General features: G+C 33.9%; 3 protein-coding genes across 7 annotated transcripts; all 3 read left to right on the forward strand.

Annotated features, from left to right (window-relative positions):
- The first annotated feature begins 2,347 nt into the window (after positions 1-2,347).
- On the forward strand, positions 2,348-55,880 carry LOC129807563 (D(4) dopamine receptor). 2 transcript variants are annotated; one of them, XM_055856929.1, is made up of 5 exons: positions 2,348-3,593; positions 34,448-34,947; positions 40,785-41,344; positions 49,215-49,465; positions 49,556-55,880. In XM_055856929.1, exons 2-5 carry the CDS (start codon positions 34,597-34,599, stop codon positions 49,813-49,815), a joined length of 1,422 nt encoding a protein of 473 aa, XP_055712904.1. In that variant the 5' UTR covers positions 2,348-3,593; positions 34,448-34,596; the 3' UTR covers positions 49,816-55,880. The 2 variants fall into 2 exon arrangements, with proteins under 2 accessions (XP_055712904.1, XP_055712903.1); XM_055856928.1 differs by lacking the exon at positions 2,348-3,593 and adding an exon at positions 28,491-28,637.
- A 4,529-nt stretch (positions 55,881-60,409) lies between these two features.
- On the forward strand, positions 60,410-74,177 carry LOC129807532 (chondroitin sulfate synthase 1). Of its 3 annotated transcripts, none has more exons than XM_055856868.1 (10): positions 60,410-60,753; positions 63,318-63,573; positions 65,503-65,892; positions 65,949-66,062; positions 66,171-66,283; positions 66,432-66,572; positions 68,906-69,235; positions 70,026-70,275; positions 70,341-70,537; positions 73,039-74,177. In XM_055856868.1, the coding sequence occupies exons 2-10, from the start codon at positions 63,435-63,437 to the stop codon at positions 73,786-73,788; spliced, it is 2,424 nt and encodes an 807-aa protein (XP_055712843.1). In that variant the 5' UTR covers positions 60,410-60,753; positions 63,318-63,434; the 3' UTR covers positions 73,789-74,177. The 3 variants fall into 3 exon arrangements, with proteins under 3 accessions (XP_055712843.1, XP_055712844.1, XP_055712845.1); XM_055856869.1 differs by having other exon boundaries at positions 60,450-60,753; positions 70,128-70,275; XM_055856870.1 differs by lacking the exon at positions 63,318-63,573 and having other exon boundaries at positions 60,451-60,753.
- Positions 74,178-79,080: 4,903 nt separating this feature from the next.
- Positions 79,081-118,489, forward strand: LOC129807527 (nucleolar protein 4). 2 transcript variants are annotated; one of them, XM_055856859.1, is made up of 13 exons: positions 79,081-79,607; positions 84,134-84,287; positions 84,360-84,469; positions 87,902-88,027; positions 88,100-88,999; positions 114,214-114,322; positions 114,550-114,618; positions 114,862-115,109; positions 115,186-115,386; positions 115,479-115,622; positions 115,690-115,826; positions 115,889-116,019; positions 117,864-118,489. In XM_055856859.1, exons 1-13 carry the CDS (start codon positions 79,260-79,262, stop codon positions 118,034-118,036), a joined length of 2,850 nt encoding a protein of 949 aa, XP_055712834.1. In that variant the 5' UTR covers positions 79,081-79,259; the 3' UTR covers positions 118,037-118,489. The 2 variants fall into 2 exon arrangements, with proteins under 2 accessions (XP_055712834.1, XP_055712835.1); XM_055856860.1 differs by lacking the exon at positions 114,550-114,618 and having other exon boundaries at positions 79,082-79,607.
- The last annotated feature ends 1,589 nt before the right edge of the window (positions 118,490-120,078 follow it).

Genomic DNA, 120,078 nt, shown 5'->3' on the forward strand with positions numbered 1-120,078 from the left:
AATAGATAAACTAATGATATATATTATATAAGCCCAGATTAATTTAAGGTAACCGAAAATATTTCTTAGACGTCTTGCAGGTTACTTGCAAATTAAAACGTATGCGAATACGATTTTGAGTTGAATTTTTCACATTTCAAGAGTTTAAATTTATTATTGGCTTTTTGGAAACTTTTGTTTAAAACATACATTCCTTTTGAGCCCTATAAAGGAATTTATCTAGAAAATTAACTAAACACATGGTCTGAACCACAGTGTCACAGTTGGAAAAACAACATTAAGCTTAATCATGATAATATATCTTACATAGCGTCTCATTCTAATATTTCTGCATCGGTAATGAAAATTTCCAGACACGCCTTGTAAAAATGAAAGAGCTTTTATTCTCATCTTAGCAATTTCAAAGTAGAATGTGTAGCGTATTAAAGTTTGAATTTAATTTTCATTTTGATATTTTGACTCATGCGAAAAACCGAAATATTTTTTTAATTTTTTAAATCTCTACGTTCAGCATGTCAAAATACTTTAAAAGTCCATTACAAATTAGTTCTTGCAACCTCTAAAATGGATTATTGCTTATTAGTCGTATCGGGATATACTTACAATCATTACAATGTAATCATGCTATATTTATATTGTTGTTGATCCCGTGGTGGAAGAATCTGCTAAATGTTAAGCCATGCCTAAACGGGGATCCAAATCCGTCCTGTGGGCAACCCATTCCTTTTAGTACAAGTGTTTGTCTTTCCCTCCCAGGCACAGTGGGCAACGGTCAGAGCTTGGCGCTCAATTCAAACTCACAGTCAGATAGAGTCCTCTGCCGATCTATCGATCGGCAGAGAGAGACATTCAGTGTGGCTCAGCAGAGGTGTACAAGAAACCGTTGAAACCGAATTAACGTCAAAATAAGTTTGTTATAGTAGCGTTTTGACCATTGACATACATGTTTCATTTATTGACGTTAATTCGGTTTCAACGGTTTCTTGCACACCTCTGGCTCAGGCTGTCGAGTGGAGTGCCACGGCTCGCGCGGTGGGCCGATGTTTCACGCCACTTAAGCCCTGAGTCCTCAAGTTTCCCCACTGTAAAGCCCCGTGGCTTTACAAATCAGATAGTGGGATAGTGTCCGTGCCCCAAAAGTGGCCACAAGTGGTGAAAAAGCTGAGAAAAATGTGTTGCGCAAGTGCCGATTGCGCAACGCATGTGTTCGTGAGTGCGTAAAAGTGCAAGAAATCAGCTCAAATAGGCGAAAAATCCTGTGGGAAAGGACAGCACAGGATAGCTGCTGGTCCACAAAGATGTCCAGGAGAGAATTTGGGACACATTTGGTGAAGAAAAAGGCCACTATCGCCGAGGAAATTCAGATAAGTGCTGTCATAATTCTCGGAAATCCAACAGGATTTCTGGGAATTGCATCAAATAATTGAATGAAAATGATAGAGATTAATCGCATCAGAGTGTCTGTGATTAATTTTTACAATTTTCTAAGCAATTTTGGGAAATTTTTAAAGAAAATAGTTATTGTATTTCCCTGAAATTATAGAAAATTTTCTCAATTTACATCATATTGTCGATGAATGCCCTAAAACTCCCTGAATAGTTGAGATTTCTCGGAAGGAAATTGATGTGAATGAATTTTTGGGAAATATTTCAGACAATTTAAAATTAATTTTTTTTCGCCAAGAGAACGAGATTTTTCCTGATTTAACAGAAATATCCTGCGATACTTGTAAATAATGCGTCGAATATCTTGAAAAGTTGAGATTTCTTGACAATTTAAAGTAATTTTTCCTCAAAGCTTCAACAAAAATTGCCCTGAATTAAATGAAAACCCTTGATGCACGCACATTAAGCCAAGAAAAGTTCCTAAAAGCTCAATTAGTTGATATTTTCTTAGACGTGCGTAAGAAATATAGAATTTTACACAAGTAAGGTAAATGTACCAGCGATCGTCGCAGTGTTCCTCGGATCGGAAGGTTGTCCCGCGTATCGGCACCCCAAAATAAAATGTATACTTTTGAAAATTATTCACTGTATTTTAGTCATTTTCTTTAGTAAGATGCATCACGTTAGTTCATATTTAATATACAGAACCAATTTTCTCGTCGAGTTTCAAACAAAATTCCTATTATTTACCTAATTTATTGAATCACTGTATCAGAGTCTTAGCAAAAAAATCCGCCATTCATCACTTTCTTAATATTTCACGCAGGAATTTGTCTGCAAGAATATGAGGAATTAGGTTTGATTAAAATGATTTACAAATCTGTTTTAATTAAAAATGAATATTCAGGGACTCTAATTTCACTATCAATACACTTTTTTAATTATTTCGGCAAGTAATATTGAAAATAAATTATTTTTTGCGAACAAGTACGTTTTCTTTCATCTGTTTCTCGAATCGGCACATTTTTTCGGGGAAAATTACGCTCAGCGCGCTCAGCTGTCATCTTCATAGCCATTATTAGATGTTTTTGTCGTGATAGAACAATTACCAGTGAAAGTTTCATTAAATTTAACAATTTTAGAAGTTGTATCATGTGAATACACAGTACACAGTGTAAGGCTGACAAAGAAGCTTCAATGAAGCCTTGTAGAGTGATTTAGATGCCAAGAAAGCAGGACAATCCTCATCAAAAACATCTGTCGATCCGTGGCTCACCCCCTTCCGATCCGTGGAACACCTGATTAAGTGCCTTCCGATCCGCGAAACACATTGCATATTTACAATTACACCTATATATTATTAATTTCCGTAATTAGCAAAAGTGTCAATGTCAATACACAAAAATGATTAAATGGATCACTAGTATATCAATTGGCATGTAAAAAAATACCAAATAGTATTTTGGAACTCATATATTCAACTAACTATGGAGAACGTCTCTTAACATTCCGATCTGTGGTACAATACCTTTATTTCATTAAAATTGCAGAATTCAAAAGTCCCTTCAACATTTTAGCTCAGATTCTTTTACACAAAGTGTTTCAAGATTCCGTGCAACTTTTCCAGATGAGCAAGTAGATGTTGATAGTAATGCTTGAGGAAGTCTAAGTCGTCAAGAAGCTATTCAGTTAGTCCTCGAGTCACCAAAAGTTGATAGTGGCTTCGATTAGGCACAGTGGAAGTGAAAGAAGCTTCTGAAAGATTGAAGGTAGACCCTCGAAGGCTTCCAGGAGCGATTAAAGGTCCGGCATGATAGAAATAAACCACGTTCTGACGACATTCAACTCAGGAAGTATCTGGCTTGCTTTTTAAAGTAAATCAGAGCGATCAGAGCAGATGATTTTTCAAAATATATTTTAATAAGCCCAAATACTAATGGATTTGATTTACTCAAGTTATATTTGCAGAATGTCGTGCAAATTTTTGAGGGTATAGGACCAGGTGTGATTGGAAGATTGAGCATCTTCAGGAAATTCCCCATTAGTAGCCTAGAAAGTACCACACAGGATAATAGCCACCATCAAAGATAGAGGAGCAGGAAGAATTAGAAGAAAATCTATGGTCGTCAGTAGAAGAGTTTCCAACGTTCACTGGGTTCGCTAATAACCAGCGTTTACCGATCTGCGTGAGGTGTTTATTCCTGGGGGTGAGTCAAAATAGTCATTTTACGTGAAATGTTTTTGGATCAAGGATACACGTTTAGAAAATTGTGGCATAGTCAGAATGCCAAATTGTTAATTTTCAAGAGGTATTGGTGTCGTCCTTGAGCTTGAACAATTCACTCCAAGTGGAAAACGATTGGTAGTCCAAGAATTCGGTAATAGGAATTGATTTTTAAATTAAAAACGAATAAAAAAAGAAATTATGTTATTAGGAAATTAACGGTCCTTGAGTTGACTTATGAGGGTCCCCCGAAGGTTCCAAGTCACTATCTCTGACCGTTAGGTCTCTATAGCTTGCGATAAACGAACGAACAGACTGATAAACGGAAAAATATTTCTAAAATGTTACCAGAATACGACCCTTCGGGGGCAACAAGTTGAGAAAAATATATGAATATAACTTAAAATCGAGTATATATATATATATATATATATACTGCTAGCTCTGTAAAGTGAAGTTAGAACAGTATTAACCATTGAAATTATTATCTGGAATGTACCAATTTTGAGTACTTGTGATCTTCAAATTCAAATGCAATACATATTCCATTAAATAACTTTGTGTAACATTTGGTGATATTATCAATACGGCATTATTATTACACAAAACACATATTATGCGGAAATAAAATGAAATCAATATGAAGCATATTTCGCCTAAAAGCAGTTTATTAGATTTTTCTCCAGCAATAACTCTTTAATGGTGTTGTCATTAATTAAAATGCTTTTATATTAATAGTAAAATTTAGTCATGCACATTTAATTGTGACATGTTTAAGAAATAATAATCTGAAAGCATGATTTCGCAAGTGGTTTTTTTTCTACCCCAAATGTATATCGAAAATTATGATTCTTCTGCAAGGATGTCGCAAAGTAAATAAATTTTATGATCAGTAAAATGAACAATATAAATTTGTAGAATGCAATTCCTCTTTGTAAATTTGATATGTGTAATGAATCTCAGCTACCATAAGCTTATCTGGACTTCGAATTTGCCTCCAATCAGAATTTGCAATGAAAGAACCACACCTACCATAAGCCCATCAAGCCCATTTAGGCTTATCGCTGGCTTTTATTTCTATACTACTTGAATTAATGTCGAGTCGACCATTTTCAGCTTGACAAGGATGTCTATCTATTGTTGCGGATCCAATAAAGTCGAAAAAACCATCCATTCGTCATTATCTCTTTTAGTTTAGGCGCTAGGTGAGAAAATATAAAAATATTTTGAAACTATTTTTGCTTCTAAAATTCACATTTTTACTTTTTTTTAAATTTTTTAAATAAAATATACAAAGTAGAATGACATATCTTTCAGTAAAAAATAAATTTATTTTAGTCAGATAACTTTAAATCGGTATTTTTATGGAAATTGGAAATGAGCTTTTTTGCACAAATATTTTTTGTTGCTTTTTCTCTGACCTGTCACACAAAACTGGGAATAGCAACAAAATGAAGAGTCAAAATGAGTTCAAACTTTCACGAGATGTTTATAAGACTATTACCGAGGACACTATAGCACTTTTAAATAAATAAAACCTTTATTTTCGCTGTAAATGCGATTTTTGTGAAGACCGCCTGGAGGCGGTCTTACCCGTTAGAAGGTTAATATCAAATTCAAAAAAAAAAATGCAATATTTATAACTACCCCGTGTTTGCTACTACTCTAGTTCCCCCTACATCCTTTTTTTGTATGGCTTGTTGTGTCGCAGGATAATTATGCACTAGTGAAAAGTGTTCGGATGATTTTACTCTCATAATCACTTGGGATATGAGAAAGATTAGGGGCTTTTTAAACATATCCTTTAAAAAGTGCTATTCATTCAAATGAGGACATACAGAAATTCACAGCTTCTCAACCCAAGAATACCAATAATGGTATATAAGTATACTTATTATATATTACATGGTATGTGAAGTATATGATACAATGGATAGACCATATTGACGGTTCCATTGGAACGGAGCAAGATTATTTATCGCTCCTTGGGAATTACAAGTACTTAAATCACTTTTTTAGCGATTTTGAGATTTTAATGCACTTACGAAAATTGAATGATAAAATGATATAAGTCGTTAAATTTCGTTATTAGAAAAACTTTTCAAAATTTTATTCTTTGTTTTTTTTATGAAACAAGGGACTACCTCAAGCAAATATGTCCAGGAAAATTTGTGCATCATTTAGGATAACAAGGTGTTAACTCATATAAAAACATATTTTAAAAGGTAAAAATATATATGTTTCGATGATTATATTAATGCTCATACAAAGAGAAAAGAATTAAATAGTTTTTATTCAGACTTAGAATTGAGATAATCATTTAGACAAAGTTAAATCTTTCATGCTTTTTGTTAAAAAAATGTTGAAAATGAGTTGACCGCTTGTAATTACCAAGGAGCAATATGTTCTATTCAGTGTACCAGTGTACCATATGGTATGAATCATTTCTATAGAATAAAAAAGGATGAAAAAACAACACTATAATTTAAAAATATTACTTTGGCTTTCACTACTAATATAACTTATTAGCCCTTTCCTTACCATGGTATTATACATCATACACAAATTGAGTGATTTTAGATGATTTATTTATTTATTTTTAGTGACTTTATTTCTTCAATTACTTGGGAAAAATAGTCCGACAGAGATGAAAATACATTTTGTTATTGTTTTCTTGCTTCGCGGAAGGTCAAGCAAAATTTTTGCTCAAAATGGAGGACAAAAATTACGACATCCCGTCGAATTTGTTAAAATAGGCCTCTTTCCTGATTTGAATTCTAGTTCCCAATTGGTTTTCTTGGATAGTTACTCTATCTAAATTAACAGAATTTAAATTCAGTTACCGTTAACTCTTTCCGGACCGCAGCATATGCTGCAAGCCAATTTCACAATTTTTAATCAAAAATATCTATGCTCAGGAATTAATTGAGATCCTACAAAAAATATCTTACATTTGGACATCCTTATAGTTTGTAATCATCCACAAGAATTAAATTTTTATCAGTTCTGAATAATTAAAAAAAAACATTGTTTTTCACAGAACATGCATATGCTGCTTTGGGTACGAGAGTCCCAAAAGAGACGAAAGAGTTAAGACATGTGTTTGACAGGGGCTCCCCGCGCCCCCATAATAGGCAATTTTTTTTCTTTTCAAAAAATTCATCTACATATTTAATCTGTCAGAAACTAATCCCAAAATACGAACATTCTATCTCAAGTATTTCTGGTACATTAACTGAATGGGTTAATCTTTTCCTTTAACTGTTCTACGTTTATACTAACTGTTGCAATATTTTTGGTCAAATATAACTTAACTAACAGTAACAAAAATTAATTTGATAGAATCCCAGAGAGCGCAAAAATGCTAACCAATGTCAATTCAGCTGAAAACATTGGTATTTTCAAGTAAAATTCTGCTAATTTTGAATCAACACTCACCGAGGCAGAGCTATTTCCATATTATTTAATTAGCACTAATTCAGCTGGTTTTTTGAGCTAACTGTTCATGTTGGAACATCAAATATAGTCAAGTCAGTTTATCATTTTTATTTTTTTTATTATTCAGTTAATTTATTAGTTATTATCATTTATTTAAAACGCAAATTTAAACGTAATTTACATTACATTCGTAATTTAAAACTATTTATCCTATTGATTGCTATTGATTCTATTGATTATTTTACTTTTTTCTTAAAGGAGAATGGTCAAAACTATATGGGCGCTGGTCCCGGAATCGCCACAAACGAGAGTAGGCGCATTTTGTAGGTACTGATATAAGATTGAAAAATTGCCGGGACCCAGGGCCATAAACGCTGGGAGTCCTTGTAAAAATGCCTTTATCCTTTCGATAAATCGCTGTTTTGACAACGAATTACGCAAGAACGGCTAAAGTGATCTTGATGAAATTCGGTATAGGGTCACTGTATGACTTAAAGTTTTTATCCATGCATACCACCCCCTCCCCCCACCCTCCATTCTGATAGCCCCCATACAAAATGGGGGCACTTTACCTTATAACTCCTTTCTAAGAGGAGGTAGAAAGCTGAAATTCAACAAGGGAACAAAGCTTAGGGAAGACTTTTAAACCATGTATAATATCTCCCTCCTCTGTCCCCCTTTCTGGTAGCCCTCATACAAAATGAGAGCATTTCACCTTATAACTCCTTTCTGAGAAAAGATAGAAAGTTGAAATACAGCATGGTAACAAGGCTTAAAGAAGACTTTTTAACCATAGTGCCCAAACTCTTTGTCCATCACTCCTTCTGGTAGCCCCCATACAAAATAAGACTATATTACCTTATAACTCCTTTCTAAGAGGAGGCAGAAAGCTATAATTCGACTAGATGTCTATAAATGCATATAAAATCTAGAAAATTATTGTTAACGTTATTAGTTATTCATTTTTTTTCATTCTTTTACAAACAAACTACTTCTTCTCAGAAAAGAGGTCAAAATGTTCTCATTTTGTATAGGATTACTAGAAGGGGTGGTGGAGGAGGGGATTAACATGCATGGTTGAAGTGTCTTAAATAAGCTTTGTTCCCTTGTTGAATTTCAGCTTTCTACATCCTCTTACAAAGGAGTTATAAGGTAAAGTGCCCCCATTTTGTATGGGGGCTACAAGAACGGAGGGTGGAGGGAGGGGGTGGTATGCATAAATAAAAAGTTTAAAACATACACTGACCCTATACCGAATTTCATCAAGATCATTTTAGCGGTTCTTGTGTAATTCGTAGTCAAAACAACAATTTTTCGGAAGGATAAAGGCCTTTTTTACAAGGACTCCCAGCATTTATCGTCCTGGGTCCCGGCATTTTTCTCAACCTTATATCAATATCTTCAAAATGCGTCTACTCTAATCTTTGTATTGAAATGAGAATTGAAAATGATATTAAGAGGGACGCAAAAACCAGAATATTGCAACGGGACATTGAGCTACAGATTGTTATATTACTCTGAATTCTATTAAAATATACACAGTCGTCATTAAACCAGCAAAGAGTGTTTTTCATTCCACTACTCTCCATCATGGTTATGGGCCATCCCGCGTGAAAATCATTCTAGTTTGTTGGAAAATTGATCACTAAAGTTAGTGTCGATAGTATTTTCGGCATATATGTGATTTTTGTGAACTTTTTTGAAAGTTTTTTGTTTGGTTGAAGCCAGCAAAGTGCGAAAACGTGGTTGCAGCCACGTGTGTGCCTCGTGTGAGACTTTTCGCGTGAAAAAGTTCAAGTAAAATTGGAAAATGACGACGTCTACAGTCGGAAGTCTTCCTTTTGAGAGACTAAAGGGAAGGGAAAATTTTGATAATTGGGAAATTGGTGCACGATCATGGCTTGTGATAAAAAGCATGTGGAAATGGACTCAATCAGAACCAGCTGAAAATAATGCAACAGATAAAGCCAGTGATTTAAAGGCTTTGAGTGAATTAACGTTGCTTCTTGATCCATCAATTTACTCCTACATTTCAAAAAAGGACACCACTAAGCAAGCATGGGATTCCTTGCAATCATCTTTCAAGGACAGTGGAACATGTCGCAAAGTTGCGACCCTTCAACAATTTGTTTCATTGAAATATGAAGATTGTGCCTCTATGGAGGAGTATGTGACAAAAATGAACCAATTGTACGGGAAAGTGCAAGTGGCGGGTTTTAACATTGACGAAGAAGTAGCGGGATCGCTGATGCTCGCTGGTTTGCCAAGTGAATACAAGCCGATGATTTTGGGTATTGAAAACTCAGCAAAAACGATCACAGTGGACTTTGTGAAAACTCTCCTATTGCAAGATGTGATAGTGGATAAAAGTGAGAATTCAGATGGGGCACTTGTTGCCAAAACGGGAAAGAAAAAATCAGTGAATAATCACAAGGTCGAGTGTTTCAATTGCAAAGGCAATCACTTTGCTAAAAACTGTCCACAGAAGAAGAGCAACAAAGGCTCGAAATCCAACGGTAAACGTGAAAATCTCCTGATTAGAGCCCGGCGCGCGCCGACTGTTAGCCGTTTTTAGCGCGCCGCCAAACTTTTTTCTTAGCCGCCGCCGCCCAAAAATTTATGAGGCGCGCCGCCGAGCGCGCCGCCAAGAATAATTCGGCGCAGCGCCAGTAGGCGCCACACTGCAACTTTATTTTTTTACATAAATTTTTGTTCTTTTTTGTTTTTCAGACTGTTCTTTTTTTGTTTCACATAAATTTTTGTTTTTCAGATTGTTTTTTTTTTGTTTATGCGTTTTATGCAAACCCGAGTGATATGTAATTAGAAAATTCTTATAGAAAATTTAACGCTATAGAACTTTGCTGAAGATCATTTTCCTCTATCTAAAAAATGTTATTTTCGAGCAATTTTCTATGAGATGATTTTGTGGAGTTTCTAAAAATTGCTGCGGTAGTATCAAAGCATGGCATAAGTTGTTACATTTTGCTCACGAAAATGGAAAAATTATCTAGTTTATATATTTCGATAGGAAATTTACTTCTTTACCTACTACTTTGTCGAAGATCTTTTTTTCTATTTCTTAACAACAAATATATTTTAATTTAGTCAATATTGATGTTCATTGTAAGGAAAATATTCCAAAAAAGGGTCCATAATTTCAATATTTTTTTGGCAAAAACCAAATGGTCAGTAAAAAGTCAAAAGTGGTCAGCAGAAAATCAAATTTGATCAGCAAATAATTCGAAATAATCAGCAAAAATTTTCAATTTTGTCAGTTAAAAGTAAAATTTTGTCAGTAAAAAGTTAAATTTGATCAGTAAAAAGTTAAATTTGGTAAGTAAAAACTTCGAATTGCTCAGTAGATATATTCGAGTTGATCAGCAAAAAATTAAAAATGGGCAGCAAAAAAATTAAAAAAGCAGTAAAAACTAAAAAGTGGTCAGCAAAAAATTAAAAGAGGTCAGTAAAAAATTAAGTGGTCGGTAAAAAATAAAAATCGGTCAGTAAAAAATTAAAAACGAGCAGTAAAAATAAAAATTGGTCAGTAAAAAATTAAAAATGGTCAGTAAAAAATAAAAGTTGGTCAGTAAAAAATTAAAAGTGAACAGTAAAAAATCAAATGTGGTCAGTAAAAAATTAAAAGTGGTCAGTAAAGAATTAAGTGGTCAGTAAAAAAATTAAAAGTGGTCTGTAAAAAATACAATTTGGTCAGTAAAAAATTAAAAACAAGCAGTAGAAAATAAAAATTGGTCACTAAAAAATAAAATTTGATCATTAGAAAATCAAAAGTGGTCAGCAAAAAATAAAAAGTGATCAGTAAAAAATAAAAAGTGATCATCAAAAAATTAAAAGTGATCAGTGAAAAATAAAATATGGTCAGTAAAAAATCAAAAGTGGTCAATAGAAAATAAAAATTGGTCAGTAAAAAATTAAAAGTGAACAGTAAAAAATCAAATGTGGTCAGTAAAAAATTAAAAGTGGTCAGTAAAAAACGAAATGTGGTCAGCACAAAATTAAAAGAGGTCAGTAAAAAATTAAGAGTGGTCAGTAAAAAATTAAATTTGGTCAGTAAAAAATTATAATTGGTCAGTAAAAAATATAAATTGGTCAGCGGCCAGTGATAATCCTAAATCAGCTTATAAAGGTGCATTTCCTTCGGGATCGGGAATCTTCGTTTTTTCCATTTTGTTATTTACACTTTTGTTTTTCCCAGTTTTTCTTTGGAATCTTTGTCTTCGGTAACTTTTGTTTTTTGAAAACTTTGTCTTTGGAAATGTTGTCTTTCATACATTTATCACAATTTTCATAAATTTTGTCTGCAACAAATTTTGCACAAGTATATTTTATAAATTTCCAAAAATTTCCTTTTTCTCAAAAAATTTCCATTTGCCCCAAAGCACGAAACTAAAAACCTCCCAAAACCAGAAAATTTCCTTTTGTCCTGATAGGTGATACTGTTAACTTCCCAAAACACTCTTGTTCCAAAGGACGAAACTAAAAATTTCCCAAAAAAAAGAATTTCCATTTGCCCCGACAGATGATACAGGTAAATTCCCAAAACACAGAAAATTTCCCTTTGCCCTAAATAACGAAACTAAAAATTTCCCAAAACAAAATTTTCCTTTGCCCCAAAAGACGAAACTAACAATTTCCCAAAACACAGAAAATTTCCCTTTGCCCTGAAGGACGAAACTAAAAACTTCAAAAAACACCATTGTGATATCATTATTTTATTTAATAAAATATATTTGTTTAAAATATATAAAAGACAAAGTTTCCAAAAAAACAAAGGTTACCGAAGACAAAGATTCCAAAGATAAATTGGAAAAAAAACAAAATGGAAAAACAAAGATTCCGCAAACCCTTGGAAACTATGAGAGATAGAGGCCTCATACTTTACACCCTATTAAAGTCTCCTTTAGGCTCAAGATGTGCGAAATTTCACTTGAAAATAAAGAAAATTACTGCTCATTTTTATTTTTTTATTGACCAATTTTTATTTTTTATTGTCCATTTTTTATTTTTTCTGACCACATTTCATTTTTTACTGCACATTTTTAATTTTTGCTGACCAATTTCTTACTGAATTGAATATTTTCAATTTCTTGTTGACCACTTCTTGTTTTTTATTGAACATTTTACTGACCACTTTATTTTCTACTATAATCAAATGTTATTTTCTATTGCTCATTTTAAATTTTTAACTGACCACTTTTTATTTTTTACTGATCACTTTATTTTTTACTGATCAAATTTTATTTTTTACTGATAATTTTTAATTTTTTACTGACCATTTTTAATTTTTTACTGCCCACTTTTTATTTTCTATTTATAACATTTTATTTTCTACTGATCAAATTTTATTTTTTACTAACCATTTTTAGTTTTTTACTCGCCACTTTTTATCTTTTACTCACCACATTTTATTATTAATTGCTAATTTTTAATTTTTTACTGACCACTTTTTATTTTCTACTGACTACTTTTGATTTTCTACTGATCAAATTTTATTTTTTACTGCTTATTTTTAATTTTTTACTGACCATATTTTATTTTTCACTGATCACTTTTTACTTTTTACTGATCATGTTAAATTTCTTGCTGACCACTTTTCGTTTTTTACTGACCGCTTTTAATAAAGTACTGCTCTTTTTTTATTTTTTACTGATCATTTCGAATTTTTTGCTGACCAAATTTGACTTTTTACTGCTCGTTTATTCAATGCCTATTTTTTTTTTTAATTTTCCATATAAGGTAAAGTATCCTATGTCGACGACTTAAAGATAGACTTTGTGAAAAACTTATGAAAAAACCGTTATAATTTGTGTTTTTTGATAGGGTTTTCACCTAAAAGAAAAGAATAGATCCTTATCTACGCGAAGTATTCTAAGAATTAAGTATGAAAATTGTGAATTAGTTAAGAATTTCACGTATATTTTGTTAACACTAAACCTACCGAGATTTTTCTATACCTATTCCTACCATACTCGGTCAAATTGACCGATACTGATGAATGTTATCAGAGATAATACTATCACCTTCTTTCAGTCTGGGATGTTTTAGGGAGGCCCCTAGAGTTCATTTCATCCATTTACAGCAAAGATAACCAACACCTCCCTCCCTCAGTTAGTAAAAAATCAGTCAGAGGGAAGAATTTCTTCTGAATTATTTTTTGGGCAAAATAATAGAGGTAGCCACTCAGAATGTTCTGACAACCCCCCCAAAAGTTAATGCAAGGAATCCAAATACAATATGGATTTTCATCTCATCCCACTCCTTCAACTCCAGAAACCACTCTTTTGGAAATATCTCAAAAACTAATAGATCGATTCCTTTCATTTTTGGATATGTTTTAAGGTAGTCAAGGCGGACATTTCGTCCTTAGGCACCAATACTCCCCAAAACTTCTTTCTTTCAGTTTTCAAGGTCAGTATTTTTAAACTATTTTAGTTGTTCTATAATATTCTAAAACTGAATAAAAGTGCTTTAGGCTTATACAAAATTTCTAGATCTCTCAAAATAAATGAAATTTTGTCCAAATCCGTCGAAAATCCAATTTCCTAAGCATTGATTTGATTCCTAAGTACCAATTGACCACTGACCTTGCAAAACCCCTGAAGTAATTTTCGGAGAGAATTGGTGTCTGAGAACGAAATGTCCGCCTTGACTACCTCTAAAACATATCCAAAAATGAAAGGAATCGATGAATTAATTTTTGAGATATTTCCAAAAGAGTGGTTTCTAGGGGCGAAGGAGTGGGATGAAAAGAAAATCCATATTGTATTTGGATTCCTTGCATTAACTTTGGGGGGGGGGGGTTTGTCAGAACATTCTGAGTGGCTAGTTCTATTACTTTGGTCAAAAAATAAATCAGAACGAATTCTACCCTTCTGACTGATTTTTTACTAACTGGGGGAGGGAGGGGTTGGTTGACTTTGCTGTAAATAGATAAAATGGACTCTAGGGGCCTCTCTAAAATATCCAAGAGTGAAAGTAGGTGATAGTATATAGTAGGTGATTACCTATGTCAAATCGGTCAAATTGACCGGTCGTGGTAGGTATAGCACATGAAAAAAGTTTCTCGAAAAAGACAAAACAAAATAAAAACAAATACTCAAAAATGTATCATATGGACATATTAAGAAAAGTCATGCACTTAGGTAGTGGCAATTGAACGTCTAAGTCTACGTAAATATTAGAAATATGTCCACAAGGTCAATTTGACCGGGCTTGGTAGGTTTAGTGTTAATAACATGAAGAAAAAAATCGGCGCGCTTGGCGCGCCGCCGCCAACTGCTTCGGCTGGCGCGCCGGCGCGCCAGCCGCCGCTGAACAATTTTAAAACTTCTGGCGCCGCCGCCGAAACCCTCTGTGCGCCGGGCTCTACTCCTGATTGCTTCTCTTGTTGCAAAAGAACAATCATCTCTGGATTGGATTATCGACAGTGGTGCTACAGCTCATATGACAAAATTTGAATCTGTGCTTCTGAACAAGTGTGCGATAGAGAAGAAGAATGTGATTGTAGCAAACAATAACTCGATCGACATCAAGAGCATGGGAGATGTTAAGCATGAAGTGATTGTAAATGGACAATCGAGTGATATTGTGATCAAAAATGTGCATTATGTGCCGAATATTTGCGCGAATTTGTTATCGGTTCGCCAAATAGTCGCGAATGAAAACAAAGTGGTTTTCGACAAAAACGGCTGTAGGATTTATAACAAGGAAAGAGAACTGATTGCCACGGGAAGTATCGTGGATGATATGTTCAAATTGGACATTGCCGATAACAAGTGTGAGAGATCATTCATCTCTAAAAGCAGTGAAAAATCAGTTCTTTGGCATCGTCGCCTGGGTCATGTGAATTATCACAATATGGACTTTCTGACGGAGCACGTGGGCAATGTGAAAGAGATTCCTGAATCTCAGTGCGTTACATGCGTAAAAGGCAAACAAACAAGATTGCCGTTCAGTGATGAAGGAAGGCGTGCTACTACACCGTTAGAACTGGTTCACAGTGATGTTTGTGGACCAATTCAAGTGCAGTCATTTGGGGGTCACCGATATTTTGTGACATTCATTGATGATTATTCACGAAGAGTTTTTGTTTACGTTATGAGAAATAAAAACGAAGTGTTTGAGTGTTTTAAGACATTTAAAAAGTATGCAGAAAATCAAACTGGATTCACATTGAAGAAGTTGAGAAGTGATAATGGCAAAGAATATTGCAACAAAAGCTTTGTCGATTTTTGTCGTAAAAATGGGATTGAACATCAGAAAAGTGCTCCATATTCCCCACAGCAAAATGGATTAGCCGAAAGAATGAACAGGACATTGCTTGACAAAGTTCGATGCATGCTCATTGATTCTGGATTGTCCAAAGCATTCTGGGCTGAAGCGTTAATGACTGCTGAGCACATCATTAACTGCATTCCTTGCAAAGGGACCAACCCCTTGACCCCTCATGAGATGTTTTCGGGACACCAACCAAACTATGGAAGGCTAAAAGTGTTTGGGTGTCGTGCTATGGTGCATGTTACTGATTCTAAACGACAAAAACTTGATCCTAAATCAGTGGAGTGTATTTTCTTGGGCTATGAAGCGAACACAAAAGCATATAGGCTTTACAGTAAGAAAACCAAGAAAATTGTGGTCAGTCGTGATGTAATTTTCATCGAAAATGAAGGGTTAAACGAAAATCACGTTTCTGAATCAAAAAGTCTCGACAATGTATGCATTCCAGTTGAGGATGAAAATCTCGACATCACCGAATCAGGGGAAAATGGCTGTAATCCGTCGATTGTCGAGATTTCTGATGATTCTCGTGAAATTCAACCTGGAGATTTGGAGGTCTCAGGTGAAGGGTTTGAATCTGCAGGTGAAGAACAAGCCAGTGAATTTGTTCCGGACGTTGATGTGTCAACCGTCGAACCCCGTTTGCGATCAACGCGTAATTTCGAGAAGCCAAAACCGAAATATACTTACTATGCGCTCCATGTGCATGATCCAGAAACTGTTGCAGAAGCCATGAATGACATGGATGCAAAGTCTTGGAAAATTGCAATGAAAGAAGAAATGGCATCGCTAGTACAAAACGAGACATGGGAATTGGCTAAATTACCTGCTGGAAAGAGAGCAATCAAGAGCAAGTGGATCTTCAAAAGGAAGCGTGATTCGCAAGGAAAAGTTTTGAAGTTCAAAGCTAGACTGGTGGCAAAAGGATTTTCTCAGGTTGAAGGAATTGACTACAACGAAACTTATTCACCTGTAGTGAGATACGCGTCCATCCGGTATCTATTTGCCTTGGCAGCGAAGTTGGACTTGGATATTCGCCAAATGGATGCAGTGACAGCTTTTCTCAATGGAAAACTAAACGAGATCATCTACATGGAACAACCAGAGGGTTTTCATGATGGCACAAATCGATACTGTAAGTTGCACAAATCTATTTATGGTCTAAAGCAATCAAGCAAAGTTTGGAATGATACCCTCAATGATGTTTTGATTAAATTCGGCTTGATAAGGTCAACAACGGACCAATGCATTTACTTTTCGATTTGTAAGGGGAATGTTCTCATTGTAGCCATATATGTAGATGATTTACTCCTTTTCTCCAACTCAAAAGCCCATGAAGAGAGACTCGTGAAAGAGCTTTCAAAGCATTTTAAAATGAAAGATCTTGGGGAAGTATCTTCCGTGTTGGGAATGCGAGTGATTCGCGACAGAAAAGCGAGAAAAATTTCCATTGATCAGAGCCAATATATAAGGGAAATTTTAATCCGATTTGGGATGGAGGATTGTAACGGAGTTTCTAACCCCATGGATCCTAATCAGAAATTGTCGAGCAGCATGGGTCCAAGAAATGACAAGGAGAAGGATGAAATGAAGACAACTCCGTATAGACAATTGGTGGGGTCGTTGCTCTTCGCGGCTCAAATTTCACGTCCCGATATTAGTTATGCTGTGAATGTATTGAGTCGATTCAGCAATGATCCTGGACAACCTCATTGGGCAGCAGCAAAGCGAGTGTTGAGGTATCTGAAGGCCACAATCAATCACAAAATCACATATGGCAGCTCTTTAGGAGATCTTCGGGGTTTCTGTGATGCAGATTGGGGATCGGATCCAGATGATAGACGGTCGACAAGTGGCTACCTGTTTACAATGCAAGGTGGCGCAGTCTCTTGGAGTACTCGTCGGCAGCCTACAGTTGCACTGTCATCAACGGAGGCGGAATTTATGTCTCTGGTATCCGCCATCCAAGAGAGCATTTGGCTGAAGAAATTGGAACTTGAGATTTTCCCAAATGTCTCAAGAAGGATGACGATCTACTGTGACAACCGGGGAGCGATTCAGTTGGCACTGAATAACAACTACTCCCCAAGAACAAAACACATTGAAATCAAGGAGAAATTTGTTCGCGAAAAATTGTTGGATGGAAGCGTCGAAATACAATATCTACGAACTGATGAAATGCCTGCTGACATTCTGACACAGGCAACAAATTCTCATAAATTGTCATTATTCTCAAAATTCTTTGGATTAGAGTAATTTTCTTTTGTTTTGAATTTTCAAAAGGTCATAAGGCATTGGATTGTATAAGTTGATTAGCCTTATGATCCTTACTTTAATTTTCTTTTGAATTATTATAAATTTTCAATTCAGGGGAAATATTGAAATGAGAATTGAAAATGATATTAAGAGGGACGCAAAAACCAGAATATTGCAACGGGACATTGAGCTACAGATTGTTATATTACTCTGAATTCTATTAAAATATACACAGTCGTCATTAAACCAGCAAAGAGTGTTTTTCATTCCACTACTCTCCATCACTTTGTATGAAGATGAACCAGCGCCCATATACTTTTGATCATTCTTCATCATTCTAAAAAACAGTTTTTATGCTCTAGAACTGTTCCTCCATGGTTTAGAACATTGATCCCAGAACAAAAGTTGTTACCTATACTAATGTCTATCCAATGACATAGGTCCCGTTCGTGGCGATTCCGAGACCAGATTTGACCATTCTCCTTTGCTTGATTTATTTACTTTATTTTATTAAACTTGATGCAAATGAAAGTAATAAATCGCACCCCAGGATTTACAGTGCTACATTTAGGTTTTTGAATGTTTTGATATAGAAGTACTAAAAACATAAAATTACGGTTTTAAATAGTATATCTCAAGTAGAACTTTTACTAGTGACGTATTATGTTGGAGTAAACTAGAAATATTAAAAATTACTATAATTTTCGTCTTTAAAAATATTTATATATCCAATTTTATTTCAAACGTGGCGCTATTACACTAAATTTCAGCCGATTATTGAGGTTTAATATGTCACTCTTTGAACATGTTTTCTGCCTTGCCTCTCTTTGTTTTCACACTTGAATGTAAATAATTTTATTCTATTCCCTTTTTATAAAATATAATGAAGAAGAACTTATAGAGTATGAAAAAACTTGAAGATTTTGAGGGAAAATATGTCCTCTTAGAAAAGCACGTGACAATTATTCTTAGTTAGAAAACGTCATTATTACACTTAGAATTTTTCGGATTCTGATTGAATTTTTCAGAAGAGCAACACAATGCATAGATAATTTCAAGAACACTTTTAAACCAATTTTTATTAAAAGAAAATTACTTTTGTGCTAAATAATCATTAAATTATCATTATTTGAGCTGTGTGCATCATATACTATGCAAAAATGTCACTATTTTTCTAAAATTTCTAGGAAAATTTTGAAAACGCCATATAGTTTTCCGAAATCTTAAATCATGGAAAAGTGTAAACTTTTTGAGATAAAACCGAGTTCACAAAGTACATAAAATTCTCTGCCTAATTGTGTAATAATCGAAAAATCTAAAAATTCTCAATCAGACATTATTGTTACTACCGCTGTGCGATATATAATTATTGTTCATAAAAGCTTCTAATTTTGTAATTGTAAAGAAATCTGCTTTAAGAGCTTTTGGAGTGTGATTTCTTATATGTACGTCTTGACTTCACAATATATAAAACCACTAGTAGTTGTTTATTCTTTTCAGAAGTGTACATGTACAATGTGCAGAAGAAGTGCTCATTGTTCAAAATGGTAGTGTTGTAAATATTAGAGATACATATATAGATATATGTGTTATAGACTATACTATACCTGAAAGTACAAACTTTTCATGAAAACCATTCAGGTAAAGGAATCATTACGTTTTGCGCATATTTTTTTCGAAAATTTGAAAACCCTAATTTAAAGAATGATGAAGCGTTCTAGCTTTGCGGAATGCTCGAACTCTCAAAATAGAGCTTCTCGTGTATAATCCGTTTGCATGGTTTTTGTTGGGTACATATCAGATTACTATCTATTAAATTGATTCATATATTAACAGAAAATCATTTCGAAATTAAAAGTTGATTGAGAAGTACTGGTTTTATAAAGTAAATGGCATTAGTTGACAACAAGCTTATTCTTAAATTAAAAAAAATCGTGGAAAAAGTAAATTATATATAAGTATTTAGAGATTGCCGAGGCGAATATTTTGTCCATATACGAAAAACTAATGATAAGCCTAGATCAACTTATTGTAAGTGAGATTCTTAACGTGAGCAAACTCGGATTGCATGCAAATTCGATATCGGCTGATATGAACACTTTTACTCGACTACGTTATTAGGTGAGATTCTTAACAATCTCACCTACTATAATCCTAACAAAATTTCATGTCGTCCGATCGACCTCAAATTTGGCCAAAATGTGTTTCGCCACTTCCTGATTCCGAATATATATGTGGCTAAGTTACGTTCCCGGCCGGCCGGCCGGCCGGCCGCTCTTTGGAGCTTAATAGCTCCTAAACTAAAAAAGATATCGACTTGCGGTTTTCGGCAAAGGTTATATATCGGGTGAAAATTGCAACTTGGTGCATAGACCCCCCACCCCCCACCCCTCCTTCCGCCATTTTGAAGACCCCCCTTTTTTTGTTTTCTCAATAGCTCCGCCCCTATGGCATTCAGCGGACTCAAATTTTAGTATGTTATAGCTGGGCCTTAGAGCTTTCCATAAATACCAAACTTAAGGTCCCCCGACCCCCCTGACCCGAGCTATAAGGGTCCAAAAAATATTTCTTAAAATGGCCATAACTCCGGTTCTAATTGTCAGAATTTAAAAAGTGAGGGCTTTTTGGAAAGCTCTCATGAAATGCCACTTCCCCTTCTAACATCGCAAGTTCATAAAACCACCGCTAGGGGCGCTTTTTTTAAAAAGAAAATTTTTAAATCTTAAAAGTTAAATAACTCAAAAATTCCATTGTGCATCGGGCTGAAAATTTAGTATGTTGTAGCCGTTGATTATACCTATCAAACAAAAAAAACCTTAAGTCGATCTAAAACCCCTGACCCGAGCTATAAGGGGTCAAAGTTCGAACATTGACCGGCCTCTATCTCCGGTTCTAATTAACATAGCGACCTAAATTTTACCTTTTTGATTTCGTCTCGATGAGCACTTTCAGATGGAAGTTTAAAAAGTCACCACAGGTGGCGCTGTGATAGCGTCAAAATTCATCAAAATTCAAAGTCACTTTTCTCAAAAACGGCATTGTGCAAGTTAATGAAATTTTAGTATGTTGTAGTCCAGTCTAGGACGTTTCCAAAATGGTGCGTATGCGCGCTGTGGTTAAAACAGAACCGGAGATATGAGGGGTCAAAGTTCACAAAATTCAAAAAATCATATCTCCGGTTCTATGTGACCGATTTTGATGAATGAGGGCTTAAACGAAAGATCTCACAAAATGCTACAACTCTCTAGAATATTTGAACTTCGTGGGACCAACACCAGGGGCGCCACACTCGAAAAACCAATTTCAATATTACATAACCTCAATTATCTCGACTGTCGCTGAACCGATTTTGATGATTACTGCGACATAATTGTAGAGCACATTTGTCTCTACATTTCGTCCATACATCATTTTCCGCTCAGACTACGCTATCACTCCGATTTTGCCGTTTAATTGTGAAAAAATTGATTTTTCCCATAATAACGCTTTGAAATCACTCAGATGCCAATTTGACTGCCTCTACTCCACCAAGACACTTAAAATAGGGGTTTAAATGGAAAGTCCCGCAAAATACAACAATTCTTTGATATAGTTGAAGTTCAACAAATGACTACTTGGGGCACTCTGGATGAAAAAACGAGTTAAGAAACAAAAAACCTCGCTTATCTTGGCTTCTGAGTAATCGATGAAATCATGTTCTATGGGAAAATTATAGAGAACATTCTGGTCTACATTTCATCCATATATCACTTTTCTGTCAGTTCATCCAAATCCTTGATATTTTGGTTTAAATACAAAATTTGTATAATTTCACGAATTTGATTCAAGATAACTGAATGGCGACTCACAATTTCAGCTCTAAATCGAATTTGCATGCACTCCGAGTTAGCTCACGTTAAGAATCTCACCTACATAAGCCGGTTAGGATTATCTGTCCCTTTAAAACAAGATTTAAAAGATAATTCTTAGAAAATTCAATCATTATTAGGTGAGATTCTTAACAATCTCACCTACTATAATCCTAACAAAATTTCATGTCGTCCGATCGACCTCAAACTTGGCCAAAATATGTTTCGTCACTTCCTGATCACGAATATATATGTGGCTATTTTACGTTCCCGGCCGGCCGCTCTTTGGAGCTTAATAGCTCCTAAACTAAAAAAGATATCGACTTGCGGTTTTCGGCAAAGGTTATATATCGGGTGAAAATTGCAACTTGGTGCATTGACCCCCCACTCCCCACCCCTCCTTCCGCCATTTTGAAGACCCCCCTTTTTTGTTTTCTCAATAGCTTCGCCCCTATGGCATCGAGCGAACTCAAATTTTAGTATGTTATAGCTGGGCCTTAGAGCTTTCCATCAATACCAAACTTAAGGTCCCCCGACCCCCCTGACCCGAGCTATAAGGGTCCAAAAAAAATTTCTTAAAATGGCCATAACTCCTGTTCTAATTGTCAGAATTTAAAAAATGAGGGCTTTTTGGAAAGCTCTCGTGAAATGCCACCTCCTCTTCTAACATCACAAGTTCATAAAACCACCGCTAGGGGCGCTATTATTAAAAAGAAAATTTTTAAATCTTATAAGTTAAATAACTCAAAAATTCCATTGTGCATCGGGCTGAAATTTTAGTATGTTGTAGCCGTTGATTATACCTATCAAACAAAAAAAACCTTAAGTCGATCCATAACCCCTGACCCGAGCTATAAGGAGTCAAAGTTCGAACATTGACCGGACTCTATCTCCGGTTCTAACTAACATAGCGACCTAAATTTTACCTTTTTGGTTTCGTCTCGATGAGCACTTTCAGATGTAAGTTCAAAAATTCACCACAGGTGGCGCTGTGATAGCGTCAAAATTCATCGAAATTCAAAGTCACTTTTCTCAAAAACGGCATTGTGCAAGTTAATGAAATTTTAGTATGTTGTAGTCCAGTCTAGGACGTTTCCAAAATGGTGCAAATGCGCGCTGTGGTTCAAACAGAACCGGAGATATGAAGGGTCAAAGTTCACAAAATTCAAAAAATCATATCTCCGGTTCTATGTGACCGATTTTGATGAATGAGGGCTTAAACGAAAGATCTCACCAAATACTACAACTTTTTAGAATATTTGAATTTCGTGGGACCAACACCAGGGGCGCCACAGTCGAAAAACCAATTTCAATATCACATAACCTCAATTATCTCGATTGTCGCTGAATCGATTTTGATGATTACTTCAACATAATTGTAGAGCACATTTGTCTCTACATTTCGTCCATACATCATTTTCCGCTCAGACTACGCTATCACTCCGATTTTGCCGTTTAATTGTGAAAAAATTGATTTTTCCCATAATAACGCTTTGAAATCACTCAGATGCCAATTTGACTGCCTCTACTCCACCAAGACACTTAAAATATGGTTTTAAATGGAAAGTCCCACAAAAGACAACAATTCTTTGATTTAGTTGAAGTTCAACAAATGACTACTTGGGGCACTCTGGATGAAAAAACGAGTTAAGAAACAAAAAACCTCGCTTATCTTGGCTTCTGAGTAATCGATGAGTTCAAGTTCTACGGCAAAATTATAGAGAACATTCTGGTCTACATTTCACCCATATAACACTTTTCTGTCAGTTCATCCAAATCTTTGATATTTTGGTTTAAATACAAAATTTGTATAATTTCACGAATTTGATTCAAGATAACTGAATGGCGTCTCCCAACTTCAGCTCCAAATCGAATTTGCATGCACTCCGAGTTAGCTCACGTTAAGAATCTCACCTACATAAGCCGGTTAGGATTATCTGTCCCTTTGATATTGTCATGGTTCATCACATCGACAAAATGCCCGCTGTGGTCAATAAAACGAGTTTCAAGACAAATAAATTGACTCATCTTGGCTACCGAGCAATCGATAGGATCAAGTCTTGGGGCAAAATTATAGAAGAGATTCTAGTCTATATTCCACTATCATCTTTCTGTTAGTTCATTTATATCCTAGATATTATGATCTTATATAATGAGTTATTGATATCACATTTGGGCTAAATCAAAGAACAAATCCGGTGATCGTCGGATAGGCGGAGGTTCAGTCCAGAATAAAAATTCTTCCCACATTTTTTAAATTTTTTATTTTCTTCGCAGAAGAAAAGAATTTTTGTTCTGAGCTGAACCTTCTCCCATTCGACGATAACCGTATTTGTTCTATGAATAAATATCAAATTACATTCATATATGGGCTCGTTGGAAAGCTCTTGAAGTTTGTGACAAACCCGAATCCATCCCAATTAGTTATGAAGCAGTAGGGGAAAGTACTCTCCCTTCGAACGTTCATGCCTTCGAATAATATGAATTTTCTTTAGGTTTTCCTAAGAGACTTAAACATTTCTATTAAATATTAGTTGGCTTATCATCAATTGTTGATAATTCCGTAATAGTTTAGTGTAAATTTCTTACGAAAAACAAAATAATTTCACATTATTCGAAGGCATGAACGTTCGAAGGGAGAGCACTTTCCCCTAGTAAACCGATAACTATTTTTTTGCCCGAAGATCAATTTTAGTACTCCTCAGCTACTTTGGGCGATCATTTGACTGATTTATGAATCGGTAAACAATAAATGATGCGAAAGTACTTTTACTTTTATGCTTTGCCACCCCTTTTAAATAACAAACTATCTTTTGCTTACCATTACATTTGTTTTTTTACTCTTATTACTTTGACATTGAATTTCGTCTAATCACACGCTTTTCTAGTCAAATTACCAACTTTTGAAAGACTCATGTATTAGGTGAGATTCTTAACAATCTCACCTACTATAATCCTAACAAAATTTCATGTCGTCCGATCGACCTCAAACTTGGCCAAAATATGTTTCGTCACTTCCTGATCACGAATATATATGTGGCTAAGTTACGTTCCCGGCCGGCCGCTCTTTGGAGCTTAATAGCTCCTAAACTAAAAAAGATATCGATTTGCGGTTTTCGGCAAAGGTTATATATCGGGTGAAAATTGCAACTTGGTGCATTGACCCCCCATCCCTCACCCCCCCCCCGCCCTTCCGCCATATTGAAGACCCCCTTTTTTTGCTTTCTCAATAGCTCCGCCCCTATGGTATCGAGCGAACTCAAATTTTAGTATGTTATAGCTGGGCCTTAGAGCTTTCCATCAATACCAAACTTAAGGTCCCACGACCCCCCTGACCCGAGCTATAAGGGTCCAAAAAAAATTTCTTAAAATGGCCATAACTCCGGTTCTAATTGTCAGAATTTAAAAAGTGAGGGCTTTTTGGAAAGCTCTCGTGAAATGCCACTTCCCCTTCTAACATCGCAAGTTCATTAAACCACCACTAGGGGCGCCATTTTTAAAAAGAAAATTTTTAAATCTTATAAGTTAAATAACTCAAAAATTCCCTTGTGCATCGGACTGAAAATTTAGTATGTTGTAGCCTTTGATTATACCTATCAAACAAAAAAAAACCTTAAGTCGATCTAAAACCCCTGACCCGAGCTATAAGGGGTCAAAATTCGAACATTGACCGGCCTCTATCTCCGTTTCTAATTAACATAGCGACCTAAATTTTACCTTTTTGGTTTCGTATCGATGAGCACTTTCAGATGTAAGTTCAAAAATTCACCACAGGTGGCGCTGTGATAGCGTCAAAATTCATCGAAATTCAAAGTAATTTTTCTCAAAAACGGCATTGTGCAAGTTAATCAAATTTTAGTATGTTGTAGTCCAGTCTAGGACGTTTCCAAAATGGTGCAATTGTGCGCTGTGGTTTCAATAGAACCGGAGATATGAGGGGTCAAAGTTCACGAAATTCAAAAAATCATATCTTCAGTTCTATTTGACCGATTTTGATGGGTGAGGGCTTAAACGAAAGATCTCACCAAATACTACAACTTTCTAGAACATTTGAACTTTGTGAGACCAACACCAGGGGCGCCACAGTCGAAAACCCATTTTCAATATCACATAACCTCAATTATCTCGACTGTCGCTGAACCGATTTTGATGATTACTTCAACATAATTGTAGAGGACATTTGTCTCTACATTCAGTTCATACATCATTTTCCGCTCAGACTACGCTATCACTCCGATTTTGCCGTTTAAGTGTGAAAAAAAATGATTTTTCCCATAATAACACATTGAAATTACTCAGATGCCAATTTGACTGCCTCTACTCCACCAAGACACTTAACTCTTTCGCGTCCATAGGGTCATATATGACCTGGGGAAAAAAGTTTCTTTTTGGCTATTTACATTAATTGAAATCTAACTGGAGTCTTGAGAAAATGAGCCAAGAATCTTACATCCTTCTATTATGACGTCGTGCACGAACAGATAGATTTCAATTAATGTAAATACCCAAAAAAACTTTTTCCCCGAGTCATGACATTACCCTATGGACGCGAAAGAGTTAAAATAGGGTTTTAAATGGAAAGTCCCACAAAATACAACAATTCTTTGATATAGTTGAAGTTCAACAAATGACTACTTGGGGAACTCTGGATGAAAAAACGAGTTAAGAAACAAAAAACCTCGCTTATCTTGGCTTCTGAGTAATCGATGAGTTCAAGTTCTACGGCAAAATTATAGAGAACATTCTGGTCTACATTTCACCCATATATCACTTTTCTGTCAGTTCATCCAAATCCTTGATATTTTGGTTTAAATACAACTTCAGCTCCAAATCGAATTTGCATGCACTCCGAGTTAGCTCACGTTAAGAATCTCACCTACATAAGCCGGTTAGGATTATCTGTCCCTTTTACATCGGCATTGCTCAAAGTCAACGTGGAGCTTTTATATAAATACTGGAGTAAATAGGAGTAATTTTTTGCGTGTGAACTTATGTCATGGGTTGATGGGGGTGCGTGCCATTTCAGGGAGAATCTATCAACATCATGTAAATTTTCCACGCTTCAACTCAGGCAAATTATGATGCTGAACGAAAAGTGTGCTTGGAAAATAAAAAAAAAGAATACTGAAAAAAAAACCGAACATAAAAGACATGATAGTAAAAACAGAAAAGTTTCTATAGAGATTCCGTTTTTTTTCATCAATCACGTCTATGTATCAGCTTAACCGGTAATAAACCGATTCATATCCTAAATTTTATCTGAAATTTAATTATATTACCCCTACACTCTTATTTTGTCATTATTTTGTGCATTTTGAGTGATTTATTAATCGGGTATCGGTTCAAATCGGGTGTGAACCAGTTATGAACGGATAAGTATTTGTTCTCTGGAAATAATTTTTATTACGCCTAAAACTCTTTTGGAGGATCTTTTGAGTGATTTATTAACCAGTTCAAATTTATTAACCACTAAGCGGTAAATGATGTGAAACGTGAAAGTACTTTTGTGGTAGGGGAAACGGGGGCAGAATTAGCCACGTACAGTATTAGATAATGGTATCTTACAGATTGCCTGCGAATGAATATTGAGGAAATCACTCTTTATTCTAAGTACACGCTTCCCTTCCTATTCATTGAAATATTTATCAGCCTCATACAAACATGTTTTATACAAGTTATACGCAATGAAATATTTCATTTGGTCGCTAATTCTACCCCGATCTCCCCGCCTATTGTATATCTAAGTCACGAGTTCGAAAACATTGCGAAGCCGGGGACGCTTTCCTCCTTTTTTTAAATTTTTAAAGTGAAAATTTCATAAAATATATAGCATAACCCTTTAAAGACGAGACACCTTTCACTGACCGAAAATCAACAATAAAAATGAAACTGATTAACAAAATCAATGAAATGTCTTATATCTAACCTTGGTGAATCAGTAGACTCTGATTCGCTGTATTTTTTGCGTCTATGGACGTTAGGGACAAAAATAGCCTAAAAATTCAACTAGCTTTTCTCATGATACCAATGAATGATTACTCTGGAAATATCAAAAAATTATAAAAATCATTTATATTTGAAAATTCGTCACTTTTGGGCCCAAATATCTACTGTATTGCAAATTGCTGAAGATTTACAAAAAATGTTCTAGATTCATACCACCTTCTTACGATTACGTAGAAACATAAGAAAGAATGAACTTTAGGTAATCGGAAAAATTATTTTCTCTATGCGACACGGGTGATCCAAATTTTTTAGATGCTTTGGTCTTCACTTTTCCAACCCCTTACGGCGCCCCTTATTTTTACTGCGCCCGGGGCAATCGCCCCGCCACGGTACGCCTATGCTGTTTATGCTTAAGAGCTTGAATTAAACAAACCAGTCTTTCTATTTTTCTTAGTCTGCCTGGTCCAGGTATAACGCCTTCATGATCATTAACTCAATATTAAAATAACTCATCTTTACCACCTTCTAGCAATAGAGGATGGAGGTATACCTACATACACTAATCACTGAGAAAAAATGGGGATGCGATTGACTTTTTTTCCTCGTAACTTTAATATTTTTTAGGTGTAAAAATATATCAACATTTTTTAATGTTAATTTTACTCCTTTTTAAGGGTAAAATTAACATGAAAAGGGTAACTTTAACTCCTAATACACCTAAAAAGCATAATATTTTCACCGATTTCGGATCAAAAACTGCAGGGTAATATAAACATTTCCGGAATGTTATTTTAACTTTTTTGGATTTCTCTCAGTGATAGGGCAGAAATTAAAGAAAATATACGAAACAAATACTATTGGAGGAGGTTGGAACGTTCAAGATAAATATTTGTTGAATTCGCCACTCTAAGAATTTTTCTTTACCCTGTGCGCGGATGACTTGGCGGTGATACTTCCAGCAGATTTCTTTTTGTAAGATGAAAATGTTACAATGTTGCCGCCACCAGCCGCCTCATCGACTGAGAGCAAAAGAGAGTGTTTCCCGGAGAGTGGAAAATTTTCCAAGAGAGAGGAGAAAGTCAAACAGTGTTTCCTTCAGTCGCGGTGAATCTTCCATGGCGGATAGTTGCTACTGACGTCTGTTGTGCGGAAAAGTGCTGTATAGTGCAGAGTGGCGTCGAAAAGAACATTCATGACCTTTTTTGCTGAATTTAACGAGTTTACCTTGTTCACCTCCTTTTGTGGTTAGTAAGTCAAAGTTTCCCTACAAAAACATATAAATTTGAAGAAATTTAATAGAAATATATCTCAAAAAATTAAAGTTCTTCGACTAATTCTGTAAATTCTTTATAAAGCGATATATTAGTTAGTATTGTAGATTTTTATACAGAAGTTCTGAAAATTGTTCCAAGAGCTTTTAGAAAGGAATTCCATTTGAAAATTCCACAATAAGAAGGAATATTTTCTCAAAGAAAAGAAAAAGAACGCGCAGAAAGTGACTGTGATAAACAGTGGCCAAAGGAATCGATTCTATATTCTGGGTGTCTTTTTATCACATCGTCCTCTGCTCTGTTCTGGGGATATGGTGGTGCCTTCGAGAAGCTCCTTGTGTGGGTGTTTGTTTTTCCATTGCGTACAACACGATGAAACCCCGGCGTATACGGACAGGGTACGGGTAATTCACCACCCCGTACAACCCGCACAGAGCTCACGTTTTTCGTCAAGTGCAAGAGTGAGTGAAAAGCGATTTTGTGACCTGATTCTATCCCCAAATACTCGCACAAGTAATCCCAATGAGACTCAAAAATCATGCTCTCATACCTTCATTGGTGTTCACGAAAGGCACATTTGATACAGTCGAACCACCAATTTTACTCCATCTTCTTCTAAAATTAATCATACAGCTGTAAAATATTTTTTACGCTATTGGTTCAGATAATGATCAAATTGTTATGGTGGCTTCGTATTTCGTTACTGCAAAATATCTACAGTTAATTAACACTTCTCACAAGCTCAGCTTCTATGGTCCAAAGTGAAACTCAATCTTGATCGATCTGATAAAATAAGATTTTTAACAATCCCACCTACATAATTCTAACAAAATCTCAAGTCCTCTTTGCCAAAAATTTGTTTTCACTTCCTGGTCACGAACATATGAGGAGCTAAATAATTTTCAGGCCGTAAGGTCGTACGTTCGGTCTTTGGAGCTTAATAACCCCTAAACCAAGAGAGATATGCAGCTTTCGGCAAAGTTTATTATATTGGGTGAAAATTGCAACTTGTTACATTGACCCCCGTCCACATTTTTCCTACCGCCATTCTGAAAAATCTTTTTTTTTGTTTTGTCAAATGGTATTTCTCAAATTAAGCTCAAATTTTAGTATATCAGCTAAGCCTTAAAGCTTTCATTACAAAAAAAAAACAACTCAAGCTTCTGATCTTCCTGACACGAGCTAAAAGGGATCATTTTTACCTGAGATTCTTTACGATTTTAGCTTTTGTGGTCCTAGATGAAATCCGACATCGTCAGATCGGGCCCAAATTTTGGATTTACACGTTTTGACACTCATAGATCACGAATATTATATGCGCTAAAAATCGATTTTCGTGGACGTCCGTCCCGTCCGTCCGTCGTATAACCGCTTCTGGATAGAGAACGGAGAGAGATATCGACAAGCGGTTTTCGGTAAAAGTTAAATGTCGATTTGCGGCTAGAAGTACGTGATGTCAGATCCACACCCCAACGCCCTTTCCGCCACTTTGAAACACCCCTAAATGTTGTTTTCTCAATCATTGAGCCCATATGGTATGGATCGATCTCAAATTTTAGTATGTTATAGCTGGGCCTTAGAGCTTTCGATCAGTACCAAACTTAAGCCGAGAAATAGAAAAGGGGGTTCTAATTAGAATATTAAAAGGCATAAACCAAAACGTGGTGATCATGCAGAGGGTGTAGGCAGGAGACGAAGGGGTCCATTTCTGCCACTGACTGTTCCATCTCTCTTCGAATTACGTAAAGTTGAGTTGAACAATATTTTCCTAAAATTCACAGTTTTTTTTTTTTGGAAATCCTATCAAATCCACATCTTTCATAAGTGTGCGGAGGTGTACTAGTTTCCCCTATTTTGTGAGACATTTATTTTCGCCTTTATATTAAACAAATTCGGTTAAGTACCAGCTTAAATACAACCTGAGAAACAGCATGTTGAATATCATTAGATTTGAAACTAATTTACCAACAGAAAATATTTGGATTTATCAATCTAAATATTGATGACTTCAGATGAATTTTCTTTGGGGTAATTTGTTCACAAAAATATAAGTTTTTTCAAAAAAGACCTCAGATCCTAATGAGTGAAATTTTAAAATTTGAAAATGAAAGTTCAGAAAATATGGTCTAATCTAAATCCTAAATCCTAAAACCTTTACATGCTTAGAGGATTATGTAATTTTAAGTAATTTATGTAATTATGTAAGTGAATGAAATGTAATGAATTTTGTAATTTTTTTATTATGTTGTAGAAAATAATTAGAAAAGGTGTGATGTTTTTAGTTTTCGTGATATATGTAATCCCTTAACCCTTTAAGGACGAAGAACTTTTTACGGATCGAAAATTGACAATTAAAATGAAACCGATAAACAAAACTTGTGAAATGTCTTACATCTAACCTTGAAAAGTCCAACAGGGTCTGATTCGGTGTATTTTATGCCCCTATGGACGATATGGAAAAAATAGTCTAAAAATTTAAATCAATTTTCTGACAATACTAATGAATTTCAATTAACGTTCTTATGAAAAATATTATGTATGAGTATTGCAGTTTCTATTTCCAAAAGGGCTAACTTAAAAAATTGAAATATAACAAAATAATAAAAATTATTTATCTATAGGGTTATTTGAGAATTCGTCACTTTTGATCCTAAATATTTACCATATAGCAAATACTTAGAGATTTACAAAAAAATATTCTAGATTCCTATCACCTTCTACTTTACGATTACGTAGGAACATGGAATAGAAATAACTTTAGGTAGTCAGGAAAAATTATTTTCTCTATGGCTCATTGATTCTTCAAAAAATTTTACCTACTGCCATCTAAAGTTATATTTTTTTTTTCTAAAGAATTAGAAAAATGTTTCTTTTCCGACCCCCAATATTTGATTCTCTCGCCCTTAAGGGATACCCGACCCGTGCTATCTCATTCTTCTAAGACATGAAAAAACCGTAAACTAACGAGCAAACGAATAATCTCTTAACACAGTTAATTATATTAATAGCGTGTAGCATAGAATCCAGTCTCCTATTACTGTATTAAAAGTAAATTAAAGGTCATCGACCACCTTTTTTAGATACAAATAAATAAAGCCATAAAATGTATATTATCAAGCTATCGAAAATGTAACAAGATAAATTATTTTGTAAATTGAAATTGTAATTTGTGAGTGAACACCCTGCCAAGTATTTGAATATTTGTTTCTGATGGAGCCTTTAGTGTTGCCTTCTTCAGCCTCATAAACATTAATCCCCACGGGCGGCGGCGGCTCCAACCACCATGTGCACCCTGCGTGAAAAAGCAATCAAATCGGATTTCATTTTAATAGAAAGGATATTTGATTAAAAGGCTTCCATGCCTCGAGGGCCTTTACTACAGGCACCGAAAATTGTGAATGGGAATGAAGCCTCATCACATTTTAAAGGTATACTTCCTGGTGCGAAATCGTTGATTCCACATTACATAGTGGAGCATTAAAAGGATTATCAAAACCACCCACTACCATTTTAAATGGAAGGGTGACGCCAAATAAGTATTTTTTTTTATTTCATAAGTGTATTAGTAACGACTTTCTAAATTTTGACTACGGTTGCGTCAAAATTTCAGTCTTTTTCAATTCATTGTCGTGTTTTTTTTTCCTTCAACAAAAAGAGAAATCATAAATTCTAGGAGCACATATTCGATTTAGTGATACATATATTGATTCTACCATTTCAAAAATTATATTTTTTTTTATTAAATTAGCTATTTTAGAAAAAAAAATCATGATAACAGATCCCTTTCTCACAGTTACTGTGATAGTTTTTCTACGCTGATTAAAGTTCTTCATCTCTTTTAGCTGATATTCTTTACAATGTCAGCTTTGTGGTCACAGGTGAAATGCGGCCTCGTCAGATCGGGCCCACATTTTGGATTTACACGCTTTGACACTTATAGATCACGAAAATTATATGCGTTAAAAATAGATTTTCGTGGACGTCGCGTCCCGTCCGTCCGTCCGTCGTATAACCACTTCTGGAGAGAGAACGGAAAGAGATATCGACAAGCGGTTTTCGGCAAGGGTTACGTGTCGATGGGCGGCTAGAAGTACGTGATGTCAGGTCAGATCCATACCCCACCGCCCCTTCCGCCATTTTGAAACACCCCCAAATTTTTTTTCCTCAATAACTCCGCCCCTATGGCATCGATCAATCTCAAAGGGATCGGACTCAATCTCTAAGGTTTATTAACCGATTTCAACGAACTTTTTTTCCCTCGTTGGTCCTCTGCATTCAGACCATTTAAAATAGAAAATTACCAGTGATAAGCCCAGATAAGCTTATGGTAGCTGAGATTCTTTACATATGACCTTGAAATGCGTGCGACTCGGGGTGTTTGCAACTCGGAATGTGTGAAAATTCGATTGTGAATTGAATTTTGGGGGTAAAGAATCGCGTCGAGCCAATTTTATCCGTTTGTGCCACCGAAAACAGTTCACTCGACGCGATTCTTTACCCCCAAAATTCAACTCAAAATAATTTTTTTACGGATTCTGAGTAACAAGCATCCTGAGTCGCACGCATTTCGAGGTCACCTGTAAAGAATCTCAGCTACCATAAGCTTACCTGGGCTTTTATTTTTCTCTATCTTATATTTATTGCATATAGAAAATAGAAAATATTAATAGTGTTAATATGTGTCATATAGTATATGAAAAACCGCAAACACTGAGATGTGATACTTCGTAACATTTTATGATATAATTCCCTTGATGGATCAGGCGTTGAAATATGTTGGGAAGAGTTTTCAAGGTTTCGTAAACACTCTGGCTTCGAACACTTTATATTTTTCCATATTCTTTTAATAAATTTTAATAAATAAATAAATAAATTTTTCAGGAAATGTGTGACTGTGGAAATGTGTATAGGTCAGATTGGTTAACCCTTTAACGACGAGACACTTTTTACGGACTGAAAATCAACAATAAAAATTAAACTGAGAAACATAAGCAATGATAAGTCTTACATCTAACCTTGGAAAGTCCAATAGAGTCTGATTCGGTGTATTTTGTGCTTCTACGAACGATAGGGACAAAAATAGCCCAAAAATTTAAGTCATTTTTCTGACAATTCCAATGAATAATATTTTTTTGCTTTAATGAAAAATATTACGTATGAGTATTGTTGTTTATATTACCAAAAGGGTTTTGCTTAAAAAAAATTGGGAGTATAAAAAATAAATAAAATCAAATATGAATTTGAGAATTTAACAATTCGCCATTTTTGAGCTTAAATATTTACTACATAGCAAATAGCTAGAGACTTGCAAAAAATATTGTAGATTCCTTCGACATTCTACTTTACAATATTATGTACAGACATAAGAAAAAAATAACTTTAGGTAGTCAGGATATATTTTCTTTATGAGACACCGGCGTTCCAATCGTCCTTAAAGGGTTAAAGGAATATAGGAAAAAATGAGAATTGTTTGGAATGAGAGTTTGTACGAAACCTGAAAAACTTCCCTCTCAATTCGAAAGCAATTTTGCTCTGTTGCTCTGTTAAAGTTCGAGCAATAGATTCGGTATGGCATATGCAAGCGTGTATATTGATTTTGTGGAATTAAGGAATTAACTCTAGTTGAGATATTATTCCTACGAACATACATATAATAGCAAATACATATTTTATGCTCTTTCACTAAGTCATCAATTATGCAGGAATTACTAGACTTCGATTGACTTGGTGCTTATTCGAATACCGTCTATAGAAATATGATTGAAGCGTTTTTTCTTTTGTAGATTTCTAGGACTCACTGCACTCACGCCATGTGGAGTCGCAATGGGAGGAAGTTTAATGGCCATGTGAGATGTCCCTAAAATCCATGTTTATTGCTCTGTGGCAGCGTTGGAGTACGAGAGAATGAGGTGCACGAGCTCATGAAGAGCAAATGGACATCATCCGTGACCCTGATCCACCGGGAGATTTTATCCCTATCTGGACCAACGATTCAGTTCATGGCAATGGAACAAGCAGCGGAGACTGGCTTTCTTCATCAGGTACAATCGCCCTTCTTGGCACGTACTGCACCGTGATCTTTGTGGGCGTGTTCGGGAATGCGTCCCTTGTTGTGACACTCTGTGCTCAGGGACGCCTCCGAAATCCTCTACTTCTTGCTCTCTGTGTCGCCGACCTGATAGTTTCGGGCATCGCGGCGCCACTCACTGTCGTCAGCATGGCATTTAATTACAGCACATGGAGTCTACCACCCGCAGCATGCAAAGCCATATCCTTTGTAAAGGTGAGTCGATACATTCTCTACTTTTGACATAGAAATATAAAGGCAAAATCATCATATCCCACAGTGAAGGTTTTAATGCTATAAATGAGTATTTTCAATCATTACTTTAATTAGATATAGAAGTTTTTGTACTTTTTGATTTTGGTTTTACCTCAAGAAATTTGTATTGAAGATTTTCTACAATTGCAGAGCTTTCAAAATTATTGTTTTTTGTAAAAGTAATGTAAAATTTTACATTGTAAAATAGTGTCAATGCGAATTTGGAGGAGTTAGAGGGGGGTTGGGTGGGGGTTATATAAAAATGTTAATAAAAACTTATTGGTTTTTTATTGGGGGTCATCGCAGACCGGAAGTCGATATCTCTTACCGTTTATGCTTCAAGACGGTGACAAGTTGGAAAAAAGACGATTATATAACTGCTCTCTCTTTGAGTTCGAAACACAGCTTTAGATGACCGTAGTAAAAATTTCATTTTTGAGTCACCGGTGACCCAAAGGGTTAAGCATATAAAGGCACAGCATTTAACCCTTTAACGACGAGGCATTTTTTACGGACCGAAAATCAACAATAAAAATCAAACCGATAAACAAAATTTGTGAAACGTATTACATCTAACTTTGGAAAATTCAACAGAGTCTGATTCGGTGCATTTTTTACCACTACGTGCGATAGGGACAAAAATAACCCAAAACTTTAAGTAATTTTTCGGACAATAACAATGAAAAATAAGTTTCTCAGATTCTTTACTCCTAAAATTTATCATTTTTTTCCGCAAAATCGATTTTTTACGCATTATAAATTGCAAGCACTCCGTGGTCGCCTGTAAAGAATCTCAGCTATCATAAGCACATCAGAGCTTATCACTGGTTTTTATTTTAATTTTGTTTTAGTACAGACGGTCAACAAAAGAAAAACAAAGTTCATTGAAATCGCGGTTAATAAACATTAAGGATAGAGTCCGGGCAATTTCAGTATAGTAAGAGTTGGTATACATTAAGGTATAGTGGAGTCGGGTGCGACCTACCTTTAGGTAGGCCTCAAGCTTAGAGATACAATATATTAAAATTTCATCGAAATCGCTTCACATACATCAATGATAAATATGGTCCGGTCAAGTATTTTTGATTATATATAGCTCAATTCAGGGAACACGGGAAATATTATTTATTATTATTTTTTTTATTAAATCATCAAGAACGGAAAGATTATATAAGTAGAGAATTGTGGCTTAAACAATCTCTTCTCATATATAAAAATTGTTTCCCTGCGAAACGGAAAATAAAAGCACAAGTAAAAGTTGCTAATTACCTTTTGGTGTTTGAAGAGAAAAGGAAGGATTTTCCCAACCGACAGATTTGCATTGAATTTATTAACAAATGGCAAAAGTTAGAATTTTTATGACTACTTTTTCCACTTTTTCAGCATGATAAAATATATTACAGCTTTTGTTATGTCAAACACTGTACCAATTTTGTGGTAGAACAAAAGGTTATTGTGAAACAATAATAAAAACGGATAGGGGGAGGTGGGGCTGTGAGCTGTGGGACTACATTTATAATTATATACATTTTTTTTGTATATTTCTAAAGAAAGCATAGCCTTTCAAGTATCCACAATTGCTTTGTCTATCTAAATTACATTTCGTTAAATCCCAGTTTCTTTTAGAAGTATATGTGAAAAAAAGTTTATCAGTTAGCACTAGAGGTTCTCCCTAACTGTTAAACGCATAACGTAGTCCCACTATTCAAAGTAGCCTCTCCCTTACCATGCAAAGCGTCCAGGCGTTGCGCAATGGCAATACTCGAAATGGTGATTTCGATGCTATGTTATAAAAATTGTTATAACCATTCAGCATAACAAAGAGATGGCAAAGCGTCCCAGCTTTGCGGAATGCTCGAACTCATGAGAGAGAGCTCTCCGTGAATTAGTTTTTCGCATGATCTTTTGGTGCTTACCGTGTTTACTGGTCTACTAGAGATCAAATTGATTCATAAATCACAAAAGCATTTGGAAATAAAAAAAAAATCGGTACTTAACCGATTCATTACCAATGAAGACCGATGCATCCCTGTTTGAAATTTCAATATTGGTTCAAAAAATCCAAATACAACCAAATCGTGTGAAAAATGAGCCCTCCAAAGTGACCTCCCATTTGAACCTTAGACCTTCAATAAATTCAAAATTGCGAATTTTCCGGTTATAGATATGTTTGGAGGAAATGTTCGCCCGGACTACCTCTGTCTAAAATATATCCGAAAATCATTGAAAAAACTTTGGCCAATTTTGAGAAAAACCGAAAAAACATGGTTTTGGTGGGGTTAGAGGAGAGGTGGGGGGAAAAGAAAAAGTCTGGAAGTATTGCTTTTTTATTGGGGGTCATTGAAGACTGGAAGTCTTCAATCTTTTACCATTTATCTTTTACCATTTAAGCTCCAGGGCGATAACAAGTTGAAAAATAAGACAGTTATAGAACTTTTCTCTCTTTGAGTTAGAGTAGTAAAATATTGATTTTGATCATATTATGAGATGTTTAGATAATTTTTGCAAAATGTAACAATTTAACTTAAGTGCAATTATAATCATACCAGAGGGAGAAGAAACTTACTATTGAGTAATATTATCTAAATTTCTTTTTAGTGACATTTTATTGCCTATCCATGCTCTAATTTGGTTTCCGAATTCAATAATATGAACACCCCTTGGATTGTATTAAGGATGATACAGCCTCAATATGGTTGATGAAAAATCCCAAAGATGACGAATATTTTTCCAGGTCTTTGATGCTTCCATTCTCATGAAAACCGTTCCTTCTTTCTACAATAAATTAAAGTTAATTTTAATACTTACATTTTGGAATTATCTATAAATTATAAAGAAAAATGCCGACTGAACCTGATTTTTGAAAACATTTTAAAAAAGCTTAACTTTGTCATACTGAAGTCGAGAATCAACTATTTTCTAAGGAAGGATTTAAGAAAATTGAATTTAGATTTTTGAGAAAATTTTGTTACATATAAAAATACAATTTTTAAAGTATTTTACACTACACTTTGTCTTGCATTGCTCAATCAATACAAGTTTAACTCTTTCGTTAACAGAAATTGGTATTGGATGTAGTTCGATTACTTTTGGTTGATGAGAATAAAACACGGGTTTAGACTTGGTTAGGATTTATTTCTCTTTTCTCATTATGACGTTTCGGGGACTTTTTGTCCCCTTTTTCAGGTATTGAGATCAATTGGACAAATCGGGTCAGGGTTTTTCACAGTCACTATCTTTTTACACAAAATTGGACAAATTTCCACCATGACGGTCAAATGCAGACTCAGAAATTGGTATTTTGACTTTAGATGAACCTACTTTGAGTAATTTTGTTACCTTCAAAGTAAGTTTTTTTTTCTAAGATCTCTGAAAATCAGGTCGTAAAGACTGAATATTCAAAATTTTTAAATAAAAATTTCCGAAAATATATAGTTTAAATTAAATGTTACACTTTTCATACCGTCAGTAACTTGAAGTAAATATATATTTCTTACTATGATGGAAAAAATAGAGAAAATATGCTGCTGTTTTGTCTTCGTGTCTTGTAATTTCTTCAGTTTTTTTTTTGTAAAGATTTTAATATACTTTTATGATCAAATCTGGAATATAAATTTAAAGAAATAAATTTAAATTACTCAGAGTAGGGTAGGTAATGCAAATTTATTAGTTTTCAATGCATTATTGATTTATTTATAGCAATAATGCTGACAAATTCATGATCTGGTGGAATGTGTATACATAACAATTTTATACACATTCCATAGAGAATACTCTTAACCAAGGCACTTAAGGAGTTTTATATAAAACTAAAATTCTAAATCACAAGAGATTATGAGAATTTAAAGACATTAAAAAGGAAAATTATATGACACTATATCTTGCAATGTTTCACCTTGGGGTCTTCAATAGTTTTATGAACAGAGTTGTAAACTATATCAATTTGTTTAAAATTTGTATCAAAGATATTGAAAAGGCGTAACATGGGCTAATATGTATAGAACCATATGATTTGGTATGACGGCTGCCCTCGTAAGTTGAATTAGATTTACTAAACTAATTTAAATATATTGAGGACTCTGGTATCTAAAAGAATGTATTATATGAACATCTTGTGGTAATATTTTCACTAGGACATTAGTAAGAACTAAATACACCCTCTGTCCCAAAAACAAGTTGTAAAGCTTGAGAATTATTCTTGTTCCAAAAAAAATCGTAGGAAAAGCCGGGGCACCACCAAGCACTGTGATTTTTTAATCTGATATTCGACTTAGTGGAGTCTACGCTTATGTATGTTATATCGTTATGGACAGCCTGCAAAAATCTTAAGTTAATATATAAAACAGATTTCGAAAAATTACAAAATTTGTTAATCACATCATAAACTAATAATTTATGTCTTTTAAAAATCTGTTTTAGGTGAACTTGTGTAGACTTCACCCTATACGGATGATTGTCTACTGAAGAAATGGTTGAGATAGTCCAAGTAGTTTAGAAATAAAAACTAGTGTTTGGTGCTACCTCATGTTTAGTGGTGCCCCAGTTTCCCCTACATTTGGAAAAGAATGACTATAAAAAGACAGTCTAAAGTACAAAATATTGTATTGAAAATATCGTACGTACATATTATTCTAAATCTTCAGTGGTATTATTGAGGTCTATCCACGATGATAAGATTAACCCTTTAACGAAGAGACAGTTTTTGCGGACCGAAAATCAGCAATAAAAATGAAATCGATAAACAAAATGAGTAAAAGGTTTTACATCTAGCCTTAACAGAGTCTGATTCGGTGTATTTTTTGCTTCTATGAACGATAGGAACAAAAATAGCCCAAAAATGTAAGTAATTTTTCTGACAATACCAATGAATGATAATTTTTACTTTAATGAAAAATATTATGTTTGAGTATTGTAGTTTCTTTTTCTAAAACGGTTTTGCATAAAAAAATTATAAGCATAAAAAATAATTAAAATTAATTTTCATAATGAGAATTTAAAAATTCGTCATTTTTTAGCTTAAAAATTTACTATATCAAATAGCTAGAGACATGTAAAAAATACCCTAGATTTCTTTAACCTTCTACTTTAAAATTACGCACAAACATAAGAAAAAAATAACTTTATGTTAGTTAGGAAAAATTACTTTCTTTATGGGACACCGGTATTCCAATCGTCCTTAAAGGGTTAAAAAACAGTGTCTGAAAAATTCTTTCTTTTGTACAATCTAAAAATGAAACACACAATTTACCAGAGCTTTAGATATCTATCGTATTTTCTTTAGTTTCTCTTAAAGGAATTTTTATTTTTGAAGTGCACTAAGAGAAATCCGAAAAAGTTAAAATAACATTCCGGAAATGTTAATTTTACTCTGCAGTATTGATCCAAAATCGGTGTAAATATTACCCTTTTTAGATGTATTGTTAAAGGTACCCTTTTTCATGTTAATTTTACTCTTTAAAAGGTGTAAAATTAACATTAAAAATGTTGATATATTTTTACACCTAAAAAGTGTTAAAGTTATAAGGGAAAAAAGTTAATCGGACCCTCTTTTTTTCTCAGTGTGTAACGTGGTTTTCATTTGAATTTTTACGTTGTTATCACTAAGAAAAATAATTCATACATAAGATATTTACTATATGCAGCATTTCGTAAAGCTATTCCTTAATTCCCAACTTTTCCCCAAGTTTTTTTCCCCAATTAATTTTGGGACAGAGATAGTAATATAGGTTTATAGGTATTTAATACATATATGTATTTAGCTATATTATATTTATTCGAATCTATATCATACCTTGCAGACAATGCCTGTGGCTGCGAGTACATTTTGTTTGTTCATGCTGTCGCTGGATCGTTTCGCCACTGTGAAACATCCACGCCTTGCCCAACTCCGCCAAAGGCGATTCCTGCCTACCGTCCTTGCACTTGGAGCTTGGCTCACTGCCATTTTAGTGAGTGTACCTGTATTGCTCGCCCATCGTGTTCACTGGACACCTCCCATTCGAACTGCCTGCCGCCCCGATTATGGTGACTATCATGTACCCTTCCTCGTCACCCATACCATCCTGGTATTTGTCATTCCTGGATTTGGTGTACTCCTCAATCATCTGGCTGTTCGTCGAAAGCTCTGTGCGCTTTCTCTAACAGCGCGCGCAGCACATGGGGAATTACCCTTGCCAATGCCAATCCTCAGACGGCCTACACACATGATAATTGTTACAGGAATGGCACCAGCACGAGGAGGAGTTGTTGGTCAGCAGGACGATAGTTCAGATGGAGGTGGCGCTGCGGAAAGCAATTTAACAACGCCAGCATCAACATCGCGGAAGACAAAAACTAAAACAATACCAAAAACTCCCAGGTGAGATTTTCCATATCTTACCCTATTCCTATCTCCAAAATTTGAGCAGTACATAATCCTTCGATTTTGAGTTATATATATATATATATATATATATATATATATATATATATATATATATATATATTATTTAATTATTTATTTATTTATTTATTTATTTATTTATTTATTTATTTCGTACGTCTGTCCGACCATTACCACACGTAGAGGCAAAACATTTAGATATAGACACATGATCAACCAACTTTTGGAAGGGCGATTATTTTTACAATAATATTATTTTATATAATATAAATGTGTATTTCACTACAGTCTTGGGATTTTTGACATATCTGAATCGGTTCCAATTGGTTACGACCCGATTAGGAATATACAACTATTTTTTATCCGAAATTCTTTTATATAACTCTTAAGCCATTTTGCAAATTGCCCACAAGTCAAGTTGAATGGGCGCCCAATTCATTGAATATAAGGTAGGTTGACATGGCGATCTCATATTTGGAGGAAGAGGAAACAGTTAGGACTCTGTACTGGATTATAGGTCCACATTACGCACTATCGCTTAAGAACAACTTATCTATAAAATTATTCATCACCATCATCAGGGGCGTAGGAACGAAATTTGCTCACGGGGGGTCAAAAATTTTTTTTTTACTTTTCAAATTTTTGAAAATATACTCATCCTTAATGACCTTTACACACTAGAGATATTTATGTCCATATTAAAGAATTTTTTCTACACAAGCGTAGGGAATTTGCTCCAATATGAACATAAATTTCTCTAGTGTGTAGAACCCATAAGGGGAAGTGTGAATTAGAAGATCAAAAGGGGTCTATATTTTTTATTGTTTAAATCGATAGATAAAATATCTTAGAATATATATACCATAAATATTTCAGAAGCTTATTCGAAGTACATTCGAAGTAAAAGAGCCGAAAGCAAATGAGCCCCGATCAGAATAGCGCGCAGCGCGCTCGAGCGCACATCCAAAAATTTGAGGCGTGTTTTCTCCACTTCTCATTTTTAAATTTTTGTCGAATTTGCGGGAAAGATTAAGAAAAAACTTATAGACCAAATGAAATGAATAAAGGCTTATTCTCTTCAGCATTAAATTCTCTTCTAGTTGAACTAAAAGAATTGATGAAAACTTATTCTACATTTTTTTAGAGCATGTGAAAGTCAAAATTTTGTCCCAAAAACGTATCTTTTTTCTAAAAACATTGAAAAAAAAAGTTCCGACTTAACCATTTTCTTCGGGTTATAATACACTAATGGAAATTGATTTTTTTCTCAGATAAAAATTAAGAACTACATATTTTCCTGAAATAAGGGAGTAGTGCGACGAGGAACTCAAGAAAAATTCGAGAATCTCAACCGTTTCCTTCTCCTCCAAAGAAAAAATCCGAAAAACAGCTAGGTTTTGACCTAGACATAAGACTTAGCTATCTGGCTTAACCGCTCTAATTCCTAATCAGGCACGATTTTTTAGAAAATGGTTGTTTAGGATTGGATTATAAGGGCAAATGATTCATTAGATTTTCAAAAATCAATAAAATTGTTTGTTATTTAGATTTTTGAGACCTTCGGGAACTGGGCTAAACCTTCAGGTTGAAGCCGGCATAATTGACACTCCCCCCTTAATTCACAATGCATTAGGGGGGAGTCTAAAGTAGGAGACCAAAAATAACTGTTTTCTTTTTCTGATTTTACGCGATTTTTCATACGAGAAGGACACGATCAAGTCTTTATTTTTTTCGAAAAAAAATATTACAAAATTACTGTCTAAAGTACTTCACTAAAGCGTTTTGTCGCAGCACTCCCTAATTAACGTGAAATGTGTATCTGATAATTCTTATATGAAGAAAAATTAAAATAATTTTCGATTTTCATAAGTTCGTTTCATATTTAAACCAAGAAAAACTAGAAAAAGTCTTGAAATCACATGCTTCAAAATTTTTTATGTTTGCTCAAGTGCATGTAAATTTACTCGACAGTCTTTGGCTTTCGTCTCTGTATTTTCGAAAATACAATCATTTTAATTAGACATAAGTTCTCAAAAATCGTTTTTAATAAAAACAAAGAAACCAAGAGGCTTTATAAATGTTTAAGCTTAAGGGTTGATCCTGGTTTCAAATTGCATAAATGTGTTTTTCTTTATTTTTTATTGTACTACTTAAAGCTAAAATCTATTGATGAATGTTGTAGGGGAAAGTGCCCATGCTTGATACCATTTGAAGCTTCGTAATGACTAAATTTTCGATGTTTCAGTAATATATATGTGACTCATCGCAACCATTTTTTAAAAGTATAGGAAAGTGGCCACTTTTTAGAATATATTGAGGAGTCACGTTTATTGAGAAACATATGAAAAATTTAGTCATTACGAAGCTTCCAATGGTATCAAGCATGGGCACTTTCCCCTATAGAGTTTTGATTTACATTTAAAAAATATGTATCAAATTTTCTTAAGAGTAAACAGATGCAGAAATTATGATATTTGATTGTTGCGGATGAAGAAAAATACTTGACAGATCAAGTTGCTCCGAAAAAATTAAATTTTATCAAAATTTTTACTAGATATGAACTAAAATATTAAATAAAAATTACCATTTGTATAACTTTTTAATTAATTAAAAATATCAATTTTCATTCAAAAATTTTGTCGTGAAATAGTAAAACAATACGCTTTTTTACTTTACCGTTTAATAAATATTTCTTTGAATGGTTTTGAAAGAAAATCGATTGGTCAAGAAACCGTTTCTTAAAGTATCTACACTAGCAGCAAATTATGTCAAAAATTGTTTTATTTTAAGAAATTGACGGTATTTCCTCCAGGAAGAAATGTACAAAAATCTGTTAAGAGAACAGCTTTCGACGAAAATTGCTCCTTATGAACTCAAAACCTAAACATTTCTTTCCTTAAAAAATGCATTTTTGAAGGAAAGTGCCTGCAGTGCTGTAGATAGAAACGTAAAAAATCTGTCAAAATGTGTACAGGTTTTTACATCTAAAAGAAGTCTTTAACCACAGAGGCAAATTTCATAATTCATAATTTTTATTCATATTGCTTTGATACTTGAAAAACAGTATATTTTTAAAGATCAATACATGAATACCAAATAACTAGTACGTTTTTTCTTAATTTGTCACAAAAATGTGGCAATATTTTACCGAGTTTTGATTTTTGGAGAAGAACAATGGACAATTTTAGCAAATTTTGAAACAGAGATTGGCCTTCTCAGGGTGGAGGAGGGGCAGAGGCAGGCTAGGGGGAGGCAATGTGCTCCTGCCCTTCTGCGTTGTTACGCCCCTGATCTTCATCATCATTTTCAATCGCTTATCCCTATTGGGGTCGCGGGTATAAAATTATTTTAAAACCTATATCCATTATCTATATCCTATCATATGGGATCCAACTTTGGGGGACAGCGTCGAACTCAAATTTGGAAATCCTACAGAGATTCTAGAATAAGGTTCTGCGAGAATCATTACAAGAAATGATGAAGTGAAATTACAAGATTCAGTCAGAACTCAGAAGTATGTGTGAAGGTTGCTTGCGCAATAAATGTGAATTTTTTAAACCATCGCGGCGCCGCCAATATTGTTAAATTTTTGGAACTCTAAAAGGGCTTATCGAACCGTATAAGTAAAAAACTTAGGTCAAAATTATAATTAGAACTGATTCTTACAGTTTGGATCAGGTTTGTCAGAGGCATCTAATTTTTGTGTGAGTCCTAATACCTGTCCAAGGAAGTTTAAGGGAGGGGGGGGGCAAAAAATGAACTGTTCTTCTTTTTAAGTAATTTTTAGCCTTTCAGACTCCCCTCAATGAAACACTTTGTGCGCTAGGAATGGTTGAACACCCTGTGCGGAAGTCAACCGGTGGAAATAGGCTCATAAAAAATGCCAACTTGGGTTAAAAATTGACCATGTTCCTCATTCATTCGCATTCTCACCTCGATTCTCATAAAGACACACACTTTTCATTTCCTTCTCTATTCGGCAGTGAAGTGTATCGTTTTCACTCACTTGAAAGTGGTCTGAAGTATGGGAACTAAATCGAAAGGTCGACCCATTTCCTTTTTACACATCTATCCATCCTTTTGGCCTATTTGCCACTTCGCCACTCCACTTAAATGGGGTATTTCGTGAAGAAAACCATGTTGTATAATACAAAAGGAATAGATGTACCATTATTATAGCTCAGACTTAAATAGAATTCTTAAAGTTATGTTCACTCTTTTCTTGCGCTACAATTTATAAACTTAGTAATAAGACAAAATTTTGACTTATTAGATGAACTATACCAGATGTGGGATAACTTGCAATTTATTAGACTTGTTACATTTCTCACAATTTCACAAATTTTTAGTTTTTTTTAATTTTTGAAAAGTCCAATGCTTAAGAAACAAAGAAGTGAAAAACCTACGAACGAAATATTGTAGGAGGGCGTTGATAATGTTCGTGAAGGACAAGAAAATTCGAAAACATTTGTATTCTATATTTCACATATAGAGCAATGTGTATTAGCAATGTTTTTATTAACTTTTGTATTAAGGATTATTTCAGTAAATTGCAACAACAAACTCGATAAACTACTCTTACAGGTTCATTCAAACAAGACGCTTGATAAGAAAATACCAAAAAAAAATTAAAGTCGTTTTAAAAACATGACTTTTGAAATGCAGCGTATTATTGCTTACATGCAATCCTTTCCTGAATTTGGTAGAGCTTTCCTATCGGTATAATCTTCAATTTAAATGTAAAGGTGTCTACACATTGAGCACAATTTTCGTCAAAAATTGCTTTTTTGAAGGAAGTTAACTGCAGTGCTGTAGGCAGAAACGTCAAAATTCTGTCAAAAATGCAATTTTTGACAAAAATTGCTTCCAATGTGTAGAGGCCTTGACTCTATCTAAAATGTAAAAAAAAAGTGTCTAGGATGGGATGTTGCTCGCTTTCCCCTTTATTCCTGCCACAAAAATTAAAAAAAACACCATAAATATTTTATGGATCAAAACCTTTCCTTAATTAATAATTATTGGTGTTTAAAGTTTATTTTCATAGAAAAAGGAATGTAAGTTCTTTTCGTCCTCTAATTCTAATAATATTAAGTGAGATTATTACTAAATTTAATTTTATAATTATCACAAAATCTCATGTCTTCCGACCGCGCTCAGACTTTGTCAGTGCTTGGCCACTTCCTGATTACGAATGTATCGATTGAAAATTAATCCTTGTTGCATTAACCTCTTAGCCCACACCCTTCCTAAGAAAATTTGAAAACGAGTCATTATTTGTTTTCTAAATTGTTTAGCTCCTATGGCATCGACTGGGCTCAAATTTTAGTATGTTTATAGCTGGATCTTGGAACTGTCCGGTTCTAATCGTGAGAAATAGATCAATGAGTTATGGAAACTAATGGAAAGCTCTCGGAGTGTTATGGAAAACACTTTTAACATCGGAATTTGGTAAAACCACCACTAGAACGCTATTATTAACCCTTTAAGGACGATTGGGTCACCGATGAACCAAAAACAAAATTTTTCCTACGGTTATCTTAATTTATGTTTCGCTGTAAAAAGTAAGAAAAAAAAGTTTTTTCGGACCTCGGATTTTTGACCCTTTCATCATTAAATGGTTAAAAAAATTAAAATATTCTAAGTTAATTAGTTCTGGCCATATAACGGGCTGAAATTTTAGCTGCACTTTTTATCTATAAATCGAAAAGTAAAACTCAAACATTCCTGACCCGAGCTATAAGGGGCCAAAGTTCAAAAACTGACCGGCCTCTATTTCCGATTATTATAATTAACATTTTGACCTAAATTTTTATTTGTGGATTGAGATGACCGTTCAAAAATTTACAACTTGGTATGGCGCTCCGATAACGTAAAAATTTCAAACTTATTTTCCTCAAGACGTCATTGCATTCTGCAAATTGATTAAATTTTAGAGTGTTATTGAACAAAAATGAAAGCTGCCTTCCATAAGGTACTTTCATTACCAGTCCAATAGTATCAGAATTTGCAAGACCTTCCCAACGAGCCCAAATATGATATCATTCGATTGAGAAATACGCTCTTTAAAAAAAACATTTATAAGAAATATACGAATATGTACAAATGGTCCACCTGATTAATCTCTAAAACACATGAAAAATGAGAAAAAAAACAATTACAATAGGGTAGGTGTACCAAATTTCAGCATAGTTGCATGCAAGCGTCAAAGTCTCAAGTTTGAAATGTAATATTTTAAATACAAATTGATTTTTTTATTCTCTCTTCTGAAAGAGTGTTGCTTGGAACCTTGTAAAGAGTTTACAGTCTTTATTTACTCTAAAATAATTCTTAATATATTTTAAAATGAATAAAAAGGGACAGATAATCCTAACCGGCTTATGTAGGTGAGATTCTTAACATGAGCTAACTCGGAATGTATGCAAATTCGATTTAGAGCTCAAGTTGGGGGACGCCATTCAGTTATCTTGAATCAAATTCGTGAAATTATACAAATTTTGTATTAAAACCAAAATATCATAGATTTGGATGAACTGACAGAAAAGTAATATATGGGTGAAATGTAGACCAGAATGTTCTCTATAATTTTCCCATAGAACATGATCTCATCGATTACTCAGAAGCCGAGATAAGCGCGGTTTTTTGTTTCTGAACTCGTTTTTTCGACCAGATCGCCCCAAGTGTTCATTTGATGAACTTCAACTATATCAAAGAATTGTAGTATTTTGTGAGACTTTCCATTTAAAACCATATTTTAAGTGTCTTGGTGGAGTAGAGGCAGTCAAATTGGCATCTGAGTGATTTCAAAGCGTTATTATGGGAAAAATCAATTTTTTCACACTTAAACGGCAAAATCGGAGTGATAGCGTAGTCTGAGCGGAAAATGATGTATGGACGAAATGTAGAGACAAATGTCCTCTACAATTATGTCAAAATAATCATCAAAATCGATGCCACAGGGGCGGAGCTATTGAGAAAACAAAAAAAGGGGGGTCTTCAAAATGGCGGAAGGAGGGGTGGGGGGGTCAATGCACCATGTTGCAATTTTCAGCCCATATTTAACCTTTTCCGAAAACCGCAAGTCGATATCTTTTTTAGTTTAGGAGCTATTAAGCTCCAAAGAGCGGCCGGCCGACCGGCCGAGAACGTAACTTAGCCCGCATATATTCGTGATCAGGAAGTGGCGAAACACATTTTGGCCAAGTTTGAGCGCGATCGGAGGACATAAAATTTTGTTAGGATTATAGTAGGTGAGATTGTTAAGAATCTCACCTAATATAGACATGGCTTTGGTACCCTATTTCGGCCACCTTCATTCTCGTAGTTCCTTGCCCTTCGAAAATTTTTCCAATATCTTTTGCAGGTCATCTCGTTTGTCGAAGCTATATTTTTTGTTATTCTTTGAATTGTATAATCTCTAGAGTACGTAAAATCTAAATATTCATGGAAATTCGAGGAACAAAAAAAAGGTGGCCGAAATTGCAAGCTGGCCGGAATTTGGCACACTTACCCTATGATTTTTTGAGCAATTCCAAAAAAACATACAAAACATAGTTTTGGAAGTGTAGAGGAAGGCTAGAGTGGGGAAGTGAGGGGCATATTATAATGCTTCTAGGGTCGACCTATGGGAGGTCCCCCTCAAGGGTCCCAATCTCTATCTCTAACCGTGGTGAAAATTTTGAAGGGTGAAAAAATCAAGGGATTGTAATATACAGCTCTCTCTGTGGAGTGTAAACGTACACTTTTCTTGTTACTACTACAAATCCTCTATTCAAATCAGACTTATAAAGTCTATTCTTTATCAATTGGTATAGTACAATAATAATTTTATAATATAATTTTTTTTTAGAACGATTCGTCGTGAGCAAATGCGTCGTCGTCAGCGAAGCAAAAAGGCAAATGATGCAAGGCATGGTCCTGAGCTTCCACTGCCTCAGACATCAACTTTACGATCCCGGCGTCGTCTTGCAAATCTTCTAGTAGGTGCTGCTTTGATTTTCGTTGCCTGCTGGACGCCTCATGTGGCGTGCATTTTAGGCACACAACTGGGTAGTGGGACACTGTGCACAAAGACACTGGCTGACTTTAGTCTGTTGCTAGGTAAAAAGTTTGCAAGTGTATATAAATCAAATAGAAGATTTTACCATAAAATATATTTTTAAGCAAATACTACTTTTTATTCATTCATAGGATACACCCACTCTGCCATGTCACCAATTGTATATTGGTTTCTCAATCATAACACCCTTCGGCAATCACTGTCGTGCACACCGTGCTGGCAAATATCATCCGCGCAGAAATTTCTACGGACGCACTTCCGTCTCGCAGCCCCATCTCCTCAGCCTTCGTCCACGAATGAAGCTGCTCTAGGCGCCTTCAATCCTAGGTACATCAAGAGTCGGCCACAGCCCATGCCACGACCGCAAGCCTCGTCACATTATCTTTACTGAGGTACGCCCACCATCGCTAGAAATTTTCCCACCGCGCACCCAAATGCAGATTCAAGTTATACAGGTAAGGGGGCATATCAACTAGACATAAACTTTCTCTTGCTGCTACTTTCATGAAACACCGGAATAAATCAGTCTTAGTTAGGAAAAGCCAAAGTTATTACCTAAGAATCACACGTTTCTACTGAGGTATCGCTAGAATGATGACTCGATGATTTTTAAAACACTATGTATCTAATTCCAGCATAAACGTGAAAAAAAGTATTCTTAACACACTGGAAAAAAAATTGTATTACAAGATTAAACTGAAGTTTTATTTATTTAAGTTCAAGCAACACTTGTGGTCAAAGAACGATTTTCAAAATAGATATTTTAAATTTTTCTTGATAATTCATACACGTTGCCAAATCCTTATTCTGTTGAACAAATGCAGTATATAAATAAATGCAGTGTCGGCCAAAAATTTCTTCACAAAGCTGCATTCGAGATATTAGGGGGAAAAATCGTAGAAAAATTACTCTACTATTTCTATTTCTTTTACTATTTATACTATTTCTTTTTGTAAATAAGTTGCTTATAATACAAAGACGTTATTTATGTTTTTCGAAAAAATGGTTATTTTATTTCATATCAAAAATAATTATTTTTTAAAAGTTGAATATTTTTCATCGGTCAAAAGTTTCTTGGCATTTTTGAAAAAGTTACTCAAAATGGTCAAATACGAGCAATCAATATCATGTCAATCAGTTATATTTAGAAGTTATGTCATTTGACAGGAAAATATTGGGTTTGGATATGTTTAAGGTCTTTAATGGTCAATATGTGCATATAAAAGTGATGATAGATATAATGTTTTCCTTTACTGATATTGTATAATTTATATTGATTAGGAATGCATAGATCTGAAAAACGTTATTTCCAGACCCAGGTTTTCGATAGGAGAGACTGGGGCAAAAAGTCACAAATCGAAAAATTGAAAATTCAATATCTTCCAAGATAAAAAAAGATAGCGGCTCAAATTTTCTTTCTATATATAGCCTCCATAGACCTTCTTCAATGTCGTAAGTTTCTTAGAATTCGAACAAGGAATTTAGAAAATAAAAAATATCGAAATTTTTAGCCCTATTTTTGAAATATTTTCCTTGCAGAAGATAACAATTATTACCTACTTATTTTCCAAAACTGATACACTGGTGAATATTTTCTAAATAATTTGGATTTTTTGAATACGAATTTGCTATCTATTTTAGAATTTCACAAAAGTTCTTTTTCCAGAAATCCTTTTATTAAAAATGTCCACATGGGGTAAAAAGTAACAAAAGGTATAGAGCAAAAAGTAACAAAAAAGCGAAGCAATTTCTGATGTCTCACGGCGAAAAGAAACGTCATTATCATGTCTCGCCGCTTGTTGTTTGAATTGGTCAAACGATTTGCAGTCTTTTGTGTGTTTTTTTCTAAAATAGCTTGAAAAGCGCTTTTCTCGTTTTCTCGTGTAGATGAATAAATTTTCTATGAAAATATGTCCTCTATGTATTTTTTCAAATTTACAGAAGCCCGTAATGAAGCGAGTAAAAATATGATAATACCCCATGTCTGGTACTATTTGCCCCAGCATTTTTGAGAATAGTCACAAAATTACCTTTTAGAAATTGACTCGATAAACGTATTTCCTTACAAAATAGAGGAAAATTACTTCCACAAAGTTGTAGAGCGATAAATTTCCTATAAAACTGCGCTAATTAGAAATTTTGAAGCGCTCGAGTAGCTTGTAAAAAAATAAAATATCCGTTTTGTGACTTTTTGCCCCAGTCTCCCCTATAGAAGGTTGATAAGGTAAAGTGCTCTGTTCCTTAATTCAGCTAGTAGGGTTATTCATTCACTTTACGAAGATTTGCTATGGTCTAAAACCGGTCCAACAGGCCTAACCTTATAAGGTCTATTAATATTATACATAACGCAAATCAGTGCAAATTTGATAGAAATTGACTATAAAACGTTAAAAAATTGGTTAAAAAATTCCACCGGCCGAGTTGAGAAACCAGCCTATGTGAGGGCAATCTACTTTATCTGGGATCTCTCTTGGGATACTTCTTGGAGAGAATTTGGATAGTCAAAAATGATTAACTTGTTCCTCACTTTTTATTTTTTGCACTATAACGCCATTTTTCTAAAAGAACTTTTGGTAGCCAGATTGGGGTGAAATGATAAAATCCCATACTATCGAATTGACAGTACCGATAGGGGAAAGCGCACTATACCTTCGGAAGACTCAAGTAGCGAACAACTATTTTTTTTCAATATGTTTTTAATAAATTTAACTTATTATAATATAGTCCAGTGCCTGAAATTTTCTGAAATGGGCCATGGGTCATATTCAATAAAGAAAAAATATTGAGTTGTCCGAAGCTAGAGCCGTCCGGAGGTAGCGCGCTTTCCCTTAAAACTGTATCTGTTTAAAAAATATAGTTTTTTTTAACACATTATTGGGCCATTAATACCATCCTTAAGAAAAGGCCTGACAATAAATATCTATACTGGCTACGAAAAGTACAGCTAGTATTTAAATTTTTCAGAATAGACGTCGCGGTACTATCGAAAAGAAGTTACCATGTCACCCTGTCAAATGAAATTAAACATATAAATGTTATTTTATTTTAACAAAGAACAGCAATTTCTAATGTGACGATTCCATTTCATACTATGATATCTTAAAATAAAATTTAGGAGCACCATTTAAACATATCTCTTGGCTTAAAAATCTATACTAAAGCGACTAAATATAGCATGAAATGAAATCAGCCACAGTACTACTGTTTGTATGGCCTTTGACAATAAAATGGCTTATCCAGTATAAAATATAAAATATGGATAAACTTAAAAATGAAGAATGTTTAGAAATCGATATTCTTGTGATCGTTAACTTATGATTTGGAAACATTTTTAAAATATCAAAAATATATATTATGTTAAGATTGAGTCGATGAACTGAAAAAGAATGATGGAAAATAGATGAGTTAACTTTTAAAACTCTCTTACAGATTTTTCAACGTAAAATAAAAATTTCTTAATGAAAGTTTATTATACTGGGTCGAAGGAACACCTATCTATTAACAGGGGAACATTTATTTTTGATATACCTACACAAAACCTTTTGTGTATAGGTATATAGGTCCAACCTTTTTATTTTGGAAATATTTTTGATATACCTACACAGAAAAATATATATCGTAAAATTTATCGTAAATGTTTGTGAATTCCTATTGGGGCCTTACGAAATGCTTGTAAATCATGTAATCCACTAAAAAGTTCGTTAAAGTTAGTACTTTTTCCACAAATATTGTTCGCGTAACATGATCACTTGACGAGCATTTTTGCTCTTTTACAAACATTTGTTAGTACATTTATGTTTGTCCGGTAAAATTTACAAAAAAAATTATTGAATTTTAGAAGCATTTTTTCTATGTACATAGAAAGAAAGAAACAAAAATATACGAACAAAACAAAAATGCTCGTCAAGTGATCATTATCATGTTACGAACAATGTTTGTGAGTAAATTACAAACTTTTACAAAATTATTAGTGGTTTATATGATCCACGAGCATTTCGTAGATCCCTAGTAGGATTCATAAAAATTTACAAATAATTTTGCAAAATATTTTTGTCCGTGTTAAAAAATACAAGTCAAATTGACATATTTTCTTCAATCTACCTAAATATTCTATAAATAAAAAGATGAAGAGAGGTGTTCAAATTTCATAACCCAAATGGTGTCAACAAAATCATGATAGAAGTTCTTAATGTTCCTATAGGTATTCCTCTCACCCTACTATCTTTTTAACAAGGCGAGATATTACAAAAATACTTTATAAATTAAGTTTTCAAACATTGTTTCACATTTTTCACACTGGAACCGTTGTTTTTAGCAACCGCTCCACAAAAATTATTAATGACCTTTAAAATTAATTGAAAATTTATTCAAAAAACATTTTACTTATTCAATATTTGTTTTACAAACTCAAGTAAACTAAACTGCAATTAGCATTACCGTATCGTTCAAACAAAATAAATTCAATTTTATGCTAAAATACAAAGATGTCTATAGAATGTTGATTTCTGATTTAATTTTACAAGACTCAACTAAGCTCCGACATCTTTAGCAGTCTGAAATCGATTTTATGATTTTTTTAAAGGAGAAATGTATGAGTATAAATTGTCTATAAATGGTTTTTAATCGAGTTATTTTAGTGGGTAAACCCAATAATTTTTTTTTTGAACTCAGATTAATTTCCCATTCATTCAATCACAATATCTTCAATTGCGCTGATTCTTGTGCAATAAATAATTTATAAATCAAATGTGTTCCCTTTGAGTAAAATTTCTTACATATGAATTCCCGAAAAGTTTAATCGACCGACGTTTCAGGCTAAAAGTTTTGATCGTTCTGTTAATTTGCTAAATTTTCTTTAAATAAATCATTGACAGTTTATGGTGCATATGGCTCCCTTCTCTAGAAAGTTCTTATAAGGAATAATTGTCTAAGCATTTGATGGAAATTTAAGAGAATAGAAGATGCTTCATTTGGGTGCTTCATTTGCCACTTGTGTGTCCTATGAACATTGTGGAGACACACAAATGGATCGTTTTGCGGAAGAGGAAAATTCATTTGTGGTGAAAATCCGAGGCGAAGGGACTTTATAATTAAATCTAAAATAAGACAGTCAATGTCTAATCTCAAATTGGAAAATGGAACTAAATAAACTGATTAAATGTATGATGACTATAGTAAAATTTATAAGTAATACTATCGAATAAGTGTTATGTTTTCTGTTGTTCAACATGACAAGAAAAAAAAAGACATGGATGAAAATCTATCATAATTTTTCCCGTGATGTTAAAAGATTGTGGTCAAATTGAAGATGGTAGGAGTGAAAGAAAATATGTTGTAATTTCAATAATTCGATTTTAGAAAATACTTGAACTAAGCGTTTCTTCGGATTCGTGTCTCTTATCTGTGATTCTGGTCAAAATATTAAAAAAAAAATGTTAAAAAATGTTAAGAAAGTATAATGTGAAAAGAAACTATTTGCTATAGTGCCTGAGATATTTTAAATGAGAAGAGAACATTCTAACTTTTCATGTTAAATGCAAAAATGAAATAGAATAACAACAACATCAAAACACCGTGAAACTAAGAAAAAAAACAAGAAAATATCATACAGTTTCTCATCAGAACATCATAAACAATTTTTATTTAGGTTGTCTTATTTCAAAAATTGTACGGAGAGTAAATGCTTTTTAAAGATCAATCAAATTAATCGGATTATCAAAATTGCTTTTAGGATTTTTTTTTAAAAACAATTTGAAGACAAAAGTTAAAACATTTATTTCCGTTAAAAACATATATTAAAATATTTTGTATAAGATAATCTATAACTAACCAATTCCGGCCTCTGCAGAGCAAAAAATAACAAAGATAAAATTGAACACAAAAAGAAAAAAAATGCAATATGGGTTTCACTAAAAATTTTGTATTTCAAATTGACATTGTAAAGGCAGAATGTGCTTTTACTTTTCTCACATTTTGCGCCTCTCATGATCGACTTAAACTTAAAAAATTATTCTATATATCTATAGTGACTTTTTCATTAAATCATTGAAAGAAAGATAAAAATCCTATACTCTTTAAAATCAAAATCATATTTTCGATGTTGTCGCGTGAAGCAAGAAAAAGAGAATATACTAAAAAAAAACACAAAAGATAAAATGTTCTGTATAAAAACTAATTGTTCAATGGGCAATAAAATGTACAAAATTTTTGTCAATATACGTCTATTAATTACTTGCTTGTTTTGTGGTTGATGTATTCGCAAATTTGTTCGAGACTCAAATTTGGTCTCGTGGTGGAACGACTAGTCAGTCCCCACCGACTATCAAGGAGCACAGATTCTGATAACAAGCCCTAAATATGCGTAGAGGTACCATCCTCTATGAAGTGAAGTGACAAATCATACATAGTAGAAAGATGTGTAATGGGTTCTTGTTGGACCAAGGTCTTCTCCATGGCCATAAAAAATCAAGAAGAAAGCTGAAGTCTTATAAAAACTTTTAACATTCAGTGAAACCATTTGACCAATCTCCAGAAGAGGCCAAACATAATGTGTAGAAGGAAGCCTTTCCATCACTGAGAAAAAAAGGGGGTGCGATTAACTCTTTTTCCTCATAAATTTAACATTTTTTAGGTGTAAAAATATATCAACATTTTTTAATGTTAATTTTACACCTTTCAAGGGTAAAATCAACATGAAAGAAGGGTAACTTTAACCCCCAATACACCTAAAAAGGGTAATATTTACACCGATTTTGGATCAATACTGCAGGGTAAAATTAACATTTCCGGAATGTTATTTTAACTTTTTTGGATTTCTCTCAGTGATCAGATTTTATAAAACTAAGGTAAGGCTTAGAAACAAAGACAACAGACGGTGATGAGGATTCTCCAAATGTGACGTCCTGTAGGGGAAAGTACTCTCCCTTCGAACATTTATGCCTTCGAATATTGTGAATTTCTTTTAGTTTTCCGAAGAGACTTACACATTTCTATTAAATATTAGTTGAATTACCATCAATTATTGATAATTCCATGATAATTTAGTGTACATCTCTTACGAAAATCAAAAGAAATTCACATTATTCGAAAGCATGAACGTTCGAAGAGAGAGCAATTTCCCCTATGATTGAAAGGACTGAAGATTAATCTAAATTACTTGTGTGTTTTTCCGTTGTCCCCTGCTTTATGTGAAGTAGGGGATTTGATGATGGAAAGTTCCCTTGCCATTGTCGTGATCCATTTCTGGGCAAGACTAAATTATAAGCTTTTAAGGAAGTTTAACGCTAAATAAAATTCCGTGTAAATTTTTTTTTTTTAATATTTGGACCTTGGGATGTGTTGTAATTTCTAACGCACTAATCAACCGATTGCTGAACATACCGTTGTTCTTGCTTAACACTTGGAAGGACCCTAGTGGCAGCCGCTGCCAATTTAATTTTCAGTTTTATTTTTTGTAATGAAGAATTTATCATTTCGCCTGGAGACCCGATTGAATGCGTGCAGAATTTATCTGGCTATTTTTTCGTTATAAATTTTTTAATAAAAATTAAATATTAATGTAAATATATTGAAAAAACAAAAAACTGCACTCGGAAGAACCAAGTGGCAGTAGCTGCCATATGCATTTTATATGGCAGTTTGACGTTCTGCAGATGTAATTTTCTTGATTGTTAGTGTATAAAAGCCTTAAAAGAACAAATTGAAAGTGTTTTTGCAAATTATTGAGAAGAATTATGGGAAATATTGAATTAGGAAATATGTATGAAATATGAATAATTATGGGAATTATTCAATTTTTCTCTTATTTACCAAAGCTCAAAATCCATTTTATTAAGCGAAGTTAATAGAAAATAGTTAATAGTATTAACTATTGTTCATATGTAGAATTTTTGCTTTGAAAAATAAGAGAAAAATTGAAATATTCAAAGGCTGCCGCATTCAAAGGCAGACCACTTTGCCTTACTCCATGATTCTGATAAAAATGAAAACATCGAACGGTTAAAAATCTTTAGATACAGTACCCAAGGAGGTGAAATTTCTGATTCAGACACCAGAAAAGAACTGACTGAGGCTCCGAATGTTAAAATATATGTAAAAATATTAAAATATTATGTAAAATCCGATAAGTGGCAGCGGCTGCCACTTGGTCCTTCCGTGACACTTTTAGTTAGGGTTCTTCGAAGTGTTAAATTGCTTAAATTTTGACTTTCGAAAATTCTATATCGAAATGTTTGTGAAATTGTGCCAAATTCGGCATAGTTGCGTAGAAGCGCCAGAGTCTCAAGTTTGAAATAAAATACAGTGCCGCTTTGTAATCCGGATGATTGGGAGACAAAATGATAGATGTCCGCTTCGTAATCCGGAGGGATTTTTTGAATTTCTTCAACGTCTCGCAAATATAATACAAATTTTTTTTGTTGAATTAGAATAAAAGTTTTAAAAAAGATTAAAAAATACATAATTAGAGAATTCTATGCTATTATACTTCATTTATTAAACAAAAAACATCACAGGATAATTCATTTTCATTGCTGAACATACATACATACATGACCTCAAAATTATTTTAAATGTAACTGTCGATACTCGTCCGGATTACGGCGATCCGAATTAGAGAGCGGGCACTGTATTTTAATTTTTTTTTATTCCTTCTTCTTGAGAAGTGTTGCTTGGAATCTTGTAGACAGTTTATCGTCTTTATTTACTCTAAAATCATTCTTAATACATTTTAAATTGAATAAAAATATAGATATATCTTTGGTGCCTTATTTCGGCCACCTTCATTCTCATAGTTCCTTGCCCGTCATCTCGTTTGTCGAAGATACATTTTTGTTATTCTTTTCCATTGCATAATCTCTAGAGTGTGCAAAAACTTAAAATTCATGGAAATTCGGGGAACAAAAAAGGTGGCCGGAATTGCAAGCTGGCGGGAATCACAAGCTGGCCGGAATTTAGCACACTTACCCTGTGTGTCAAAGGACAAAATATTCACCTTGACTAACCTCCAAAACATATTCTAAAATGAGAAAAAAAATGTAAGTTTTCGAAATTAACCAAAAGTATGGTTTTGTTGAGGAAGGAAAAGGGTTGGGGGATTAAGAAGGCGGATATAGGGGGAGGCTTTGATGTTTCGCACATACGCTACCATCGGACACTTCGAATTTCTCCGGTATTACTTTATAACTTTCACTGATGGCTATATATTTTAGTAGCTAGTCTTAAATCACACCTTTCCTGAAAAAATTGGGAGTCTAATCCTTTTCCCCTAGTTTTAGGAAACAAAAATTAAAAACAGGTCCAAAACTGTAATTTTGCTGTGCAATATTTCATACGATTGTGCAGAATTAATATCACTTTTCTGAAAAACTATTATCACAGAGGGTAGAAGGGTTATTAGGAATCAGATTTAAGTAAAAATCTTTTAGGCTGAACAGGCACTTTTTGTGGGTGGAACAAAATTCACAAACTTGACTCAGATTCATCGATCGCACATAGAAGACATGGCTTCTCTCACATTTTCCAAGAAACTTCATTTTAGATGCGATCCCTCATATTCACATCTATTGTAATCTACCGATTTGATCCACCACTAAAAAGGAAAACTTAAAAATCGTAAAGTTGATAAACAAGAAGTAATTTGACTCAAATAGGCTGCAGTTGAGTAATTATTAAGCAATTTTGCATTTCTTTGATATAAAAATATTTTTCAAGCTTGCACAAACTGAATGTGCAATGAAAGAATCACATCTGCAATAAGCTCATACAGTTTACAACTGCTTTTTGACAATCTTTGACATAACCTCACTATTGTGTTGTTTTGCATGACAAAGAAAAGAAATTGTCCGTAAGAAGATGTTTTGTGAAAATTTTAGCTTGTTCACCTGCTGAAGCTCAATATCTGTGCTAAATCCCGATTCCTGCAACTGCAGGAACAGAGAAATCTTCAATGATGCGCATTCAAACGTTTTTGTGCATATCCGGCTCCGTGGAGGAATGGTGGAATCTTGTGTGGTCTTCTCGCTTGCAGAGTTTTAGTCAATTTTTAGCTTTAAAAACTTATTGATTCGTGTAAATTTAGTGATATTTGGACTTTTCAAGAAAGTATTCATCAGATTTAACCGTTCCCGGAGTGAAATTCTCGTAGAATCAAGCAAAAAAATGGTTTTTAATGTCAATAAAACATCTCTCAGAAAAGTTCCAAAAAAGTGATATTAAAATGTTTTATTCCTTATAAAAATGGTTTAATCAAGTAGATTAGAGTTCCCTTTAAACAATGATGTGCAACTTTTAGTGTCCGGTGCAAAATTTACGGTGAAAATGGGGTGTTCAATGATGGCGTGAATCGTGTGCGATAATAGAAACTTGATTCATCTATCGGACAAATCACCATTAAATTTTCATTTTCCTCTGGAGGAAAATCTGAGGATTTCCTGGGATTTTGTTTGGTGGGATTATGAACCTTATAAGTAAGACATTTTTTGGCATAGTTGGAGAATCCATACGGTTTGCATGGTAGTCAGAAAAAATCACTGAACTTGAACATCATTTTTGTGTGCGAAAGTTCAAAGCCTCCCCCTACATCAATTTTTCTAAGCAATTTTCGATAATAATTGTTTCCAATGTATTGGTCATGGGCGGTGGTAATCTCAAAAACCGAAAAAATGCGGAAGTTGTAATTTATTATATTACATATTGGATCATGTAGCTTTTTTAAAGAACATGTATTAAAAAAAACATCTAGCGGAAGCGATACTGTTTCTTGCTTTTTTTTAATTGAAATGTATTTTTTACGCATATGCGTAAAGAATCAATGATCATGTAATAATACTAAACTTGTTTCTCTGTTACCCAATGTATGTACACAATTTCATCCATTGCCTTCCACATGCTTCCACTTTATAACAGTTCACGTGGTACATGAATATTTCTAGCGAAGGCACGACTTTGGATATGTGTGTAGCCATACCAAATTGTCTCGACTACATGTAATACAGCCAACAAACGATAGTCCAGACATATATAGCATATACTTTCTCGTGATCCCACAAGCGCTAGCATTCTTCACCGATTTCTAAGCGATTCCTCATCGAAGTGCCATCAAACAAGTGCCGGCTCTGAAAGAGACCACTCTAATCACAAGCACTTTCCTGTGCAAATCTATCATTAACCACTGAAATTTCATATGAAAATAGATGCAGTGAGTGTTTGTTGAGTGACGAAGAAAACAGTAAAATGCGCGGGATTAGTGCAAAAAAATAAAGGATTAACTGCGACAGTACCTATTAATAGATACAGTCGAGCAATGGGGGCTTCAAGAATGGTCAAAAAGGTAAACACAATATTTATATCAATAATTAAAATACTAATTAAGTAGAATTGCCTGAAATAGTTTTACTGAGTGTTTATACAGAGGCACATCTCGTTGATATAAACAACGGAATTCCTCAAGGTTTTGACACACATTAGGTTTTTTTTTTTGCAATTTGCTTGTGATGAGGCATCTCCGGGAATGTCTTTCCGGACACAATCACACAAAATCGCGTTAATTTCGCCCCTTTTACACAACTTACTTATATAATTGTGTGCCCATGCGGGATTATGAAATCCCTGAAATGTGACACATTTCATCAATAGTGATTTTCTTTCGAGCCATAATTCGTTATCAAAAATTTCACAGCTGTTGTAAATCAACAAATAAATGGTCATGATATGATCGATTTCTTTTTCAATAATATTTTGCATGATATGTCCTCTAATTTAATTTCAGGGTATTACAAAAAACCCTTATGTTCAATTAGTATTTAATATAATTAATAAAAATAATAATTATTAAATTTATAACAGCTTTATTCAGAGCATATGTTACCCAATCCTCAATTATTACACATTAGAGACAAAAAAAAAATATTTAAAAAAAAACTATAATCATCTTAGGATTACATACCAAGTTGAAACACTCAATTATTAAATAAAATTTGATATATAACAATACTAATTAATGAAAAAAGTAACTATGTTACTTTTATATTTTTTACAAAAAAAATCTCATAAAGATTTTTTTAAAGTTCTAACTGCGTTATTTCAGAAATATTAATTTTTATTTATGAACTTTATACTTTTCTATAATGATAGCGGAACGTATAGCAACTCGTATTACAACCCTCACAATTATTTACATTGTTCGTCTTACTAAAAAACACATTTGAAAATATAGGCCACACATTTTCGTATTAAGTAAAACTTATAATAATAATTTGTATGTAATATATTTTAATTTTGTGCATATGTGCAAGAAATTAACAAAATGCTCAAATTTGTTAACAATGTCTCACATAGAGAATGTTAGAGTTAAAAGGTTAACTATATATTAAAAAAAATAGTGGAAAGCAGCACGCTACCCCTTCGGACGATTCAAGCTTCGAAGAACTCCTTTTTAATATATTTTTAATTATTATTAGGGGAAAGTGCCCATGATTGATACCATTGGAAGCTTCGTATTTATTAAATTTTCAATGTTTCACAATATATGTGTCTCATCGCAACCATATTTTAAAAACTACACTGAGAAAAAAATGGGGGTGCGATTAACTTTTTTTCTTCATAACTTTAACACTTTTTAGGTGTAAAAATATATCAACATTTTTAATGTTAATTTTACACCTTTTTAAGGGTAAAGTTAGCACGAAAAAGAGTAACTTTAACCCCTAATACACCTAAAAAGCATAATATTTACACCGATTTCGGATCAATATTGTAGGGTAAAATAAACATTTCCGGAATGTTATTTTAACTTTTTCAGATTTCTCTCAGAGTATGGGAAAGTAGGCAGTTTTTAAAATATATTGCGGAGTCACGTTTATTGAGAAACATAGGAAAAATTTGGTCATAACGAAGCTGCTAATGATATCAAGCATGGGCACTTTCCCCTATTAATCGTATAGAGACATTTTATACAAGGTAATCATTTTACGATGTCATATCCCGTAGTGGACGAATCTGCTGAGTGCATTGTGGTGTGGATGCTTCTGCCATGCTCCTGGAGTTGTTGGGCGAAGACGGTGCATTATATTACGTTATTATTGCATATGAAAATTGCCTAAATCAAATATTCAGATCTTTGCACCGGGCGGGACGCGAACTCACAACACTGTGAGTCAAGCCGGGGATCTATCCGCCCAAGAACCAACGCTTTTGCCTATTGCGCCACTGAGATCCCCTATATTTTTAATAATTTTAATCCATTATAAATAATATTACGATTCAATTCAATAGCTAGTCCATTACCTCAAATTTCTTGAAAAGGGCCATGAGTCAAATCTATTAGGCACATAAAAAATTGAATTATTCGAAGCTTCAGTCGTCCGAAGGTAGCGCGTTCTCCCCTATATATAATTTGAATTGTGATTGGTTGGAAAATCTTTCACTTTTGGTTAGGTCTTCCGAAAACTTTGGAAGTCATTGGACAAAAAATGCTTGGTAGCAAATACACTATTAGGACCTCCAGAATTCGTGGCTTTATGCAATTTTGTATTGTAACATTGTACAGCATCATAAATAAAGAATCCCAGCTAAAACATTCCTCTACTACAATTGCATGATGTTAAGAAGGCTTAGCTATTGGGCTGGGCACTCAGGCTACTCCTACAAATTGTAGAAAAGGTGCATAAAAATCGTAATAGAGCTATTGATGTATTTCTCAGGCGTTTTCAAGATTATAAGTTATCTAAAAGCAATCAAATGCTAAAGATGTGATTTCAGTAATAAATGTTGGATTTGTTATTACTGCAATACTCAATAGAATCATAATTACTGTAAGTTTGTTTAGTTTCATCAAATACTTTAGTGTGGATTTATTCTGTTCGTCTTGTGATAAGATCACCTTGTACTTTTCAGATGTCGCGATAAGGGAAGCTTAAGCAATTGGCAGCTATTATTAGCGAAAGCGTATGTATATGAAGGAGGAGGAGGCGTGATAATTTGCGGATAGAGGCAAATTGTGAGTGAGAGAAAATGGCACAGCGAAAGAAGCTCATCTGCTATGGTCTATTCGGTGCTCTAATTGGCTTTTGCATTGGGATGTATTTGAGGAACTATCGCGTGATTGAAACAGCAAATAACTGCCAATTGAAGTCCGGATTGCGATTTCAAGGTATTATATGCACGCTAGACTATACAAATCCCATATTGTCATATGATCAAGGAAATAACCACTAATAACAAGATGTTTACTGTAAGAAGTTTTTTATCAAAAGTCGCATTTTTTGGTAATATAGGAAGACTACAATTGATGTATTCATACCAATGTAATATGATCCTAATAAGATTTTTCATCATATTATGGTTTTAAATCGTATAATCGTACTCAATTTATTATACATATTCTAAAGTAATTATAACATATACAAGCTATATAAGAAATTGATCTACATTAGAAAGAAATTTAAAAAAAGAGGTGTCAAAGCGTTCCAGGCTTTGTGAAATTCTAGGACTCGTGATTTAAATGCTATACCTCAAAAATACTTCCACATCATTTACCTATTAAACACTGAGAAAAAAAAGAGGGTGCGATTAACTTTTTTTCCTCATAACTTTCACACTTTTTAGGTGTAAAAATATATCAACATTTTTTAATGTTAATTTTACACCTTTTTTAAGGGTAAAATTAACATGAAAAAGGTTAACTTTAACCCCCAATACACCTAAAAAGGGTAATATTTACACCAATTTCGGATCAATACTGCAGGGTAAAATTAACATTTCCGGAATGTTATTTTAACTTTTTTGGATTTCTCTAAGTGAAGAACTTTATTGGTTCAATTCATGAGGAATAGAGTAAATATTCATGAGTTCACGAATTTCGCAAAGTTATTCCCACTGGGTAATTTCTTCTTGAGTTTACCGGTTCACAACCGATTTGAAACGATTTATAATGAGACAAAACATCACCCAAAATAGCTCAAAAGCATTACTTATTTTGAGTATAATTTAATTATGTACCGTTTCATTCGTAGTTCAGAATCGATTGGAATCGGTTAAGTATTATCAAAATTTGCAAGACCTTCCTAAAGAGCCCAAATATGATACAATTCGGTTGAGAAATACGCTCCCTAGCGCCTTTCTAACATTTGACCTTGAAAAACCGTTATTAGGAATTATTCAATGGAATTTTTATATATGGACGATATCCCAAAAATATGGTTGCGTAGGGGAAGGGGATGATTGGGGGAAAAATAAAGATCATGTTAACGGTCCTTGGATTGACTTACGGAGGGTCTCCCGAAGGTTAAATTAATGTCGTTATCTCTAACCGTTTGGTCAGTAGAACTATGGCTACTGTCAGATGGACGGACAAACAGCTGACGTCAAAAAACTCGAAACATCAGAATTCCAAAATTCTACCACAATATGACCCCTTTGGGGGTAAGAAATCCGTATATGTATGTATACACTGAGAAAAAAAGAGGGTGCGATTTAACCTTTTTTCCTCGTAACTTTAACACTTTTAGGTGTAAAAATATATCAACATTTTTTAATGTTAATTTTACACCTTTTTAAGGGTAAAATTAACATGAAAAAAGGTTAACTTTAACCCCCAATACACCTAAAAAGAGTAATATTTACACCGATTTCGGATCAATACTGCAGGGTAAAATTAACATTTCCGGAATGTTATTTTACCTTTTTCGGATTTCTCTCAGTGTATGTATAACACAAAATCGAGGGATTATAAATATACTGGTCTCTCTATAGAGTTTGAACAGTAAAAGATATTACTTTAGGCTCATGCAGTTTAAGTTGTCAATTGAGATATCAAATAATTTTGATCAATGTGAATTCTTATCGAAACAGTAATTCGCGATAAGGATAGCAATTAAATCAGTTTATGTTTCCCAATATTTTCTTCAAAATCTTTTAGACTGTTACAACAATCCATATGAAAGGTTATGAAAGATTCTAAAATAAATATTTCTAAGAAGTAAGAAGAATGTTCCATCTCCATTCTTGGTATTTTCCTATGAAAATTAAAGAATATAAAACATCTGGTGACTCTTACTGTTATGTTATTTTGTTTTTGTAGGTCCATTGAAATTCATCAACTTGGAAGCTAATGAACTCCCGAGCAATTCACAGAACAATCTGGTGTTAATTGGTGTAATGACAGCAAAAGATTTTCTGAAAGAACGTACAAAGGCTGTCTTTGACACATGGGGCCAGAACTTTCCCGGGAGAATTGCTTTCTTCAGCTCAGAAGGATCATATTTGCAAGGACTCCCTATAATTGGATTAAAAGGGGTCGATGACCGATATCCACCTCAGAAAAAATCTTTTATGATGCTCCACTATATGTACGAGCATTACATTGATAAATTTGAGTGGTTTATTCGAGCTGACGATGATGTTTTTATACGGACTGATAAATTGGAACATTTTCTGCGATCCATTGACAGTTCAAAACCACAATTTATAGGTAAAGCTTAATGGCATTCCACTATAAAGTGTATTAATTATGTTTATCGGTTTTAGGTCAGGCGGGTAAGGGAAATAGTGAAGAATTCGGTCTTTTATCTCTCGAATATGATGAGAACTTCTGTATGGGTGGACCAGGCGTTATTTTGAGTCGAGAAACTCTCAGAAGAGGTAAACTTTCACCTAAATTTTTTGGTGCTGGATTTTTTTTAGTTTTCCTTTTTTCGTGCTTAAATTTTATTCTCTATTTATTTACTTTTTTCTTAATTGAATATTTAGTTGCACCTCACATACCCACATGCCTAAAAAATTTATATAGTCTCCACGAAGATGTTGAAGTAGGACGTTGCGTACAAAAGTTTGCAGGTGTTCCTTGCACCTGGAATTATGAGGTTTGTCCACATTTTTTTTTTTTGTTTTAACATTTGTGTTTGTTTTATGTGTAACAAGAAGGTTTAAGCTTCACCAAATTTATCATTGAAAACATAAGCGCATATAGCACTATTCAACTGACGAAAAATTGATTAATTTATTTTCCAGATGCAGGCCATATTACACCATAATTCCAGTGGCAATGAAGCCTTTACAGGGAATTTGAAAAACAAGGAAGTCCATAGTGCAATTACACTTCATCCAGTTAAGAAGTCTCCAATTATGTATCGTCTCTACGCATACATGCATGTAAGTTCAAATATCTCCCACAATATTATATTATTTTGCACGAAATAGATAATTTTAATCTGTTCAAAATTATACAATTTTTCGACTGATCTTGTCATATTGGATTTTTTGGGAAGATTTTGTTTTTGCATTAAAAATTGCCAATTGGAACCAGTGTTACATAGGTAATCCGATCAGCAATAGTCATAATTTCGTTATCGTCTATATCAGTAATTCTTGTATATTTTGGAAAATTTTTTTATTATTATTAAAATTGCTAATATAAATGATGAAGAAATCACGATAATTACTAACTAGCACAACCACTTACAGTGCTATTTACTTTGATCTTCAAAAACTGAAATATGCAAAGATATATCCAAAAATTAATTGTTTAAGTGGTAGTTGTGATGGGGAAAAATAGTTTTAGGGATATTAATTAATTTTTAATTAATTGATTGATTAATGATCACTAAAGATCAAATGCTGAAATTTTTTTCAAAAATCATATTCTTATGATTTCCCCCAAAAAAAGCTTTCCCAGACCTCTTCTAACAAATTACCTATGCGCCAACTTCTTATCCTGGAAATCAAAGAGAAAAACGAAGTTGTAAAAAGTTACAGCTTTGATATAGGGGAGACTGGGGCAAAAAGTGACAAAACGGATATTTTATTTTTTACAAGCTACTCGAGAGCTTCAAAAATTTCTAATTAGCGCAGTTTTATAGGAAATTTACCGCTCTACAACTTTGTGAAAGTAATTTTCCTCTATTTTGTAAGGAAATACGTTTATCGAGCCAATTTCTAAAAGGTAATTTTGTGACTATTCTCAAAAATCCTGGGGCAAATAGCACCAGACATTATGGTGGGTATTATCATATTTTGATTCGCTTCATTGCAGGCTTCTGTAAATTTAAAAAAAAATACCTAGAGGACATATTTTCATAGAAAATTTATTCATCTACACGAGAAAACGAGAAAAGCGCTTTTCAAGCTATTTTAGAAAAAAAAAACACACACAAAAGACTGCAAATCGTTTGACCAATTCAAACAACAAGAGGCGAGACATGATAATGACGTTTCTTTTCGCCGTGAGACATCAGAAATATCTTCGCTTTTTTGTTACTTTTTGCTCTATACCTTTTGTTACTTTTTACCCCAAATGGCCATTATTAATAAAAGGATTTCTGGAGAAAAGAACTTTTCTGAAATACTAAAATAGATAGCGGATTCGTATTCAAAAAATCCAAATTATTTAGAAAATATTCACCAGTGCATCAATTTTGGAAAATAAGTAGGTAATAATTATTATCTTCTGCAAGGAAAATATTTCAAAAATAGGGCTAAAAATTTCGATATTTTTTATTTTCTAAATTCCTTGTTCGAATTCTAAGAAACTTACGACATTGAAGAAGGTCTATGAAGGCTATCTATAGAAAAAAAAATTGAGCCGCTATCTTTTTTACCTTGGAAGATATTGAATTTTGAATTTTTCGATTTGTGACTTTTTGCCCCAGTCTCCAGTCTCTTGTGAGATAATTATTTTTTAAATTGAGTGGAACAAATCTTACTGGATTATGAAAGCCAATCTTTCCAGCGATAACTCACTTATTCAAATATCTTCAACAGAAGCTGAGACTAACTATCATAAACTATATCGCTCTTTGGAAATTACAAGGGGCCAACGGGGCCAACTAATTTTCGGCCATTTTTCAGAAGACAGCATGAAAGATACAACTTTGTGTAAATAAGTATATCAATTTAATGACTGAACAACAACAATTTATTTCTTTTCTATTCGTATGAGCACTAATATCAACATCGAAACTTTTACATTTTTACCTTTCAAAATATGCTTTTTAATGAGTTAGCTCCTTGTCGTTCTAAATTATGTACAAATTTTGCTGAAATTAGAATGACAAGGGATCAATTTGCTTGAGTTAGTCCCTTGTTTCACAAAAATTTGAACGATGAATATATTTTGTGCCCCTTTACCTCAAGCAAAATTATGCAAGTAATCAAAAAGCTTAAAATTTTGAAAAACTTTTCTAATAACGAAATTTAATGACTTATATCATCTGAAAATTTATTAAATTGTCTTTCTAAGTGCATTAGAATCTCAAAATCGCAAAAAAGTGAGTTGAACCCTTGTAATTTCCAAGTAGCTATATGCTTCTTCAAAGCACAATATGTATAAATATTTGCTCTGACACTATATTTCAGTGAAATTCTCACAACTCATAGCAATTGTGAACCCTCTTTGCAAATTCATGAATGAAATTCCAATTGAATTGCTTGATAAGCATGTATATATAATGTGGTGTAATGTACACATGTTCTCTGTTTATTTGCAGGGTGTAAAGGCTCAAGAAATGCGTCAAGAAGTTCTCATGTTGCACCGAGATATTTCAGCAATGAGTGATTTACTGCACATTGCAAAGTCAAGCAAAAATATTGCACCGGGAGTTCCTATTTTCCCCAACACACTCAGACCACCAAAATATTTAGGTGATCATGAAATTTTGGGAATAAATCCTACACTCACAAAAAGATATCCCAATACTAGTAATGAATTGCTCGAATGGAATTTCATTGCGAAGCATATGTATTCAGCAACGCATTTTAATCCTAAACGTAAAATTGAGAGTTCAGTGAAGGAAGGACTTGAAGACATTATTAGAGAGGTATATATTTGAATAATATTAGGGCAGAATCACATTGACAATAAAATGCTCGCCGTAACCTCACCGTATTTCGTTAATTTACGCATTTTCATTTTTTTATTTACTTTTTATTTTTTTATTTTTATTAATTATATTTTTTTATTATTTATTTATTTTTTTTTTATTTTTTTTTTTTTTATTATTAATTATTAATTTTTTATATATATATATATATATATATATTTATATATTAAAAAAAATTATTAATAATTTGTTATTATTATTAATATAAATAATATATATTATTATATATATTATTTATATATATATATATAATTATATTTATTAATATTATTTATTATATATCATTCAATTTACGCATTCACAATTCTTACGCAAATTTTCCATTGCTGTATTACCTTATCTCATACTCGGTGGCACTAGGTGAAAATAATATAAGAAAATTGAAGAAATAAAACGGAAATTCGATAAACGGTGAGCAAAAAAAAACTGTAAGAGAAATTATTCGTAGTGTTTTTTTTGCTCACCGTTTATCGAATTTTTGTTTTATTTCTTCAATTTTCTTATATTATTTTCACCTAGTGCCACCAAGTATGAGATAAGGTAATAGGGTAATTGAAAATTTGCGTAAGAATTGCAATAAAAATGCGCAAATTAACGAAATACGGTGAGCATTTTACTGTCAATGTGATTCTGCCCTTAAACCTACATTTATTCTTAGATTTTTTTTTTAAGAATAACTTTTCTGACAATTAAAATATTAAACTCCATATTTCTTTGCTTAACACAGATTATGGACAACATTAACAATTACTCACGCCAACGAGGACGTGTGATAGAATTTCGTGATATCCTCTATGCATATAGTCGACTAAATACTCTCTATGGACAGGATTTTATTCTAGATATGTTGCTCATTTACAAAAAATATCGTGGAAAGAAGATGACGGTTCCTGTTCGAAGACATCTTTACGTCCAACGTGCTTTCACAGATATTCAAATTCGCGAAACAAGTCTTTTCGGACTTAACATTTCATCTGGTTTGTGCAAAAGAATATTAGTAACTAATTGTAAATGTGCACTGATTTATTATTTGTTATTGCAGAGAAAGATGCCTACAGGGAGTTCACGGGAAAAGTAAAGAGAATCTGGAATACGGGTATTGAGAAGCTATCAAATACTTTTACGCTCAACGTTAATGATAAGTCAGTAGCGGAAAAAGTCTTGCCAAATATTATATTTATATTGCCATTATCGGGTCGCCTTAAAACGTTCACAAGATTTCTCCGTAACTACGAACAGGTAATTTAGTTATATTTTCGCAACTAATTGTTCGTAAGTATTTAATTTCATAATGATTAGAAAAATGGTAGAACATTCCAAAGAGGAACTAGGCGCCATCCATAAATAACTATCCAGTGTAAATAATGGGATTTACATGCTTGAGAAATTTATGTCTATATTGAAGCAAATTGCCTACGCCCCCTATGCCATTGTGTAGGAAAAACTGTCAAATGTAGACATAAATTTCTCTAGTACCATAAAGCAACATATTTTTCTAGAAAAAATCGTAAATACCAGTAAATAATTTACAAATAATCTTTTTTTTTTGTAACAACTGGATTTACGGAAAATATCTATTTGAAGAAACTTCGTATTTTTCTAATTTGTATTTCAATTAAAAAAATAGAACTACAATTTTATAAGGTCAAGGGCGCTATGCGCGTCTGAGTTTAAAGTCGTACATCATGCTTTTTAACCCTTTAAGGACGATTGGAACACCGGTGTCCCATAAAGAAAATAATTTTTCCTGACTACCTAAAGTTATTTTTTTCTTATGTCTGTACATGATTGTAAAGTAGAAGGTTGAAGGAATCTACAATATTTTTTGCAAATCTCTAGCTATTTGCTATGTAGTAAATATTTAAGCTCAAAAATGGCGAATTTTTAAATTATCAAATTCATAATTGATTTTATTTATTTTTTATACTTCAAATTTTATTTAAGCAAAACCCTTTTGGCAATACAAACTACAATACTCCTACGAAATATTTTTCATTAACCCTTTAACGACGAGACACTTTTTACGGACTGAAAAGCAACAATAAAATTAAACTGGGAAACACAATCAATGATAAGTCTTACATCTAGCCTTGGAAAGTTCAACAGAGTCTGATTCGGTGTATTTTGTGCTTCCATGAACGATAGAGACAAAAATAGCCAAAAAAATTTAAGTCATTTTTCTGACAATTCCAATAAATAATATTTTTCACTTTAATGAAAAATATTACGTAGGAGTATTGTAGTTTGTATTGCCAAAAGGGTTTTGCTTAAAAAAATTAGAAGTATAAAAAATAAATAAAATCAATTATGAATTTGAGAATTTAAAAATTCGCCATTTTTGAGCTTAAATATTTACTACATAGCCAATAGCTAGAGATTTGCAAAAAATATTCTAGATTCCTTCAACCTTCTACTTTACAATCATGTACAAACATAAGAAAAAAATAACTTTAGGTAGTCAGGAAAAATTATTTTCTTTATGGGACACCGGTGTTCCAATCGTCCTTAAAGGGTTAAAGCGAAAAATATTCAATGGTATTGTCAGAAAAATTACTTAAATTTTTGGACTAGAAGCACAAAATACACCAAATCAGACTCTGTTGGACTTTCCAAGGTTAGATGTAAGACTTATCATTGATTATGTTTCTCAGTTTAATTTTTATTGTTGATTTTCAGTCCGTAAAAAGTGTCTCGTCGTTAAAGGGTTAATTGTTAACTTATTTAATTTTTTTTAATAGTAATTTTCGAACTTTTTGATGAATAAGTATTTGAGAATATATCTTCACAATATGTCATTAAAACTCATGAGTGTCCATGACTATCACTACTGAAGTATTTATCACATTTGACAGTGATTTTATAAGAAGGAAAACTAAAAATTACTAGTTTTGTAAAGTATACAAATACTCCTGGCTAAACCTTTCCAAAAATGATTTTTTTTTAAAATATATTTTTAATCTTTTTACGATACTTTTTCTTCTTTTTAAACATAAATTTATATTAGGTGTGATTCTTACATGATTACACTAATTTAACTTTTGAAAGACATTTGAATTATAGTCTAGTTTCAAATGTTAGTCAAGATTCATACACTGAGAAAAAAAAGATGGTGCGATTAACTTTTTTTCCTCGTAACTTTAACACTTTTTAGGTGCAAAAATATATCAACATTTTTAATGTTAATTTTACACCTTTTAAAGGGTAAAATTAACATGAAAAATGGTTAATTTAACCCCTAATAAACTTAAAAAGGGTAATATTTACACCGATTTCGGATTAATAATGCAGGGTAAAATTAACATTTCCGGAATGTTATTTTAACTTTTTCGGATTTCAACAATAAAATAACATTCCGGAAATGTTAATTTTACCCTGCAGTATTGATCCGAAATCGGTGTAAATATTACCCTTTTTAGGTGTATTGGGGGTTAAAGTTACCTTTTTCATGTTAATTTTACCCTTAAAAGGTGTAAAGTTAACATTAAAAAATGTTGATATATTTTTACACCTAAAAAGTGTTAAATTTATGAGGAAAAAAAAGTTAATCGCACCCCCTTTTTTTCTCGGTGATGGAAGGCTTCCTTCTACACATTATGTTTGGCATCTTCTGGAGATTGGCCAAATTTTTTTTCTCAGTGTAGTTATTCATTCTTGCCAGGGAAATCTTTTCAATAAATTGTACATATTTAGCTGATGACATACCACTAATTACTATGATTTTTTTTTTAAATTATTTACAGGTGTGCCTAAAAAATGATTCCAAAACGGACTTGTTGATTGGTTTATATATTGATGAGTCATACAATGAGGCTCTTGAGCAAATAAATAGATTAAAAATGCAGTATCCCGATAGAGAGATAAATTCCATAGATATTTATGGCAATTTCTCCCGTGGACTAGCCCTAGACTTGGCAGCTAGATCAAACTATGCCTCTACGGAGGATATCCTGTTCTTCATTGACGTAGATATTATGTTTACAATAGAAACATTGGACCGAGTGAGAAGTAACACGGTGCAACAACAACAAATATACTTGCCAATCGTTTTTAGTGAATACAGTCAAAATAGGAGGACTGATGGTAGTGAAAATGTTGAAATTACAAATGATAGTGGTTATTTCCGTGAATTTGGCTATGGCATATGTGCGATTTACAAATCCGATCTTCTAGCTGTTGATGGATTTGTAACGGATATCAAGGGTTGGGGTTTAGAGGATGTAAAATTCCTCGATCGTATTATTGCATCAAATCATGGACGAGGATCTGTGTTGAATAAGATTGGGCGGGAATTGAGTGTCTTTCGCACATCGGACACATCTCTAACACACATTTTCCACACAATCCATTGTGATAAACTCCTGGACGAGTCCCAGTACAAGATGTGCATCGGGACCAAAGCCAATACGATAGGTAGCTATAAATTTATTGAATCACTAGTATTAAAAATGAACAATTCCTTGATGGTCACAAGACAGCAAATAGTGCCTTAAAAATGGTTGTTACAACTGAGAATTTTGTGAGTCAAAGAGATTTTTTATCGTCGTGCAGCTACGCAAAGAGACTTTTTGGTCTCTTGAATACCAAAAAAAAAAAAGAAAGAAGTATACTGAGCAAGATTTTTTGTAATAAAGGATGCAAAAAATGCAGGGTAAAGGGCAACGTGTGTCTAATTAATACCATGCTTTTATATAAAAAAAAAGAATAAGTTATTGTATATGTTTTAAAACTGATCTCTAGAGATTTTTTTTTCTTAAAAATGGAAGATGCAAAATGTATTGTCGATTTTGTTATTTACAGTGCCTTGTTAATTTTTAGTTATACTTAAGGCCATATTTTTATAAGTTTCGTAAAGTAATAAAAAAAAACTATCCAATAAGAACACGCAATTTGGTAATTAATAACAACTTCAAGGAGTTGCTTCTTCGGGTTGAGAGTTGAGAGATCACAATTTCGATGGTACTGTCATGTTCATAGCATGAATGAAGAAATATACCCCAGAAAAGCTATGCAAGCCATTGTGAAGAGAACTCGACCTCGAGGCAGACCTAGGAGAAGATGGCTGAATCAAATTCAGGATCCTTGCCTTGGAGCACTGTCGTGAGATCGAACCGGCTGGCGTTGTTTGCTAACTTGTATGTACACTTAGCGCGTGACTCCAATTGGGATAAGCGGTTAAAAATAATGATTATGGTAACAACTTTACTTGGATGCATGAAAAAGGTAAAATTAAATTAAATTGTGAATAAGGAAGGATAGCTTAATTCAGAAGCTGCTCGAAATGATGATTTTTTTTTAAATTAAAATTTATCAACATTGGATTTTTGATTAATCTGGGGTACAAAGAATTAAATATTAAGGAATGGGAAAAATTCTGTATTCCCATAAAGATTTGTGAAGAATCCTTATTTGGAGCAGTTTCTAAATCAGTCTATTCTTCCCAGCATTTCTTAAGAAATTGTTAAATTCCACTTAGATATTTTTGTTGTGTAACGGAAGTCTTTTTTATCATTTCTTTACATCCATACACTCAACGAAATTCAAAAGTGCTCTTAATTCGAAAATTATATCCGATAGACTTTTTTTGTATAGGGGAGACTGGGGCTAAAAGTCACAAATCGAAAAATTAGATATTTTTCGATTTAATATCTTCCAAAGTAAAAAAGATAGCGGCTCAATTTTTTTTCTATAGATAGCCTCCATAGACCTTCTTCAATGTCGTAAGTTTCTTAGAATTCGCACAAAGAATTTAGAAAATAAAAAATATCGAAATTTCTAGCCCTATTCTTGAAATATTTTCCTTGCAGAAGATAACAATTATTACCTACTTATTTTCCAAAATTGATGCACTGGTGAATATTTTCTAAATAATTTGGATTTTTTGAATACGAATCCGCTATCTATTTTAGAATTTCACAAAAGTTCTTTTCTCCAGAAATCCTTTTATTAATAATGGCCACTTGGGGTAAAAAGTAACAAAAGGTATAGAGCAAAAAGTAACAAAAAAGCGAAGCAATTTCTGATGTCTCACGGTGAAAACAAACGTCATTATCATGCCTCGCCTCTTGTTGTTTGAATTGGTCAAACGATTTGCAGTCTTTTGTGTGTGTTTTTTTTCTAAAATAGCTTGAAAAACGCTTTTCTCGTTTTCACACTTTTCTCGTAGAGAAAACGGGGTTTTAGAAAGGTGTAGATGAATAAATTTTCTATGAAAATATGTCCTCTAGGTATTTTTTCAAATTTACGGAAGCCTGTAATGAAGCGAATCAAAATATAATAATACCCACCCAATGTCTGGTACTATTTGCCCCAGCATTTTTGAGAATAGTCTCAAAATTACCTTTTAGAAATTGGCTCGATAAACGTATTTCCTTACAAAATAGAGGAAAATTACTTTCACAAAGTTGTAGAGCGGTAAATTTCCTATTAAACTGCGCTAATAAGAAATTTTTGAAGCGCTCGAGTAGCTTGCAAAAAAATAAAATATCCGTTTTGTGACTTTTTGCCCCAGTCTCCCCTACGCCTTTTGTGGTTCAGGTTTTGGAAGCATATTAATGCCTTCTTCCGCGCTAGGTCCAAAGCGAATCACTTTTTTTCCATTAGCGAAGATCAATCGATTGAAATTTTACATCTTTCTCTTTCAAACCGAAATCTGATATAACGATCTCTTCCTGTCAAATGAAAAGTGAATTTGAAATTGAAAATTAAATTGAAATTTCAGTTTTCAGTCAACAGAAAGGGACAATAACATCTGATTTCAGTTTGAAAGAGTAAAAGGTAAAATTTTAATCAATTTAATACCACTAAATTGGAAAGGTGTGCCAGGAACAATTATCCCCAAAATCTAATTTACAATGGAATTTACATGGGATCTGACATCACCACCTTGTAGCATCCGACATATATTATAATACCATCTTCTGACACCTTAAAAATATTAAAGTTACAAGGAAAAAAAGTTAATCGCACCCCCTTTTTTCTCAGTGTATTAATATGTATAATCTCTTTCCGTAGTAACAAAACCTAAAGTTTTCGTCACTAATTGCCTGATTTTTCTCTATATCTCTCTCTTAGATTCAGAGAGAATAATTAGTATTATCAAAATCCGTGAATTTTTAAATGATTTGCTTAAGGACCTCCTCTTAGTCTTGAAATTTCACTACTCTGAAGCTATATTCCATTGAAAAAAGGGAGGGGAAGTTTTTCTATAGTGTCTTGAATAAAGAAATGGGATGTCTTACAATTACACACATAAGGTTCATAGAAAATGTCTCATAAATGAACAAAATGGAATGTGCTTTGTTTTACAATTCACTCCTGAGAGGAGAAGAGACTAATTTCTTCTACAAAATATCAACGAAATTTTTTCAAATTTAATACAGTATAAAGGTGTTGTATTTGAGATTAGCGCAGCAATGAACCCTTGCATCTCATTATCATCATCCCCTTGCCGGACAGCCCGCAAGAGATGAGGTGACCAGATGTTTGAAGGGAGATGAAAACCCGTATCTGGACCAAATCTTGACCATCAGTGGGATATAAAAACTAGTTTCTCAGACACCGGGGCAATAACACAAAAATAATAACGAAATGTTCCGGGCTGTTATTTAAAATTTAAAAAATTCCAGTTTTGAATTATTGACCAACAAAAGACTGGTCCGTTTCGGGATGATGATGCTGTTGAGGTTCATTTTAACTGGTTATCAAAGAAGAAAGTCTTTATAAAAGAGGTACGTACAACTATTCTATATGCAACAGATATTTCTGTATTACTGCTTACTACTATATCACATACTAAAATTTATTTTAAGTTAGAATCATAATTTTAACAATATTTTATATCTCCTTTATTCTTTTGGTTCATTTCGTCACTATTCGTTCTTATAGATATACTTGCTGAAACATACACTTTCTTACGTTTGCTTGTATAAAGGTAAAAAACGTAAAAAATAACAAAAACAAAATTTATACTAACAATTCATATTAATAAGTAAAATAATTGTTTACATTACTTTCTGTGATCTAACTACTGAATAATTCTCTTTTCTGCATAAATGTGGCATATTGATAATTCAATGAAAAGTTTCTGGTAATCACAAGAAAGTGGCTGTAATTCTTCTGTCTACACACTATAGAGAAATTTATGTATATATTTGACCGTTTTCTTTTTTCATACAAGTGTAGAGAATTGCATAAATTTCACCAGTAAATAGAAGCCAGAAGACACCACCTAAAATTCTAATTTCTTTAACTTGTGTAAAATTTCAACAAAATGACCGAAAATACTCAAATTTTATTTTATACTAAATGTGTCTGTAAAATAACTAATTAATTTTGAAAAAAGCCCCTAATATCAGGAAAAAATCCAAATATCTCAAATCGTTTATTTTATTCTTGATCCTTTTAATTATTCCAATTGATTTTTAAAAGCTGCAGCAGATTGACCATTGCGATAATTTGTTTCAACCGTGTAGATGTAGATGATGTCAGGAATGGAATTTCAGTATTTTTTCTCTTGTTCTTCTCTTTATTTTATTTTTGCCGACGTTTCGGTCCTTTGGTTGGGACCTTCTTCAGGGCCTACATTTATATAAAAATACTAATTTATGTATATATAAATGTAGGCCCTGAAGAAGGTCCCAACCAAAGGACCGAAACGTCGGCAAAAATAAAATAAAGAGAAGAACAAGAGAAAGAAGACTGAAATTCCATTCGATTGACCATTACTTTTTTCAAAATAGTCCTCAAAAATAAAAATTGATAAGTAGTGAAAGGCAAAGGAAAAATTAAGAAGTGATAAAGCTATTTATTTTTGTACTGAACAAATTTTGTTAATTTACTGACCGAAAATGATTTACCTATTACTAAAAAGGAAATATTTAGCAAATATCATTATTGTGTAAAAATTTATTTTCAAATTTCTACAATTTTTTTTTATTGGAAATTAAAAGTAAAGCAAGCTAAAATTGTTTTTTTTCCCGGTTTCATAAATGAGTGGTTACATACAACACTACCATCAACAGTATATCTCAGGGTCGTTGAGAAACCAGAAAACTCTTTAAACACTCCGTTGACCTCTCTGCAGAGGTCGAGATTTTGAGAATCAGACGCTGGACCAGAATGTGTCCTTTTAAAACTGGTCTTACAACTGTCATAAATTTCTTGTCCTTCAAGAAATATTCCGATTAAATTTTGACCAATTGTGACTATTGCCCGAGGATCCCTAATACCAATTTGTACTTTGAACTAAGAGATGAAGGCGGTATAGGGGCTTTGCGGGGGTGCAAATTGAAAGTGATAATGTGAGTTGAAAATGTACTTTTAATTACCAATGCCTGGGGATTTCGTCTTGGATGTTGAATTCACCCAATTTTCATGCAGGGATACCACCAATTACACACGTTCTGTGGCATCATTATACCAATCCACTGCCCCTATTTTCGCATCCTTTAAAGTTCCATCGCACATACACACACACACACACTTGCATGCGTAGAAAGGGAAAAGTAATGAAAATTCTAGATATTGGATATTATATGGTGAGTTGCTCTTTAAGAAGGCACAAACACCACGTGTCTTTTCATGGCCCCACGCTGAGCGTCCTCTCATACGCTCCTTCTTCGGCTACGAAAGCCGAAGTAGGGAGGAACTTGCCTTGGAAATGGCTATATATTGTGTGTAAACATTCGCATTCGGAGGGTGATTCTGAGGGAGAATATTAAAGAGTAGAGAGACCTTCCCCATGCGCATATTCCTCACTCATTTCTCTGTCTATGTATGTTCTCAAATGCATTTCACCGCCCTTCTCTTTCCTTTGGCATTTCCGTCCCGTGTTGCGTAGACTTTTTCGCCAAATTTACAATCACATCCAATTCAGTTGGTGGCTGACAATTGTGGTGAAGAGTTGGCACTTTAGTTCTTACCATAGTGCGAAGGATGCTCAGTGTATGGTGACATTTTGACTATGATGACTAAACGATTGAAAAGTTATAATCTTGCAGCTTCAAATAAGCATTATACACCCTACCTAAACGACCAATCGCGAGATTGTACTCAAAGTAGTGACAAACCGGTGAAAATGGTGCCAACAGACAAATCAACAAGTCATGAGACTACACTAGAGTGTCAAATACAAGCCACAGCTACCGAGGATGCTGCAGTGGAAGCTCCAGGAACTGTGGTAGATGATAGTGGGGAACGGAAGAGAAAACATGAAGAGTGCGACGAGAATGAGGCCAACAATAACTGCAGTGATACTTGTCCTGGTGGAAAAAAGATAAAATTTGACACACATAGAGAGAAAATGATAGAGGTAATATTATTTAAAAAACAAAAAAAAACATTAAAAAAAATCTTCATTTTGTTGTAAATATGTATTTGGATGGAGATTTAAAGACTGCAACAAATTGGGTAGTATTTTGATAAAATATTCAAGAAAAATGAAAATTGGTAAATAAGTTAATACTATTGACAAAGAGAAAATTAAGAAATTCTGAAGCATTATTATTAATCATTAAAATTGAATTATTTACTGGTCAAATATTTTGTTTCCAGATTTGAATTGGGAAGGAGAGGGGAGGGCTATTTTGAGCTGAAATGTTACATTGATATACGATTTTCTCGCATATTTATGGTATTATATTTTAATAGATAGTCTTAAATCACACATTTTCTGTGAATGTTAGGTCAGATTTATTAAAGGAGTATGGGAAAAATATCGCTCCTTGGAAATTACAAGGGGCCAACTCAATCTGAGCCATTTTTCAGGAGACAGCATGAAAGATTCAACTTTCTATAAATAATTATATCAATTAAGTATGTTAATAAAAACAATTTAATTTTTTTCTATTTGTATGAGCATTATGGCCAGTACACAATAACTTTTGTTTGTAAACATGTTTTCAAAATTTACCATGAGAATGAGCGAGATGACTAGATCTAGATCTCAGTCACTCACATTAAAATGTCAAAAATATGTTTACTAAACAAAAGTTAATGTGCGTTGTGCATTATTATAAACATCGAAACATACATATTTTTACCTTTCAAAATATGTTTTTTTATGAGTTAGCTCTTTGTCATTCTAAATGATGCGCAAATTTTCATGAAATTAGAATGACACGGGATCAACTTGCTTGAGTTAGTCCCTTGTTTCACAAAAATTTGAACGATAAATCTATTTTGTGCCCCTTTGACTTCAAAAACCGCGCAAGCAATCACAAAGAGTAAAATTTTGAAAAACTTTTCTAATAACGAAATTTATTGACTCATATCATCTGAAATTTTAATAAATTCTCTGTCTGAGTGCATTAAAACATCAAAATCGCCAAAAAGTGAGTTGGCCCCTTGTAATTTCCAAGGAGCGATATGAAGTACTCGAAGTCAGTGGGTGTGCGAAGCTTCAAAGCCTTCCACGCCGAATATTTTTCGTAAATACACAAATATATAAACTGTCAGAGCAAGCGTCCGGCAAGTTGGCCTTTTTATATGGAGCTATTTGAAGCCAATTCCTAAATTGATCTCGGACTCTGCTCACAGTGCTCCGAGGAAAAAATTTATTTAAACAAAAATTTAGTATATTTATCCCTCCATACGGAAAGGTATCTTATAATACGGAAAAACTTCTCACTTTTTAAATATTTAGCATAACTATCACGAGTGCAGAAAAATTCCCATACGCATTTGTATGTGAAAGTAAGAAATTGGCTTCAACTTTGAAGGCCACTCGTTGGGGACTAGTGTCGGAGTGGTTAAAAATTTTAGATTTTGCAGTACACTTACATGCAATATTGTCATGATTCTTAATTAGCTCTACTGAAAAATTTGACAGTTACAGAAATAATTATTCAATAAAAATTAAAATTATAATAATAATAAATAATATTAATAATGATAATATTATTCAAAATATGGGAGACTGGGGCAAAATTTGTCATAACGAAAATTTCAATATTCACTATTTTCTAAAATAAAAGAGACTGACGCTTGAAATTTTTATTGTAGATAACCTCATGAACCTTCTTAAACTTACAAAGTTTCAAGGGATTCGAGGAAGGATTATGTAAAATAAAAAATAATGAAATTTTGAGCCCTATTTTTGGGATATTTGACTTACAGAATATATCAATACTGATTAGCTCAATTTAAGCACATTTCTCGTTAAGATAGAGAAAAATTATCTTCGGCAAAGTTGTAGAGGAATAAATTTCCTATAAAAATATATCTGTTTGATATTTTTAGCCTTTGCGAGAGTAAAACGTCACAAATTATCCGAAGACTGACAAAATTTGCCCCAGCAATTTTGAGAATCTCCATAAAATTGACTTTTAGAAAATGATTCGAAAATCACATTTCTTCCGAGATAGGGGAAAATAGTCTCCTGCAATGTTGTAGAGCAGTAAATTTCCTATAAGAATATGATCATTATAAAACGTTTAAGTTTTATCAGAGCTTGTGAAAGAATTAAATATTCGTTTTGACAAGTTTTGCCCCAGTCTCCCTTAGTAATTTGAAAATTCGTCACTTTTGAGCATAAATATTTACTTTATATTAAATAGCTAGAGATTTGCAAAAAAAGGAGTCGCAAAAGCAGTCCCAGGGTCGACTTATGGGGAAGTTCATCGAAGGTCCCATTCCCAAGACTATGTTTGACTTCTATATAGACGTGGTAATGGCCAGACAGACAAACAGACGGACGAATATGACGTTTTTCTATACCTTTTCCTGTTAAGATAAATGTTAAAATTTCATATTCCAAATCCCAATTGATAAAGAGTAGAGTGTAGGGTGTCAGTAGTAGACACGAACGATACTAATTCTCAAAACTTAAAGTGTCAATATGTGTTTCTTTCATCCTATATTTACCTACTGCTATCTCTGTGAAGTTCTAGCAGTAATATTCTAGCTTCCTACAACCTTCTACTTAACGATTACGTACAAACATTCAAAAAAATAATTTTAAGTCAGGAAAAATTCTTTTTTCTATGGATCACCGGTGTCAAAATCGTCATCAAACGGTTAAACGCTTATTTATTTTAGCAATAAAAGTGACGGTTATTCATTAATAATTATTTTAATTAGGAAATTCATCAAATTTGCATAATTCTACAAAAACTTTAACAAGATAACACCAAAGTAACAAGAAAGAAAAAATCAGAAAATTTTTCAAAAAATGAAAAATTAGTTTTGAGTAAAATTAGAAATAAAGAAAGATAAATCCTAGAATTGAAAAATATTATATTATCCTGTCGGGTTTCTTTTTTTTATATCCCCACCCATCCCTCTCTATAACCAGGTTTCAGGTTCTAGGCCTATCATGACCGAAAACCTATACGAATATACAACTGTTACTAACCCAAGTCACTTACATAAAAATAAAAAAAAATAAATAAATAAATAACATAAATCTGTAACCTACATTTAAGCACTCCTTTGAGTGATACTGCCAGGCTTCTAGGAAATATCAAATTTGAATGCCATTTCTTTTAACAAATCTGGCTATAATTATCAGAGGTTTAGTCTGTTAGGTTCCTAGTAGGGGAAAGTACTGTCCCTTCGAACGTTCATACCTTCGAATAATGTGTATTTTCTTTTATTTTCTTAAGAGACTTACACATAATTATCACGTAATCAGCAATAATTCATGATAAGCTAACTGATATCTAATAGAAATGTGAAACTCTCTTAGGAGAATTAAAAGAAAATTCACAATATTCTAAGGCATGAACGTTCAAAGGGAGAGTACTTTCCCCTATATAACTATTTTTTTCTAGTTCATTGGTCATCCTCTTCAAGTGGCAAACCGTCAAACCGTCTAGTTTGTGAATTTCACAAAGAATTAACACAATTTTTGTCTAGACTTAAAATTTAGAAATTTTACCATAGTACACATCATATTTAAGATGTCAGAATTTAAAAATGAGTACAAATCATATAAGGTACTAACATAACGAATTTATATTACATATGTGGAGCTCAGAGGCAAAATGACACATATCCTATGCTTTAGCCATAGGATATGTGTCATTTTGCTTCTGAGCTCCACATATAGCCTTTTGGAAATTCCTGTGGACTAACTTTTGGTTCCAAATACTTTGCATGGAATGAGCTCAAATTTTTAAATAAATATTTCTTTAACTTTGCTAAATTAAACAAAAAAAATAATTATAAATTTTAAAGATGTAGGGGGAAGTGGGGCACCTTTGAAAGTGGGGTAGGAGAGACCGGGGTACTTTTAGCCAGCAAACGAGGCTTTTTGATTAAAAAAGCCTCATTTTTCATTAAAAAAAATACTTTGCTCAATGTACATTTTAAAGGAAACGAGAAAAATCCACTGTCTACTTCTACCCCTGTCTAATTGTACCCCGGTCTCCCCTCCCTTTGAAATTGGAATTTTTCACCTACTTTTAAATAAAATTGAGCCTTATTTTGATACAATTTAGCTGCACAAACAGATTGACAAGCTAAATAACAATATGATATGGCTCACTTCCTTGAACATAGGAAAAAAATCCCAATTTCAAAAGTGCCCCACTTTCAAAAGTGCCCCACTTACCCCTAGCATACGAAATACTAAGGTCTAAAATTATTCAGATATACAAGTTTCTTACGAAAATACGTAATATGTTTCTTAGTTTTTCTCTTACTCTTGTAATTTTAAAACAACAGACAGCTTTGCGAAAAATTAATATTACTTTTCTTGAAAATAAATCCTATTTTTGTTGTCCATGTTATTAAATTATAATAATAAATTTTTTTTATATTGTAAGTTTTTGTTTGATATATCTTAACTAAGAAAGGGTTATATGTGAATGGATAATAACATTTAAAATCTTACAGTTGTACCAGCCGTGGGTCCTCAAGACATATGGTGATCTGGCTAAAACGAAGACAATTACGTTACGTAAGCAAGCGAGAATAATAAAAGCCCTTTCTGGACAAGAGACCAACAATCCGGACAGCTCCAAATTTAGGTTTTGGGTGAAGGCAAAAGGTAATTTATTATAAGAAATTTTTAACCATCTAATCTGGGGCAAAATCACAACGTTGTTCTAATCGATTTTAGGTTTTACAACCGAGCGCCCAGTCGACTTCAAAGGAGATCTGAACTTGAATGAGGACCTAGTGGAGAAGCCCAACAAACACTGCTTGCTCTATGTCCCAAATTTCACAAAGGTTTGCCACATTAATTTTAAAATACCATGCCTACGATATGAAAAACATTTCTCTCAGCACATCCCAACTTTTCCTCTATTTCCAATTTAATCTTGCCATCACTCCTTGGGACTTCATCAAAAAAGTTTTTCCCACTCCAACAGACAGCTTCCATTGCTGTCCCATTGCTGACTCTTTTAAGAGGCTTATCATTTGGAAAAAATATATCCTAAGATATGATTAAAAAGCGTAAAAAAGAACCAAAATTTAATTTAAAGCAAAAGCGATTCAGTAAATTCAGTACATTTTTTTTTTCAAATTGCGCTATTTGCTTTAATTTTATGCCTATGCCGTCTTTTATTTTGGTTCTAGGTCCTCCTCGCATAGCTTTTGCGAAAAATGACAAGCCCCTTTGCAATTTTCCCTGTTTAGCAACCCAAACTAACTAACACATAGACGAATGGTGGACCGTCCCGAAAACCTGGCATTTGTATGTGCTTTTAAAGGGCTTTGATGGGAAATGGAGGAGTCCAGGACGAATCATGGGCACATCGTGCCTCTGTATTCTACTGAAACATACACAGACAATCGGTCCCCTTCATATCAACTTTATTCCTCTTTTGGACTATGTAACAAAAATACCATCAGGGCTGGATTAAACTTTAATTCCAATACGATTCTCTCTCCACATTGTTTTCCCCATCGTGGGGCACCCCCACAGTCAATCCATAGCATCAGAAATTTTCATCAAATCCCTGGACTCACGAAAGTTTCTTCATAAAAATCTATTTTCGGGTATATATCAAAGACCAACAGTAGAAACCGGAGACTGTGGTATAAATTAAATTTTCTATATCCAAGTGAAGAGAATTAAATTCCCAGTGATTCCTTGTGACGCGAAATGTCCCACACACCCACACACACACACACCAAAACACAACTCACGATCAAATCCATTAAGTGAGAGCATTTCAAGAGGGATACACTTGCATGTCTCATGGTTAAAGGCTAGAAAATAAAATTAGGGTGCTTTTGGTTCAGGGTGGATGGAAATTCAATTAGAAATAATCATTAAAAACACACCTAATTGTATACAGATTTTGGTGATGTCTTTCCTGTTAATTTCACAAATTATCACTTGTCTGCCAGTATAGAAGAGTAATATAAGATTCAAATAGGACTCCAATTTGAATTGATTTCTTACTATATAAATGGCTTTGTGATGCACGTAATATGACAATGCGTTATGATATGGCTATAAATTTCGAAAGTAAATTTATTACACGGTTGACTCTTTCAATTTGTGCTTTGGGATCGAAATGTCATCCGAATTACCGGCGATAATTGTATAATTTTTTGAATTTTAGGAAAATTTAGGCTTATAAATAAAAATAGGTAACTATTTTATTTATTTTTTCAATATTTTCCTTTTTCGTATATCTATAGTTTGAAATCAGCACTGTACATTTTCAAATTTAGATATATTCTTAGCCACTTTCATTTAAAATTTAAACAAAAAAAATGTTATATTGTGCGACACCAAAACTGGAGGAATACAAAAATGAAAAGTTAGTGAGACTTTCGGGTTTCTTGATTAATGCGGGTTCCGGTCAAAATTCCGAAAGCCAAAACTCGTACTTATAATTCTTGATTGTTAAAAAATAAGGCAGTTTCAGCCATATGGCTAAGTCTCAGATCTGAAGCTAATATGGATTAATCCGGAGGTGGCCAAAAGTCCCGAACGCCAAAATCACGAAAGCCAAAATCCCAAACGCCAAAATCTCGAAAGCCAAAATCCCGAATTCTTAAAAATGTTTTAGCTACTCCCACGATTCCACCCGCGCTTGCTGGAGGCAAAGAGAAATTTTCTGTGTCTTGGAAAATTATTCTACACATTATCCTCCATATAATTTCGTCCCGTTCAGGATTGTGAACATTCGGGATTTTGGCTTTCGGGATTTTGGTCCTTTCGGGATTTTGGCGCTCGGGCTTTTGGCTTTTGGGATTTTGGCGTTCGGGACTTTTGGCCACCTCCGGATTAATCCATATTAGCTTCAGATCTGAGACTTAGCCATATGGCTGAAACTGCCTTATTTTTTAACAATCAAGAATTATAAGTACGAGTTTAAATCATCAGCTAAGAATGAATATTAGGTAAGATTCTTAACGATCTCCAAAATTTCATGTCCTCCGATCGGGCCCAAACTTTTCCAAGATGTGTTTCGCCACTTACTGATCACTTATATGATTCTGATTGGATTTCCTCCTATTTTTAAAAGGGATTGAAACTTATAATGTAATTTAGCTTCACAATTGGTTGGTGAAGCTAAACTATATCATGGAAAGGTCTAATTCCAAAAATAGGAGAAAAAAAACAACAATTTTAAACCACCCCAAATTAAAGGTGCTTACTGATTTAACTTCACCCTATTCCTTAAAAAATGACCAGTGTTGACCCTCTAACAGTGTTTTCTTTAATATGCGAAAAAAAGTTGTAAGAAAGAGTTTTCTAGGATAATTATGATCCAATAAAGTCGAAAATACCATCCAATCTTTGTTATATCTTTTAGTTTAGGCGCTAGGTGGGAAAATATAAAAAGTTTTTGAAACTCTTTTTGCTTCTAAAATTCAAATTTTTACTTTCTAAAATTTTTTAAAATAAAATACACAAAGTAGAACTTTAAATCGATATTTTTATGTAAATTTTAAATGAGCTTTTTCCACAAATATTTTTTGTTGCTTTTTCTCTGACCTGTCACAAAACTGGGAATAGCAACTAAACGAAGAGTTAAAATGAGTTCAAACTTTCAAGAGATATTTATAAGACTATTACCGAGGACACTATAGCACTTTTAAATAAATAAAACTTTTATTGTCGCTGTAAATGTGATTTTTGTGAAGACCGTCTTGAGACGGTCTTACCTGATAAAGGGTTAAGTCAGATAGAATGAGTAGAGGTTAAAATCGTTTTTATCTCAATAAATGAAATACAGTGGACTCTCATTCAATCGGCTCTTTTTCAATCGGGCGACAAATTTTGTTGACAATTTTCACGTTTAATTATGAAGCAAATTCGTTCAAATACGCTGTAGCTCTTCCTATTTTATCGTGATTCTTTATAATTGAGCGCTTTTTGTGGAACTTACAAAGGCTTTGACGCTCAATTCTATCGCTAAACCGGATGACATTTTGCCCCATATTCCCGATTGTGAGAGAGTCTACTGTATGTATTAGAGACGGCAGGTGTCATAAACTGATTTATTGAGAAAGACTCAAAAATTTTTCTAGAACAAACCCTGATTTTTGAGAATTTTCTATTAACCCATTTACCGCCCATGGAGAAATGTTTTTATTCAATCTTTTATTAATATACTAAACTTAGACTTTAACCAATATTTAAAAACATCCAAAATGTCATCATAAATCAATTTCATTAATTTTTGTTGAATTTAGGAAACTCCACAACTATACCGACGAGTGGCTATTGTTGAATTATTTTTCGATATCATCTTTGGTGTTCACGTTGGGCTTGGTGGACGGTCTGGTCGCCATGCTGGACAGAAGAGAACTTATAGAACTGTGAGTACGCAATGCAATGTTTTATTTAATTTTCCGCTAGCTGAACTAAATTATCAATACTCTTCCACACAGATCACGGAATCGTATGCATTTCTGCCCCGTGAGGCTGTCACAAAGTTCCTCTCTGGATGTGTTGTATGTAAAAAGCTGCCAACACCGTACTCGCCATTGCATTTAGATGATGCTGAGAGTCCCACTGAATGCGATAGTAGTCCACACCAATCAGTGGCAAATTCGTCCGACAATCGATTATTAATTAACAATCAACCAGAGACGCGAGAGAATTGCGATTTGGCTGAAAGTGAAACGGATGTAGGGACCGAGCAGAAATCAACTATTTCGTCAAGTATAATTCAACTGCCTATTGATTGGGAGGAGAGAATTTCGGTTGAATACAATAGAGTTAAATCGGATCAAACAGAAAAAAGCCACACTATTTTGAACAGGGATACCCAATTGGCTATTCCCGGGAATACTTTCAATGGAATACCTAACATCGAACATTTCAACACTACCAGGAGTCAACTCTATGAGTACTATCACCTTCTGAAAGCCTTCTACGACAGTTCTACCCAATCAAAAACTCCCACGAATGCAGCTGCAGTCAAAGCAGAACAAACCAACAATTTTCCAATGAAACCACCACCTCCAATGGATGAAAAAGATTCCAAAAGCATTGTGATAAATCCACCAACACTGCCCTTTAATGAAAAGAACATGTGTGAAATGAAAATTCCGTGCAAAACCACTCCACCGAAAAAACGATACAACAACTACAGTCAGAATGTTAGCAAGACAAGAGAGGAGGATGACACATTGCCACAGTCAATAAACTTTACTGGTACTTCGAAAATTTCAACAGCCGTTATCATGGCGACTTTGCGATCAAATGATCCCATTACATCCACCTACCTAAAGTTAACCAGAAGCATGGGACTGAGCGATGAAGATGCCCTCAGAATTGACGATCTGGTAAGTAATGCACATTAAACGAGTTAAAATCAACAGCATTTACACGACTGGAATAGGCAAAATTTACAATTTTATCAGTAATATATGAACATAACACTTTACATTAAAAATACTATCTACTAGGTATGCAAATTGTCTGTTGAACTCTAAAAGGCTTCCAAATAATATTATTTCAAAAAGAGATGGCAAAGCATCCAAAGCTTTGTGAAGTGCTTGAACTCATTATTTATACATGTTATGATGTATGATGATAATACTTATGATGTTATGTTACACATCATAAGTATTTTTACATCATTTACCGTTTACCGGTTCTCAACTGACTTAAACCGATTAATACATCACTCAAAAGATCCTCCAAAATAGTTTTAAGAGTAATAAAATTGATTTTCGGACAAAAATTACTTATCGGTTATGAACTGGTTCTTTAGCAATTTAGAGCCAATTGCAACCGGTTTAGCTTTATCGGAAATACCATTGGGTTGAGAAATATGCTCTTTAGTACCTTTTTAACCTTTAATTAGGAATGATTATACGATGTTTTCGTATATGGACAAAATGTTCGCTTAGGTAATCCCTGAAACTTATCCCAAATTGACGCACGGCGTATTTGTAAGCAATCCAAAAAAAAAAGATTTTGGAGAGAAAGGCATGTTAATGGTCCCAGGGGCAACTTCTGAGGGGGGGGGGTCTCCTGAGAGTTTCAAGTCTCTACCTGTAGCCGTTTGGGCTCTAGGTATGGTAATGGCCAGACGGACCGACAGACAGACAGACAGACAAAAGCACAGATGGACAAACAGCGTAACATCATGTCTCAGAAATCGTCTGAAGTAATAATGCATAAAACTGTCGGTAAAATTGACACTAAATTTATCAAACTAATTAGGTCGTGATGAATAGAATAAATCAATCCTGAATTCAATAAAACACTTACTAAAAACTCTTTGAAAATTTTCAAAATGACTAAAATTAGATTTTCCCCATGTTTGAAAAATGTAAAACGTAAAACATATATTCAAAAATCTAATTCTTCATAATAAAATAATTTCATTCGATCGAAAGAAGAGAAAGATCAATACGATAAATTAATATAATCACATTGCACATAAACTAGGATACACAAATCAAATAGCGGGAAGTGGGGCACCTTTGAAATGGGGAATCTTTGAAAATATACTTTTTGTTTACTTCCCTACAGTCCAGCTGAAATTTGTAAATATATACATATTTACATAAAACCAATGTGTATAATTCCTTTACTTTTATATGTTACCAGATTTTGATAACCATTTAAAGTCTTTGGAAACCCTCCTTCGTAAGTTTAGATGACCGGATGACCTTTATTTTTAACTCTATACTTTTCTCCTCCCTCTCCAAAACATGTATATGGATCTCAGGAATCAATTATTTTAAAAAATAAGTATGTCTTGCAGATTATATATTTATTAAGTGAGATTCTAACCAATCACAACACTATAATCCTAACAAAATCTCATATCCTCCGATAGGCCCCAAACTTTGCCAAAATGTATTTGGCGTTTGGCTAGTTCCTGTTCACGAATATATGGATGGCTAAAAAACGTTCCCGTCCGTCCGGTCGCTGTTTGGAGCTTAACCCTGTAACGGGTAAGACCGCCTCCAGGCGGTCTTCACAAAAATCGCATTTACAGCGACAATAAAAGTTTTATTTATTTAAAAGTGCTATAGTGTCCTCGGTAATAGTCTTATAAATATCTCTTGAAAGTTTGAACTCATTTTGACTCTTCGTTTTGTTGCTATTCCCAGTTTTATGTGACAGGTCAGAGAAAAAGCAACAAAAAATATTTGTGCAAAAAAACTCATTTCCAATTTCCATAAAAATACCGATTTAAAGTTATCTGACTAAAATAAATTTATTTTTTACTGAAAGATATGTCATTCTACTTTGTGTATTTTATTTAAAAAAAATTGAAAAAACTTAAAATGTGAATTTTAGTGAATTTTCCTTTTGACATCGGAAGCTCAGAAAACTACCGCTAAGGGTGTTATTAATAAAAAGAAAAAATTTCAAAATGGGCTACACACACATTAGAAATTTCTTTAAGAAATGTCTTTTTAAAGAAAATTTCCCCTATCCTTGTAGGCAGAAATGTCAGAATTTTTTAAAAAAGGCAATTTTTGACGAAAATTACTTCTAGTGTGTAGGCACCATTATGCTCAAATTTAAGTATGTTCTATCCGCAGATTTTACCTATCAAACAAGAAAATAGTTAAGTCGATCGATAACCCCAGCTCCGAGCTATAAGGGGTCAAAGTACGAAAATTGACCGGCCTCTATCTCCGGTTCTAATTAACATTTTGATTTGACCTAAATTTTGGGTTTTGGTTTCGTCTCGATGAACACTTTTAGATGAAAGTTAAAAAAGTCACCACAGATGGCGCTGCGATAGCGTTAAAATTCAAACACATTTTGCTCAAAAAATGCAAAAAACTATTGGGTCTTTTAGTCATATTTTAGAATGTTGTAGCCTAGGCTATGAAATTTATAAAAAGTGGCGTAGGTTCGTTCTGCTTACAATAAAATTGAAGATATGAGGGGTCAAAGTTCACGAAATTCAAAATACCATATCTCCGGTTCTACTTGATCGATTTTGACGAGTGGGGGCGCAAATTAAAGGTTTCGCATGATTAAATAAAATCATGCATGTTTAAATAAAATTGAGTCATATTATAATCTAATTTAGCTTCTCAATCTGTGCAGCTAAATTATATCACGATAAGGCTCAATTTTTAATTAAAAGTAGGTGAAAAATCCCAATTTCAAAGGTGCCCCATTTTCACAGGTGCCCCACTTCACCCTAAACATTTTTGTAAAATAGGCATAAAACTTGATGTTACAGTTTCTGATTCCTATTTTCTTCTTTGGTTTCTTTGGTTTATGATTCCTATTTGCTAAAGTTAATTATGAGATAGTTTTCATTTGTATAATCTATAATGATTATCTCGATTATCTACTTTTATCTGTAAGAGCCTTGACAGACCTGAGGATTAGCCGAGAGACGGCTTAGCGTAATTTTATTACAAATAATGTTTGACCATTACATTCCTAAGAATATTGTCATTTGGATGTGCAATTTGTGAAATAAATTCAGGTCTTTTGCATCAGTTTAGACTCAATTACAAGAATTGCTTAAAAAGGTCGCCTAAAGCATTTTCATTTTAGTTTTTAAGAAACATATTTAGCATTAGTGGGTTTCAGTGTATCAAGTGAAATAATATTTGGTATCTCCAGTTTAAAATTTCGTCTGGAAAACTAGTGGCAATTAGTACCCCAAAAATGGCTATAGAGCACTTGTAGCCAATGTGTAATATTTTTTTCATTATCCTCTCTAGCAAACATCAGGAATTTTAAAGCTTTAAACTACATACTGTTTCATACTCCCAATATCTTAATGCGACTTATGAAATATAAAAACATAACAGAAAAGCCAGTGATAAGCCTAGATCAACTTATAGAGGTGCGATTCCTTCATTGCAAATATGGATTGTGGCAAACTCGAACGATATATGCAAATTTCGTTTAATAATTCTTAAACTGTATGCAACATAATATCGTTATTAATAAGGAAAATTGGATGAGATATGCATAAAAGTGTCTGAAAATCTTTAAAGTCGATTTTCTCGGAAACTATGAGAGATAGAGGCTTCAAACTCTACATCCACTTAGAGCCTCTTTCAGACTTGGTATGAGCGAAATTTCACTTGAAAACGAAAAAAAATTGTATGAAATGAGAAATTCATAAAAGTGTCTGAAAATCTTTAAAGTCGATTATCTCGGAAACTATGAAAGATAGAGGCCTGAACTTTACATTCATTGAGAATCTCTCTGTCAGCGACTTGAGAAAATCGCGCCCCGCGAAAATCCGCGAAAAATTCGCGCCCCGCAAAAATCAGCGAAAAAATTCGTGCCCCGCGAAAATTAGCGAAAAAATACGCGACCCGCGAAAATTAGCGAAAAAATACGCGACCCGCGAAAAATTACGCGCCCCTCGAATATCCGCGAAAACATTCGCGCCCAGCAAAAATCCGTGAAAAATTCACGCCCCGCGAAAATTGGCGAAAAATACGCGACCCGCGTAACTCCGAGAAAAATTACGCGCCTCGTGAAAATTTGCGAAAATATTCGCGCCCCGCGAAAATTCGTGAAAAAATACGCGACCCGCGAAAAATTTCACACCCCGCGAAAATCCGCGAAAAATTCGTGCCCGGCAAAAATCAGCGAAAAAAATCGCGCCCCGCGAAAATCAGCGAAAAATTTCACGCCCTGCGAAAATCCGCGAAAAATTTCACGCCCCGCGAAAATCCGCGAAAAATTACGCACCCCGCGAAAATCCGAGAAAAATTTTCACATCCCGCGAAAATACGCGAAAAATTTCACGCCCCGCGAAAATTCTCAAAAAATACACGCCCCGCGGAAATCCGCGAAAAAATTACACGCCCCGCAAAAATTCGCAGAAAATTACGCACCCCGCGAAAATCCGCGAAAATTTTCACGCCCCGCGAAAATACGCAAAAAATTTCATGCCCCGCGAAAATCCTCAAAAAATACACGCTCCGCGGAAATCCGCGAAAAAATTACACGCCCCGCGAAAATTCGCGGAAAATTACGTGACCCGCGAAATCCGCGAAAAATTTCACGCCCCGCGAAAATCCGCGAAAAATTACGCGCCCCGTAATTTTTAACCGTGATTTTTAACCGTGATCACCAAATGTTATTTTTAACCGGTTTAGAACCGGTTTTTCAAAAAACTAATAGCACAGAAATCGTCGTACGCGCGTAGATATATTTAAAAAAAAAAAATATGAAGATATCTCTATCCAAACCAGAGATATTGCGTACTACGGACGGCCGGACGGTCGGCGGGACGGCCGGCCGGAGGGCAGCCGGACCCGAAATTGTCGGCTTATGATTTTCGGCATCAGGGATGTTCAAAACATATACCCTGAGAATTTCAGCCCGATAGGAGCACTTTGAGAAAATCCGAGGATTACAATAGGTGTGATTAGAAGGAATCACACCTCCTAACTTAATAACATATGAAACATAAAGAAAAAGATTAATTTGCTGGCTAAATGTGTCCCGGTCTCCCCTATTATAAATTTTTCAGTTATTTGAAGTATTTTTCTTTAGGTTCTAGTGATATTTAACATTAGAGGGTTTCAGTGTATCAAGTGAAATAATATTTGATATGACCAGTTTAAAATTTCTACTGGAAAATTCGTTTAGATGCTGTCTATATTTACCCCAGCCGGAGTTCATTTATCCAATTTGTTTTAGTTTTATCATTATCTTCTTTAGAAAAAGTTAGAGCTTTGTACTAAACAGTTTCGTAATGCGAATATTCTAATGCTACTTATAAAACGTAGAAAAAAAGCATTCGACAAATTTAATATTTTTCTCAATTTACTTATACACTAAGGAATAATATTTTAATAGTGTAATTTACTTATACACTAAGGAATAATATTTCTAGCTAAATGTTATTCTAGTCTCCCTTACCGTATAGCTTGTGATAAATATGTAAAAAGATTTTTCATGAATACAATGTGATTGTAATAATTAGTTCTGAGGTCACTTAAAGGTATTTGACTATTACCCAAAATTTAATGCTTGTAATTAAATAATCACGCCATTGATGAATATATAAATAATATCTCCCAGTAGACTTTTATTACCAAGAGAGCTAGTGTTTAGGAAAATAGGGGGAAGAAGTGGCAAATTCATAAAATATATCATCACACCTGTTGCATTCAGTGCTGTATATAGTCTACATGATACACAATATAATTTGAATACAATTTACTTGACTCTACATATACAACATTCGGACATGCGAAGTAAATTATATCATCATGTGACACTGATATTTTCCCTATCATATGATTCGATATGAAATAAGACTATTGAATGGGTTAGGTTAGAAGGATACAACCTGCAAAGAAAAATTATGATTGAGAGTGAGACAATCGGTAAAATTTTGCATTTGTGTGATTTTATAGAGAGAAGTATCATTTTCTTCGGGATTTTTCCTATAAAGATGGTAAAGTTTACTAAGGGTATTCGGAGTTGAAGACTAGGGTGTTCTGGGTTCAGGATAGATAGAAGTATTTTGTTTCTATGCTATGCTATATATGTGTCTGCGCTTCTCTGAAAATGTCATCTCATACCACTTGAGCTCTTCGAATGTCTTGTGAAGGGGGCTGCCTCACAGTTCTAGCACAAGGAGACTCCTATTCAGTGTACCTCGTCCCTCAGACGTTCCTCTGTCCCTCGCCCTTTTCCCATTTTGCTATCCCCTGATGTGTTTCTCTACCCACACCCGTTTGTGATTCCACCCATTCTAGCATACCGTACCCAGTACCCAGCGCTATAGACACCCACCCTGGAGTATAGTTTAGTAGCTTGGAAAACGTGGCAATGGGTGTGGGGTAAAAGGAACTGTCCGATTGACGAGGGTCTGTGTGTGCTGTGCTTCAGCCCTGGCTAGAGCACCCCAAAACACTTTTATCCCTTTTGCACAGAGCCATACATTCACACAAATAATTTTGATGGGCAACCAAGGGTGGGTTTTGGCACAAGGAAAGTTTTTATGATTCATACTCATATAGACAAGTTATACTGAATCTTACATGGAGATATTGCTGTAAAAAATGTATATATATATATATAATAATTTTTATCTTTCACACAACAACGTCTTTGACATCAATTCAAAATGAGTCAAATTCTATCTGCAATTATGACAAGAATTAAAAGTGAGAAGTACTTATGTAGGTGAAAGGAATTTAGGATCTTCAATATTTCTTATACAAATTTGATATATTATTGTCTTTTCAGACAATATAGCAACATCATACAATTCGTTGATATTTCTTCCAAGTACCGCTCCTTTTCCGCCACCGCAGCCGGCTCTTACTAGTCACCCACACCAAATTCCCTTCAGTTCCACTATATCTGTACTACAAGTTGTATACTTTATGCGGGGTTCCTGGCAACTTAGTACTCCACCTCTCAGGCTTCTCACTTCTTCTTCTTCATCATGTTCTGCTTTCAGAGATATATCGAAAACAGGGTGTATTCAAAGTTAAAAAGTTATTAAAACTATTTAAAAAAATATTATAATTTCACACTATAACCATACCATAACTGAAGAACTCACTAGTTAATATCTTTTCTCGAGAATAATTGTTTCGGTGTGAAGGGTTTTTCACGGACGATTTTGGCTATTTTGTGCCAAAAATCTAATAGGAATGCTTTTTAGAGTCTCTTTACTTTAATTAATGTCAATAAATTTGCAAATATGCCTGAAAATAGGTAAAAACTGTTTAAAAGTTCTTCAAAATTGTCCGTGTCATTTTCCGTAACTTTGCATAACATTCTGTTAGGAAGTTCAGCCGATGATTTTGAGATGTTCAATAGCCAAAACAGCATATTTTGTCATCACTTTATCACATTTTATCCACGGAACTATGCAAAAAAAGATTTTCTTTAACACAAAAAACACTATGAAATATGGCGTTTAAGAGAAACATTCAGGGTTGTAAAACCTTCTGGTGGTACAAAATGGGTCAATAGCCTGTAAAAGTTCTGGAGCACTTCAATTTTGCCATTTTAGCCAAAGCTCTCCATCAATGCTGTCAGTAATTTTTCACTCGCAATCCGGGAATCACAATTCTAGAAGCTGTGGAAAATCTGCCATGAGATCTTCGTTTTGATTTTCTCAGATGTAAAAGTTTCACAAAATCTTAAAATTCACAACCCCCCCCCCCCGGCAGGAAATAGTAGGAAGTGGAAGATTTTGTTAGGGAAGATTTTGTTAGGATTATAGTATTGTGATTGGTAAGAATCTCACCTAATAAATATATAATCTGCAATACATACTTATTTTCTAAAATAATTGATTCCTGAAATCCATATAGGGGGAAGTGGGGAACTTTTGAAAGTGGGGTACCTTTGAAATTGGGATTTATGTTTAAGCGGAACCGAGCCATATCATAATGTAATTTAGCTTCTCAATCTGTTTGTGCAGCTAAATTATATCACAATAAGGCTCAATTTTATATAAATAGGTGAAAATCCCAATATCAAAGGTGCTCCACTTCCCTCTATCGAAGGATGAGTACGACATATCGTCACAAAGGTCTCGACATCAGTTATTACATAATAAAATTTTAAGAAAGAAGTATCGACTAGTTTTCAAAATATTCTACATCGAATTTTCAAAAATCGACTTTATGATTAATCGGACGTTCGTTGGGGTGTTCTAAACAGATATAGCATTTACCGAGATCTTTCCAAATCATAAAAGATTATCAAATTCTCATATTTATAACCAGAGCTATTGTCGCTATGGCCATTTCAAAATTAAATTTTCGAGCCATTTTAGCTTGGATCAGGGGGTGGTCGGGGGTATTTGTGTTTTTTTTAATAAAAACCTCATAAGCCCAGCCATAACGTACTTAAATTTGAGATTGAGACCGATCCATACAACAGGGGCTGAGTTTTTGAGAAAACAAAGAAAAATTGGTAGTGTTCCAAAATGGGGGAGGGGGAAGGGTGGAGAGGGTTGTATCTGAGATCACCCATCCACCCATTGACATTTAAATTTTGCCAAAAACCGCTTGTCAATATCTCTCCGTTTTCTCTCCAGAAGTGGTTATACGACGGACTAAATGGGACGGCCACGAAAATAAATTTTTAGTGCATATGATATTCGTGATCTATATGAGTGCCAAAACGCGTACATGTAAAATATCTGACCTGACGACGTCGGATTTCACCACAAAACTGATATTGTAAACAATCTCAGCTCAAAAAATAAATCTTATTACCGAATATATTAATACACTGAGAAAAAAAGGGGATGAGATTAACTTTTTTTCCTCATAACTTTAACACTTTTTAGGTGTAAAAATATATTAACATTTTTTAATGTTAATTTTACAACTTTTTAAGTGTAAAATTAACATAAAAAAAGATAACTTTAACCCATAATACACCTAAAAAGCATAATACTTACACCGATTTCGGATCGATAATGCAGGGTAAAATTAACATTTCCGGAATGTTACTTTAACTTTTTCGGATTTCTCTCAGTGTATGACTGGTTGAATATAGATAAATATAAAATTTTGTTAGCCTATCCATAAAGTTATTTCATTTTTAACTATAAACTACAGAACTATTTATTATAAACTATGTGAAAATTAAAGTATCCTATATTTTATGATAAAATAAGTCCAACATACGTAATTATTATTATTATCAACGCAAGCCTAATAATCTATATATTTTACAGAAACTTAAACAATACAATACTAAAATCAGATATATTGGTTTGAAGAATAAATGTACATTTTACTAAAAATAAAATATAGATATCAAGATAATATATCTTAAAGCATCACCCTGTTAAGAATGTTCCTACCGAAACGCTGAGGGCGAGTCTCTGCCACGTTGTGAAGACAGTATAGAATTTTGTTATGGGTACAGGGTATGGGTAAGGGTGGCGGTGGCAAAAGCAGGGACGACGTATGAGGGTGATGGCAAGGAGTTTGGGTTTAGCCCGAGAAGTAGGAGACTTGTGTGGAAGCTCTTATATTGTATATAGGGACAGGCACTGAAACCTCACCTCATCCCGCCCAGAGTCGGATCCCTCTTTCTCATCTATGTTCTCTCTCTGGCAGTGTTCTCTTTGGTGCCGTGTGGGTGGAGGCGAAAATACAGCGCCATCATGGGGACGGATAGATAGATGGAATGGAACAATTAGATGGGGAATGGGGAAATATGAAGACGGTGGCAGGGGAACCCAAGGGAAACGGGCGGGTAGATCCAAAAGGAAGCGTTGTGTATACACATAACCTACAATTTCTCCGTATAGGAACATCCCAAACCATCTCCACTCACACTGTGTGACGGTGGTATTTCTGGCCCTATATCTGCCACCCCCTTACCCTTGGCATCTCACACTCTTCATCTTAATTTCACCAAACCCACCCTCACACAATTCCCGTTTCGCTTCTGAACAGCGTCGTTCTTACATATACGTATTACTGGTGCTATATCTAAAATGTTGGATAGAGTCTTTGGATGGGTGCACCATCACTAAAATGAGAGGATGTACTCGAATTGAGGGTATACCTCCAAGTGCTACAGAAGCTTTCATTTTTCTCCCCAGTCAGGATTATGGTTTTCATGAGAGCAAAAAATACTATATATTCTATCTTTCAAAAAAAAAGCCCTACCCATCATTACGGTAATGAAAGGAGGACCTTTTCTAGACATATGGGTTAAGTGGCTCGAATTATAATTGAAAATGCACTGTAATTATTCTTTTTCTGTTTATTATCAATACATGTTTTACATACAATGCCTCATATTAGGTGAGATTCTTAATAATCTCACCTACTATAATACTAACAAAATTTCATGTCGTCCGATCGAGCTCAAATTTGGCCAAAATGTGTTTCATGACTTCCTGATCACGAATATATGGGTGGGTAAGTTACGTTCCCGGCCGGCTGGCCGGCCGGCCGCTGTTTGGAGCTTAATAGCTCCTAAACTAAAAGAGATATCGACTTGCGGTTTTCGGCAAAGGTTATATATATATATCGTATGAAAATTGCAACTTGGTGCATTGACCACCCCCCCCCTCCTACTTCCGCCATTTTGTATACCCCCCTTTTTTATTTTCTCAATGGGTCCGCCCATATGGCATCGATTGGGCTCAAATTTTGGTATGTTATAGCTGGGCCTTAGGGCTTTCAATCAATACCAAACTGACCCGAGCTATAAGGGTCCAAAAAAAATTTCTTAAAATGGCCATAACTCCGGTTCTAATTCAGTGAGGACGTTTTGGAAAGCTCTCGTGAAATGCTACTTCCCGTTCTAACATTGCAATTTCATAAAACTACCGTTAGAAGCGCTATTTAAAAAAATATTTTTCAATGTTCTAAGTTAAATTACTCAAAAATTCCTTTGTGTCTCGGGCTGAAATTTTAGTATGTTGTAGCCGCTGATTATGCCTGTCAAACAAAAAAATACTTAGGTCGATCCATAACCCCTGACCCGAGCTATAAGGGGTCAAAGTTCGAATATTGACCGGCCTCTATCTCCGGTTCTAATTATCATTTTGAGCTAAATTTTGGGTTTTTGGTTTCGTCTCGATGAACACTTTCAGATGGAATTTAAAAAAGTCATCAGAATTCAAACTCATTTTTCTCAAAAACGGCAATGTGCAAGTTAATTAAATTTTAGAGTGTTGTAATCCAGTCTAGTACGTTTCCAAAATGTGGCGTAAGTACGCTGTTATTATAATAGAACTGGAGATATGAGGGGTCAAAGTTCACGAAATTCAAAAAATCATATCTCCGGTTCTATTTGACCGATTTTGATGAATAAGAGCTTAAACGAAAGACCTCAGCAAATACTACAACTTTCTAGAACGATTTTGATTCAAAATAACTAAATTGCGAACCTCAACTTCAGCTCTTAATCGAATTTGCATGCATTCCGAGTTAGCTCACATTAAGAATCTCACCTACATAAGCCGGTTAGGATTATCTGTCCCTTTTTAACCATTGTTAGGATTTAAATCAAATTTACTTGTAAAATAATTAAATAAAACTTAGAAATTCTTATTATAATATTTTGCTGCACTAAGGAAATAGAAAAATCGCGGCTATCATAAAAAGTTGATACTATAGCTGTCAGATATGTCCCTGGGTGGTCACTAGAGGTTCATATTGAGCCCCAATTTCCGTAATGTCAATGCGAATGTCTCCATTCTTTGAGGCACACTGAACACTAAACACCATTTTTCTTGTACTGGTTCCACTTGACAAGTTTACAACAAAAACTCTTAAATGCATTAAGAATCCCATCTCGATAGAAATTTAAAATCATTTAAAGCATGCGCAAGACTTAAACCGACGTGTTTAAGGTTAATATTGAAATCCTTCACTAAAAAAAGGAGTTACAATTGCATAAACAGGGTTAACTCAGGTCTCCAGTTTAAAACCTTTTTAAAATTAAGCAGCGACTAACCCTGTTTATAGTCGATTTTAAACCTTGCCTCAAATAAGCTCTTTTTTGAGTGTCGTAATTGAATTTCGTTGATTGTATTTCGCTAAGTTCCTGCAACTAACAAATATACTTAGCCTGTCTAGAGAGGTTTTTAGGAATATACAAGAGTGAAAGGGGAAGGTTTTCAAGCCTGGCACATACTCTGGCTTCGAACACTTCATATTTTTTAGATGTTCCTTTAATGAATTTGACCTATTTTTTCAGGAAATGTGTGACTTAAGACCGACTATTAAAATATATTGTCATTAAGCCAGATTCATTAAAGAAATATTGGAACAATATAAAATATTCGAAGCCAGAGTGTATATGAAGTGTGAAGCCTAAAAGCTTTCCCCTATACAATGTTTCCTCGAGGTCTTCCAGAAACAGTGAGAGTGAATCTGGTTATCCTCCCTTTTAACATTATTGTAGCATTTCACGAGACTTTTCATTAGCACCATCGATGATCCAATTCTGACAACTAATTTAGCCTTTTTTTAAAAATATGAATCTTTGCAACAACTAAAGTTTAAAAACAAGCCATACCAGAAGAGATCAAATTATAGAGAATATAATTTGAAGGTCTTCCAAAGGCACAGAAGCGGGTTTTCTAATTTTATGCAGGTCACCTGATATTAATTTAACTTAGTTACAGAAAACCCTTGGAAAATCCGTTAATCTTACCGTTCTCTCTACACGATCTTTTGTACTACATAGAAATTATGGTCTATAAATGTAGAAATGACTTTCTGTATAAAGTTAGGACTCCATTTAGAAAAGACCGAAATAGGTTATATTACATGCAAATGTTTATATTTTTTGTGTATTCCGAGATATTGAATATAACAACGATCCTTAAATTAAAGCATTAGACGATCCTGAGGGAATCTCTCTTTAGATATCTTGGAAGCATTAAGCACCATTTCAGGAGCGAAGAGTTTTCTTTCCAAAATTCTAAAACGCCAGGATGAGTTTTAGGTGAGCAGAGAGGAGGTGTTTAATATGCTGCGAACTGCGATGTATCTATATTGTGGTATAGAGGATGAAATGTATATATAAGAGGTAGATGCTGAAAACAGCGGCATAGCAGAGCACAGAAGCAGACGCTTCTTGTGAAGGGAAATGAAACAGTGTAAGGGATGGTGTGGGCGAAAGAGCACGGGAATATTGGGTATAGGAATGGGCAAGTAGATTACCTCCGCAGAGTATGGAGAAGTTTACCATCATCAGAATATTTTCCCTTGCAACTCAACATCAAGCACAAGAGACGCCGATATATCGACCAAGTTCTGGGTACTCGTCTGGCACTGCCGTTCCTTCATTCCTCCTCAACCAACCATACTCTCATCCCCATGGGCCCTCCCCACAAAGATCCCCCACACCCTTGAGCGTAGTGTGGGTGAATTGGGTAGTCGGATATAGATATAAGAATGTAGCTGATATTTGTATGTGGAAGAAATATTGTATGTGTGTATCATGTAGTTATTTTTGATCCATCCACACACCAGTAAATAACGCTGAGACATTGCAAGGGCGGAAACCCACAGTCAAAGTCGACTCCAAAAACCAACCCCACAGCACCAGTCCTTTTTCCTCGTCTTCACCGCCCACACTCAGGGCCCAGGGACGGATGAAACAGAGGAGCAAAGAAGAAAGTAGAATCATCCTTCTTACATCCCCCCCCTCATCCCAAAAACGATAAATTCGCAGCCATCTTGGAAGACGAAATAGAAAAATTATTGAGAAAAAATATATTTCTCCCATGTCGCATCCAGGGTGATATGGCATCCAAACGAAAGACGTTATGATTAATTTGTACATCGCACAACATCAACCCTCATTCAATAGTGGGATAAGCAGCGTGAAATTTCCTCACTCGACAGTACATATTCTCTCAATGTAGCACACAAATCCTTAACTAAGCATTTTAACACACTCCATTGAGAAGCACATTTGAATAAAACTGATTTATCTTTTTCGCATTTATCCCTTATACCTCTTAAGAACCTGTTGCATGTTCCTTTATATCGTTTATACAGAAAATACTGATATATATTATATGTGTATTATGTGTACTTGAACATTGAAGTATGATGTTGTGGTGAAATTGTTTTTAGTTTTATTCAAATTCCGTAGCGTTGGCTATATTTGCTATACCATGCTTCAACTACCGAATTATTGTGAATATGATCTATTCTATTACCCTATTACAGCAATCGTCTAAGTTTTGTTTTATAAAATTTTTTATCCTATTTCAAGTCAGTAGTGTATGATATACTTGTTTTTCGGGATTGTGATCCGAAGTGGTAGCTAAGGCTAGCTACTACCCGGGTTAACACAACGTAGCATCAATACTTGGAGCTGAGATGTCTAAATGTACATGGAAGTGGGAGGTGGGTGGGGAGTAAGGATGATAGGAGATGTTCGGTGAGACCGTTTTGAGGAAAGCACAGGGGGTGTGCTTTGTTACTTTACTGGAGGCATCAAAAGCAAAAGCGGCAAACGGGAGGGTATTCGCTATGTCTCTACCAAAGAGAAGGGTATATCTTATATTCGAGGATAGTATACAAACCAGAGTTTAGTATACATATATACATGTAGATTCAGGCATCCCAACCAACACCACAAAGTACAAAGCCTCTCTTCTTGGTCCATATACCGAGCAGTGGTGGATGAAAAACAGAAAAGGGTGGAAAACGGGCAAGAAATGAGGGTAACGCACCCACTACCCTTCCTTGCGTCTTTTGTATCATCACCGGGGGTAATATGAACGGGTGGGCTTTCTTTTTTTCGGAGTCTCACAGCATTTCATTCCTAGAGAGAATGGACATTTCGCAGTTTCTCAAACTTCTGGTATACATATCTTAAATTTTCTTGCAAGATAGATCTAATAAAATTAAAGTAAAGTACCGAAACAAAACTCACATTAATATCTAACAATAATATTAAAAAGTGAGTTTCAACAGAAATATATGATATACTTAAGCCCAATTTCTTACCAATAATCAATAATACTATATAAATAATCTTTATAATCTCATAATCTATCTATGCCATTAATCTTATATAAAGCATTGTGAGCCTAAGTTTTGTTATAAGTCTTTCAGCCTTAAATGATTCCGAAACAATAGTCCAAAATAATTCAAAAATTAATTTTCTTCCTGTAATTTGTCATGCAATTTAAAATTATTTATTTATTTAAAAATAATTTAACTGTAATTGTCATGCAATTTAAATCATTAAAAAACCTTTCTATGCCGTCAAACGCATCAAAAGTAGCAGTCATAAAACTGGTGCTAATGGCGCTATTCGACAGGATTTTAGTTAGTCGTATTATTATAAAATCTATCTTTTATGATTCAAATTTTCGATCATAAAAGGAACATTCTAAGATTTTTTGAACAAGAATGGGTTGAATTAGTTAGATTCAAAAAGTTGATTTTAAATTGTGAAAAAACTGAAAAAAAATTGATAACATTTCGAAAAACTTTATACATATTTATATCTGTAATTTCTCTCGATGAAAGCTTACAGTTCTAGTCGTAGTTCTTACCGTATTAGCTATTAGATGTGATTCCTTTATAATCACACCTATTTTTGTGAGTGGTTTATCCCCTTTCGATCTATTAATTCGATATTTGAAATTTGCTTAATTTACTTAAGGGAAATATATGCTAATGAACACAATTTAGTTTATTATTTTTTTTTCATAATATTAACTTTAACTTTTTCACGAAAAATAAAAGAGAAGTTAGTAAGATCGAAAAAGAATTAACTTTATTGCAATTACTATTTTCATATCAACTTTACAAAGTTGATATGAAAATTTGAAATTTTTGTGCTTGATTTAATATGTGGTCAAATTGAGATGTAAAATGAAAGAACTATTATAATGTCATGATTTTTGCTAGTAAATTTTTGTTAAAAAAAATTTATTATGTAAAAACGTTATTCATGTACATATAAGTATGTTAAATACAATTCTTGTTACTTATGTGCAACCATAAAACCAACAAAACTTGCACATTGTATAAAATTCACAAGAATCCCAACTCGTTCTTTCCTCACAAAATTGATAAAGTTTGAGAATGTCTCATGCCTTTGGAGACTCAGAGATCTAAGTATAAATACATAGAAAACAAGTATAGATATAGATGATGTAAGATACCATATCCTCAATAGATTTATGTGCACCCCTCGTAAGGGCCCCTCCTTTGACACGAAGGGGATGTAAGAATTCCTCACAAACGAGTTTCATTTTACCCACCAACACCCATATAGGGTTCCAATATGATTCTTACGAAATACCATGTTATGGTGAAACCTCAGAAAGAATACATATATGGCGTATTAATTTCCCTGGAGAGAGTGAGCAAAAGAGTGGGTGGGATGAAATGAGGATCAAGCTGTGGAGAGTAAAGCAATTTGACTAAAGTCTCATTTTTTGCATCTAACGTGGCAGTAATTTTAAGGGTGTGTGAAAAATTCAAAATTTTTATTTTCACCTAATGTATATGATATGTGAGGCATAATGTGAATATGTATTAATATTCGGTTACTAAAGGGAACTATTACTATACAACCTTATCACAAAAAGCACAGGAATATTCAATACAGTTGTCAGGAATTACAGAAAAATTCTATATTGAGTAATAGCCTCCACATACTAGAGAAATTTATTTCCGTATTGAAGTAAATTACCTGTGTTTGTGTAGAAAAACTGTCAATTATAGACAAAAAATTTCTTTAGAGTCTAGAGGACATAAATCTACCTGTAGTGTTTCTAAGAAATTTATAAATTTAGGTAACTAAGCTGAATAACTCATATGTTATCTACATATCTACACCTCTGATTATTATCAAGGACTTCAAGTTTAAGAATTTTGCAGTTTTTCCCACTGGGCCATTTCTTCTTAACTTTTTCGATTGACAATCGATACCGAATTATAAGTCCCTCAAAACATTGTCCAAGGAGTAATTAATATAATTGATTTGCGTATAAAAATTGTTTATCGGTTATAAACTTGTACATTTCCGATTCTGACCGATTATAAACGGTTCAGGCGTTTTCCAACATGCACAAACATGATACCATTCGAATAAGAGATACGCTCTCTAGAACCTTTTTACATTTGACTTTGAAAAACCGTTATTAGGCGTGATTCAATGGTGCTTTCGTATTAGGCTCGTCTAAGTGATCTCTAAAACATATACAAAAATGAAAAAAAAATAGCTCAACGCGTTTTTAAACAATCCCAAAAAAATAGTTTTGGTTAGGAAGGGAAGGAATGTAGCAAAAATGAGAGCCATATTAACAGCTCTTAAGTCGCCTTATGCAGGAATCCCTGCAGGTTACAAGTCGCTAACCGTTTGGCTCTAAAGCTGGCTACAACCGGACGGACAGGCGAATAAGCAGCATGAAGTCAAAGTCAAAACACTTAAAACTTCAGGTTTCCAAAATATGACGCCTTAGGGGGTGAGGAGTCTAAATATATTTTTATACATACACTTGTGTACAGGACTTTTATTGCCATTTTGTACATTTTTCGGTTTACGAATTTTTATACGGTTTACAATTATATGTCCCTACACATGCTTCAATCATTTGCACCGGGCGGGACTCGAACTCACAACTGCGACAGTCGAGTTGGAAGTCAGTCATACCGCCCGCGAACCGAATGGTCTTATAAATTGCACCACCAAATGATATATGTTTTGAATAATTATGGAAAGTATTTATAATAATCATGAAGCAAACACCTACCAGTTTTTTATGTATCCCTTTACATTTTGTGGAAGAGAACATACAGTGAAGTGGGTTGCGGGTTGACTAAGTGCGAGGTTTGGGTTGTAGTATAAAGGAAGAGAGAGTGAAAGAGAGAGAGCACAAGACTTGATGGGGTGCCTAAAAACGAACTCATACCCTAGAGGCATCAAGCGCACAGAAAACGACATGGACCAAGGCCCTAACACCCTTTATGGGGGTGTATACTACACTTCAACTAGAGAGCATTTTCCCCAAAGTGTCTTTGCTTGAACGAACCACGGGGTGATAGGTGGTGAGGGGCGCTGTGGGCAAAGGAAGGGTGGTGGAATGAGGAAGAAAAACGCTGCAGAGGAAAAGCAAAAAGAGGGAAAAAAGACAAGAAAAATCACCGGCTCCCTTCACATCATCCCAACCCTCTCCACGGACTTTTTTTTTCCTTTTTGATAAGATCCACCCACCACTTCCTACATTTCCCTCACCCTCCCTGTGGCGCCCCTTTTCGTGCTATACGAGTCGGTAGAAGTTATATTTGTTCCTCTCTTCATGACAAAGACTATGCCGGTTTTCTTCGCTGCTTGGTGTGCTTATACTCTGCTTTTTGGGGGTATAAACGCCAAGCACACGTTCCTATTTGGTCAGTCAAAAGCTGATCTCCGAACAAGTAACATCACATCCAAGTGACGGTTCTGAAGTATCATACAAGTGTTTGAACAATTGGGCAATTCAGTTTAGTAATTTATCAAACTCTTTGTGGTTTTTACAAGTGATTGAGCAGTTTTTTTTTGGTGATTGTCCTGTAAAGATGGCAGCAAAACGTAAAGCTGCTGTTTTGCTTCATAAGGTAATATCATACACCCACCTTCACTATTATCAGTATACTCGCATATGACATAAAAATATCAAATCAGTATATATACATATGTAATTTTTTTTAAATAAAAAAAAATATTCATTGTTCTTTTGGGAAAATATGACAGTGAAATGTGTCCTATGATGAATATTTTCCTATATGGAGTTTACTTTTTTCCTCTGATAACACATAGTATTTTGAGAATAAATTCACCTCCGCACCTTTAGTAGTCTCCTAACCCTCATACCCAAAGTGTACCCCCCCACTGTAGTTGGTATATTCATAGTGCTCATGGCGCAAAATAGAACAAACCCAATCCACCTACGCTAAACTCACCCCCACAGCTTGACTCAGTGTATAGTGTTATAGTTGGAAAACTCACGCCACTACGATGGTGTTTTGGACGAAGAGAATGGTTAGGGGTGGATGGGATAGTCCCATACACCCAACACCCTTTTCACCACTATCTATTCCTCTTCCATCATATATGTATAAATACAGGCCCTGTGTGATATACAGTATAACCACACATTTAGTAAACGCATTCTCTCTAAGCGACAACGAAACGGAACATTATTAGTAGAAACCCCATTTTCGGGATGACGATGGGGCGTTGGGATTGAAAGGTGTGGGTCGTATGGGGTGGCTGTGACTGAGGGAAGATTTGTGGGTGGTTTGAATTCACTCTACCCACGTCCACATTACATACATATCGGGTCGTTGTAAAAGTTTTGGTGGAATTTATTTCATAACGAGATAATTACTAACAATAATAATGCACATAAGGTCTCATAGAGAAACTAGACCTTCTCTTAAATGCGATTTCTTAATATGCATAACTAACCCTTTTTATACATTATATCGGGTTGTCAGTCTTATGACCTGCAAAATTCAGTATAATTCACTTGATTGTGACTTGGAATACCTGTATTGCCAGAAAATATCTGATGGCCTTAAACGAGATGTGAACCCGGAACATTTGTATCATAGAACAAGTTTCTTACTACGTCAGCCATTTTTAAGGACGAGTGTCACCGGTGTTCTAAAAACAAAAACAATTATTTGACTGGAAAGTTATTTTGCCCTTTAAATAGTCAGAAAAATTAATTTTATTTTTGAAATTAAGATATCCCACTCGTTCATGAAAAGCTAAATAGAAGAATACATTGTTATATACCCTATATCTAAATGAATTACAACACAAAAAACAATAATACTGTGTAAATATCATTCTAATTTGAGATCATCAAAGTTTAAAATTATTTATATGAACTTATTATTAAAATGCTTGTACCTTGAGTTTTATAACTTGAATTTTACTACACTTTACATGTAAAAATATTTTGCAAAACTTTAATCAAATGAATAGATAAACCAGAATATATCAATAAAATTGCCATTAAAACTTAAATGCAGAGTAAAAGCATTAGAGACTGTGATTCTTTCTAATCCAATACAATATAATTTACATATAAAAACTGAATTTAAATTAAAAAATGATTAACCTGGTTTTGCAAGATGTTAACAATATTGTCAGTCAGAAGGCCTCGAGTGGGTCAGTGGATAGAGTAGTAGCTCTATGACTGCGAGGTCTGGGGTTCAAAGCTGAGCAGCAGCAGAAAAAGATTTCTCATGCCATATCGGCTTTGAATTCGTCCAGTGAATGAATGAATAGTAATGTCAATGGTGCATATTGGCAAAAAAAGTGAACCGCCTAAACAATAGAGGCTGGTACGAAAACGAGTTTCGACATGAAAGCGGTACTTCAGTCGATACAAATATTCGCTGTCACTGATCCCAAACACACACCGAGAAGGGATGCTGTGATATAGTAGCGGCACTGACTGCTCACAGAGCTGTGATATTGAGCGGCTACCCGTATCGGGGGATAAGATAGTATAGGAGTGGGGAAGCATAAGGGGCCCAATTGGTGGCCTGGATGCATCGGAATATCCGAAATGGAGAACTGACCCCTGGCAAAATCTTATCTTATCTTATCTTGTCAGTCAGAACTGGTTTAGACTTGTAAAAAATGTCATATCTTCTAAATGAATAGAATTTTGACTGATACAGTACTGGCTGGAAATTAAATGGGTTACTTAACCTGAATGTAATATCCATTTCGAATATGTAAACTTTTATAGAAAATTTAAATTTCATGAAAATCTATATTAAAACTATAAGGAAATCTTATATTATATATCTAATCGCTTCTTAAAATTATACACAAAATTTGAAGCAAAACTTACGAAATTTTCCTACAAATGCGCGGTGGGCTTAGAGGAGATCCTTTTCTATTACCAAAGACTCAAACTCATTTTTTCTAAGCGTTTTATCACCAGACCAGTGATAAATAAACTGAATAAGATTAAAAATGATCGGTTATGATCCATTTCGCATTTAAAAGAAGGGTTTCGATGCTAATATACTAGATTCCCCTTTACAAAATTTGTAAATTTACATGTTTTTTTTTTAAATACTGGGGAGTGCCTTGATATACGAAAATGTCAAACTGCTGAGGTCGTATATTATATCTTTGTTTTCTTTAAGTTCAAATAATAAGGCCATAATAAATATACTAGTTCGTCATAAAATAAAAATTTTCAAAACATTTTATACGATTTACAATATGCATTTGAACACAAGGACATCCAATTTTTAAAATTAAAATTATTTGCTCCGATTTTTTAAGTTGGCCGAAGCCGTTGCATTAACTTCTTCTGTTTTGTGCAATGACATCCGGAGATCTTAAGTAATTGCACTCTTTTTTTTAATATCGCTTTCGTATAAGGAAGAAAAAATTGATTTCTTTCCTTTTATTATACGTTTTTTTTCTTCTATTCTCCGTTCCACATATACGCATCATTTTTATACAGCAAAGATATATAGCAGGGGGTATATAAATTTTGTGTACAAAAATACGGGTTACCCAACTGAGAGCCTCCTATATATGTATATGTATATATACCCATATATGTATATATATATATATATATATATAAATTTATATCCGGCACTCCCAACCTCTATGTACAAGAGGCAAAGCATTATGGGGGAGCTGGGCGGGTGTGGAGCTCTCAGTACGAGAACATCGAGGGATTTCTCACACCCTCGGTATCCTACTTTTCCGTCCGACCACCCACTCACCCGCCCAGCTTGTCTTCATTTCACCCATGGCAGCCCACCCTCCAAGGCACCCAACCAGTGGGCCCACCACCGGTGATGGTGGCGGCGCCGGATGGGTGACGGGAGCAAGAGGTTTGAGTTGGGTAGCTGTGCACGAACTTCTCTCCAAGCACCCGAGACCGTGAAACGGGGTGTGGGTGGTGGTCGATGGCCTAACACCCAAATACGAAAAGTGTACCCTTCAGTTTGTCTCAAACCCTACAAATATAAATTTATATATATGTATATGTATTATACCAAGCAGCATAGTCGCATAAGCTGGAGAAGCTTGTGTTGAGCCCATCCTCACGAAAGAGGGTCATACACTATGCTACGAAATAAAAACCCTCTCTGACGAAAAAGAAACACCGTACTGCACAGATAGAGGGTGTGAAATATTGAAAATAATAATCACTCTCGTATGCAATGGGGGTGACCCAAGTCACTATGAGTCTTCTTTTACGAAGACAATTTCGTTGCTGAGTAATAAGTCAAAGGGAGACATACCCCCTATAAGGATGTCCATTATAATACAAAGGGAGTAGCCAAGCATCCAAGCTTTGCGAAATGCTCGAACTCGTGATTTAGTTGCTATATCCCAAAAGTAGCTTCACATGTTTAAGTATATAAATAAAGTTCGTTAGTAGTTCTAGTTGTATGGGAAAGTATCATGCTCACTGCTCACCGTGATGTCACATATAGTCATTCGAGCAGAAATGGAACATCTTTTTTAAATTCAATATTGTGGACACCTTCTTAACGCGTGATAAAGACGAATCTCACTGGTTTGTCATTTGAAAATTCTAGATTTAAGATATCAATATTGGAAAAGCCTAGACGAAAATAGTCACTTCGAAAAATTAGATTTAAAAAAAGTGGCATTTTGAGGCACTCAAAAAAGTGCGGGTGAGATGGAACATCCCGATGTAAGTTGATGTAAGTTGTAAAAAATCTATTTAAAATGAGTTTCCTGAACTGTCAGATTCATATTTAAAATTGTATGTAGGCCCTGAAGAAGGTCCCAACCAAGGATCGAAACGTCGGCCAATAAAAACATAAAAAAGAACAAGAAAGTTTTTAGACCGAAATTCCAACATCTGACTCAGAACACCCCTAATTTTAGCAACATATTTTTATTTTATGTTATGAATTTAGAATAGGAGGAAATTGGTTTTAGATAAAAATACTATTTCACTGAATTTATTGAAATTTATTTTAATTTTTCTGTATAAATGATTTATTTGGTGTAAAATGTGGCTTCTTTACTCTATGGCAATTTCGCTGAATGTATCAATTCAGTCTTACTAGAAATCTAGAGAAAATAATATCTAAGATTGACTTGAAAAGATTTTGAGGAACATTGACCAAAATTCACACCGGAAGTGTTACTAAAACTATTGTGTTCCATCTCCCCTCAACCTCCAAATACACGTATTCTTGTAGAGAAATAAAAATTTTTGTCCATATTTTGGACACCCACAAATTCAATTTCTATATTCTCGCACAATTTTTAAGGTAGAAAGCTGTAACTTAGGGGTTTTCATTAGAATGTTGAAGGACTTAACCCTTTAACGACGAAACACTTTTTACGGACTGAAAATCAACAATAAAAATTAAATTGAGAAACATAATCAATGATAAGTCTTACATCTAACCTCCGAAAGTCCAACAGAGTCTGATTCGGTGTATTTTGTGCTTCTATGAACGATAGGAACAAAAATAGCCCAAAAATTTAAGAATTTTTTCTGGCAATACCAATGAATAATATTTTTTGCTTTAATGAAAAATATTACGTATTAGTATTGTAGTTTTTATTGCCAAAAGGGTTTTGCTTAAAAAAAATTGGAAGTATAAAAAATAAATAAAATCAATTATGAATTTGAGAATTTAAAAATTCGCCATTTTGAGCTTAAATATTTACTACATAGCAAATAGCTAGAGACTTGCAAAAAATATTCTAGATTCCTTCAACCTTTTACTTTACAATTATGTACAGACATAAGAAAAAAATAACTTTGGGTAGTCAGGAAAAATTATTTTCTTTATGGGACACCGCTGTTCCAATCGTCCTTAAAGGGTTAAATAGACCAAATGAAGTGAATATCGTGCGTAGAGTGTAGGCAGGAGGTGAAGTGGTCCAACTCTCCCACTGTGTTCCATCTCTCCTCGAATTACTACATATCACTATATAAAATTAATATTAAGATAATTATTTTCTTAACTGTGAGAATAGCAAATAAATGGAGATACATATGTATATCGACTCTTGACCCCCTACTAAGTATTTTGATAGAATTTTGGAAATCTGAAGTTTCAAGTATTTTGACGTCATGCTATTTGTCCGTCTTTCCGTCGCGTTGGCTGTCGCCAGCTATAGAGAGACCTTGGAGCCTTCAGGGGATCCCTGCATATGTTTGTCCAAGAATCGGTAACATACCTCTCATTTTTCCTCCACCCCTTCCCCTCCCCTTCAAAACCGTATTTTTTGTGATAGCTTGATATTAATAATAATTAATATTAATAATTTCATAATCAATTTAAACCAATATAGCTTAGGATTAATATAAATTTCGAATAAATAATAATTATAAGTTTATATCCAGTTCACTATCGGAGACAAATTGAAATCAGTTATCTCTAGACCTTCAAAACGCAACTAAACTTGTGAAAATCATTTGAGAAAGACGCTCTCTGGTTAATTTTTTTTCTAGTTTGATTTGATTCAATATAGCAAAATAATACACCAGCTAGGAATATAAACCTTTAACTGCTGGAAAGTTATCCAAGGCTCTTTACTTGATATACTACCAAAATAGACTCTAGAACTAGATTTTGCAACAACCAAACTGGCCTTTTCTTTATTTAACCCATTAAGTCTTTCACGATTTTTCATTAAACATATTTTAGCTCAGGAATTAATCGAGGTCCACCAAAAATAATCATCCTAGATTTCGACATTCTTATTATTTAATCATCCATTCCAAAAACAAACATGGATTTTTATCAGTTTTGAACAATTAAAAAAAATTGTTGTTCCTAGAATATCCAAATAATTTCAAATTTCACCCATCTAAAGTTATGTTTTCCTCTAGTCAGAACAAATTATTTATTATCTTTCGAGTTCAATTTAAGATTATACTTCACTTAACCTGAAGATTTAGCTGGACAGTTATTTTTTTTAATTTCTTAGGAGATTGGGTAATGATCAGTGAGTTGTCAGTGATATTTTTTCATCAACTAACAGTAAAATTGTGAAATTTGTATAAAATTATAAAAGAAAAGAAAGAAAAAACTTTTCATTAAATTTTTCAATATCATTTTTTTTACAGGAATCACCGACTATTGCGACAACGTCAACTGGAGGAGGAGGATCAACTTCAACAACCACTTCTACTAATCCAGAACACACCGAAACTCACACAGAAGATCCCTATACTGGTAAGCCTTTACAAATATTTGCCATATATGGAATATTGCTTTTCGGCCCTATGTTCTTCTTTCTTTCAATTAGACATCTTTTTCTGTAACACTTTTCTTATTTCATTATTATTTTTTTTCGATCACATCAAATATATTAATTTAATTGGTCACATTTAGTTATTGGCACCCACATAGTTGAATATGTAACATCTAAATTGGCGTTTTTTTAAATTAATTAATTTCAGGACTTATGAAAGATGCTGATAAACTAAAATTAATGCTTTTAGCGTGGAATTATCAAAATTCCAATGCAGGTAATTTTATTTATCACACTTATCACTACCACTTCTTATTCGATATTCATTTTGCGTTTTTTTCCTTTTCTGTCTCTTTTATATTTCTTGATTTTTTTTCCATTTCTTCCTATATAGCTTTTTGTCTTGAGTTGGTAAAACTTTTTTTGTGCTTCACACATAATAATATACAACTATTACAGAAATAATTGAACTTGACCGATGGACTAATTCGTTTATTATTTCTTGATGTTGTGCTTGCAGCTCGAAATGGTACTGAAGGTCCTGATTTAGGAATGGTAGGTGGACTTTGGGCACAATATCAAAATGCACTTGCCTTGAATGGAAAACAATTGTCGCCAAGTGGTCGTGTAGATCCTTCAAGTCCTGTTGAAAATCAAGACGAGACCAATTCTTCTGGCCAAAAAGATGACGATGAGTTATCCGAGGATGACTCAGAGGATAGAATTGACGCAAATGCACAAGATCCTGAACGTCTAAAGGCTTTCAATGTAGGTTTCATAACTAAACTTCCCACGGATAATTGTTATTGTTGCTGGCAACTAACATTCTGTTACTGCATTATAGATGTTTGTTCGACTATTTGTGGATGAAAATCTGGATCGCATGATACCAATTTCGAAACAGCCAAAGGAGAAAATTCAGGCAATTATTGATTCATGTACTAGACAATTTCCTGAGTTTGCTGAGCGTTCCCGTAAAAGAATAAGGACATACCTCAAATCATGTCGACGCAACAAGAAAACCCGCGATGGTTGGGAAAATACTGTTAGTATTCTTGATTTTTTTAAATATTTTTTTTTGTTTCTATCTAAAATATCTAATATCTAAAATAATACAAATATCTCTCCAAAATTCAGTCACGACCGACACCAGCACATTTGACATCAGTTCAAGCAGAACAAATATTGGCATTAGCATGCGAAAACGAAAGTATGAATGCGAAACGGATGCGTTTGGGATTAGAACCGATCAGTCAAAATGTAACGCCCACCGTAAATACTGTAATAACGAATTATTGAATTTTCTATTATCCGAATTCAGGAATTAAAATATATACTTCTGTTTTAGACCGTTGATACAACAATAGCTAACTATTCAATAATGAAAACCGCTACAGAAAATGACCCTATAAATACGCCATCGACTTCGGTATCCATGAAGACAACAACCTCAGCAACAAGTGTTACCGATACTAAAACCATAAAGTAATTATTCGCTTTACAATATTATTTTCTATAAAATTTTACTGAACATATTCTTTTTACAGCACTACACAAAATGAAAATGGTATCAGTACAAATACTTTATATCGTGCAGATTATAGCATCAACTCTAATACATATAATCCCCGAACTAATAACTACCAAAATTTCTTCAATAACAACACTCCATCAAATGGTATGTTTATTTGATGAATTAGTCATAACTTTAAAACTAGTGATAAGCTTAGAGTTTTTGTATTTAAGGAACTTTAAGGTTCGCATATAAACATACTAAATTTTGAGTCCGATCAGAGAATGGGGGTCGAACAATATGGAAAAAAGGGAGGTTTAAACGGTGAGAGCAAGGGTAGGGGTGGGGAGCCAATGCATCAAGTTACAATTTTTATCAGAAATAATAACCTAAAACCGCATGTTCTTAATTTGGAGGCTATTAAGTTCTAAAGACCGGACGGACGAACGGACGACAGACAGATGGACACGCGGACGAGAAAATTTTTTAGTTACCCATATATTTGTAATCAGGAAGTAGCGAAACATATATTGGCAAAGTTTTAGTGCGATGAGAGGACATGAAATTTTGTGATGCATTTAATAGGAGATATTGTTAAAAACTCATCTAATGTCAGTATAATTGCAATCAAAAGCCAGTGATAAGCCTAGATCACCTTATAGAAGTGTGATTCCTTCGTTGCAAATTCGGATTGTGGCAAACTTGAACGATATTTATGTATAAATAATGCAAATTTCGTTTAAATTGTATGCAACTTATTATCGTTATTAATGAGGAAAATTAAATGAGAAATGCATAAAAGTGTCTGAAAATCTTTAAATTCGATTATCTCGGAAACTATGAGAGATAGAGGCTTCAAACTTTACATCCATTTAGAGCCTCTTTCAGGCTTGATATGTGCAAAATTTCACTTGAAAATGAAAAAATTGGATGAGAAATGCATTAAAGTGTCTGAAAATCTTTAAAGTCGATTATCTCGGAAACTATGAAAGATAGAGGCCTCAACTTTACACTCATTACATTACGAAAAATTACAAGCCCCACGAAAATTCGCGGAAAATTACGCGACCCGTGAAAATCTGAGAAAAGTTTCACGCCCCGCGAAAATCCGCGAAAAATCACACGCCCCATGAAAATCCTCGAAAAAAATCGCGCCCCGCGAAAATTCGCGAAAAAAATTCGCGCCCGCGAAAATTCTTGAAAAATTTCACGCCGCGCGAAAATCCGCGAAAAAATACACGCCCCGCGAAAATCCGCGAAAAATTACACGCCCCGCGAAAATCCGCGAGAAAATTCGCGCCTCGCGAAGATCCGCGAAAGACATCGCGGATCGTGAATTATGTATGCCAACTTTCAAATCTTCGGATATAGACTCACGAGACTCACCATGTAGAGAGGGCGAGAGAGAGAAAGGGAGAGTGAGAGAGTGCTATATATATGGGGAAAGCTTGTCCGACGCCGCTTCTCCCGCTTTTTTTCCCGCCTGACGCTAATAGCAAATTTTCTTCAAATTTTAAATCTTTAAAGTGAAATATCTCGAGAACCGTTCGATGAATGTCTTAGTTTTTTTTTTAAATTGGTTTAAATTTTCTGGACTACAAGACAAACATAAAAAAATCAAAATCGCATGCTTAGATTTCGAGATAAACTACAAAATGTGATTTTTAAAACCGGTTTAGAACCGGTTTTTCAAAAAACTAATAGCACAGAAATTGTCGTACGGGCGCGTAGATTTTTTTAAAAAAAAAATTTATGAAGATATCTCTATCCAAACCAGAAATATTGCGTACTACGGACGGCCGGACGGCAGCCGGACCCGAAATTGCCGGCTTATGATTTTCGGCATCAGGGATGTTCAAAACATATACCCTGTGAATTTCAGCTCGATCGAATCACTTTGAGAAAATCCGAGGATTACAATAGGTGTGATTAGAAGGAAGCACACCTAATAAAATCGCAAATAACATTAAATATAAAGAATATAATATTAATACCAATTTTTTCATCAGTTCCCACAGATTTGTCAATGAAGCAACCACAGAGGCCACCAATTCTGTCTCATAAACTGAATGCAACGGAAATGAATGCTGTTCGTCAATTGGTGACCGGCTACAGAGAAAGCGCAGCGTTCCTCTTGCGTTCAGCAGATGAGCTGGAAATATTGCTGCAGCAGCAACAATAGAAAATTTAATGAAAAAGAAAAAAAATTAAGTCTCCATTTGCACAATTTTGACAAATGACAAAACAATTAAATTTTTTTTCATTCCTTGATATCTATTAACATTTAAAGGACAAAAAAAAATTGAAAGTTTCATAGACATAAAGCATTATCACCGGAAATCACAAAGAGTGAGTTAAATTTAAAAATATTATACCACAAGCCGGATAATGAAACGTATTTTAAATTAAGTTGCAAATTTAACACAAATACATAGATAGACACAGAATTCATAATGTACAACAATTAACACATATTGTGTGTAGGTACTAACAGATGAATACCTTTCGTATTTATTGTAAAATCCAAATTATAACAACGGGTAATAATTAACGAAACTGAAGAAAAAGAATAAGATGTAGATTATTATGTAACACATATTGAATATTTCTACGAATAAGATAGAAATGTTTTATATATTTTTGTTTTTACCATGTTTTTGCTATCAGTCTTTTTTGCTTCAAGATGTACAAAAGAATTCCTGCTTGTTGCCCAAACCATCCAGACGACTGATACCAGACAACTAGATGTACATATTACAAACAGAAAAACTGAATTAAGTTAAAACTAAATTATTAAATAAAATAAATTTTCAATTTATTTTTGTTAGAAACATGGAAACGTATTTTAGAATTACTAATAAATTTATTATACAAAGTTTTATTTAAATGCTTTTACTTTTTGAGAATCATATATAATTTCTTTCAATAATGTTAAACCTTTAAGGATAATAAGGACTCCAAACAAGGAGGAGGCAGCTAAATTATTTTTGGGGAAGATTGTTTAAAAAAAAATATATGGAAATCACTTGAACTTAATTTTTAACTAAATTCTTCTTCTGTTAGATTAATCTTATTTACTGAAAAGAAAGAATGTATAATAGAAGATAGTAATACTTTAAGTTTTAAAAACTTTAAAGTGAAAACTTTCGGATATTATCATTATTATTTATTATATATAATTAAGATTGTATTCTAAGTTCTAGGAAGGAAAACGCATTTATAATCGATAAATTTACATTTTAATTTTAAAAAATAAAACAAATTAAATTGTTTAGTGAGGGAGGATAAACCAGTTTCATATAAACTAAATTTGCTCATTTACCCAAACATTTATAAACTGTATTTAAGGTGACTAATGAATCTATTCCATCGAAAAATGTTTCATGACTAAAACTAATGAACCTATCTCTCATTTAATTCTATTTCTTTCTTAATCATTATATTCATATAGGGGGAAGTGGGGCACCTTTCAATAGGGGCAGGTTTGAAATTGGACTTTTTTTCTTCCATTTTTAAAAGAAACTGAACATTATTATTATATAATTTAGCTCAATAGACCAATTACGAAGCCAAATTATACCAGAATAAGGCTCAATTCCATTTAAAAATAGAAGAAAAAACAATTTCAAGGCTGACTACTTCAAACGTGCCCACTTCTCCCTATATTGGCTATTAGAAAATTAATTTATTATTATTACTATTAATTTATTGTCCCAAAATTTAATATTTTATATTGTCATGCATACTATGAACTGCCTGTCCCTCCCCTATTTGTTTCGCCAGATTCCTTGACGTTCTTAAAGGGTTAACCATTAAAAATATGATCAAAATTTGCATATTTGTTGCGCACTTTTAAATCCTGAGCACAATGTTACACATTTTCAAATACTCTAAATTAAAATTTTGAACAATTTAAAATAATTGGTGTTGTTTAACAAAGTGCAAATATAATGTATTTGAAGTAAAATAAAACTAGAAATAGATGTTTTCTTAAAATCAATACAATTTGCCTTTGAGTTCCTATAGAATTCTTATATATCTTATTAAATATTGTATATGAATGTCAAACTGCCGTATACGAGTATCCAACTTTATTTGAATTCAAGAAAAAAAGCTTAATGCCGCAGTGGAATTCTTTTGTAATCATTAATGCTTAGTTAGTAGAAAAGCAGAATAAAAGAACCTAAATTTCTTAATGAAATTTTATTAAAACAAAAAAAAATA

The sequence above is a fragment of the Phlebotomus papatasi genome, chromosome 3, assembly GCF_024763615.1.
Source record: "Phlebotomus papatasi isolate M1 chromosome 3, Ppap_2.1, whole genome shotgun sequence".
Taxonomy (NCBI): Eukaryota; Metazoa; Arthropoda; class Insecta; order Diptera; family Psychodidae; genus Phlebotomus; species Phlebotomus papatasi.

Coding starts and splice junctions, on each gene's coding strand:
- LOC129807527 (XM_055856859.1), top strand. CDS start 79,260: ATGATGACTAAACGATTGAAAAGTTATAATCTTGCAGCTTCAAATAAG. Junction 84,288..84,359: donor GTTTTGGGTGAAGGCAAAAG/GTAATTTATTAT, acceptor AATCGATTTTAG/GTTTTACAACCGAGCGCCCA. Junction 84,470..87,901: donor ATGTCCCAAATTTCACAAAG/GTTTGCCACATT, acceptor TGTTGAATTTAG/GAAACTCCACAACTATACCG.
- LOC129807532 (XM_055856868.1), top strand. CDS start 63,435: ATGGCACAGCGAAAGAAGCTCATCTGCTATGGTCTATTCGGTGCTCTA. Junction 65,893..65,948: donor TTCAAAACCACAATTTATAG/GTAAAGCTTAAT, acceptor TATCGGTTTTAG/GTCAGGCGGGTAAGGGAAAT. Junction 66,063..66,170: donor TCGAGAAACTCTCAGAAGAG/GTAAACTTTCAC, acceptor TTGAATATTTAG/TTGCACCTCACATACCCACA.
- LOC129807563 (XM_055856929.1), top strand. CDS start 34,597: ATGGACATCATCCGTGACCCTGATCCACCGGGAGATTTTATCCCTATC. Junction 34,948..40,784: donor AAGCCATATCCTTTGTAAAG/GTGAGTCGATAC, acceptor CATACCTTGCAG/ACAATGCCTGTGGCTGCGAG. Junction 49,466..49,555: donor TGACTTTAGTCTGTTGCTAG/GTAAAAAGTTTG, acceptor ATTCATTCATAG/GATACACCCACTCTGCCATG.